The following is a 144179-nucleotide window of genomic DNA, read 5'->3' as shown; positions in this document are numbered from 1 at the left end:
AGGCTCTGGCTGGAACAATCCATAACCATGAGTATGTTCAGGTGGAGTCATTTTAGGTAGCTTTGGATGCATGTTTTGGGTCTTTGTCATATTGAAGGCTAACACACCCCATCCTCAGCATTCATGCAGACACCTTATGGATTTTGAGCAGACATGGATGTTATTTGGAAATGTTCAGAATTCACATCACTATGACTACAGGCCCTGTTCTGGCTTTGGAACAGCATTCCCACAGTGGGCCATTGCCACCAGTGTGATTCACCATGGGGATGTTGGTCTTCAGGTTATGAGAGGTTTTGCTTGTGCACCACACATACCTTTTGGTATTGTGGCTGTGAGGTCAGTGCAAAGTTTCATTACACCATAATAGATTTTCCAACATGCCTTTGGAAGACATGATGTTCTGAAATGCAATTTGCATCCACCCTGGATGTTTTTTGGTGTGGGGAAATTCTTCCATCTTCTGAACCTACCCCATAGGCCAGACATATGCAGAATACAGGAGGGAGAGTGTACCCACAAGTAGTACACACCAGTAGTACTAGCAAGAGATTCCTGAAACTCCCTCATTGTTGCTGTATGTCCCCTGGCAGGGACCCTGACCAGGTCTTGACATGACTTATAATTTTTGGAGGGACGTCAGGCTCCTTTCAACAGCACTGTTGTCCCATATTCAATCCATCTTTTGACAACTGTGTCCACTGTATTCCATGGTGTATGCAATGCTGTGGTAATGTTGTTCCCTAGTCTTGACTGATACCTTTCAAATATGAGATGCCTTTGCTGCTTTGTAAGCTGTCTGCAAGCCATGGCTGTTGCTGTTGCAGGCAACCGAGCAACTGTCATGATTATCCTACTTCGACCACAGACTGTTATTTGTTGTTATTCAGAGTGCCTTTACTTGATTGCAGGTGTGTACCCAAGCAGACTGTATGCTGTCAGTAAATCACAAGCTGCTGCAATAACACATTATTTGAAAGGTGTGCACACATATGCATCCAGGCTATTGTTAGGTTTGTATACTACATATTTGGTGCCCAACAGATTGCTTGGTTTTACAGGTGAATTGTTCATGTCAAAGGTCACATTACAGTTTGGAAAAGATGTGGACTGACATATTGTGGTCTCAATTTGAATATATATCACAAACATCTGACATCTTAACAGGGGTGTGTACACTGTTTATATCCACTATATGACAGTAACGTTTCACACATGTCCCTGCCTTAGGCCATTTGTTCCCCCATTTTGTTGGTCTCTGTCCAGAAGTCTTGCACTGACAGCTTGTGAAGTATGTATGCTGCAGGGATGTTACATTCTCATCAGATAGGCCCCTGTGGTGACCACTGTGATGCAATGCAGTTAACCCCAACACAAGTGAACATGCACATAATGCAATATAGCTATGAGTGACAGTCATGTGCATGGTACATTGCATGGTCTGCACATGCCTGGGGTACTGGCAAACTACAACAGAACAGCTGCATACTCACCAGCTGCAGGCTGCCATCCCATATGCAGACCAGAGGGACCTAGCTAGTTGTGGGAGGGAAGTGTTGTCAGCAGGCCCACATGTGGCATTGGTACAGGATGGGTGCAGCATGTCTGCACATTTACAGTACAACCCCCAATACTACACAGTTTGCTGTCCTTCACCATAGATGTGCATGTCAGTGCATTAAAAAACCCCACCGCAACTGCAATCTGACCTGACACATGCACGTAGATATGCTACAGTTAAAAGTATGCCTGCTATACTACCTTAGTAATCTACACTGGGGCCTTACATGCACACTCCTCGTCCATTGTCTGAGTGCCACCCACTGCCAGTATGTGGGGGTTCTGTACTCTGACGTTGTACTGGGATGCGTGCCCCAAGGTAACAGAGGAGCTCCCTGGTGAGTGTCAGTTGGGCTGCGTGGCCAGGCCCACACCTGTGGCTGTGCTGTTCTTGGCCACTGCAGCAGTCCTTTGCCAGGCATGGTGTATGAGGTCACTTTTACAATGCTGGACCTGCTTGAATGTACATGTGTGCAGGCTGACATCGTTTACCCTGTGGACAAAGTCATCCCACATGCCAGTCCTTTCCTGCAGATGTTGCTGGCTCCAGCCAAACATTATGGCATAGTTCTGTAGTATGGCTTCAATGATTATATTTTTCTCAACCGTTGAGAAAGTTGATCTTTGCTGATGCGACATTACACCTGGAAGACGTAATAGGGGAGACACGTCACAGGAGCTCAAAAATTTGGCAAGAGTATGTGCAGAACCTGCACCGGTACACTGAATACCAGTAGCCACCACTCACAACCACACCATACCCCTGTAATGTTTCAGCACTCTATCTGCTTACATTGCACTGCTGGTCCAGAAGTGTCATATTCCCCCCCAATAAGGGATAGTTAATTTCATAATCCTGTACTCCTCATTCATGTCTGTGTAGAGGGATGACATTGGCCATCTTTCATGCGGATGGGGTGTGGATGGTGCCAAGGCTCGGTGTGACTACAGTGTGTAATGGAGCTGGGAGAATATGCCTGAGTTCATGTAGGTTGCAGACAGGGATGTTATCCAGTCCCATGGATACTTACATTTGTTGCCTTTCAGTATGCAATATGTACCTACTCAGTGGTGATGAGGGGAGGGGTGTGGGTGCTGTGCATATCCACCTATAGTGATGCTAAGCCAGGGGGTGATATTTTCCATAAACCTATCTGCAGCAGGTTGGCTATAGCTATGTTGTGTGAGTATGTGGTCTGATTGGCCACCATTACAGGGTGGGTTGGTTTGCTGCCTCAGAGATTGTAAACATATGTGAAGATGCCCTTGTGATTGGCCTTGGTGGATGTGTCCAATTTGTACTCATAGTTAGCCTTACAGTACTCCACCTGTGACCTTAAATGGTTTGATCAGATAAAGGCTGACTTGATGTCAAGTTGGTGCATGCTCCTGATTTGCCCTCTACAGCCAATATAGGAACCAGGTCTGTGGTTTGTTTATTGCTTCTGTCCACCTCAGGCATTCAGCCTACCTTGACGGGTTTGATGCTGTCCTGTTGTGCATTATTGAGGCCATAAAGTTATGTAGGTGCCCTCATAGTATTGTGTTGTGGGCCTGGACACAAGTGCTAGTTCCAACATATGGGATGCCCTTCATGTGGGCCTTGCCCATTTCCCTTGCCTGTGCGGGGGACATTACGGAGGTGTGGGGGCTACAGCTTCACAAACAGCAGGTGGTAATACCTCACAGGATAGGACATGTGGAGATAGCCCAACAACAGGGGGGACAATGCTCCAGATTTTTGTACAGATTGTATGTCATTAGTGCTGTTATACACATGGAGGGTTGCTACATTGATAGGGTTTGTCTGGACATGCATTTACTGGGTGACGACATCTGACAGTGATATGCCTCTGACATACCTCTCCATTGGCATGTTGTCCACAGACTGGCTGGATGTATGCTTATTATACTTGGTCTGTTCCTCGAACAACATCTGTTTTTGTGGGGTGGGTAGGATAATGTAAGGAATGTAGTCAGCATGTTGACACCCATTCGTGTTCCAGACATCATATCCTTCATGGATGTTATGTTACAGCAACACGTGTAATGCCAGCTACTGTTTCAGTTTGTAACACCATTATGTGTGATATGTCCCTCTTTCCAGCCCCCGTCCCACATGTATGCCATGCATTGTCCAGATTTCCTGTACTACGAGGTGCAGAGGTATGGTATATGATTAATTACCAACTGCATCCAGTTATGCCAATGACTTGGCAGACTCCTGGCCATGGTATGCAGCGGTGTCCAGAGTTATATGTCCACACCCTGATAACTCTGTGGAAACCCATACATATGACAGTTATGCATGTCTGGCCATTGTGAAGAGACTGCCAAGACTGTGTACAAGTGTTGTGTGTATATGTTTGTTGGGCTGGGTAGGGAGAATAGCAGATGTGAGTGCCATACATCCTTTACCTATCTGACTTTGCATGCTGCTACAGCTGCTGACAGTCTATCAGGTCTATATGCTTGTAGGGGCTGACTTCGACATGTCCTATAACACCTCAGGATTCCCAGTACACTGTGAATTGGGGCAGTATATGTAGGGGTAATGTGTGAGTGGCAAATGGTATGTGGTTGCTCACACAGTTTTATACTGTTGTGCTCAGTTTGCTTACTAGTATGTCACTGTGACTGTGGTGCACTTGTTTGAGGGTATGCACTTGCACACCAGTGTCTGTTTTGTACTAGTGCTACATCCCTGAACTGCCTGTTACATTTGCTAATACATGTGTAAAGCCCCAGAGCTGGACCTGAGTAGTATATTATGTCAGTCTGATTGAAGTTTGGACATTGCTCAGTAGCTTCCCTAATGTTGTGTTATGTCCACATATTTGTAGGATGTCCAGTTGTCTGGACGATATCTTTGGTCTGGTCCCCATGACTGTTATGTATGCATGACTCATCAATGGGATGGTGTGGGGATTGAGGTCAATAACTAATGAGAAGCAGTTGTGTCCTGGAATTGTGATATTTCAGTTGATATATGTTAGGCCATACACTGTTACTACATGAACTTTCTCAGCTTATCTAGTTTGTATTTTGGACTTGTCCCTAATTTCAGGCCTTTGTCCCCACACTTTGTCAGCCTTGGTCCAGATTAATTGCACTAAGGAGTTCTGAGCATACTTTTCCACTGCCAGAATTTTCACAGAATGTTCAGGTGTTTGGACCAAACTTTTGTTCAGTTCCACAACGTATTTCTATTTGTCTGGTAAATCACAGTGATGAACCAAGGATTTATGTCAGTAAATAAATGACATTACATTTCAGTTTCCATCCTCATATCCTTCAGTAATTGCCTGCTGAAACACACACTGTTGCTGTAACACGTCTTCATTTGTAAGAGCAATTTTTGAAATATGTCTGTATGTACGGCTCATTCCTCCCACCCCTTTTACAGCCTTTGTACAGGTTGATTGAAATCTCACAATCTCGAACAAGCAACATCGAGACCCATTAAAGCGGAGGTGCACTAGATCGAAAGTGCAGTTTAAAAAAGCCAGTTCTCCGAACTAGAAAAAAGCAAAAAAAAAAACAAACTTTAAACAGTATTTTGCAGGGGACAAGCCCCCCCTGCACCCCTCACCACTCCCTACTTAAATATACTAACTACGAGATCACACTACAGTGGGGAAAAGGATATATTTCCTAATCTGCACTGTAATGCGCTTTGGAGAACCGGCTTTTGCGAAAGTCCACTTTCGCTTAAATGGGTTCGATCTTCTGGTTGTGGAGAAAGTGAGTTTTCAACAATCAGAAGTAATCCCACACACATATATCTATATATATATATATATATATACATATATATATATATATATATATATATATATATATATATATATATATATATATATATATATATATATATATATATATATATATATATATATATATATATATATATATATATATATATATATATATATATATATATATATATATATATATATATATATATATATATATATATATATATATATATATATATATATATATATATATATTGATTTATATATATTATTTTCCTTCCTTTATATTTTTATGTATGTATATCTATATTATGAAACACACACACACACACACACACACACACACACATGTGTGTGTGTGTGTGTGTGTGTGTGTGTGTGTGTGTGTGTGTGTGTGTATTATGTACAACACAGAAAATGTTTCACAAAGCTTTTTTTCTAATGTCGTATGCCTCTATTGCATGATATGCTTGAAAAAACAACATTAATTACTAGAACTGAGACGGTATAGTGGCACAGTCTTCTGAGTGTAGTTTTTAGGGTCATGGGTTCAACAGTTGGTGCTGCTGTTTTTTTTTATTAATGTTAAATGACTTGAATGCAGGATATGTTTGTTAAAGCACTGCAAATCCTTGCAGTTCACATGATGTAATGGTATTGTGCTGTGAATGTAGAAGTGAGACTTGGCAGAGATGACTATTTTGTTGCTGGGCAGAACAAGGTCTGATGGATACAGACTTATTAAGGCATGCTTAAGCATATTATAATGTAAATGTTATATTTAAGCAATAACCCACAGCTGGGTGTGGGTAATACTGGATTTATCCATGGTTGGTGTGATTTGGTCATGAGGACGAAGCCCAAGTGACCAAACAAAGCCAACCATGGGTATATGCAGTGATGCCCACACCCAAACATGGGTTATTGCTATTATACAATGACATTATTTAAGAAGAACAATACTTACCTTTCTTAAATAATGCATTGTATAATGCCTCTGTGCTGCCCTTCTGCAGTTTTCCGGTATCCTGGGGCATTTCTGATATACTGCACATGTGTAAGAGATGTGTTCCCACTCTTACACAGTACATCAGTGCTGTACAGAGGTAGCAATGGAGATAGGAAGATCTCCTTTGCTTTTTTAACATATCTTGTTTGTTATAGGAGTTGAAGAACTCGTATAACATAATGAGATATATTTAAAAAAAAGCAATGGAGATCTTCCTTTCTCTGTTAAAAGTAAGATGTCCATTGCATTTTTTATGATATCTTACTATGTTATACGAATTCTTCACCTCGTAAAACATAGTGAGATATGTTAAAAAAAGCAAAGGAGATCTTCATTTCTACGCTGCTATCTCTGCAGACCCCCCCCCCCCCAAAGAATAGGAGATATATACAAACGGAAAAAGTCTGGGCAACCAGACTTTTTTACGTTGGTATACTCTCAGATTTACAATGGGCACTCTGTTTGGGCTGACCAATTAGTGTATTTGTTTTTATATATATTAATGGCCAGTCATTGTATAATATAAAATAATATTTACATACACATTATAATTTTAACATCCCTTTATGTGGTTTCATTACATTATATTCTTGTGTGACTATACTGTATGGGGAACGTGTGTTTATATGGGGGTTTCACATCTTTTCTACACTGATATCTTACTTTTGGAACTGCTACACTACCCTGGTTGACAAAAAAATAGTTGAGACATAATTAAAGTTTACTGAAATAATTTTAACACTACTTTTACATGGGAGAATAAGTTGCCTGTCTTAGAACTCAAACCATAAATGTCTGCATGTAAAACTGCAACTCTAACCACTACACTATCTTGGCTTGGTAATTTCACCTATCTTTTTTCCTTTAGCTCCTATGGGATGTTTAAGGTATGCTAAGCAGACAACCGTAATGTACACACACATGTAGCTACACTTAAACATTCCTTAGGGTATTAAAAATAAGTATATATTATTATTATATTTTTAGGTTATATGGGTGTGTATTGTGGTGTTCTGACAACTACGTGGGACTGTATTCATGAAATACTGGCATTGATTTGACTTTCAGGCTTCTATGTGTGTTTCATGCTGATGCATGACATGTTCTCTGTCAACTTTGTGTGTTTGTGGGGCTGTGCTTGTTCCTTTAACTTTTGTTGGAGTTATCCCCTCATATGTGTGCATTTGCACACATTTCCTGCTTTTGCAGGATGCAGAAGTGGCATACAGCACTTTAGCAATACAGTGGGCGTGTCACAGAAGCTGTGACATACCCATTGTATTACTTTGTTCTTGCCTTTTTTATTTCAGTGTCTGCGGAAACGGAAATGATCAATTTTAGATTTCAGTATCTGCAGACACTAAAATAGTGGCATAATATTAGAGCAAAGCTCTAATATTATGCCAGGTTGGCTTAGAAAGTGATGTATAGCACTTTCTGAGTGCAGGTGGCATGTTTAGTATCCTTGCACTGCTCTCATACACAGTTTGTGTCTATTCAGGTTAAACAGCTGCGTGCCTTCATGCATATGCAAGGCACGCTGCTGTTCTACATGGACATTAACCATTCCATGCAGGAATAGCACTATTCCTGCATGGAGTTTAATAAATCTCAGGGTTCATGTTTTGTTAACTAAATGGCTGAGCCCCTGCAAGCTTCAAGATGACACTGTTTTTTTTTTTGTTTCCAAGGAACAAGCACTCACATGAGGAGAACTGAAATACTAAGTTCTTCCTTTAAACCCCATTGGTCATCATGCATTAAACAGCAACTAATTAACCAGACAGTGGAAACTGATAATCCAAGTTTTGTTTTCAAATTAAAAAGGACTTACAGATACACTCATTTTCCACTAATCAGAACTGTGGAAATTCCCAAGTTGTCACGTAAGCTTGGACCACTAAAATTAAAGTAGAATCCTAGGCTGAAGTCTCCTTAGGCTGGCATTTCAAATGTCTTGTTCTAGAAAAGTCTGTGCAATTTCTTTTATAAGACTCACGAAACTGAAGGCACTATGTCATTCATAGATTTATAGACTGTTACTAGGTGAGTGACGATGGGATGGAGGGCTTTCTAAGCCTAGCCAGTGATATGGTACATAAAAATGCGAGGGAGGACCAAGTCTTTCTTCCTTTGCAGACTAGGCATGTTATTATGGGATATAGCATTACAGCCGAATCTCCACCTACTTCCTACAATCTGTCAGAGCAAAATTGTGTGGCAGACAAGCTGAGCAGGACAAAGACAGACCTTCACAAATGGACACTAAATCAGGCATATTCCAAGATCTGATGGAGTTCCTCAAGTAGGGCTTTTGGCCTTCCCAATCAACAATCAGCTTATCATGTATAAGCAAGTGTGTGTGTGTGAACATACAATATACATGAATATATAAATGTCTGTCTATATGTATATATATGTATATATATATATATATATATATATATATATATATATATATATATATATATCAATATATATATATATATATATATATATATATATATATACATATATAAATATATATATATATATATATATATATATATATATATATACACACACACACAGACACACACACAAGAATATATATATATATATATATATATATATGTATATATATATATATATTTATATATATATATATATATATATATATATATATATATATATATACATATATATACACACACACATACATACCTATACATACACACGTGCATGTGTCTGTGTGATGTGATATATGTATATGTGTGTATATCTATCTATATATATATATATGTGTGGGTCCACTTCTAAATCTCGAAAGCTCAAAATCCCGAATCTCAAAATACTGAACTTAAAATCTCGAAAGCTCAAATACTGAAAAGTCATAACACTGAATCTTATAATATCAAAAAACATACAGGACCCCAACACTTACTATATTGCAGCAGAAGTACACAAACCAGCACAGCTGAGCTCAGAAGAGCAAAAACTCACAGAACCGTAGCCTTAGCAGAGCTTAGCAGCATGCAAACCAGCCAAGTACAGCAAAGCAGTGCATAAACATTGGCAGCTGTTACCATGTTTATGCAGTGCTTAGCATGACTAAGCACAGTTTAGCAGAGCTTAGCAGAGTGCAGCATGGTCATATTTTCAAATAGTCTGCATGATATGCCTTTCAAAATTAAATACATATTTTCCCTTCCATGTATTCAAACCTGTACCTGCTGCACATGAAGCTGTAACTCTACCCATTTAGCTGTAAGGATGTTAAGACATTTGGTACACCTTCACATATACTACTGAGCTACCTACAGTATAAGCAGTGCTGAGCACCATGCCATGCTATGCAAACATGCTAAGACACGCATAAATACACATTTAAATAAATAATTATATATGGTTTCTATTTTTAGATGTCTGGCAGGAGTCTGCTATCTTATATGTGGGTGCAGCTTAGCATTGCTGTGCTCCATGGCGTGCAAACATGCTTTTTAAAAAAAAATAAAATAAAAATTAAAAAAAAGGACATTGCAGGGAGTCTCTTACTCATCTGCAGCCATGGTTAGCACTGCACCTCAACCTATACTGATTCAATAACAGTTTTCCTTGTCTCCCTCTGAGCAGCACACCATCGATATGCATGTCGCGCTGCTGAGGGGGAACCATGACCACGGACACAGTAACATTTCATGTAGGCACTACATGGTGCCTACACAGATTTTATTAAATTATGGGGTTAGTGTCTCAAAGTTTATTAAACACTCAGTTTGCATGAGATTCCAAGATGGTAGCTGCCTGTAAGCACCCTCTACATGGAGCTCCAGCTTAATAGCACTTACATCGCCTTAAAAAGCTTACAAAACTTAACTAAGAATGAGTGATCTGCAAAATAACTACTGACTACTTTAGAAATTGACTAGAAAGAGGATAATCACCCTAAATACCTGTTATAATTCAGCTTAAAACCTCTCTGGACTTTTCAAGAGGCACTGCACCACATGCAAGCTACAGGCCCAAAGACTTCAACTCTGCAGTCAAAAAGCTAGTATCTGCTCCAAGTAACCTTTTCAAAATGTCTAAGGAAATAGAAAGTATGGGCTCCCAGACAACTAAAACCAAATTATCAGCAATAGCCTCTCCTGAAACAGAGGTTATATCCAAAAGGCAGACAGTAACAAAACAGCAACACAATCTTCTTAAATCCAGCACAAAACAAAAAATGGAGAATAATATTAAAATGGATGAGCTTAAAGTAGCCCTTTTGCCACTTCAATCAGCAGTACAAGGCTTTTCAGAGCAGTTATCAAATTTTGGAAATACAATTAAGGAAATAGCACAACGCATGGATCATATTAAAGCTAAAATGCAAGTAAATGAGCACCAGCTGGAGCTACTGAAAGAAGAACTGAGCTCCAGAAATGCTGAACTCACACAGATACAACACAAACTCATAGATTTAGAAGCTAGGAGTTGACGAAACAACATCCTGATAAAGCGTGTACCAGAGAACTATGACCACAATCATCTAGCATCTATAGCCAAACAAATATTTGATTCCTTTCTACACTCCGGGGATGGCTCTAGGGAGGTCATAATAGAAAGGGTCCATCGTGTGCTGTATAGAAAACAAAACTCTGATATCCCAAGGTAAATATACACTAAACGTTTGAATTTCCAAGATGTACAAAAAATTCTAGCAGCGGCCAAATACAAAAGCAATTATTATGGAATGGTCATCAAATAATAATAACACAGGACCTCTCTTTAGCAATCAAAGAAAGGAACCAAAAACTCTCACCATACTGTGCAAATCTCATCAAAAACTAAACAAAATTCCAGATGTGCTACCCAAACACTTTAATTTTCTTCAATAAGGATGTCAAATATTCAATGGCGTCACCAAAAGAAGCAAAATCAGCTTTTATTAAAGCCTTTGGTAAAGCGCCAGAAGCACGAAGCACTCCCGGACCAGAAGAAAATATATTTCTAGTTAAAATTATATTGGATTTTACATTAGTTCCCTTGCTAGTGCTATAATTTACAATATAAAGGCTAATTCCATCTTTTATGAACCAGAAATTCACATGCACCTGAATTGTGGACACATAGGAACAAAATTGCCAGAAAGTGTTGGGTATTAGGATCCTTATAGTAAAACAACTTCCTGTAATGTCGTATAGATTACCCCCAGGTCCTGTATGATACCAGCCTGGCCAAAGCTAAGAAGATCAAAGTGTGCTGATATAAAATCCTAGTTAATTAGTCATTCAAGGAAACAAAGGTAAAATACCTTAACGACAATATCTTCTTTCTACTTATGACTTAAGATTAAGATTGAGGTGCGCTATACTCTTGAATCTAGATGATATATAGTATTTTAAGATGTTTTTCTTCATCTTTCTACTGATGTTGACTAAAAAAACTGTTGGCAGGATTCACGAAGGCTTGCACGGAGTGTAAGAGACGTGTAACACTCTATGCAAGCCTCGCGATCCAGGAACAGCCCTAAACTCTTTGTAAGAGACCAGCTAAAACGTCTCTTACACGGACTGGGCGTGGACATGCTAAATACCTCACTTGCAGCCGAAAGGTATGCAAATGAGGTATATTAGCGATCCACGAAGCAGAAACCAGCCCGTGTAAGAGACGTTTTAGCTGCAGAAATGTACTCAGTTGACAACTGAGTACGTTTCTGCAAATTTTACAACGGAGCCATGTCAGCTCCAAATAAAGGGTGCATATGTCTCAGGCAGCATGTCAATGGCCAAATATGTGGCCATTGGCAAGGTAACCCAATGCAAAAATAATAAAAATATATATTTTTTTTCGGCCATCCCCGAGCAAACGGGCTGCGCTGTATAAAACATAAAAATGAAGGTTATAAACCCACAAATGTGGGTTTTATGCAAGACATGGAATGACAATGCAGGGACCAGCAGACCAAAAACAACATGGCCACTGTGTAGTGGTTGCTAAAGGGGGAAGCTGAGTGTAAGAAATGTAACTAAGCATTAGTAGGCAATCTCATGTAAATGAGGGTTAGGATACTGAATCTCACAGTCACATAGCAAATGAGCACAGTCTGAGTAGTGTAAGAGATACATAAGGGGGAGGAATAGAGTGACATCACAGGGGGGAATGGTAGAAAGAAATGCAGTTCATTGGAGGTCAGTGTAACATGACAGATGACAGGCACAGATCAGGGAAAGAGGAGTGCCACAAGATAAGTGTGGGAAAGTCAAGAAATGGAAGGTGTACACTGCTACTTACACTAAAGTTTCTTGCTGGGCATGCATGCGCACGTGTGCGTGCCATGAAGCGCGAGTAGGGCAGTGTGTGCACATGTAAGGCAGACTGAGCATGTGGGAGCGTGTTGGTAGATGTTTAACACTGTTTGCACTGGTGTGCGCGTGTGTAGGGCAGTCTGAGCATGTAGGAGGCTGTTGGCAGACTTGTAACACAGTTTGCACGGGTGTGCGCGCATTTTAACCCGAATAAGTAGATTCTGAACCGTGTAAGCACATGTGCGCGCGTGTAAGCCACTGTGAGCGTGTTTCTGCTAGAATGCACGTTGCTCCCCCCCTGAGGAAACAGAAAGGAAAAAGGAAGCAACAGAATTAGTAGGAAGCTAGCAGGGATTACTGCTGAAGCTAGCAGGTGAAAACAATTAGAAGCAGGCAATTACACAGGCAGAATAGTAGCCCAGCCCAGCACTTAAAACTCTGCAAACAGTAGTGCAGGATGTTTCTCTTAAGAGACACTGCAAGACAGGAGTAAGCTAATAGAAGTGAAAACTGAAAAAGCTTCACTCAGATCAGAAATGTTAGGGGCTGCCATAGCTGTCATAATGAGACATAGGCGACTTGCTGAGGGTGGTGACAATGCAGATGGTGCCAGACAACCCACACTGAGGAGACGGAGAAGAGTGTACAGGCCCAGGGTCACCTACCACGGGTTACATGAGCTGGAGATAGTAGAGCGCTATACAGTGAACAGAGAGCACCTGCAGAAAATAATTGAGCTGTGCAGGCCACGCCTCACACATAGAACCAACAGAGGGGAACCCATCCCAGTGGAAACCAAGGTATGTGTTGGCCTAAGAATACTAGCAACAGGTACCTTCCAGAGACCAACTGGCGATATGATGGGGATATCACAGGCATCAGCCTCCAGGGTACTGCACCAGTTCCTGGATGCCATGTCAGCACATGTCGGTGATCATGTATATTTCCCCAATGCCCGTGAGGTATTGGCCAGCAATATGCGTCTCTTCCAGCAAATAGCGGAATACCCTGAGGTAGTGGGTGCAATAGACTGCACACACATACGCATCAAAGCACCAGCTGGTGAGCGGGGTAGGGCCTACATTAACCGCAAGGGCTTTCCCTCCATCAACTGCCAGGTCGTGTGTGATGCCCAGGGCATAATAATGAATGTGTGTGCTGGCTGCCCTGGGAGTTACCATGATTCCCACATCTGGCATTTGACGCAGCTGTACCAGACATTTGCCAATGGGGACATCCCACACGGACACCTAGTGGGGGATGCAGGTTATGCACTGGAGCCGTGGCTGATGATACCCATTAGAAACGCACACACACCTGAACAGGAACACCATAATGAGGCACATGCACAAACACGTAATGTAATAGAGCATGTGTTTGGGCTGCTGAAGTCACGGTTCCGGTGTATGGACACATCTGGTGGAGCCTTGCAGTACACACCAACTACATGTACCCAAATTGTCATGGTATGTGCTATGCTACATAATATGATCTTGCAAAAACAGCTGCAGCAGGATCAGCATAGGGCTGGGCCAAACAGCCCCCCACCATTGCCAAGGCCATCACAGGCAGAGCGTGACTCGGAGGAGGAACAACCTGAGCCTGCCCCAGTAGGCAGAAGGAGGCGTGCCCAGTATGCCCTGGCCTTGGCAAAGAGGCAATGCATAGCACATACACTGGCTCAGTAGGAACCCTGGGAATGATACCCCCTCTGACTCACTCAAATAATAACATGGATGCCTAAAATGACATGACCTGCTCACAAACATGTACAGGGAAGTGTAATATGCGCATCCGACAGAGGCAGCCCTGCAGCACCACCTGAGGCATGAATGCCATGTGTTAAGTAATGTAACACCATGTACTATATGTACACCTGAGCACCCTGACTAACATCCACCCTCACCAAGCATGAAGCCACAAAATGACGATGGGATGATCAAGTGCAATAACTGGCTGAAGTAATGCAGTTAGTCAAAGGGGAGCCAATGTGTTTCAGGCTGGGAAGACATGCGGAGCATGACATGATGCACCACCTGCTAGGGGTGGCGTGCACCTATCATTCCATGCCCCATGGATACTGGCAAAGGCTGTCAGTACCCACAGCATGCCCTGAATATGTAAGTCTCAAAACACAAACCCACCTTCATAAGTACCACAAGGGATAGGAACCTAGATGTAATGCTACCCAATGCCAGAAGTCTAAACAGCAAGATGTGTGCAGTGTAAACACACACAGTATGGAGAATGTAGATATCAGTCCTGTAATAGAGAACTGGGTCAAGGCTCACATCAGCACCTTAACACTACCAGGTCACACCTCATACTGTGCTGTAGAGCCGCAAAACATGGAACAAACTACAAAAGGAGGGTGACTAGCAATAAATGTCATGGATAACCACACCCCCATGTTGGTACCACAACAAGAAGCAGCATGGATTAGCCATGGTCAAATACCAATGGCTAAACCACCTCCCAGTATATAGCCTGCTGCAGACTACTGTCCTAATACCAGGAACTGCACCTGGCCTATGTTGGAATACATGAATATATCAAGCCCCCAAAACAACATTATATTGCTTGAGTGAAAATACCCAGACATACACCAGGAGCATTATACTAGTTCCCAGAATCCATAAACAAAAATGCCCAGGAACAACATACCACTCCCACAAGAGGGGTAAGCATACTGGATGTGATAATCAGCAACATGTGTGCTAGATGGCAAGATGAGAAGTGTATCCTTCACTGGTAAGACCAGACCATAGAGTAATCACACTGGATATACACATCCCAACCCCAATCCCTGGCCAGAATACCACAGTGAAAAACATGTGTAAAGCATAGGTTGCAGCCCTCCAAACTGATGTGGAATCCACGAAAGGCCCTGTGCAAGTGCAGAATATGGGACACACCGCAGAACATGTTATACAGGCATTCCATGAACACAGCCAGGAATGCTTGGAGTATGCAATCACAAATAACAACAACACACAGTGCCATATACGCAGGCATCTGGCATGCTGGACTCCAGCCATTACCAAACCATGCAAGAGAATGAGGAAGCTACCACATGATAGAGCAAACATAAAAAAGGAAGTAATCACTGACCAGTAGTATGGCAATAACATATGTCCACACATACAATCCACTAAGTCCAGCCACAATAAGTAGAATCTGTGAATCCAGAGGCAATGTGACACCTGTCCCAAGTACACAGACAACCACAACTTCCCCCAATAAATACAAATATATGTGATAGATGCAACCATGTATCCAAACCAGAGGTTGAGCTCCCCCAACTCAGTACTGTCAAAACTAGCCAGGAGGAGAAGGTAACCTCATACACCACAAACCCAGTCCCACATAGACCTACCACAACTGTAAACCAAACACATAAACACAGAAAAACATTCCCGGAGGCCTTAATTACAAACACATCACACCAACAGAAGCCTCCAAAGCAGATCACAAGCAACCACAACCTCCAAACATAGCACATGCAATGCATAGTACACAAAGCTGGTGTGCCAAACAGTCACAGGCCAGAAGGAGAAACAACATACCGGATACAGTTGTAATAGGTGTCTGTATAGGCAGACACACTGCTGTCCCACTCATCAGACTGAACAAGGGAAAGGGTAGAGTAAGCTGCCTGTAGGCTGCCACAAAATGCCACATAACACAAGTACGCAGGTCACCCCAAAGCAAGCAGAAATATGATGCACTCAATGTCCATGCTGGTGTAAATGACCTGAGATGTACCTCCCTGGTCTACATGAAAAGAGACATGGATGAGCTCTCTGAGTATGTACCCCAGGCCGGTATGACACTGGCTGTGTGCAGCATCCAACCCTCACCAAGAATGATGCCACAGTACAAACACAGAATGATCATGTTTAACAGCTGGCACAGTTACAGCTGTCAGTCCAAGAGGGTCTAATGTCTGTCTGCTTGAGATGTCAAGCATGACAAGCCATGCTGCTGTTCCAGGGATGGCTTGCACCTGTTACCCCTGTGCGTCTGGAAACTGGATAAGGTCTTTGCCACCTCCATAGAGCCATATGTAGGCAAGGCCAAAAAGACTACCCACCACACTAGAAAACATAAGTGGTAAGAAACATAAGGGTAATGCTGACCAATGCCAGATGTGTAAACTGCAATGTGCATGCCCCTGAGGCACTTCCCATTATGGAGAACATTGATGTCTGTGCAGTGACAGAAGCCTGCTGCAAGCCTAGTGATAGCACACCAGCACTACCAGGTTATACCACATATCATGCGTTATGGCCCCAACACCTGGACCAAAACATCAAAGGAGCGGGAGTATCCATATGCAGCACAGACACCCATATGGCCAGGTAACTGCCAATGCACAAAGCAGCGGAGACCACCCTTGTGCACCTAAGTGTAGTCAAAACTGCTGTACAGTCTGTAGCATGCGACAGACCACACTCTCACACACAAGAACTCCACCCAGACATCCTGAAGACACTGGACAGTATGAATGTCCCACCAAATACCAGACAAGGTATACACAAATTACCACATAGGTGGCAAACCATTATGTATGCAAGGAGTAATCAGGGACCTAGGGACACAAGTCAACAGTAATCTGTCATGTGACACTCACAATGCCAATGTGGCTAGGAAGATTGTCGATATTGGACACCGTATCATGAAAGGATTCCCATCTACATCAACAGAGGTCACTATGCTGCTCTACTGTTCCCTTATCAGACCCATAATCTAGTACAATGACTCATATGGGATGTACCGGACGTGACACCTGCAGCGGTTCGGAAGACCTCATAGTTACCCCACAAAGAGGATAAAGGGTGTGAAATATATGTCATATGCTGCCTGGCTGTAGACACCCCAGCTGAATGCAGTCACAGACCGCCTACATAGAGGCATTGTATGTCTGTTGTACAAGGCCATATCCAATGCAGGAGTAATGGACATACTCCACCACAGGAAATCAAAGCCATTGGAGCTGTGAGAGTGACAGATGTCAGCCTCAACACATAATGAAATAGGATGTGCTGGAGGGACAGATACATAACCCAGAGGCTCCTCACACCCAGAAACAGGATCCAAATCCATGTTAGGCAGAGCCCCTCACTGACACCCCTCAACAGGAATATTGCCAAGTGGATGGATGATCATACATGTTTACTGGGGGTCTTCACTGTGTCACGACCAGACAGAGGCACAGTAAAGAAAGTCATAAATGGCCATAATAGTCACATAGCAAGGGGCGGCGAAAGACACACACACTCTGGCTAGGCTTACTAATGCCCTAGGGTGGATAGCCTAGTATGAACCCATGAACCTATGAAGATACAAATTGTACAGGACACTAAGGATAATCACAAGGTTTACTTAACTGATGGTAGGAACCATGTTGGGCAGCCACAGATATGCTCTGAATCACACAGATATTACAAGCAACATACCAAACACACACACATATTGCTAACATACAACCTGACAGGTGCAGTGCAAACACCCCCTCCCCAGAATGCAAAATATCTATCCCAGCAGACTGCTGGTCCCCTGACATTGCAGATGCTGAGGTAACAGCCATCATCTGCAAAGCAAAGCACACAGCAGCAAAGGTATGTTATGGTGTCCTGGGCTGAGGCCAACATGGACTCCAAGAATAATGGAATGCCAAATCACACTACTGCCCAATGTCAGCCTTACCACAGGATATGTACCCAAAGAGCAGTGTACAACAACAGTGGTCCTTCACAACAAAGGTGTTGCCTGAATGGATACTGCAAACTACCACCCCAGGATCCTTACAAGCTTGGTCTGCACAGCTATGGAAAGGATCAGTATGTACCGCAGACAGAAAGCTATTGTGGACCTACTGATACTGGACCCTACACAGTGTGGCGGTCGTAACTGCAGATCCTGCCCCTAAACATGTTTGACCTATTTGAAGCAGTCATTAAGGTCATTGATGAGGGCAATGTGGTCCACACAGCGTAGCTGGACCGTGCATATGCTTCTAGACAATACGCTATGAGTTCAGTATGGATATGTTCACCAGCTTAAATATATACCCCTATGTCAGTAGAGGGGTTGCAAACCAGACCAAGGACAGAACTGACATGGTCAGACATGCCGCACCCATGTCAGACTACAAAGCAGATATGAGTGGCATCCCACAAGGCCTGGTCCTGGCCCCCTCCCCCCCATTCTGTATATATGTCCCATATGTATAGGCCAACATGGAAGGACTGTGACTGAACATGTATGCAGAGGAGTACAAACAGCCCACCATATCCGAGCCCCAGCTGACACAAGCAACCCACAAAAGGGCCACCTACAAACAGACAACTGGAGCCATAGCCATGTCAGCAAGCTAATTGCAGAACTGTGTATAGACAACCACCGTGGATATACAGTAAGTGCCCACAAATTACCACATAGGTGTTAACCCATTACGTACCTAACATGTAATGAGAGACCTGGGGACAAAAGGTGATAGATATCCTGCACTGGACAAACATGTGGCTGTAGTGTTCGCAGAAACATATACTATATACCCACCCAAACATGAAGGTTGGCAGATGTAGATAAGGGGGATGTCACTGTGGCTCTGCAGTCATCCTCCATCAGCGTCACAACTGACTGCAATAGCCCCTGTGGGATATACCTCAGCAGACACCTCCATCAACTGTAAAGTCCACAACAGTACCCCACCAGGAGTAGCAAAGAGCATGAACAGATGCCATGTGTTGCCTGAGTAAACAAACTGCAGCCCCACACACTGCCATACTGCCCAGCTACAGGCAAGCTGTGCCTGATGTATGAAGCTATGTCCAACCTGGAATCCATGAACATGCTGCACCTTGTACAATCTGAATGGCAGTGAGCTATGCACATGAGAGACCTGAACCCCAGCACTGACATACATAGGACATGCTGTACAGAATGATCCATAACAAAAAAGGCACCCCCACTCTTCAGTAAACTCCCGGTACAGGTCAGCCAGAGAGTCACCTATCGACACCCCTCAAGAGAAATCCTGATGAGTGGATGGGAGATGGTAGGCTAACCCTGGGTATCACTGTTATGTCAGAGGTAGACGGAGGCACACTATACTAACCATGACATATGTCATGGCAAATTCCAGTTACAATGTGTGTCGAAGGACAAACACACCCTGTGACTAGCATCAGAAATGGACTAGGGAACATCGCTAGTGTTTGCCAATGTCCACCCATGTTGTGGAATACACTACCAATGTTGGACGAGCCTGGTGTAGGTAGTCCATATCTGAACATAATGCAGCATGGTCATATGTGCACAACTGGCCCCTACACAGTCTGTTGTGCTCACTATGAAGATGTCAAGCAGTCATAGGACTAAAGCCCAGGATACTGTCCACCACAGTGAAAGTACTGAACCAGTACACTATACGGTACTACAGTGTTAGGTCATTATGAAAGTATGTTGACAACTGTCTGCAAATTATCCCATGCAATCCCTGCAGGCACAGTATAATCCCTGTTGTGGCAGACACAAAGCAGTTGGCCAGTTAGTACACAACATGACACCCAACACACAACCGTAAATGTGAGATATTGTTGAAGTTCACACACACCCAAATATGTGGTGGACTTCAGAGTGCAACATATGGAAAGCTCACACTGGGCATGTTCGCACACTTTGATAAATGAGGCATATGTCAGACAACATGCCATGGAAAGGCTGAACTGGGCATGCTCACACACTTAGGCCATATCTCCGTTTAGCAGTTGGCCACACATATCTGGTATTTGTACGTGTCAGTCCAGGAACCAACCACAACACAGCAATCTGTCCAGTGCACACAGTAAATGACTACAGAGACATAAGTGATATAGTGGATCGCCGTCATATGCAAACATCTTCCACAGATACACAAGTTGGTCATAGGAACAGGGAATGCTATGGCAATAAAGACCTGCAAACAGTAGAACAGCACAACAAATATTGTGCATCCGACAATTGAACATATGGGTGTAGAGGTCAATACTAGGCTTGTTGCCCTAGGGAATGACAGCTCAGCCAGAGTGTGCTTGGCATCTGCATCCCCAGTACAGTAGGCTACTGTGCCACTGTAAAGTAGGCCACATAAGGCAATGTGTGAGGCTAGTGAGCTGTGCCTCTGTCAAGCAGGGGCACCATGGAGATCCCACGGTTTGAATGTGCTAAGCCACAGCCATGCTGTCAGTGTGTGCTGGAAGAGGGTTGCTGAGGATCTCTAACAGTAAGTGGCCATCAATAACAGACTGAGGGGAGCCCTATCTGCATTCTCTGGACAATTCCACTGTCAACACTGTGTTGTGATGATTATGTGTGAATGAAGTGCCGTGCTGGAACTGTTCACAGATGTCCTCCCTCTGTGGGCTACAGCTCTGCAATGTATTAGCTCACTCTGTCTGTTGTACGGCTCATATATGGATGGTGTACACCTGACAGGTGTCTTGTTGTGGAGCAGTCATGGGTATATGTGGGATAGCATGATCAATGCAAACCGTACACATGCTCATAGAATGCAATTGTCATGGGTTATGCTGAGTGGCCAGTATAGTCCCCCAGCATGGGTTATCTGAAGTTGTCCACCCCAGTCTTCACAAGTGTAGAGTCTGCTTGTGCTAAATACAGTTTGTGTGCATTGACAACCTTGCCTGGGGGTGGAGATGGGATATGGATGTCCAGGGAAAGGTGAGTATTGTCAGATATCAACAATGCTGGTCTACCTCTGGTGTGGAACAGTGAGTACCCATGTTACAGATGGACAGGTGTAATATGTATTCCCGCATGTGGCTGTGGTGTGTGGTTCTTCCATAGCACATGGACCCACAAATTGTAGTGGCTGTAGGGTAAAGTGGTAGAGGCCTGAGTAGTTCTCACACACAATATGCCTGTACCTGATGTTAACAACTGGAATGGTGTATGTGAACACCTGCATATCCCGGCACTGTTCCCAGGGAAGCTAAGTGTGTGTCCAGGATGTGGGTGTGGTGTTCTGGACTGGTTGTGTTGTGTGTTACAGGTTCTGTGGTCACAAAGCATGGTAAAGAACATAACCTGCCAGTGTGATGTGCATATCTGACCCTGACGTAGGTGGCTGCAAATGCATATATATGCTATCCCCCACCTGACAGGTAGTACTACATGTACATACCTCTGTAGAAATAAAGATGTCAGCACCCTATAAATACTGCAGGTGCAGAATTGATGCCCAGTAATTCGGATAGTGTGCTCTGCTATTGCGTCTCCTTCAAGTGTCGTAATATAGTTAGGTAGGGGTTTGAATCCTGCAAATGCTCAGTGTGTGTGAAAGGCTGTGTGAGGGAAATGTCCCTTTTGGCAACTGGGAAAACACACTACAGGATAGACATTCACCTTTCTAAACACTGATGATGTCAGCACCCTATAAGTACAGCAGGAGAAGGAAAACCTCCCAGTAATGCAAATAGCGCGCTCTGCTAATGCTTCCGTATCAAGTGTCATAGCATAGTTAGGTAGGGGTTTGAATCCTGCAAATACTCAGTGTGTGTGTAGGGGGTTAGTGTGTTTGCAAGTCTGTATGAAAGAAGTATCCCATTTGGCAACTAGGAGAAGACACTACAGGATGCACATTCCCCTTTCTAAACACTGATGATGTCAGCACCCTATAAGTAAAGCAGGAGAAGGGAACCTCCCAGTAATGCAAATAGCACGCTCCGCTAATGCATCTGTCTCAAGTGTCCTAACATCATTAGGTAGGGCTTTGAATCTTGCAGCTGCCCAGTGTGTGTGGAGAGGGTTTAGTGTGTGTGGGAGGAAGATGTCTCTTTTGGCAGCTGTGAAACCACTCTACAGGATGCACATTCCCCTATCTTAGCACGGATGATGTCAGCACCCTATAAGTACAGCAGGAGAAGGGGAACCACCCAGTAATTCAAATAGCGCACTCTGCTAATGCATCTCTCTTGAGTGTTATAATATAGCTAGGTAGGAGTTAGAAACCTGTAAATGGCATGTGTGTGTGTTTGGATGTGGGGACTCTGTGTGTGTGCAATTCTGTAAGAAAAACTTGTGCTTTTTTGAAATCAGGAGATCACACTACCTGATGCACATTACCCTTTCCAAACAGTGATGATGTCAGCACCCTATACATACAGCTGGAGAAAAGACATCTACCAGTAATCAGAAAAGCGCAATCTGCTACAGTGTCACTCTCAAATGCCATAACATAGTTAGGTATGGGTTTAAAACCTGCAAGTGTGTGTGTGTTTGAATGCGGGGAGTTTGTGTGTGTATAATTCTGTATGAAAAACATGTTAGTTTTGGCAATCAGGAGATCACACTACCTGATGCACATTACCCTTTCAAAACACTGATGATGTCAGCACCCTATAAGTACAGCCAGAGAAGAGGAACCATCCAGTAATCCGAATAGTGCGCTTCGCTAATGCGTCTCTCTCACGTGTCATGACTTAGTTAGATAGGGGTATGAATCCGGCAAGTGTGTGTGTGTGTGTGGGGGTAGTAGGGTGTGTGTAAATGCAAGTGTGAGAGAACAGATCCTTTTGGCAAATACTACAATACACCAGATGCTGCATATTCCCCCAGTAAACACAGGGGATGTCACCACACTATCAGCACAGCCAAACAGGGCTAGTTAGCCAGTAATGCCAATAGTGCGCTCTGCTACTGGGTCTATTACCATTGTCAGAGTACAGATAGGTATGTTTTGGTAACCTACAACTGCCACGTGTGGTTGTGTCACACATTGTGACCTTGTGTGGGTCTTTGTGCATAACAATGCATGCCATTGCCTAAACCAGCAATGGCATTTCACACATGATGTATGTGTGTGACACATACACATAAATACCTGTGACCTGCAGTAGTTACCATGTCTGACACATGCCTCGAGTGGATAAATGGTATTTGCAATGCATAACAATATGACTGTGTCTTACTGTGCAGGGGCCGCACGTGGTATGTATCTATACAGTGTGGGTGTATATGGTAAAATACCTACAGCAGGGGCTACACATCTGGTCTGGGCCATATAGTCTACATGTAGTCGATGTACAGGTGCTGCATGTTCCCACCTGTTGTGGGAGTGGTAACATGTCATTCCACTGCAATTCAGTGACCACATGCTGTGAACCCTTCAACTAGTGTGTTGTAGCTACAGTAATGCTCATGCACAATGTTTGGCTGGATGCAGTCCAGCCATATAAAGACAGTTCTTGAGACTGTGATATTGCCAGTGTTGTTATGGAGGATAGGTGGTTTTCCTGTGTATGGGAGGTTTGTGTGTGCCAGGCTATGAACCAGACGGCAGTCCGACACACTGTTAGCTGCACATGAATAGGCCCTGATGCTTTGTGCTGTGCCAACAACCTGGAGGTGTGTGTATCTGTGGTGCCTTGGGATACCATCCCCCTGTCCATGTGTGTTACATGTGTAAGGGACGACAGGCATGGTATGAGGCATAACCTGGCAGTGATGGGTTGCACCTGTGAGCCATGAATCAGGACTCTGGTACTGTACAGCCATGGCAGTTCACCGTGCTGAGGACAGTGTCCAGTGCATGCATCTTGTGGTGTACACTGCTGGTGTTGTGTAGCAGCACTGTTAGTGTCCTAACCTGTGTGATACCCGCGGAGGTGGCTATGTAATCCATGTCCTGCAGCATAAGGCAGTATTTGTGTATCAAGGAGCTTCGCCAATATACATTGGGCCATGGGTGTCATGTGCAAGCTGCCCCTTGCACATCATTGTGGCTTCCCTAGCATGTAAGCACACATTGACAGCCAGCGGATACCCTGTGAATGACATTGGAGACTGAGCAGAATGTAGACATACAACATCCTTCCTACATATAGTGGTAGCATACCTGGTGAGGGTATGTTGGCAACCAAGATCAGGCTCATACTGGTCCGTGCCACATGCTGAGAGATCCATTCTATGTTCCCTATCATGTAGTCCAGGGAGGTATGTCTCAGGTCATCCATAGTGGCATGGTCAATGACTGAGTCATGTGTCCATGCCTCTGACTGACCTGTATGCATGTGTTTTGTGGTGGACCATAGTGCCCCTGAGGCATATCACTGTGACCTTCACCAGATACAGCCTGTTGAGCGGGACCCCAGTGCAGCACCCAAGACAGGTACCTGACACATCTGTAGCAGGTGTGTTGTGTAGCCCTACAGGCTGTGAGTGTGTGGCACATGGGATGTGTGTGTCATGTGTGACATGTGCTCTGTTCCGACGTAACATATGCCTGTGTGCCAGCTGCGGAGGTGTGTGAAGCTCAGGCAGGATGCTATTCTGAGTCCCCACGTATGCCCCAGTGTGTTCAGCATGCTGTCAGTGCGTGTCTATGTCTGACTTGTATTGTAGTCACTGTAGTATGACATGCCACCTGACAGGGTATGGCATTACTGGGTTCAGAGAGCTCAGTCCCCAGACTGGCTATGCGGAGGCATCCCACACATGTGTTGTACATTCCTGGCCAAGGCGATGGCTGAATGCATACATGTGGCAGCTGTGACATTGCCACATGACTCACATAAACCACAACTGGACCATAGAGGTGATTCACAGGTTACCTTTGCACATGCTACCCTAGTAGTGTGATTGCCATGGTGAGTACCAACACATAGGGCCAATGGGGAACAACATACTGAAGGTGTGTATGTATGGGTGTACTGCTACTGTTTCATAGCACTGGCATATATGACTGCACACGTGGGTATATGCCAGGTAAGACATGTGCACTTTGTCACAGGCAGCGTACATGCGAACAGGATGGACAGTGACATTCTGTCATGTGTAAACTTGACATACATATCGTACGCTATGCAGATGTCACTAGGAGTCCACAGAAGCACTGTAACTCTGCATTGCAGGTGGAAGCAGTGTTCCAGGGAACCCCAAGCGAACATGCATGCAAACAAAGCTACAGTAAGCAGGGCTGGAAGTAGTTCATTGTACAACAAAGAAGGGGTAACACTAACAGTAAGTAACAGTGCAAATATGTAGGCACTATCAACATGTACCCAGGAATGAACAGCGCAGATGCCCATGGTAGAACTGATATTATGTCATAGTTAATTGTGATTTGGATTACATTGGTACTGCACACATATCAACATGCGCAAACATCCACATTGCATAGTCGTTGTGGGCAACTTGACACCATTACTGTACATGTCCATCATTGCATATCACTACTTGCATTAGCTTCCCCCCTGTACTACCCATGTATGTGGCTATCTCTTGACATCCTTACCACCGGCATGCAATAATGTGCAGCTGTTACACTTAGGTACATAATATGGGTGCAGATAATTTAGGACAGTCATACGGTTACTGCATCAGGCATGCTGGGATATACACACAGTCATATCAGCACACTGTACTGTTACCAACATGATACTACTAATACACTTCTATGTAGTCACCCTGTGCATCAGCAATGTGTTTACCTGTTCCCGCAATGATGTTTGAGATTGCAGGAGGTGGCACAGTGTCATCATATGCACAGGGTGTGAATTAGGTATGCCTGAGTCTGCCACTGATACCACCAATTGACATGTGTGTGTATGTGTGTTGGTGAGGGGCAGCAGTACAGGGTGGGGCACTGTTGGTGCAGTGTGTGCATGTATGTGGTCACCCTAGGTGTTAACATTTCACATGTGTGTATGCACGCACACAGTTCCACCTCATGGCTGCCATATACAGGGGTTTGTGGACAGCCACAGACTGCACCTGGCAGGTCATACAGATCAGTGTCTGTGGGCACGGACACGGTACCTGTGTCTGGCAGGGGTGCTACTGACCGTATCCATTACTAAGCCAGACTGGGTACTGTCATCAGAAGCGGGAGTGTGTTGACTGGACACAGGTCCCTGTTGGGACTGTCTAGAGCCACGTGCACGTGGTCTCCTGCGGCGTTCCAATGACAGCACAGACCCAGCATTGCTGGGGCTGCTGCTGGCACAATGGGGGCGTGCGCGGGCCTGTTGTCGTCCGCGCCGACTGCCAGCTGCTACTGTTGCTGGCATACAGCCACGTCGACGCCGCAACCACCCACCATTGCCCTGGCTCATGGACATTTGGTTGTGGAACTGCTGTAATATGTCCCCACAACATCTGTCTATGACATCGGTGAAATTACGGATAGCATTCGCGATGTCACGCATACTGTCAGTCATGGCTGTGCGACATGCTCTCAGCTCCCTCAGACCCTGTCTGGTGTACCTTTCCATACGTGACTGTGCTTGCATGACAGCCCGAAATATAGCTGAGGTTGACAGACCTCTTTGGGTACGTCTGCCAGAGGCAGTACGCCCATGGATGCTCCCACAAGAACCCATGAGCAACTGTCTGTTTGGTACCATCACAGGACCCTGCCGATGGCTGCTGTGTGGGGAAGCATGTGCCACAGATACCACATTGCCCTGGTCAATGCCCACTGTATCCTGTCCATCACCTAGGGACAATGGTGACAAAGGATGTACTGGCAGGATGACTGTGCGCAATGATGGGGTTGACAGCTGTGTACTGTCAATTGGTTGACCAATGGCGGACCCTGACACACCTTCCTGTACCATTACACAGATATCATCATTACCAGTACCTGTGGCACCAGATTCAGGTTCCCTGCTGCAGGACACCAGAGCAGCACCAGAACCTGTGGGAGGAAGACAGGAAACACAGTTTACAGTGTCCACACAATGTTACCAGTGATGCACTTATGCACACATGCACACATGCACACATGGACACATGCACACATGCACACGTGGACACAGGCACACATGCACACATGCACACGTGGACACATGCACACATGCACACATGCACACATGCGCATGTGGACACAGGCACACAATCACACCTGCACATATGCACACCCCGCAGTATACACACAGAGCACTACTGAGTTACACTGGTGTTACTAGCACTATCAGGTCTGTTATAGGTATTGTTAAACACACTCACCAGCATGGATGGCCTGCCTTGTTGTAACCCCAGAGGGACCTGCAGAAATGAGGAGATTAATGTCAGTGGCCACAACTGTACCATTGATACTGCATATGATACAGTGCAGTAGTACACCAGTTGCCTTTCACACGTCAGCTGCTGATATTGCCAATATCACACATGCACAATTACATACTATGTTGACAGCTACATACCATGGACATACCTTACATGTGCATAAACTAACAGTGTACAGAACAGTCAAGTGTACATATGGCATATTACCTGCACACTCCATGTCGTGCTGCTGTGTGGATCCAGCCTCCATCATGATGCAGGTGTATTGCTGTTGCTGTTCCGAGGCTGGAGCCACAACACTTAGGAGTAGCCCCTCCAGTCTGGTGAGGGGGGATGTGTGGCCACCCCACCTCCTGTGGCAACCTGTTGCCTGTGGATATCCGACAGACATTTCTGATTAAATCACTGCAGCGATGTCGTACCTGCTCATATGTCCTATTATGCGTGCCAATGTCATTTACCCTACGGACAAGGTCTTGCCACAGTGCAGCCCTCCTCTGCTGATTCTGGCTGGTGCGGGAAAACAGTATGTCATACTCCCGCACCAGGCTCTGGTGTATCTCCTCATCTTCCACTGCAGAGTAGGTGGGATTACGCTGACGTGCCATCTCCCTGGAAGAGAACACAAACAGGATATCAGCAGACTATGTCAGCAATATATGGCACGCATACTATGCATGATACTCAAGTGTAGTGATATACTACTACTCCCATATGTTGCATGTGTGTGTCTCGTGGTGGATACACAAGTACATGGCCAGATATCAGTGCTCAGCCAACACATGTGCAACAATACCTGCCACATTCCATACAACATAGTAGCATGCCCCATCAGTCAGCACACTGCGACAGGTCCAATGCACAACCTCACTCTGGGGGTTCATACCAAGGTGCTGTATGTGGAATGCCATCCACTAGTGTGATGTGGACACAAGTTACTCAGCCTGGATATACATATCCCACCACCACCACTGGCACAGTAGACTACTTTGATATGTGATTAGACAGTTATTCACTTGTTAGGACTGAAATGGTATCCATGCAGCCCACTGGGCCAATGGAAGCCACAACCCACACTGCTGACCCCTTTGCGAATGCTTACCACGGACATCCCACAGATTGCATGGAACTTGCATACACATGTCTAACCCAGACCCTATGCACAAAGGTTAGGCATCCTGTCTGGTGGACCCCAGCCAGAGGCAGATTGTATAACAATAGCAGGAGGCTACTGCAGGTCAGAGCAGATTCACATTAAGGGAAGGCATCTGTGGTCAGCACTGGTAATACGCTACTGTCTCTCATAACAACGGCCACAGCCTACTCTGGGAGGGAAATGGCCACAAACACTATAGATAACCACAAGGCCTTCTTCAGTTATGTTACACATATGGACCAAATGCCTCAGATATGCTCTGAGTTAATACACACCTACTTAACATTCACCTAACACACAGATATTGGCAACATTCTTGCAGACAGGTTCGCTGCACGTATCCCCCCTCCTTCTCCCCCACAAGTTGAAATACTTATCACAGGTGTATGTAACCTCCCTATCATCTCACATGTCCAGGTGAGGGCCACCCTCAGCAAAGCAGAACACACAGCATCACTGTGACCTGATGGTATCCCTGGATGTGTGCTACATGCACTCCAAGAGGACATACAACAGCATATAAGACTGATATTTAACCTTGGCCGTACTACAGGATATGTACCTGGACACTGGCATACAGCAACAGTGGTCCCACACCACTAAGGAGGCACCTCTACTGACCCTGGGAACTACCACATCATAAGCATAACCGGCCTGGTCTGCTAAGCTATGGAATTATTCAGTATGGGACGCATATACAGCGATATTGGGTACCTGCAGACACTTGTTCCCGGCCAGTTTGCCTTTGTGATAGGCTGATCCTGCCTTTTAAACCTGGCTGACCTTTCAAAACAGTCACTACAACCATTGCTGAGGGCAACGCACAGACAACTGCTGCCAGGATCATGGCCTAACACTGACTGACATGTAATGTATAGTCATCCCCTTTTGGTGGGACTACGTACACACAACATATCACATGAACATACCTATAGATACAGACCTATGACACATTTGGAGGGTTCACAGTATGCAGATTATTAACCTGCTACTTTACATTACCTGTGTTTGTCGCAGCTGGTTGCGTTACCACTACTTCAGCTTCCTGCTGCTGCTGGCATGGCTTGCTACTGTCACTGCTGACAGCTTAGACTCAGTGTGTAGCATGTGTATTTTTTTTTATCTCACTCTCTCTCTCTGTCTCTGTCTGTCTCTCTCCCTCTGTCTGCTTCCAGACAGTGCAATGAACGTATTGCATGTGTGGAGTGTTAGTACAGGATGCTTTTGTAGGTATCTGCATAGGTCCATGTGATGGCCTCTGCACCAATTGTAAGCCAGCATTTGCTAATTGCTTGCAGCCAGTTGTGTACTGATTGCAGTTCTCACTGTGATTTCAGGACAGTGCTATAAAAGGGTATGTGAGATAGGCGTTGCCCTTTCAGATTGTAAGGGCGGGGACCATGCTGGTATGCTGTGGACACTGTTCTGTGAGTGTAAAGGTTAGTATCTCTCTCATTATTCAGGCTGTGTTGTAGATTCACATTTCTCCATTCCTCTCTCCTGTTCCCTGTAGTGAGTGTGTATGCACAATGACACCTACAACTATATATATATATATATATATATATATATATATATATATATATATATATATGTAAATATACATACATTTATATATGTACATTAACTGACATTATTACCTACTAGCTACCAACTAGCATGGCTGTTTCTGTTCACACACTACTATTATGGAAATCCACTATTTTTGACAGTAATTCTAAATGACATGCTTTGTGTACTACACATCCTATATTCCCTTTACATTCATTCCTACTATTACATGATATATTTATTTTAGCACAATGTTCTTGTATAAGAGTCATGGTTTAGTGGTAGGTCATACAGACTACTGTTTCCAAGGTCCTGGGTTCGGGACTGACAGTGGGATTTTATTTTGCTTTTGAACTGACTAAAGGACCTGTCAATCAGAGTGACTAAGGCACTTTTAAGCAGTTGTAACCGGGTAAGCGCTGGTTTGCGCGGAACTCGCGCATGCGCACTGGTGTTTAGCTCTGCGCACACACGCGCACACCCGCTTACAACCGCTCAAAAATGCTTACTCGTGTGCACACCCACGCTATTTTCTTTGAAAGAAATGAAAATGGGGAGACAGGAAAGTGGTGAAAAGGGGGTCACAAAGAGGGTAAGACAGTAGGGAAACAAGCTTGGGATTTGCAGGAGGGATGTAGGTAAGGCCCATAGCTGCCCATTTCTTCATCAGCAACATCTGTGCATATGTATGTAATTTGGTGTGACATTTGAAGCCTTCCACCCCTGAGAGAGGTGTCAGGACAATAATAATACTTGTTGTACATCCAATTGTAATTGATAGTTTCCATGTCCAGCAGACATGTGTCCGGAATGGGCAGCTATGTATGGGGCGTAATTTTTTTGTGGGTACAGAGTGCCCTTTTTTTTTTTTTTCAGGTGAGAGTGGTATGTCAGGTGAAGGAAGTCGGTATAGCTGGGGAGGTAGGTTGGCTAGGTCAACAGACAAGACAAACAAGACGCATACAGGGGCGGTGTATGACACGTGTGGGGGAGTTACACAATTGACGGGGACGGAGGTTTGGATATCCAGAGCCCATGAGCCCACAGATGGCAACAGTGGAACTGATATCCCCACCCATGGGCAGTTGCCACTGTTCCTCCACTGCCCAGGATGGGGCTGTGCTGGGGGCTGTGTAGGCTGGGCAACAGACATGCCCGTAAGTTGTGCCACCTGTGCCTCAAGCTGGCATAGGGGCTCAAGAACAGAGTCCCGGATCTCCCTACACACCACAGTCCGGACGCTACGGAGGGTGAGTGGTGGTTCTCCTCCTGCCACGCTTGCAGAGGGGGGACGGGCCCCATCCCCTGCAGTGCTTCCACCTGCAGGTGGCACAGGGCCACCGGAGGAGGGTCCAGACTGGGCACTAGTGCCAGGTACACTCGCCAGCTGAGATGGGAGAGGTGGGTTCGCTGGAACCCGCCTTCCCTGTCATCCTATGTTTTGCATTATGTCATGACAGTTTGGGTTAGTAACATACAATACCATTCGCAATTAGTTGTAACAGCATGCATTAGTATTCCCATTAACCAAACACCCAGATATTCACACCATTGAACAGCGAGCATAACACATGCATAAATTGAACAGCAATACACAGTCCAACAACATGCAGGGTTGATTGATGGCAACAGGCCATCAGGTTTGGATGTATGAACAGGGCAGATGCATCAACGGATATGCAAATATTTATGACCCATAAGGACAAATGTCCAGGGGTGTTAATTGTGATTGCACATACCGATTTTGCATGGAATGGATTATATGTGGTTATAGGGATCCCCTACACTTCACCGACACGCCACAACGCCGACACACAAATCACCGACACCAAAAGACCGACAACACACAATACCGACAATACACATAACCATACATGCACTAACCTTAACCCAAACCCTAACCCTAAGGTCCAACACAATCGCACACTTACCCTACCTGCACCCTAACCCTAACTCACTTAACCCACCCCTACACCTACAGTCCGTCACTATCGCACACACACCCTACCTGCACCCTAATCCTAACACACTTAACCCACCCTTCAACATATAGTCCATCACTATCGCACACTTACCCTACCCGCACCCTAACCCTAACTCACTTAACCCGCCCCTAAAACTACAGTCCCTCACTATCGCACACTTACCTGTCCGCTCCCAAACACTAAATCCCTCACTCTATCGCACACTTACCAAGTCCGTCGGGTTTTCACCTTGTCGGTCATCTGTGTTGTCGGTCTTTTGGTGTCGGTGATTTGTGTGTCGGCGTTGTGGCATGTCGGTGAAGTGTAGGGGATCCGGTTATAGGGTGGGGTGAAGAAAATATTATTAACACCTTTGAATTCCAATATATATGCTGTACATTTCTAATAGCTACAGATATATACACACTACTGTTCTAACTACAGTTTCCTATATGATAACTACTTCACTTTGGTGATAGGACTGTTACTGCTACATCAATATAAATTTTATTGTTATTCATACACATTCATGTCTGGCTTTGTTCAGCTACATCATCCTGCTACATTTGCTTTATATAGCTATAGACAACTGTGGATGTTTGATATTTCAGACAATCACTATCTGCATATTGCAGACTGAGAGCAACATATCCAGATTTTGGGATACACATTCCAGCTGCAGCAACACTTTGGACACATTTTGCAGTTTGGTTCTACTTGTCACATTCATTTCATTCTGTACTGACTGCAGTATACTTTATTCGGGGGGTTTTACTACTTTATTGGTGGATTCATAACTCTTTCTCACACCCTCTCACTTGTTTTCATTTTACTATTCAGGATGGTACTTACTTCTAGGCTTTATTGACATGTTTTACCTGTAGTTATTACAATCCTTTCCAGCAGTCTCATTTCTGTCATGTTTCAGTATTTCAACAGCTATATATTTCACACATGTGATTTGCTCATCTTCTGCAGCTGTACTTTTCAGCCTGCTGCAGGTTATGCACTATTATATTACAGGTGGGGCATCTTTATTTCAGACTTTATTTGAGATATTTTCATTTTTCTGTTTGGATTACAGACTGCAACACACTTTTGTAATCAAGCAATACTTGAAAACACTTTTACACTGTTACTTGCACATTTTATTACTTAGTGACTACACTGCACTCTTTTGCTAACTGTCATACTTTGATATTTCTTTACAGTTACTGGGAGTGGATTACTGACCTGCCTGGTGGCGCAACCGCACCAGCCTATCACCATAGGCTCTGCGGTTCGCAGAACGGACACCTGCAGCTGTAATATAAATGAAGTAATATTGGAATACACATCCATAATATCAGCTAATTTAATTTCTTACATACATAATTAAATGTAACTTAATCAGTAGTGGGGCGTTGGGCATTTGCCGGGCCTCCTGGATCCAAAGGTTCAATTGGTCCTGCTTGCGTCTCTTCAGGTCTGCATGGTGGTGACGGACCTGCTCACCAGTCCTTGGAATCCCTGTGGCACTGGTGAGATCATGAGCCAACCGGTCCCACGCCTCTGCCCTATATGCTCCCCACAGGACCTGGCCCTGCTAGAGTTGGGCCTCATGATTGAGGACTAGGAGCCAGGCCATGTATCTGGACTCCTCAACACCCCACCTCTGTGCTCGAAAGCAACTACCCTCACCTACACCTGACATTCTGGCTGCAAGTCAGTTCTACAATCGTTTATGCTGTGTATTCCCGCCTATGGGGATTATATATGCCATTTTTCCTGCACTTATCTGTGATTGGCCATTTTGGAATTGTATCCACTTCACAAAACCTGCTTTGTCATGCTCCACTTTCTATTCATTCCTATATATTTGCTATTACTGCATTTCAGAATACAGCTGTCATGGCTTAGTGGTTCAGTGCCTTGACTATGGTGCATGGTAGCCTGGGTTCGATCCTGGCCACTGCTTTTTATATTTTATGACTGTCTAGACGGGCTAGGGGGTGTGTCTGTGTAAAGGCAGTTTTGTTACCGCTTGCTCAACGTTGCCTGTCGGTTAGCTTGGCGCGGTGTGCAGCTCCGTGCAAACGGGGTGCACTGGCTTACTCCTCATTTGGCTGTCAGCACGCATATCACACTCAGCTCAGATGGGGTCACACAGTTTCAGCGTGTTAAACTACTGCTCACCTACAGGCATTCAATATGCACCTGTTAAACCACTGCTCAGCTACGGGCACTCATTTTGCACCAGGTAAACCACTGCTCACGTACAAACAGATGCACTCACCCTGTTAAACTGTGGCTCAGCTATAGGCACATCTGACATTTTTTATTGTTTTGTTACCTCACATTTCTTCAAAATAAATGGACTATTTCATTACATTTTACATAAAATGTGATTTTATATGTGTACATGTTTGTCAGGGACTTGTTTCATGCTTATTTTGCTAAGATAAGAATTGGTGTTGTGGGGGCTCAAACCATGATTGCCTGCTCTTCAGCCACCATCTCTACCACTACACTATTGCTTTTCGGCTTATTTTCCATATTTAGTTCTTATATGCTTTCCCACTGACTGCTAACTGTAGCTGCGCTATGGGCACACCCGCGCAAATGAGCGCACTCACGGGCAAACATCTTTACGATTTAAAAAAAAAATGATAACATGTTCATTTATATATTTTCTGTTCATAGTCTGTGGGGGCATGTGTTGTGTTGTGTTTATTCACATTTCCATGGACTCTGTCGTGGGTGTTTACTTTGGGCACTTTTACTCTTCTTGGGGCGTGTCCGCTTACAGGGCTCGGCCTACGGACACGCCCCCTACTGTCTTACATGGACCGTGTTAGCCTTAGGTGTGATTCAGCATGCTCTCATGAATATGCAGAGCATGCTGACATCACTCTGTTTAACCCTAGCCTCCGTGTAAGAGTTATAACTCTTACACGGAGGCTTCCTGAATCCTGCCCTGTGAGTGTTAGTGTTTCCTTAAATTTTAACATAACCGCTCCTCATCATGATATAATACATAAAATTCTCAAGGCTAAAGTTTATTTTATAAACCACAGTCAAACCTGTGGTGCTAAAACAGTTTATTTTGTACTTACGATATACATTATAGATAGATAACAAAAAATATTTATTAAGAAATATACAGTATAATTAATTATTTGGCACCTGTTTTTTCTCTTTAGTTTCTCATTGCAAAGACAACCTATTTTCACACTTTGTCTCTTCCTGGAACTGTAAAACAGAAACACCATGTGCAGGTTAATGTGGTCTGCCTAGGCACTTCTTCCTAGACCTTTTATCTGACATCACTTCCACTGCTTTGATAATTATAGAGGTGTGTGGAAGTGTATGAATCCACGGTTGTTATTATCCTGGAAAAACCCTTGCTGTTAGTTTATTCATTTATCTGAAATTTGCTTTATCTTGTTCAAGGGACTGGGGTGACAAGCCTTTCCTGGTACTCAACAGACAAAAAGGCTGATAAATAATTTTATAGAGGATGCCAGTTCATTACAGGATACGCACTCACAGATAGCACTACAGATAATGTTAAGGGTCACCAGTTCACCTACAAAATCTCTTTTAGGAGTAAGTGCTCCTTCTAAAATATGGACTGATAGCATTGTTACAGACATCATTTAAGAGCAGCAAGGGGTAATGTTAAATTGATTTATTTGCAAACACTGCAATATCTGCTAAAAACCCTAGAATAAAGTGCCTTGATATTTTCCCTGCTGTTTTCTTTATAAAATTAAGAGGACAGAGATATTTTGGATTTGTAAACACCATGCTGTACTACAGTGTACTTTTATAGTGTACTTTTACAAGCTTTGTGAGTCTGATAAATGTTACCTCTTAACACTGAAGAAAGTAAAGCTTTAAAGGCCTTAGCTTTATGTCCTGAGGCTTGTTGGGTTAAGAGACAGATATAGATTGCATCGCAAAGACATATGATGCTTATCTTCAAATTGCTGTGTACTGCTAACATAGACAACTAATTCAGAGAACACATGTTTTTCACTGCCGAGGAAAATAATACCATATTGTGTTCCACTCAGCCACAAACCTGTCAGCATGAATAATTCTAAAGCTCCAGTAGCTGTACTAATGAAAACGAATCTGCAGTACAGCTCAACATCATTTCCAAACAACTGCAGGTGCAGTTTCTGACAGCATTCTGGCTAACACGCTTCACCTCTATATTGTATTCTTGAACATCTGCAGGCTGCGTAAAGTTTCATGTCTGTAGGTTACTTCATTATCCTAAACTGAGTCACGTGACAAATGAGTGCTAGTCACTATGCTAGCACTAGATAAAAATGGGTCATGTCTCAAAAGTTTGCATCATTTAACTACCTAGCTTCTACTAATTAACCTTTAAGCTAGAGTTCTAGGAAAGATGTGTGGAAACCATCATGTAATAAGAGAAGTGACAATGTTTACCTCATAAAATACATCTTCTAGGTAGTCTACATGGACATCGACATGGTCTACTTGGATATAGCTTCTGTAAGAGTTATTCTTCACATCACTTATTCATCTGGTATTTTCCTAGAAAGCTTTATATTGCTCTGGAGGTGTCTGTGATGGGCTACGTGAAATTAAAAGATAAAAGACTTGGACTATTCTGTATATAGTTCTGTTTCTTAAGTTGTTTGTGACTTAGTATTCTAAGTTTAGCTAGAAGGCTTGAGCTTGATGCTTTTATAGTTTGTATTGGTAAATATTAAGAGTTAAATAAGAAATTCTACATAGTGAACTGACTATAACTACATAAGATTTGCATACAATTGATACAATTGCATAAGTCAAGGTAACTGTGAATGTTTTAGTTTGGTGTAGGCATCCAGATTTATGCCAACTTGTTCAGAGGCAGCAAATAAGATGTTGTAAAATTATTGTAATGCTTTATTGGTAACTCTAATGAAAAAGGTGCTGCACTTGGTCATCAAGTGACAGAAAATCAAATTATGCTCATGTTCTAATTGTTGAACTCTTGTCTCAGTCTTTTTTCTCCAGCCTCCACCAATCCCTAGGGAGGGTACTCTCATCTAAATTATATTAGTTTGATCTGCTTATTCCCTCCCACTAATTTAGATATGCAAGAATAACCAAATAGGACTCTGTAGTGTATGGAACTTTTTCATATAGGATGATGGACTCGATCATACTACAGATTAGCCATCCTTGGTTAAATTCTTGAGTATAAGCAATGCTTTAAGCTCACCCATAACTCAGAAACTAATACAGTCAAATGGGGAGATTATATCCACTAGATCTCATTCCACTTCAGCTTTTATTCTCAATGGCAAAGCCTAAGCTGAAACAGCAGGTTCTTTGTTTCCCCCTACAACACTTATCCTACAGATCAATATCTAGGCATAACAGGAAATGTCAATTGCACATGCATTATTGCATAAGAAACTGTCAGGGTTCCACCCTACCAATTCCAGTGGGCAATACACACAAACAGGAGCTGTGTGGATTTCTTAAGTAGGGTTTAGGATGGCTTATCTTGGGGTTACAACAGTTTTGTATATTAGTTGTAAATATTTTGGGGACTTAAAATGGTTATGTAACTCACTGATTTCAGGTTACACATTTATTTTGAAATCATATGCTATAAGTTTCGTCTACTCTGTAACCTTACTTCTCCAAATGCTATCAAATATAGTGGCTGTGTGAATAGATGCAGGGTTTGATTTGAAAGAGACAAGTGCTACTAACTGGGAAGACTCAAAATTTACATGGAAAGATACATGGGACTAATGATTTTAATATGTAAAACATCGATAGTAGAACAACACTTGAACTACATCTCTAACTGAACAGAATGTGGATGTTAGATTCATGGAGCATGAGATGATTGCATGTTAAGAACAAAAAAAAAGCTACTGATGCATCTTCTTCTAAAATCAGAGGCTAATGTATTTTTCATATAAGAAACACATATGTTTAGAGATGAATGGAAGAGTGAGTCAAATAGGAAATGGGTTAAATATATCATTGCATCGGGAGATAGCATTAACTCCAAAGGAGTAGTAATCATAATAAAAAAAAACATTCCAGGACCCAACTCTGGATCAGGAAGCTGACCTAAATGGTAGCTGGTGCTATTTCACAGCTCAAAGTCCAGTATTCAACAAATTCACCCTTTTTCTAAATGTGCATGGCCCCATGTACAAGACATCAAGATTTCATTTTAGAAATCTATAATATATTAGCAAGATTCCCAAACTACTATCACATAATAGGAGGAGACTGGAACATAGTCATAGACCTGTGCTCGGACCGTGCAAGTAACTCAAACTCGTATAACTTTCAAGTGTCACACTCACTGGCCGAACTCATCTCTGACTTTACTCTCCTTGACCCTATCTCTTTTGGAGACGATATCCAAAAAAGTAATATATACACATATTATATGTCATAACTCCTGGTCACGTCTGGACCTTTTTTAAATCTCAGAAATATTTAAAAGAGGGGAAATAAAATACTCAGCTGAATCTAGATCCCTATCAGACCACTAACAAATCACCTTGAAACTAAATATGACAAACAAGTCAGCAGCTAGGGCAATTGGATCCAACTGGTCGCTAAACAATAATCTATTGTATAAACCTGAAGTAGTACAAGGGATCTTAGGGACCATACCAGAGTTGGATGAAACATGGAGATTTCTGATATTCCATATGATATCCAATGGGCTGCCTGTAAAATGAAAATCAGAGGGATTCTAACTCCAAGTTTCTTATTTTAAGAAACTAGGGCAAGAAAAGGAAAATAGATTAATTACTGAACTCAAAGAACTGGACAAAAAATACCAGGAGAACCAATGCCCTGACCTAGAAAAAGTAATTATCAAAACACAAATTAACTATCTGATCTACATCATACTAGCTATTCATTACAGGAACTAAGCTTTATAGCTAAATACTATGAATGGACACAAACCCCATCTAGACCCCTAGCCAGAATAATAGAAAATAAGCAAGAGGCCTCTAGGATAACCTTACTTCACTACCAAGACAAAATATATAAAACAGACCTACAAATAATCAAGTTATTTCACCAATTATACTCAGAGATCTATGGGATGAACACACAACAAATTCCTAGTCATGAGATTGAAGGCTTCTTAGATAAACTCATGTTCCCTAAATTAAATGAAAGCCAAAAAGTGCTCCTTAATGCCCCACTAAGCCAGCAGGAAATAATAGAGGTCATCGGGAAATTAAAAATAGGGAAAGCCCCAGGTCCAGATGGATTCACACCGGATTTCTACAATCCTTTAACAAAAAACTGTCATCAATTCTCTTAAAAGTTTACAATTTCATTAAGTTAAATGGCATATCTGATCTGTACCTAAACAGTTCCAAAGCAATTTTTATCCCAAAGAATAACAGAAAAATCAAGCCCACATAACTATAGACCTATTTCCTTGATTAACGTAGACATAAAAATTCTATCCTCACAACTTGCAGAAAGAATTAAAAAGTGATACCCTTTTTACTATCCCCTGAACAATCTGGTTTTATGTGTAATAGGCATACGTGGGACAATACATGAACCCTAGAGTCCATAATGCATCTTACCAAGAGGGATAGAAATCCAAGATACGCATTGACTTTAGATGCATGTAAAGCTTTTGACAGAGTTAACTGGAGGTTTTTATTTGCAGCCCTATCCCACTTGAATATCCCCAAAGAGTTCATTAACCTGATAAAAATATTATACAACAGCTCACAAATGTACCTCTATATCAGCAAAATGCTATCAACCTCTATAAAAAATCTCTAATGGAACAAGACAAGGCTGCCCACTTTCTCCCTTGTCTTTAATCTTTACATTGAACCCCTCTTTTTGTATATCTCACAAAATACTTTCCACTCAATCCCTAGAATCCTAAACACTAGGATATCTCTATCCACCTTTGCGGCAATTTAAATATATACTTTGAACACCCTAACACGGACTTGGAAAAAATAGTTTAATCAATAAATACATATTCATTAGTATCTGACTATAAAATCAATCAAAAGAAATCCCATATTTTCCTATCAACCCCATAAACCATAAAGAAAGACACTTCTTGAACTCCCCTTTCAACATGATCTGCTCCTTCAAATATCTAGGGATATCATATGATCATGATCACACATCTATCCTACAGGAAAATCTTCACAAATCTTGGTCTTATATCACTCAGGACTTACATAGATGGCAACACCTGAAATATGCTATCCAGAGCAGCTATCAATAAGAAGAATATTCTTCCAAAGCTCCAGTATCATCTTAATGCATCTGTTGCCAGTATTCCTAACTCTCTCTTTCTCAGAATTAATAAAGAACTCAGCAGATTTGTTTGGTTCCCTAAAGCGGTTAGAATAAGCTATTTAAGATTAATATATCCTACAGATAAAGGAGGTTTAGGTCTACCAGATTTTCAGCTCTACTACAAGATAATTTCCACTAAGAGAATTTTCAAAATATCAAATTATTACCCTGATAAAGAACCTTGGGCTCCTGCATGGGTTAAGATGTGGCACTGCCATATATTCAACATGGGCATTAACCCCAAAGCCCTCCCCTATAGAAATATCAGGATAAACAATATCCTAAAACATAAAATTAAAATATTTTAAGAACTGTTAAAATCTCTAAACCTGGACAAGGTTTTATTTCTCCTACAACAGATTCATCTAAATCCAAACATTAAAATGAACAACAAAATGTTAAATCTCATGGACTAGCCTTGATTAAACTATTGCTCACTATGGGATATACATAAACACAAAGACAAAATGTTGCAAGAATTAAGAATAATATTGGGAGTAAACAACAAATACACTATTATTCTAAGACAGATTGGGGAAATTATCGCAAGTAGGACCAGAAACCTAGCTATCAATGGATCTGATCTAAATAGAGTAGTGGCAATTATTAAAATTTTATCCTGTAGGAAAAATATGTTATCATCTACCTGCAAATCGATCACTATCATTAAATATGAATCACTATATTTATACTCAAAATATTGGAATCAACAGGGAATCATACTTACAGAAAAACAGAAACCTGGAGCAATCAAATCCACCATCAACTGTCTCCATTCAAAAAGCTAGTATATACTCAGTTAATGATCAGCAACAATATTTAATGTACCCCATCCATATTAAACAAGTTCAATCCCAATGTCTCTCCAGCTTGTCTATGTTGGTCATTTCCACAGGCTGATATCTTACATATTTTATGGTTCTGTAGATACTTTCATAAGTTTTGGTGCTCTCTTAAAATATGACTAGAAAAAAATGGGCTACCATATGTTGACCCTTTCTTGGGAAATGGCTGTCCTGCATATCACTGACATTAAATTTACGAAGCTAAAATTTGACATCTTAATTAGTCTTTGTTCATTAATAAAGCTTTACATAAAAAAACTGACTAGATCACACCAAATTATTATGGGAAGGATTTAGAACCATGGCAACCAAATATTTATCCTCTCAAAAACTTATTATAAGAAGTGTAAACAAACAAACCTATTATCAGAAATGTTGGAAAACTTTATTCGACCACATTCTAGATGATTAGACTAATGTTTGAAAACAATTAAACAAGTAATTCATGAATTATTCAAACATAGCCCAGGAAGTTACTACACTATTCTATTAACACCTTTCTTTCTTTCATACAGTCATTGCAGACTAAGACCTTTGGATAGTTTTGAACATTCATGTGTGTCAGTGGCACTTATGTACATTGTATACAAAGGAAGTTGAGTTAAGATTCTAATTGTGTTTGTCTTTGTTGATTGCTCCTTAGATTTCATTTTCAATGCATGTTTTACTGTTCAGTTCATTATCATAGCTTACTTAGTATGTATATGTATATATAAAACAATAACATTTTATTGGAAAAAAAAAACACTTGATTTGCATGATACAGACAACTTGCAATCACAATCAGCCTGTGCAGTGGAAGACTGAAATGCTGATTGATTTCTTGTTTTTGTGCAATTTGTATGTGGAGCTCAACCAAATTGCTGTAATTTATAGATTATTGTGGATATAACTGGAGTCTAAACACGTATGGTGATGCAAGAGATTGTAATTTTGCTACCGTGTCCTTTGTTATATCATCTCACATCAAGTTCCCTGATGTTCTTGGCCCTTTTTTTTTTCATTACCTTACACATTAACGGCTGCGGTGGTGCAGTGATTAGCATTGTCGCCTCACAGCAAGAGGTTCTCCCATTCGATTCTCGGGTGGAACGCCTTCTGTGTGGAGTTTGTATGTCCTCCCCGTGATCAAGTGATGCTAAAGACATGCAGGTAGCTGCGAGCATGAATGGGCGTGCCTTCTTTGAAGGTTGGGCACCAAACTGGCAACTCGGTATCGTAATAATCTACTGAAAATCATGAGGAGACTGGAGCTCTGCTGTGGCGACCCCTAACTGGGGAAAGCCGAAAGACTTTATTCACAACTGCAGGCAGTATAGAGGAAGCAAACTCCTGTCACACTTCAAGAAAGTGCAGGAAAGGATGACTGATAGACAAAGGAAGGAGTCCAAATGAACATTCCCAGACTTGGATAAAGAGTATGACAAAGCTGACTTAGGCAGTCCTGCAATGTAATGAAGTGCCTGAAACACTGATAGAATTAGTACAAACTATGTACAAGGACCCAATTGCACAAGTACTAACAGTATTCAGACCTGCAGAGGAGTCCCACATAGGGTTGTGTGTGCAGCAAGGCTCAGCTCTGAGCTCACTGTTTTTTATACCGGTGATAGACTATATTAGCAAACTGGTTGGAGGGGACAGGTCAACAAAGCTGATGTACGCAGACAATGTGGCATTACAAGCAGACTGTGAGCAAGAAGTTCAGCAAATGATTGGGGTATGAATACAAACCTTAAGTCACATAGAATGAAACTGAATTCAGACAAGACAGTTGTCATAGCAGCAAATGGAGAAATCAGAAGAAGCAGAAAACTGAGACTGAAGGGAAGATGGCACAACAGATAACTGTTTCAAGTATCTAGGAGTTGTGGTTGAGGAGAAGGCAAGTCTGAATGGGGAGATCAAAGCTAGAATCAGAGGGGGCTGCAGCCAAATGGCACATAGTGTGAGTGGGTAGTGCATGGCAGAATAATGTTAAAGAAGCTGAAAAATAAGGTGTTCAAACCCACATTATGACCAATACTTCTTTATGGTACAGAAACCTGGGCAGTGAAGGCTGAGCAGTTGAGGAAGGTAGAAGTGATGGAGATGATGTGAGAATGGTTGGATACACACTGTGGGATGCATGAATAAAATGACATCATTGCAGAAGCCAAACTAGCTTCAATTCCAAAGAAGGTCAAAACAGATTACAGTGTTTCAGACACATATTCAGGAAAACAGTTGATTTGGTGATGAGGCTTTGGGAGAAACAGGGAAGAAGAAATGAGGACACCCAGCAAAGAGAGGGATGGATTATGTAAGAGAAGACCCACAACACTTAGGCATTACTCTCAAAGAAGATAGTACACTAGTATTGAATCAAAAGAGGTTGCGATAGTTCACATGACACTCTGACCCCACGTAGAAAAATGTGTGAAGGGGGTTAATGATGATGTGCATTATTACGGGTTTGTGGTGAAGACATTTGGAATGTAGGGAGCTACTGTGTCTGAAATAACAGAACAGGTTATGGAGATGGAAGTGCTGGTTTTGCTCATACTACATTCTAGGGATCACTGCTTTTTGCTCATACTACATTCCAGGGATTCCTGCCTTTCTTTGGCATCTCCTGATAGATATTTGCTTTGTTAGCTTCAGGCAAATGTGTTATCTACTACCTTAAGACCCCACCCTTGCTAAACTAAACATCAGTTTTGTAGTCCCGTGATGTTTGCATACAATGAATTGAATTTTAAGCTATTTCACTTTGACCTCACCATTTACTGTGTGTGTGTGTGTGTGTGTGTGTGTGTGTGTGTGTGTGTGTGTGTGTGTGTGTGTGTGTGTGTGTGTCTGTGTGTGTGCGTGTGTGTGTCTGTCTGTGTGTGTGTCTGTGTGTGTGTACATGTGCGTGCATGTGTGTGTGTGTGCATGTGTGTGTGTGTGTGTGTGTGTGTGTGTGTGTGTGTGTGTGTGTGTGTGTGTGTGTGTCACACGTCTATGGGTATACATGACAGATATGTGTACTGATTCATATCTTCATAGGAGATTACTAGACTAATGTCCCTATAGATTTTTTCCCTTTTTACAGTTCTCTGTTACGACTTTATTTAACAGCAAATAATCCTTTGTTACATATGACTTTCTTTACCCTTTTGTTCTGTTGCCATGATTGAGTTTTCTTCTAAATGACTATAAACTCTTGGCTTCAGTTCCAGTGTGTAGTTTATATGTTGTCGAAAGTTGTTTGGTCTATAGTTTTATATCTTGAGGGATCTCTCTTAAGTAGATGTATTGTTTTTCCCGTTGTTAACCAGGCTGGTGTCTGTTCAGAGTGCTCATATAAATAGTTCTTTCTCATGGCTAAATATTCATGTAAAGATGTTAATACTTTTAGCCAGAAGTTAGGTACTGCATCTGGCCTGGGGGTTTTCCAATTAGGTGCTTTCTTAATTTTGTTTCAGTCTATCTGACTGTTACTTCATCCCATTTCATATCCTGTACAGTTGAATGTCTTATTCTTTCTTTTACTTCTTCGATCCAGTTAGCATTTTTGTCATGTTCCACAGAATCTTCATAGATATTTCTCCAAAATGTATCTATTTAATCTTTTTTCTGTGGTGTTTTAATTATTTTTACCGGTTTTCCAATTCTTTGTAAAACTTTTTTGGGTCATCAATAAATTGCTTATTTTGTACTTTTCCTTTAATTTTTAACTGCATATCTTCTTAGTTTTTCTGCATATGCTGACATTTTTAGTTTATTATTTGCGATAGTGCATGATTGATCCTGATCTGTTCTGCTTTGATCTGTTACTTTTATCACATCTACCTTTCTGAGTATTTTTGTTGATCTATTTCCTCTTTTATACTCTTCTAACATTGACACTTCTCATCTTAATTGCTTTACAGTTTTCTCTATTCAATGCTTCCATGATGGCATTCGATTTCTACCCTTATTTCCCTTACTGCCCTATGTTTTTGTGGTAGGACTTTGTCTGTTATAAATTTAGCTGTGCAGTAATATATCCTATTTACTTCTGTTACATTGCATGAATCTCAATGGACAGTATAGTTTATAGATGTGATAAAAGCAATGTGCAGTATTAGAACAGACAAGGATCTATCCTGCACTATCGCAAATAACAAAGTAAGAATTTCAGCCCAGACAGAAAAACTTAGAAGATACGCAGATAAATATAAAGGAAAAGTACAAAATAAGCTATTTATTGATGACCCAAAAAGCTTTTATAGAAAACTGGGAAACAAGGTCAAAGGAATTGAAAGACTGCCCAAAAAAGAAGACATAGATACATTTTAGAGAAGTATTTATGAAGATCCTGTGGAACGTAATTATTAATAATTAAATTATTATTTATAAAGACATGCATCTGGAACTTTTCTCCCCAGGCCTCCACTGAAAATTGGGTTTGTTCCAAGTCGGACTGTCCTGGCTAACAAATGTTAAATAAAGGCATAAATAAATAAAGAAAATAAATAATAAAGATGCTAAATGGCTAGAAGAAGTTAAAGAAAGAATAAGAAGTTTAAAGGTACAGGATATGAAATGGGTTGAAGTAACAGCCAGACAGATTGAACAAAGTTAAGGAAAGCATCTAATTGGAAAAACCCAGGCCCAGATGCAGTACCTAACTTTTGGTTAAAAGCATTAACATCTTTGCTTGAAGATTTAGCTGTGAGTAAGAACTATTTATATGCATGTCCTGAACAGAAACCAAACTTGCTATGACAGGAAAAACAATGCTCCTACTTAAGAGTGAGCCTGCAAGCTACTCTAAAAGTATAGACCAATAACTTGCCTTCCGATGACATATAAACTATACACAGGAATTGATGCTGACAGAGTTTATAGTCATTTAGAAGAAAACTCAATTATGGCAGTAGAACAAAAGGGCAATAAAAGAAAGTCATATGGAACAAAGGATCACTTGTTAAATAAAGTCATAGCAGAGAACTGTAAAAAGGGGAAGAACCTAAGTATGGCATGGATTGACTACAAAAAAGCATTTGATAGTATCCCACATTCATGGATAAAAGAGTGCTTAAAAATGTATAAGATACATTCTACACTTATCAACTACATTACAGTGATCATGAAAAAGTGGCAGACCATGGTGACTCTTTGTCACTGCTGCTATTCTGCCTTGCCCTTAATCCATTAAGCTGCCTATTTAAAAGCTTAGGTCATGGCTATAATTTGACTCCTAGAAAACAACAAAATGTAAAGACTTCTTATCTTCTCTTTGTCAATGCTTTAAAACTGTATAGTTCATCAGATGACGAACTGAAAACACAACTGCATGTTGTCAAAACTTTTTCAGATGATATAAGAATGTCATTTGGACTGGATAAATGTGGAAAGCAACCTTTAAAGCAGGAAAACTGCAATACCGGTAAAACATCAGTGTGGGACAATAATGTGATATAAAAGAATTTGAGCAAGAAGGAGTGTATGAATATTTGGGAATTGATGAAGGATCAACAATAAAACATGAACAAGTGTGAATAAATCTTAGGAATATTTCAGAAGACTTAAATTAATCGTGAAAACTGCACTGACCTCTAGGAACAAAATCCAAGCTGTAAACCAATTTGCTCTTCCTGCCCTAACTTACAGTTTTGGAGTGATTGACTGGCCTCAAAATGTGTTGGATAGATTAGATAGGAAACCAAGGATGCTTCATGCTCACCAAATGATTTATAAAAATCAGTGCATACCAATATTATATATTCCCTCTTCTGAAGGAGAGATGGGCCTCCTTGAAACTGATTACATGTATAGATCTGCAATTGTGGGACTTCACACATATCTGCTGACCTCACAAGACCCAAACGTAGTGAAAGTTTGGAAACGTGAGGAGAATAAATCTAAGATGACTTATCTGCTTAATCTAGCATAGGCATATTGGCATCAAGCAGGAATGGAAATCAAACTAGAAGTAGATAAAAACCAGGCAGCAAGTGAATGTGCCAAAAAGCAAAAGAAAGAATATATGGTGAAGGACCAGATGAGAAGGCAAGAAATGTGGAAAATGCATAAATATAGTTGCCAGTACAGAAAACTTTTGTAAGAACCTCATGTTGATCAGGAACAAAAGCATGAATGAGTAAGGAGAGGTGAATTCAAACCAAGAAAGGCCTCACTGAGCCCAACAACTGGTGTCATAACCATGGCTTTAAGTTCAATGCCAAAACATGTGTCATCATCCCCTTTGGGAAAAACCCAGTTCCCATGAATTACCACATCGATGATAATCCACTGAACTCATAAGGTGTTATAAGAGATCTGGGAACACAGGTAGACAGCAACCTCTCTTTTGACCACCACATTGCCACTGTGGTCATCTCTTATAGGTACTTCTATGTGGCACATCTCATCACTAAGGGTTTTGCATCCAAGAAGAAAGAGGTCATTGTCTCCCTCTACTCTTCCCTCATTAGGCCAGTCATTGAGTACAATGCCCCATATGGCATGTACCTCACGAGACACCTACAACAACTGGGGAGGCCACAAAAGTACCTCACAAAGAGGATCCTAGGCCTTAAACACTTGTCCTATATGGACAGACTCAAAAAACTCCAACTATTTGCTGTCTCATATCACCTACTTAGAGGCGATCTCTGCTTGACTTACAAAGACATGTCTGACCCTGCTTTGTTAAAAATGCTACATTTAAAGAAATCCACCACATGCTCCAGAGACCTCAACCATATTACCACAATCAACAGAGCATGGTGGAGGGACAGGTTCATAACCTAGAGACTGTCCATGCTATGGAATAGACTTCCCATACATGTCAAACAGAGCACCTCACTGGCTCTCCTCAAGAGAAATCTTGATGAGTGGATGGGAAATAGAAAATTCACCCCAGGGATCACTCCAGTGGCTCTACTCGACAGAGACACTGGGAACTAAGGTCAGGTGGCATGATGCCAGGATAATCCTATGGACTAGGCTTGTTAAGGCTCCAGGGCCATTAGCCTAGTACATACCTATGAACCTATGAACCTATAAGAGATGAAAGGTTAACATTGGCAGCACAAGACAGAGGGCTATGTTCACTGTGGTTTACAAAGTCCAATGAACATGTGGTAGAAACAGACAAATCTAGGTTTTGCAAAACAGAATTGGAAACAGTTGCACACCTTGTTGCTGGTTGTGACATACTAATGGTAAAAGGACTGTATACTGAAAGGCATAATAATGTGGCGAAACTGCTGCACTGAGGATTGTTCAAACTTTATGACACTGAAGTGGCTGAAAAATACTGCAATTATGAGCCACAAAGCATCATAGAAAATGATGAAGTCTACATCACATGGTATCACCCATTTCCAACAGTTCAAAAGCTAGATGCTAGAAAGCCGGATATAGTAGTCAAAGAAAAGAAGACAAAAGTAGCATTGATCATTGAAATCACCACACCCAGTGACTACAGTATCCTGTATACAGAGAGACATTAAATTATAAAATATCAGGATTTGCAAGCAGAAATGAGAGCAATATGGAAGAAAGATACCCAGATAGTTCGAATAGTAGTAGGAACGTAGGGTCTTATAAAAAAGAGTCTGCAATCATATTTAGATATGCTACCAATACATGTAACTCTGTACGAATTGCAAAAGGAGTCATTACTGGGCACATTGCAGGTGCTGCGAAGAGCACTTTTGGCTGACATCAAAGAGTGAAACAATATTATGGAGTTCATTCCTGTCATGGTATTAGAAACCCAAAAGTTTTGGAGAAATTACAAAGACAGTCCTAATTACTGTGTTCATTTGTTTTATCAAACATCTAACTCACTTGAAGGTATAACTGATGTACAGCTAGTTTCAAAGGTAACCTGTCACCTGCTGGCATTGTGGTGGAATCAGTTGCTATTATCATATACTTACATTATCATTAGTCTGTATAAATCAACTTATACATGTTCGGCAGGATTCACGATGGCTTGCACGGAGTCTAAGAGTCGTGTAATACTCCATGCAGCCATCGCGATCCAGGAACAGACCGAAATCCCGTGTTAGAGACCAACTAAATCGACTCTTACACGGGCAGAGAATGGATATGCTAATCACCCACTTGCAGCCGAAAGGCATGCAAATGAGGTAGATTAGCAATCCATGAAGCTGAAACCAGCCCGTGTAAGAGTCGTGTTAGGTGCAGAAATGTACTCAGTTGACAACTGAGTACGTTACTGCAAGAAACACAATAGAGCCATGACAGCTCCAAATAAAGTGTTCATATGTTGCAGTCAGCATGCCAATGGCCAAATATGTGGCCATTGGCACGGTAACCCGATGCAAACATGAAATAAAATACTATTTTTTTTTCTGCGATCGGCGATGTTTAAACGCATCACAGCCCCGCGCAAATGGGCTGCGCTCTATAAAACATAAAAATAAAGGTTTGAAACCCACAAATGTGGGTTTTATGTAATGCATGGATTTGCAATGCAGGGACTAGCAGACCAAAAACAACATGGCCACCATCTAGTGGTTGCTAAGCGGGGAAGCTGAGTGTAAGACATGTAACTAAGCATTAGTAGGCAATCCTATGTAAATGAGTGGTAGGATAGTGAATCATACTGTCACATAGCAAATGAGCACATTCCGTGTAGTGTAAGAGTTAGATAAGGGGGAGTAACAGAGTAGGAGATAGGTGACATCACAGGGGGGAATGTCAGGAAGAAATCAAGCTCATTGGAGCAAAGTGGTATGTGAAAGATGTCAATAACACAGCATAAAAAGAGTGTCAACAGATAAGCATGGGAAAGTCAAGAAATGGAAGGTGTACACTGTGGCCAACACCAAAGTTTCTTGCTGTGCGTGCATGCGCGCGTGTGCACGCTGGGAGCCGCGAGTAAGACAGAGTGTGTGTAAGGCAGAGTAAGCATGTAGGAGCCTGTTTAAAGATCTGTAAACCTGTTTGCGCTGGTGTGCAAGCGTTTTAACCCGAATAAGCAGATTCTAGTCCGTGTAAGCATGTGTGCGCACATGGTAGCCACTGTGAGCGTGTTTTCACTGGTATGCGTGCAGCTCCCCCCTGAGGAAACAGAGAGGAAAAAGGAAGCAGAAGAAATAGTAGGAAACTAGCAGGGAATACTGGTAGAGCTAGCAGGTGAACACAATTAGAAGCAGGCAATTACACAGGCGGAATACTAGCCCAGCCCCGCACTTAAAACACTGCAAACAGCATTGCAGTATGTTTCTCTCAAGAGACACTGCAAGACAGGAGTAAGCTAGTGGAAGTGAAAACTGAAAAAGCTGCACTCAGACCAAACATGCTAGGGGCTGCCATAGCTGTTATAAGGAGACATAGGAGACTTGCTGAGGGTGGTGACAATGCAAATGCTGCCAGACAACCCACAGTGAGGAGACGAAGAAGAGTGTACAGGCCCAGGGTCACATACCAGGGGTTACATGAGCTGGAGATAGTGGAGCACTATAGAGTGGGCAGAGACCTCCTGCAGTAAATTGTTGAGCTGTGCAGGCCACGCCTCACACACAGAACCAACAGAGGGGAATCCATCCCAGTGGAAACCAAGGTATGTGTTGGCCTAAGAATACTAGCAACAGGTACCTTCCAGAGACCAACTGGTGATATGATGGGGATATCACAGGCATCAGCCTCCAGGGTACTGCACCAGTTCCTGGATGCCATGTCAGCACATGTCGGTGATCATGTATATTTCCCCAATGCCCATGAGGTATTGGCCAGCAATATGCGTCTCTTCCAGCAAATAGCGGAATACCCTGAGGTAGTGGGTACAATAGACTGCACGCACATACGCATCAAAGCACCAGTCAGTGAGCGGCATAGGGCCTACATTAACCACAAGGGCTTCCCCTCCATCAACTGCCAGGTCATGTGTGATGCCCAGGGCATAATAATGAATGTGTGTGCTGGCTGCTCTGGGAGCTACCATGATTCCCATATCTGGCATTTGACGCAGCTGTACCAGACATTTGCCAATGGGGACATCCCACATGGTCACCTAGTGGGGGATGCAGGATATGCACTGGAGCCGTGGCTGATGACACCCATCAGAAACGCACACACACCTGAACAGGAGCGCCATAATGAGGCACACGCACAAACACGTAATGTAATAGAGCATGTGTTTGGGCTGCTCAAGTCACGGTTCCGGTGCCTGGACACATCTGGTGCAGCCTACTCACCAACTACATGTACCCAAATTGTCATGGTATGTGCTATGCTACATATTATGATTCTGCGAAAACAGCTGCAGCAGGACCAGCATAGGGCAGGGACAAACAGCCCCCACCATTGCCAAGGCCATCACAGGCAGAGCGTGACTCAGAGGAGGAACAACCTGAGCCTGCCCCAGTAGGCAGAAGGAGGCGTGCCCAGTATGCCCTGGCCTTGGCAAAGAGGCAACGCATAGCACATACACTGGCTCAGTAGGAACCCTGGGAATGATACCCCTCTCTGACTCACTCATATAGTAACAGGGACGCCTAACATGACAGAACCTGCTCTCAAACATGTACAGGGAGTGTAGTATGTGCATCCGACAGAGGCAGCCCTGCAGCACCACCTGAGGCATGATTGCCATGTGTTAAGCAATGTAACACCATCTAGTATATGCAAACATGAAGACCCTGCATCTCACCCTCACCAAGCATGATGCCACACTATGAAGATAACAAGATCAAGTACAATAATTGGCTGAGGTATTGCTGTTAGCAAGGGGGAACACATGGCTGAAAGCCTGGACTGACATGCCGAGCAAGACATGATTCCCCACCTGCTAGGGATGGCACGCACCCAGCACACCCGGCTGTGTGGATACTGGCAAAGGCTGTTGTCACCCCCACTATGCCTTGAATAGGTAAGGCTGGAAACACAAACCCACCACCATAGGTAGCACAAGGGATAATAACCTGGACAAAATGCTACCCAACGCCAGAAGTCTAACCTGCAAGGTGCATGCAGACCAAACCCACCACAGCATGGAGAATGGTAATATGTGTTCTGTAACAGAAACCTGGGTCAAGGCCCAGAAGAGCACCCTAATACTACCAGGTTATGCCTCACACCATGCTCTACAGCTCGAAAACAAAGAACACATGACAATAGGAGTGTGGCTATCAGTAATTATCAAGGATAACCACACCCCCAGGTTGGTACCACAGCAAGAAGCAGCATGGTCTATCCACGGGCAAGTAACACTGGATCAAACTATGTCCCTGTTTGAAGCCTGCTACAGATCTTGAGGGATCTCTCTTAAGTAGATGTATTGTTTTTCCCGTTGTTAACCAGGCTGGTGTCTGTTCAGAGTGCTCATATAAATAGTTCTAGACTATTCTAATAGACCACACTAACAAACCCAGGTACCCCAGCCAGCCTTCCTGAAGACACTGCAGAGTATGAATGTCTCAACAAATACCAAACAAGGCACACACAAAGTATGACATAGGTGGCAATCCATTATGTATGGAAGAAGTAATCAGAGACCTAGGGACACAAGTGGACGGTAACCTGTCATGTGACACTCACATTGCCAAGGTGGCCAGAAAGACCTGCTATATTGCCCACCTTAATATGAAAGGATGCACATGTAGAGCAAGAGAGGTCACTGTGCCCCCATACTCTTCCCTTATCAGGCCCATATGTGACAACAATGCCCCAGTTCAGATGTACCTTACCTTACACCTGCAGCAGTTAGAAAGACCCCAAATGTACCTCACCAACAGGATAAAGGGTGCAAACATTGGACATCTGCAGCCTGGCTGAAGAAACCACAGCCCAATTCAGAAGCATACTGCCCAGTCAGAGGTGATGTATGCCTGATGTACAAGGCCATGTCCAATCCAGAATGAATGGACATGCTCCACTGCAGAAACCCCAAATCCAGCAGAGACACCATAGTGAGATATCTGAACCTCCACACATAGATACATAGGATGTGCTGGAGGGACAGATCCATAACCCAGGGACTCCTGACACTCTGGAACAGAATCCCAGTCCATGATAGGCTGAGCTCCACACTCAAACTCAACAAGAGAAATCCGGTGAAGTGCATGGGAGATAGTAGGTGTACACTGGGGGCCATCCCAGTGTCACATCTAGCAAAGTAAACCCTACATGGGCATAATATGCACATTGCAAGGGGTGTTGAGACCCACACACAGTCTGTCCATGCTCAAACAAGGCCAGGGCAGATAGCCTAGTATGAACCTATGAACCTATGATGATACAAATTGTGCAGGACACAAAGGATTATCACACAGCTGTCCTACCTGATGGTAGGAACCATGGTGATAATCCACAGATATGCTCTGCAGCACTCTAATATCACAAACAATACACCAAACCCACACACATTGCCAGCATCCTACCTAACAGATTCCTTGCAAACTCCCCACCAGCACCTAACTGCCAAATATCTATCCCAGGAGAGTGCTGGCCCCCTGACATAGATGCTGAGGTAACAGCCAGCATCCACAAAGCACAGCACACAGCATCAATGGTACCAGATGGTGTCCTGGGTTGTGTCCAACAAGTACTGTAAGATGAATGGAACAGCAAATAGCAGTACTGCGCACTATCAGTCCTACCACAGGATATGTACCCAAACAGCAGTGTACAGAAACAGTGGTCCCTCACCACAAAGGGGGTGCCTGAATGGATACTGCAAGCTATCACCCCTCAACTCTGACTATCTAGGTTGGCAAAGTAATGGAGAGGATGATCATGGATCCCATGAATAACAAGATTGGGTACCTACAGACATTGGACCCTACCCAGTGTGGCTCTCATAGGGCAGATCCTGCCCCGTACACATGTCTGACTCGTGTGAAATGCACACCAAGGCCATTGATGTGGGGAATGTGGATCACACAGCCTATCTGGTCCTTGCTAAACCCTTCCATACAATACCCTAGTTGGCGGTACAGATAAGCTCACTAGCCTAACTATAAACCCCTATGCAAGTAGATGGGTTGCAAACCAGCTCAAGGACAGAACTGACCTGGTCAGACATGCTGCAGCCATGGCAGACTGCAAACCAGGTACAACTGGCATCCCACAAGGCATGGTCCTGGGCCCTCTCTTGTATGCTATATATGTCACATAGGTACAGGCCAACATGGAAGGACTCTGTCTGAACAGGTTAGCAGAGGACTACAAACTGCCCACCATATCTGACCCTCCAGCTGACACAAGCAATCTACAAAAGGCACACATAGAAACAGACAAGTGGTGCCACAGCCATGTCAACAAGCTAAATGCAGAATAGTGTATAGTCAACCCCTGTGGAAACACAGTACATGGCCAGAAATTACCACATAGGTGTTAACCCAGTAAGTACATCAGGAGCAATAAGAGACCTGGGGACACAAGGTGATAGATATCCTGCATGTGACAACCATGTGTCTGTAGTGGTTACAGAAACATATCATATACCCACCTAATCATGAAGGTAAGCACAGCTTGGTTAGGGTAGGTCAATGTGCCTCTCCAGTCATCCATCAGCAGCCTCACAATTGTGTACAATGGCCCTTCAGGGATTTACCTTAGCAGACACCTGCAGCAACTGGAAAGACCCCACAAATACCCCACCAGGAGGATTGCAGAGCTGTAACAGATGCCATGTGTCGCCTGATTAAAGAAATTGCAGCTCCACACAGTGCCATACCACCTGGCTGGAGGTGAACTGTGCCTGATGTATAGAGCCATGACCAACCTGGTATCAATGGACATTTGGCACCATGTAAACTCTGAATGCTGGTGACCTATGCAGCTGACAGGCCTGAACCCCAACACAGACATAAACAGGACATGCTGTACCAATTGGTCCATAACCCAGACGCTCACTCCACTCACGACTAAACTCCCACTACAGGTTATCCTGGGAGTCCCTCATTGACTGTCATCCAGAGGAGTCATGATGACTAGATGGGAGATGGTGGGTGTACCCTGGATATCACCTGTATGTCACGGGTAGACAGAGGCACAGCACACTAACCGTGACATATGTCATGGCAAACACCAGTAAATGTTTGTTGAAGGACAAACACTCTCTGACTAGCATTACAAATGGACGAGGGCACATGGCCATTGTTTGTCACTGTCCACACAAGTTGTGGAATACATTAACAATGTCGGACAATCATTTACTATGCTGTCCATATCTGAATAAAATGCAACATGGTCATATCTGCACAACTGGCCCTCAACCAGTCTGGTGTGCTCACTATAAATATTACAAGCAGTGATAGGACTGAAACTGATTATACTGTCCACCACAGTGAAAGTACTGCACCAGTACACTATACGACAATACAACTGTTTGGTTAGTAGGAAAGGATGTTGACAACTGTATGCAAACTATCCCATGGCGACCCTGCAGGCACAGCATAATGCCTGTTATGTTCAGATACAAAGCAGTTGGGCAGTAAGAACACAACCTGATGTCCAACACTCAACTGTACATGTGAAATATAGATGGCGTCCACACACAAACACAAATGTGGTGGTCCACAGATCCCAACATAAGGACAGGTCACATTGGGCATGCTCGCACACTTGGATAAATGAGACATGTCAGTCAAGAAGCCATACAAACTGCGAACTGGGCATGCTCACACACTTAGGCCATGTCACAGTTCAGCAGTTGCACACACATATCTGGCATTTGTATGTGTTAACACAGGAACCTCCCACAATACAGACATCTGCCCAGTGCACACAGTGAAGTTACAACAGAGACATAAGTAAAGTACTGGATCCCACTCATATGCAAACATCTTCCACAGTACACAAGTTGTTTATAGAGATAGGGAAGGCTATTGCAATAAAGACCCACAAACAGTATATGAGCAACAGATACTTGCATCTGACAGGTAAACATATGGCCGTAGAGTGCAATACTAGACTGTTGTCCCTAGGGAATACAGAAGGCTATCCACAGTGTATTTGGCGTCTGCCTCCACAGTACAGTAGGCCACTGTGCCTGTGCAAAGTTAATGCATAGATATGCTCTCCCCTGTACTGATGGATAGTAACAGATGTACATACCTCTTCATCCATAATGATGTCAGCACACTATACATATGTCAGGAGCAGAAATTATATCCAGTAATGTGAATAGCATGCTTTGCTACTATGTCTCTCACAAGTGTCATAACATAGTTAGGTAGGGGTTTGAATCCTGCAAGTGCTCAGTGTGTATGTGTGTAGGGGAGTAGTGTGTGCAATTCCATGTGTAAGAGAAATGTCCCTTTTGGCAACTATTACTACACAACACATGCTGCATATTCCACTGTCTAAACACTGATGATGTCAGCACCCTATAAGTACAGCAGGAGAAAGTAATCCTCCCAGTAATGCAAATAGCGCGCTCTGCTACTGCGTCGCTCACAAGTGTCATAACATAGTTAGGTAGGGGTTTGAATCGTGCACAGTGTGTGTGTGAATGTGTGTGGGGGAGTAGTGTGTGCAATTCCATGTGTAAGAGAAATGTTCCTTTTGGCAACTATTACTACACAACACATGCTGCATATTCCACTGTCTAAACACTGATGATGTCAGCACCCTATAAGTACAGCAGGAGAAAGCAATCCTCCCAGTAATGCAAATAGGGCGCTACGCTACTGCGTCTTTCACAAGTGTTATAACATAGTTAGGTAGAGGTTTAAATCCTGCAAGTGCACAATGTGCGTGGGGGAATAGTGTGTGCAATTCCATGTGTAAGAGAAATGTCCCTTTTGGCAACTATTACTACACAACACATGCTGCATATTCCACTGTCTAAACACTGATGATGTCAGCACCCTATAAGTACAGCAGGAGAAAGCAATCCTCCCAGTGATGCAAATAGCGTGCTCTGCTTCTGCGTTTCTTACAAGTGTTATAATATAGTTAGGTAGGGGTTTGAATCTTGCAAGTGCTCAGTATGTGTGTGGGGGAGTAGTGTATTGCAATTGCATGTGTAAGAGAAATGTCCCTTTTGGCAACTATTACTACACAACACATGCTGCATATTCCACTGTCTAAACACTGATGATGTCAGCACCTTATAAGTACAGCAGTAGAAAGCAATTCTCCCAGTAATGCAAATAGCGCCCTCTGCTACTGTGTCTCTCACAAATGTCATAGCATAGATAGATAGGGATTTGAATCCTGCAAGTGCTCAGTGTGTGGGGGAGTAGTGTGTGCAATTCCATGTGTAAGAGAAATGCTCCTTTTGGCAACTATTACTACACAAAACATGCTGCATATTCCACCGTCTAAACACTGATCATGTCAACACCCTATAAGTACAGCAGGAGAAAGCAATCCTCCCAGTAATGCAAATAGCACACTCTGCTACTGCATCTCTCACAAATGATCTAACATAGTTAGGTAGGGGCTTGTATCCTACAAATGCCACGTGTATTTGTGTCACACAGTTTGTCCATGTGTGTGGGGTTTTGTTCCCAATATTGCACGACATATATTATATCAGTATTGTCAATGCACACATGATGAATGTGTGTGCCACCTACACATATGTACCTGTGAACTGCAATAGTTTCCATGTCCGAAGCCTGCCTCATGTGAATACATGGAATATGCATCAGACAACTGTATGACTGTGGTGTTCTTTGCAGGAGCTGCATGTGGTATGTGACTATACAGTGTGGGTTGTAGACGGTGTCATCCCACCAGCGAGGGATACATGACTGGTCTGGAGCATATAGTCCAGATGTTGGTGATGAACAGGTGCAGCATGTTGTCACCTCTTGTGGGAGTGGTAACAAGTTGTTCCATAGCAATGCAGGGAATGAATGCTAAGAACCCTTCAGATAGGGTCTTGGAGCTAGAGTAATGCTCACACTCTATGTTTGAGTAGTTGCAGTCCACCCATATAATGGTGTTTGTAAAGACCGTCATATTCCCAGTGTTGTCAGGAAGGCCAAGTGGGTTTCCTGGGTATGGGAGGGTGGTGTGTGCCAGGCTATGAACCTGAAGGCAGTCTAACCCACTGTTAGTAGCATGTGGATAGGCTCTGATGCTTTGTGCAGTGCCACCAACCTGGGGGTGTGTGTATCTGAGGTGCCTTTGGATACATCCCCCCTGTTCTGGTTTGGTGCATGTGTAGGGGATGACAATCATGGTATCAGGAATGACCTGGCAGTGATGGTGTGCACCTGGGAGCCTTGTACCAGGAGTCTGTTACTTCACGGATATTGCTGTACCCCATGCTAAGGACAGTTTCCACTGCATGCATCTTGAGGTTTACACTGCTGCCGTTGAGTAGCATTTCTATTAGTGTCCTATCCCGTGTGATACCTGTGTAGGTGGCTATGTAATGTCAGCCTTGCATACAAAGGCACTATGTGTGTAGCAACAGCCTCTGCCAATATACAACAGCCCATGGGTGACAGGTGCAAGCTGTCCGAAGCAAAGCAATGTGGCTTGTCCAGCATGTAATCCCACACTGACAGGCATTGGATCCCCTTTGAATGTCACTGAAACATACGTTAATTGCAGAAACTGATCATCCTGTCTACATATTGTGGCAGCATTCTTGGTGAGGGTAAGATGCTACTCAAGGTCAGGGTCATACCAGCCTGTGCCACAAGCTCAGAGAGCTCCTCTATGTCCCCTAACATGTAGTCCAGGGAGGTGTGTCAGAGGTCATACACACTGGCACAGACAATGACTGAGTCATACTTCTACATGCCTTGGAGTGACCGGTATGCTTGTGTTATGTGGTGGATCATAGTGCCTGACGGGCAGCTCAGTGTGACCTTCACCTTGTTCAGCCTGGTGAGCAGGACCTCAGTGTACCTGACGATAGAGGTACCTCACACAACTGTAGCAGGTGTGTTGTCAAGCCATATGGCCTGTGACTGTTTGGCACACAGGCTTTGTGAGCTATGTGTTGCACGTGCTCTGCTCTGGCTTAACCTTTGCTTGTGTGTCTGCTTTGCAGGTGTCAGCTGCTCAGGCAGGATGCTATTCTGAGAGTCCAATAATGTACCTGTGTGTTTCTGTGTTTGGATTGCGGTCGTGGCAGGTCTATGGGAGACTGGTACTGTATTCACTGTAGTATCCCACTCCACCTGACAGGGAATGTCAGTGCTGAGTTAAGAGAGCTTAGCCCCCAGTTTGGCTATGTGGTTGCATCTCTCACGTGTGTTGTAAGTGTATGGGAAGGGGATAGGGTTGTCTGTGTACATGAGGCAGCTGTAACATTGCCACATGACTCACAGATTCACCAACTGGACCTGAGAGTAGATCGACAGGTGACCTTTGCACATGCTACCATAGCACTGTGAATCCCATACTAAGTAACGACACATAGGGCCACTGGGGAACAAGGTACTCAAGGTGACTATGTGAGGGTGTAGTGCTCCTGATTTGTTAGTGCTGGCATATATGAATGCTGTCTTGAGCAAATGTGAGGTAAGTCATATGCAATGTGTTACAGGCAAGCTACATGCAAAGAGGACAAACAGTGACGTTCTGTCAAGTGAGACATGGACATCAGTACAGTAAGCAATAGAGATGTCACTAGGGATCCACAGAGGCACTGATCAGTGTTTCAGGAACATAACAAGCAAACATGCATACAAACAAAGCTACAGTCAGCAGGCCTGTATGTAGACTATGCTACAACAAATAAGGTGTACGACTTCTAATAGGTAACAGTGCATATATGCAGGAACTATAAGCCTGTACCCAGACATTCACAGGTCAGACAGGCTGGGTCCAGCCACACCCCCCACAAGTGTATAGACCACGTACCTTCGTAATGTTGAATAACTGGCCTGATACCCAAGTGCTCATACCTGTAATAATACACATGTCAAATAACAGACTCTGAGCCCTCACTCAGCAGTTCCAGACTTAGTATGATGTATGCTACCTGTCCTGGCACCACAGTATCCTTGACATGTATGGACACTCTCCCTCCTGTCATAGTTAGTTCTGTGTTTTGGTGCTGTCATGCATGGTATGAGTTGTGACCTTGTAGTGCTAGTGTGCTCTTGTGAGCCTTGAACCTGTTGTGTAGTACTGCACAGATATCAACATCCTCAAACATCCTCATTGCAGAGTCAAGTGTGGACAGCATGCAACTCGCAGTTGACATGACCATCATTGAGTATCAATATGTACATTGTTGTATCCCCTGTGCTACCTATGTAGGTGGCCATCCCTTGACAGCCTCACCACCATTATGCAAAGATGTGCAGACAGTGCACTGTGGTAATTACTATGGGTGTACAAAACAATACAATGACATTCATACTGTAACTGCATCAGGCATTCTGGTATATACCCACAATGATATCATTACACTGTACTGTTGTCAACATCATACTATTACAACACGTCTATGTAGTCACCCTGTGCATCAGCACCATGTTAACCTGTTCCTGCACCGATTTTACAGATTGCAGGAGGTGGCACAGTTTCATCATATGCACAGGGTGTGTACCTGGTATACCTGAGTCTGCCACTGATACAACCAATTGACATGTCTGTGTGTGTGTGTTGGTGAGGGACAGCAGTACAAGATGGGGCAATGTTGATGCAGTGTGTGCGTCTATGCGGTAGCCCTAGGTGTTATCACTTTGCATGTGTGTATGCATGCACACAGTCCCACCTCATGGCTGCCATATACAGGTGTTTGTGGACAGCCACAGACTGTACCTGCCAGGTCATACAGACCACTGTCTGTGGCCACGGACATGGCACCTGTGCCTGGCAGGGGTGCTACGGGCCGTTTCAGGTACTAAGCCAGACTGGGTACTGTCATCAGAAGGAGGTGGTTGGTGACTGGAGACAGGTCCCTGTTGGGATTGTCCAGCGCCACGTGCACGTGGTCTCCTGGGGCAGTCTGATGACAGCACAGACCCAGCATTGCTGGGGCTGCTGCTGGCACTATGTCAGCAGCCGCTGGCCTGTTGCCATCCGTAACGGCTGCCAGCTGCTGCTGCTGCTGGCATATGGCCACGTCGATGCATTAACCGTCCACCATTGCCCTGGCTCATGGACATGTAGTTGTGGAACAGATCTAATGTTTCCCCCAATGTCTGTCAATGACCTCGGTGAAGTTACAGATGGCAGCCGCAACATCACGCATACTGTCACTCATGGCTGTGTGCCATGCTGTCAGCTCCCTCAGACCCTGTCTGGTGTACCGTTCCATACATGACTGTGTCTGCATTACAGCCCGAAACATAGCTGAGGTTGAAAGACCTCTGTGGGCACGTCTGACAGGGCTGGTACGCCCACGGATGCTCCCGCGAAAACCCCTGGACGTCTGCCTATGTGGTACCATGTCAGGACCCTGGCCATGGCTGCTGTGTGGGGATGCATGTGCCACTGATACCACAATACCCTGGTCAATGTCCACTGTATCCTGTCCATCACCTAGGGACATTGGTGACAAAGGATGTATTGGCAGGATGACTGTGCGCATTGATGGGGTTGACAGCTGTGTAGTGTCAATTGGCTGACCAATGACGGACCCTGGCACACCTACCTGTGCCATTACACAGGTATCATCATTATCACTATCCACTGCAGCTGATTCAGGTTCCCTGCTGCACAACACCAGAGCAGCACCAGAACCTGTGGGAGTAAGACAGGAAACACAGTTTACAATGTGTACACAATGTCACCACTGATACACGCATGCACACATGGGCACATGCACACATGCACACATGCACACACACACACATGTGCACATGGGCACATGCACACATGCACACATGCGCACATTGGGCAAATGCACGCATGCACACATGCACACATGCACACATGCGCACATGCACACACGCACACATACACACACCTCAGTATATGAGATATCAACACACAGACACAAACACACCTGCAATCAAACACATAGCACTACTGCTTCAGCCTATTATTACTGTTAGTATCAAGAGTATTGAAGGTAATGGTATTACACACTCACCAGCATGGATAGGCTGCCTTGCTGTTACACCAGAGGGACCTGCAGAAAAGAGACATTTATTGTCAGTGGGCACAACTGTGCCATTGATACTGTGGGCATGATACAGTTCAGTAGTGCAACAGTTAGCTTCCACAGGTGTACTGCTGATATTGAGGATATCACTCTTGCACAATAATTACCAAGATTACAGCTACAAAACGAGGGCACACCTCACATATGCATAACCTAACAGTGTACAGAACGGTCAACTATACACATGGCATGTTACCTGCACACTCCGTGTCCTGCTGCTGTGTGGCTCCAGCCTCGTTCATTACACATGTATGCTGCTGCTGTTGCTGTTGGGCTGGAGCCACAACACTTAGGAGTATTCCCTCCAGTCTGGTGAGGGGGGGATGTCTAGACACCCCACCACCTGTGGCAAGCTGCTGCCTGTGGATATCCGACGCACGCTGACAGACATTTCTAATTAAATCACTGCAGTGATGGCATACCTGCTCATATGTCCAGTTATGTGTGCCTATGTCATTTACCCGATAGACCAGGTCTTGCCACAGTGCAGACCTCTCCTGCTGGTTCTGGCTGGTGCAGGAAAAGAGTTCTGCAAAATCCCGCACCAGGCTCTGGTGTATCTCTTCCTCCTCTGCAGTGGAGTAGACAGGGTTCCGCTGGTGAACCATAGCCCTGAAAAGGAGAAGGAAAATATGTCAGCAATATCTGTCAACAAACTATGGCACACATAATACACATAATACTCGACTGCAGTGATATAATTTAACCACCCTATATAGCATCTGTCTGTCTATCTATTGGGGGATACACATGTAAATGACCAGATATCAGTGCTCATCTGACAACTGCGCAACAGTACCTGGCACACTCCATACGACAGACTAGTATACTGCAGCAGTCAACTCACTGGTTCAGGTACAATGCACAACCTCACACTGGGGGTTTGTATCAAGGTACTGTATGGGGAACATTATCAGCCCATGCACTGCACACAATGCACGTTACATATTTCACTGGTAATGCACACTACTCTTACTTGCTATAACCCTACCTGCGCCACAGTGACATACAGGGTAACACAGCACAACATATGGCAATGTAGTATGTGTTGATCGCAATACCTCACACATCTGTCTCTGGCCTCACACCAAGGACACACACTACCATGACAGACAGACAGTCATGGTGAGCAATCACACCAGTACACAACATGCACCCAGTCACTGGCACACTCATTCCACCTCACATATTTAGTTTGCAATGTGTTCATGGGTGTGCATTGTGTCTTAGGTAGGTAGTGTGCTTTTGGCCCTGGGCCTACAGCAGCATACTGTTATGCTACCCTGCCCCTTGTGACACATGTGTTATGATCGTACCTGCTCCTTACAAACAGTTACACAGGGTGACTCATATGGCATATTACCTATCTGCATAACATTCAGCAGGGGTATATCTGACTTCTACTCATGGGGAGCCTTGCTTCATAATTCTGTGTGGTTTACTACAGGGCATGTCGTATCTGTGGGTAGGGTCCTGTACCTCCACCATGTGCTCTATACTGCAGTGACAAGGATGACAGACATAGGTAATTTGTGTTGTGGATGTTGGAGGTGTTACCATGGTTGTTAGACAACTGTCATGGGTGTGACCAAACTATGTATATCCAGCAGTGGTAACCTCTATGTAGGTAGTCTGTGTGCGCTCTGTGGTCTTGTCAGTCACTCTGCATAGGTATTGTGTTTGAGTGCATTGACACAGTTACTTGCATATGTCTGTGTCCTTCTCCATATCTGTAGCTGTCATGGGAGGTACATACCGTGTAGGACATTGTGGGGTGTGGAGGGGCACAGTGACCTACATGTCCATAGCTGACACACCATGTCCGCTGACACATTCCATGTACAGGTATTACAGGACTAGTGTGCCACTGTGTATATCAATGGGGAGCCTATTGTACACTTGTTGCCCTTGTTGACCCCTGACACATGCAGTGGTGGGCAGGCATGCACATATGTGGTGGTTACTAGTGTCAGTATTTTTGAATGGGGTATGATACTCCAGTATCCACACTGGTGTTCACTCCATGCCTTTGACACCAGGCACCTGTTGCAAGACATCTGCACACATGTGCCTCACACAGTATATATATATATATATATATACATATATATATATATATATATATATATATATATATATATATATATATATATTGATATATTTATATCTGTATATATATATATATATATATATATATATATATATATATATATATATATGTTTGTATATATGTATATAATATGTATATATAGATGTAAATATATACATATAGATGTGGGGAGCAAGGGGGAGAGAGTGAGAGAGAGACAGAGGGAGAGTGAGAGGGGGTGGGACAGAGAGAAAGAGATAGTCATATACAGACATATCTGTTGTCAGTCAGATCTATCTGTATATGTATATGTATCTACATATATCTATATATGTATGTGTGTATTACACATATCTGTACGTACATATTCTACCAATCTCGATGTCTGTGCAGTAAGTGAGAACCTGGTTCAAGGCTCCTGAGAGCACACCAGCGGTACCAGGCTATACCTCGTATCATGCTTTTTGGCCCCAGGACTCGGGACAAAACAAAAAGGGAGGGGGTGTGTCCATATTCATGAAGGACACCCACACCTCAAGGTTAGTGGCAACACATGAAGCATCAGAGACCATCCAGGTGCAAATAACCGTAGGCAAACCTGCTATACAACTGGTAGCATGTTACAGACCACCCTCCCAATCTCAGGAACCACAGTCAGCCTTCCTGAAGACATTGGAGGATATGAATGTCCCACCACACACCATTATATTGGGAGACTTCAACTACCCTAACATACACTGGGTGCATTATTCTAGCCCAAACACCCTAGCCCAAAGGTTCCCGGAATTCACTAAGTCAAATGCAATGGAACAGCTAGTCACCTCTCCCACAAGGGGAGATAATATACTAGACCTGATCATCACAAACATGGGGACAATGTGCTACACACTGGAGGTATACCCCTCACTAGTCACATCTGACCACAGACTAATCCCCCTGGATATACATATCCCACCTCCCCCACAACACAAAAGACTGCAGTGGGATACCTCTCACATGCCAACTTTACACTTCTTAAAACTGAGTTGGTATCCTTTAAGCCCACTGGGCCAGTGGAAACCACATCCCACAATGCAGACACCTTCACATATGCTTTCTACGGACATCTCCAAGAATGCATGGATCATGCAATCCCAAATAAAACCAAGACCCTCTCCACCAAGGGCAGGCATCCTGTCTGGTGGACCCCAGCCACGAACAAATTGTATAACAACAGAAGGTAGCTACTACACGGCAGAGCAGAATTCCATAGAGATAAGGCATCTCTGATCAGCACTAGTAGAAAGATACGTTCTGTCATACAAACATGCAAGGCCAACAATGGGAGGGAAATCGCTATGGACACTACAGATAACCACAAGGCCTTCTTCTGCTATGTTAGACACCTGGGTGGAAACCCTCAGATATGTTCAAAGTTAGTTCACAGTGACAAAAGCTACACTGAACACACAGATAATGCCACCATTCTGGCAGACAGGTTCAGTGCAGATTTCTCCCCTCCCTCACCCACACATGAGGAATTACTTATCCCAGCTGACTGTAACCTCCCTGTCATCTCAGATGTCCAGCTGAGAACCGCCCTCAGCAAAGCTGAAAACACAGCATCAATGGGACCCGATGGTATCGCAGGTTGCATGCTACGTGAACTCCAAGAGGAGCTACACATGCACATAAAATGCTATTCAACCATAGCCTTACTATAGCATATGTACCTGGACACTGGCATACAGCAACAGTAGTCCCACTCCACAAAGGAGGCACCTCTACAGACCCTGATAACTACCGCCTCATGAGCTTAACCAGCCTGGTCTGCAACGTTATGGAAAGAATCATTATGGAACTCATACACAGAGACATTGGGGACTTAGACATTTGATCCCACCCAGTTTGGCTTTGTAGAGGGCAGATCCTGCCTTATGAACCTGGATGACCTTTTCAAATCAGTCACTAGAGCCATTGACGAGGGCACAGCTGTCCATACAGCCTACCTGGACTTGCCTACGGCTTTCGACACAATACCGCACTCTGGCATCATAGACATGATCAACAGCTTAAATGTAAATCCATATGTCACAAGATGGGTTGCAAACCGGCTAACGGATAGAAACCCTACAGTCAAACTCACTGGTGCCATATCAGACTCAGAGCCAGTCACAAGTGGTGTCCCACAGGGCTCTGTCCTGGGATCGCTCATGTTCGGCATATATTTCTCAGATGTGGAAGCAGACATGGGAGGGTAGTGGCTGACAATGTTCAAAGATGACTGCATACTAGGTGCCATAGTCGATACACCAGCTGACACATGCATCCTACAGAAAGGCCTCACGGAAACCGACAACTGGTGCCAGAGTCATGGCCTTACTCTGCATGCCACATAATGTATAGTCATACCCTTTCGGACGGACAAGGTATCCACATATTATCACAGAGACAGTAACCCACTGAGTACAGACAAAGTAATCGGAGACCTGGTGACACTAATCGATACTGACCTCTCATTTGACACCCACATTGCCAAAGTTGTTGGCTAGACTTCCTACCTTGCCTACCCTATCATGAAGGGATTCACATCCAGATCAAAAGAGGTCATTGTACCCCTATACTCCTCCCTTATCAGGCCCATGACTGTGTACTATGCCCCATTTGGTATGTACCTCACCTGGCACTTGCAACAGCTAGTGGGACCCCATAAGTACATCACCAGGAGGATCAAGGGTCTCCAACTACTTTCATATGCTGCCAGACTAAAGTAACTCATGCTCTATTCCATAGCATACTGCCTACTTAGGGGTGATCTGTGCCTGATGTACAAGGCCATGTCCAATCAAGTATTGATGGACATGTTCCACCTCATACAATCCAAATCCATCAGAACCACAACAGCTACAGATTTAAACCTCAGCACACATATGAATAGGACATGCTGTAGGGACAGATCCATCACTAAGAGGCTTCCCATACTGTGGAACAGGATCCCAGTTCATGTTAGGCAGAGACCCTCACTGACACTCTTCATGTGAATTCTTGACGAGTGGATGGGAGATCATAGGTTTACACCAGGGGTCATCTCTGTGTTACTACTAGACAGAGGCACAGTAAACTAATGCTATTATGTACGGGGGTCTTCACTGTGTCACTACAATATAGAGGCGCAATTTTCTAAATCTATTCTATACACTGTCTGCAGATAGCTTAGTACTAAACTATGACACTGTGAAACTATATATCTCTATGTATTTCTACATCCCTCTCTATCTATGTATAAACATAGGCATATTATATATATATATATATATATATATATATATATATATATATATATATACATTCATATCTCGATATACATAGGTATACACATGTTAGATATATATATATATATATATATATATATATATATATATATATATATATATATATACACCTTTTTAGTTCCACATATGTATACACACAGTAACGTACTGATGAACATCCATTACAGTACAACCTACTTGTACATTGCACTACAACGTACATTGCTATGTGCACATAGCTACCTTCACATACATATGTATGTAGAGCCTTCAGTGACAGTTGCAGTATGTCCCCGGCCCTATGCACATCTTCATATACATAGATACAGACCAATAACACATCTGGAGGAATCACAGTATGTAGACTATTATAGTAGTACTTTACATTACCTGTGTTTGTTGCAGCTGTTTGCGTAGGCTTGCAGTTACTTGGCCTGCTGTCAGCCTCTTTGTTTTGTTGTTACTGTTTTTTTTTATTTCTTTCTCTTTCTCTTTCTTTCTTTTTCTCTCTCTCTCTTTCTCTCTCTACCTCCAGCGGGTGCAATGAAAGTATTGCATGTGTGGACTGGGAGTACAGGATGCATTTGTAGGTATCTGCACATGTCCATGTGATGGCCTCTGCACCAATTGTTAGCCAGCATTTACTAATTGCATGCAGCCTGTTGTGTAGTGATTGCAGTTCTCACCGTGATTACAGGACAGTGCTATAAAAAGGTCTGTTAGGTAGGCGTAGCCCTTTCAGATTATCAGGGTGGGGACCATGCTGGTTTGCTGTGGACACTGTTCTGTGGGTGTAAGGGTTGGTATGTCTCTCATATTTCACGCTGTGTTGTAGACACTGCAATGCATGTTGTTCTGTAAGCTGAGTATTCCTTCCTCCAGTGTCCTCTTCTCCGTGTGTATGTAAACTGACACCTATGACTAGTAATACTGTGTATATTGGTAGGTGTGCTTTCCTGTGGGGATTGTGGTGTAACTAGTATATAGCAGTGGCTATTGCAAACTGTTGCTATGGCTTCAATATTTGGCCTTTACATTCACTCCTTGTATGCCTGCTAGGTGTCTTTCCTGTAATGTGTTGCTATGGCTTTCCTATTTTCCATTTACATTCACAGCTTGTAATGCTTGCTAAATCTGTTTGGGCAGCAATTCCCTATGTGTTTGTTGTGGTAGGGTGTTACTGCATGCAGTGTGGTCTGGCCATGGTGTGGGCTTTGACACTTACAAGGGTATTTGATCATGCTGCTGAGCAGGCCTCAGATACTCTCAGGTGCATCTTTTATCAGCCTCATGGAATGGTACATATCAGTGGGATACTCCAATGACATATTCTGATATTCTGCAGTTGTGACTGTGGGTTATTTCAAGCATATGTATTAGTACACCATTTGTGACGTGCAGGTGGTGCATACCTTCAGTCATTCATACTTACCATTGCATGTGTAGTTACACCTTTCTGCCTACTGTTAGTACATTTGACAGGGTGTCAGTGGGGCACAGTTGACATTTGTTTTCACACCAGGGACATCCCTGTAACTCAGTCACAGTTGCTATGTCTGATCTCTTAACTATTCAACTATGGCAGTGTTTATCCTGCTCTGAGTATGTGTGTGGCTTGCCAGATGCTACTGTGACATTATTACCTAGTAGCTACCAACTTGCATGACTGTTTCTCATCACAGAGTACTATTTTACAAATCCACTAGATTTGACAGTAAATATACATGACATGCTTTGTGTGCTAGACTTTTGCTATATTACCTTTACATTAATTCCTACTATTTTATGATATATTTCTTTCAACACAATGCTCTTGTATAGCAGTCATGGCTTAGTGGTAAGTCATGCAGGCTAGTGCTTCCAAGGTCCTGGGCTTGAGACTGAGGGAGGTATTTTATTTTGCTGCTTAGAAAACTACAGGCCTTGTCATTCAGAGTGATTAAAGCACTTTTAAGCAGATGTAAGCGGGTTAGCGCTGGTTTGCGTGGAGGTCACGCATGCGCACTGTCGCTTATCTTCACGCACACACGCTTAGCTAAGCGCACAGAAGCACACTCCCGCTTACTACTGCTTAAAAGTGCTTACTCTTGCGCACACACGCACTATTTTCTTTTAAAGAAAAGAAAATGAGGAGATAGGAAAGTGATGAAAAAGAGGGCACAAAGAGGGTAGGACAGTAGGAAAACAAGCCCGGGTTTTGAAGGAGGGATATAGGAAAGGCCCATAGCTGCCCATTTCTTCATCAGCAACAGCTGTGCATATGTTTGTAATTTGGTGTGAAATTTGCAACTTTCCACCCCTGCGAGAGGTGTGAGAACAACAATAATATTTGTTGTACTGCCAATTATAATTGCCAGTTTACATGTCCAGCAGACATTTTTGCAAAATGGGCAGCTATGTATGGGGCGTAATTTTTTTGTGGGTACAGAGTGCCCTTTTTTTTATTTTTTCAGGTAAGAGTGGTATGTCAGGTACAGGAAGTCGGTATAGCTGGGGAGGTAGGTAGAGGAGGTTAATAGACAAGACAAACAAGACGCATACAGGGGTGGTGTATGACATGTGGGGGGGGGGTTACACAATTGACGGGGATGGATGTTTGGATATCTCGAGCCCATGAGCCCACAGATGGCAACAGTGGAACTGAAATCCCCACCCATGCGCAGTTGCCACTGTGCCTTCACTGCCCAGGACGGGGCTGTGCAGGGGGCTGTGTAGGATGGGCAGCAGGCATGCCTGAGAGTTGTGCCACCTGTGCCTCAAGCTGGTGTAGGGGCCCAAGCACAGCGTGCCGGATCTCCCTAAGCACCACAGTCCGGACACTATGGAGGGTGAGTGGATGTTCTCCTCTGGCCACACTTGCAGAGGGGGGACGAGCCCCATCCCCTGCAGTGCTTCCACCCACAGGTGGCACAGGGCCACGGGAGCTGGGTCCGGACTGGGCACTACTGCCAGGTGCACTCGCCAGCTGAGGTGGGAGAGGTGGGTCCGCTGGAACCTGCCTTCCCTGTCGTCCTATGTTTTGCATTATTTAGTGACAGTTTGGGTTAGTAACGTGCAATACAATTCACAATTAGTTGTAACAGCATGCATTAGTATTCCCATTAACCAAACACCCATAAATTCAAGCCGTTGAACAGCAAGCATAACACATGCATAATTTGAACAACAGTACACGTTCCAACAACATGCAGGGTTGAGTGATGGCAACAGGTCATCAGGTTTGGATGTATGAACAGGGCACATGCATCAACGTACATGCAAATATGTATGAACCAACAGGACAATTGTCCAGGGGAGTTAATTGTGAATACACATACCCATTTCACGTGGAATGGATTATTTGTGGTTAAAGGGTAGGGTGAAGAAATATTTCATTAACAACTTCAAATACCTATACATATGCTGTGCATTTCTACTAGCTGCAGATATATATACACTACAGGTCTGACTACAGTTTCCTATGTGACACCTTATGCATGTTGGTGATAGGAATGTTACTGCTACATCAATATACATTTCATTTTTATTCATACACAGTCATATCTCGCTCTGTTCAGCTACATCATCCTGCTACATTTGCTTTATATGGCTCTAGACAACTGTGGATGTTTGGTATTTCATACAACCATACTATCTGCATATTGCAAACTGAGAGCAACATATCCAGATTTTGGGAGACACATTCCAGCTTCAGTACTTTTTTCAACACATGTTGCTGTTTGGTTGTGCCTGTCACATTCATTTCATTCTGTACTGACTGCAGTATACTTTATTCAGGAGTTATTACTACTTTATTGATGGATTCATACCTCTTTCTCACACTCTCTCATTTGTTTTATTTTTAAAATTCAGGATGGTACTTAATTCTAGGCTTTATTGATATGTTTTACTTAGTTATAACAATACTTTCCAATAGTCTCACTTGTGTCATGTTTCAGAATTTAAACGGGGATATATTTCACACATGTGTTTTACTCAGCTTCTGTAGCTGTACTTTTCAGCCTGCTGCAGGTTATGTGCTATTATATTACAGGTGGAACATCTTTATTTCAGACTTGTTTCATTTTTATTTTTGGATTACAGGCTGCATCACACTTATGTAATCAAACAATACTAGCAAAATCTCTCTTACACTGTTACTTGCACTTTTTATTAATAAGTGACTACACTGCACTCTTTTGCAAGCTGTCATACTTATATTCTTTTACAGTTACAAGGAGAGAATTACTAACCTGCCTGGTGGCGCAACTGCACAAGCCTATTGGCATAGGCTCGACGATTCTTGGAACAGACACCTGCAGCTGTAATATAAATGAAGTAATATTGGAATACACATCTCCATAATATCAGCTAGGTTAATTTCTTACATAAATAATTACATGTAACTTACTCAGTAGTGAGGCGTTGGGCATTTGCCGGGCCTCCTGGATCCAAACGGTTCAGTTGGTCCTGCTTCCGTCTCTTCCGGTCCGCATGGTGGTGACGGACCTGTACACCAGTCCTTGTTATTCCTGTGGCACTGGTGAGATCATGTGCCAACTGGTCCCACGCCTCAGCCCTATATGCTCCCCACAGGACCTGGCCCTGCATGAGTTGGGCCTCATGATCATGGATGAGGAGCCAAACCATATATTTGGACTTCTCAATGCCCCACCTCTGTGCTTGGAAGCAACTACCCTCTCCTACACCTGCCATCCTGACTGCAAATCGGTTCCACAATCAGTTATGCTGTGTATTCCCACCTATGGGGCTTATATATGCCGTTTTTCCCGCACTTATCTGTGATTGGCCATTTTGGAATTGTATCAGCTTCACAAAACCTGCTTTGTCATGCTTCTCTTTCCATTCATTCCTATATATATGCTATTACTGCATTCCTAAGAGCAGCTGTCATGGCTTAGTGGTTCAGTACTTTGACTATGGTGCATGGTATCCTGAGTTCGAGCCTGGCCATTGCTTTTTATATTTTATGACTGTCTACACAGGCTAGGAGGTGTGTCTGTGTAAAGGCAATTTTGATACAGCTTGCTCAACGTTGCCCATCGGTTAGCTTGTTGGCGCCGTGCGCAGCTCCGCGCAAACAGGTTACACTAGCTTACGCGCCGTTTGGCTGTCAGCACACATATTACACTCAGCTGAGCTACAGGCACACAGTTTCAGCGTGTTAGAACTCTGCTCAACCCTGGGCACTCCTTCTACACCTGTTAAACCACTACTCACCTACGGGCACTCATTTTACATCTGTTAAAACACTGCTCACCTACAGGCAGATATACTCAGCTTGTTAGAGTGTAGCTCAGCTATGGGCATTTCTGACATTTGTTCTTTTTTTTTTCACACATTTCTTCATAATACATGGCCCATTTCATTACATTTTACATAAAAATAATTTTATACATGTACATATATGTCAGGGAATTGTTTCATGCTTATTTCACTAAAAATAAAAATTGATGTTGTGGGGGCTCGAACCATGCCTGCCTCCTCTTCAGCCGACGTCTCGACCACTACGCTATTGCTTCTTGGCTTACTTTGCATATTTAGTTCTTATATGCTTTTCCACTGACTGCTAACTGCGGCTAAGCGATGGGCACGCCCGCGCAAACGAGCGCACTCATGGGCAAACATCTTTAAAACTTATAAAAAAAATATAACATGTTCATTTTTACATTTTATGTTAATAGTCTCTGAGGGCATGTGTTGTGTTGTGTTTATTGACATTTACACGGACTCTGTCGTGGGGGTTTACTTTCGGGACTTTTATTCTTCTGGGGGCGTGTCCGTTTGCAGGGCTTGCCCTATGGACACGCCCCTACTGTCTTACACGGACCGTGTTAGCCTTAGGTGTGAGTCAGCATGCCCTCATGCATATGCATGGCATGCTGACGTCACACCGTTTAACTGCAGCCTCTGTGTAATCTTTGTAACTCTTACACAGAGGCTTCGTGAATCCTGCCCGTTGTCTGTCCTCTTTTTTTGTTGGTAAATTTCCAGCACTGTAATCTGTCTGTAACATAAAAGAATACAACAGGACTCAACAATATACATACAGAGATGGGTAAAAGACCACCACTGACAAGGAGATTTTCCCCATATGGAATAACGTAATAACGTACGGATAAATAGGAAACAGTATTGGACAGCTATAGATACTGATAGAATGAAAATATATCTGTAGTGTTATTTGTGACTAAACTGCATTATCTGTGGTATGTTTATGGAAACCACTGACTTCTGAAAATTTCTGTAAGTTTATGTTCACTGATTAGTTTACTGATACTTTCTGATGCTTAGTAATATAATAGTTGTTAGGGCATGTGGTCTGGTAAAAACAACATGAGGATGGTTCACTGTTTACTGTGTTGATATGTTGCCACAAGTGCATAACAGTTGAGTTTAATATGCTATTTTTTTCTGCACTATTTCTATATAACTTCTGCTATGTGTGTTACATACCATATTATGACAGTAACATTTGTTTTGATGTGTATCACTGACAGTAGTTGTGTATGATACGCACCTGACATTCTTTGAGTACACGTGCTCATTCTTTTTGGATGTGCATGTAGCTGTGGAATACCATTACGGCACATTGGTCATACTTACTTACTTACTTGTTATGGTATCCACTACCATGGGTTCCAATCCCACGTGACCTATGCAACTTTTTAATGGATTGTACATGTGATGATGTTTTTTTTTCATATTTATTCTGATTATCTATTCATAACAGTAAAAGAAATGAAACTAATCATTTAGCACAACTTTATATTGTACATGAGAGGTGAGATTGTCAATTGACATATGCTTGTAACATCATATCAGTATGCGAGCCTCCATATGAAGTATAACATTTACATATTACACTGTCTTCCAGATGTCAATCAGAAGTAGGGAAGACAATTTCTTGCACAGACATAATGAAACTATAATTGAGGTTTCTCCCCAACATGATTGCAGTCATCTTGGATGGTCAGGCAATACTGTCTGGAGGAATGAAGTGTGAACAGGCCTTTCAAGCATGATCAATGCTCTGGGCAGTCACAACAGTTCCAGTGAGGCCTGACAGTAGTGTTATTCTGGCATGATCCTCAGTGCAGCCTACAGACTGCAGCTATGAGAGGGCAAGGAATGTCACTGGAGGTGGGCCAGCCTTGCCTCCCCAGATGAGATAACAGTGTTACTGCCGTCAAATGATACCACCAGGATATATGTTGCCTTCATGCTTAATGTTGACAGATGTGGATACTGATTACATCATAGTTGTGGACTTGTACTTACTGAGTAGTCCCTCAGGTATTTCAACATGTTGGAAAGCAGCCCTCAGACCACTTTCCCTTCATATTGCAGCATCATGGACACTACCAGAGTGTGTCACCATGATATTAGTAACAAGGGATCTGCTGAGCACACCACTTGGCACTCCTTTCTTTTGAGATACAGATATGCATCATGTACAATAGGTGTTTTAAATGGAAAGTGGGTGCAGTCTATTGCACCGAGGATGCAGGAGAAATTGTCTATAGCACAGAACTGTCGCATGGTAGTTCTTTAATCCATGGTTGTTGCTGAGGAATGGATGTAGTCACCCACCATGGTGCACATTGCTGCCAGGAAATACAAGAGAATTTGAATGGCAGCTGCCTGGGATACTTGTACAGCATCTCCCTTATGCTGCTGAAATGTTCCAGAGGAAAGTATACCTAGACTCAGACAATTTTTTTTAGTGAATGTAAAAGTAAAAAAAAAACAAAGTGTGTGTGTGTGTGTGTGTGTGTGTGTGTGTGTGTGTGTGTGTGTGTGTGTGTGTGTTTGTGTGTGTGTGTGTGTGTGTGCGCGCCTGTGCATGCACGTGTGATTCATGTTTGTGTGTGTGTTCATGTGTGTGTGTGTGTGTGTGTGTGTGTGTGTGTGTGTGTGTGTGTGTGTGTGCGTTTGTGTGAGTGTGTGCATGTGCATGTTAGCATGTGTATCTCTGTGTGTGTGTGTGTGTGTGTGTGTGTGTGTGTGTGTCTGTGTGTGTGTGTGTGTGTGTGTGTGTGTGTGTGTGTGTGTGTGTGTGCATGTGTGTGTTTGTACATATGTGAAGTGTGAAAGTGATTGAGCAGTGGCAGTAGCATTTGAACGGTTTTATACCTTTTGACCTGTTAGTTCAAGATAGGAACTGCAAAGTTGCTTGAACAACTGGATTTGTGTTAGCATGTATGTTCTGATCCACAACTGTGTTTCGGGGTAGGGATTGGTGGGGTAAGATTGCTTCAGCAGTGGCAGCAGAAGTAAAGAGGTTTGCATATCTCTCAACCTCTTAGCTAAAGGGATCATTGGGGGAAATGTTTCATTTGATGTCAGTGAAGTGCCTGTGCATACATGGAGAAACTACTGAAGGGATCATTGGTGGGAATGTTCCATTTGGTGTCAGGGAAGTGCTTGGGAATACATAGAAGAAGTACTGAAAGGATCATGGGGAAAAGTTTGATTTGGTGTTAAAGAAGTACTTATGCAGATATGGACAAACTACTGAAAAGGTCATGTGGGAAATGTTTATTTTGGCGTCAGTAAAAGTGCTTGTATAGACATGGACATACTACTGAAATGATCATTGGGAGAAAATGTTTTATTTGGTGCAATTGAATGACTTTAGCAATAATGGACCAACTACAGAAGGTTTCATTTGATGAAATTTGATGAAATTTTTTCATTCTGCCATCACAGAAATGATTGTGCGGACATTTTTGGGGGAAATATTTCATTTGGTGCCAGTGATATGCATGTGCAGACACAGACAACTTACTGAAGGGACTGTTTTAGGGAAATGCTTTTTTTGTTGTCAGTGAAATGTAAGGCAAACATGAAGAAACTACATAAGGGATCATTGGGGAAATGTTTCATTTGATGACAGTGAAGTGCTTTTGCAGGCATGGGCAAACTATGAAATGGATTGCTGGGGGAAATATTTAATTTGGTGTTCAGGAAGTGCTTGGGCCTATATGGACAAACTGCTGAATGTGTATTTGGGAGAAGTGGTTCATTTGATCTTAGTAAAAGTGCTTATCCTGGGACTACTTGGGAAGTGTTCCATTTGATGACAGTTGTCTGCTTATGGAGACGTGGACAAACTACTCAAGGGATCATTGGGGGAAATGTTTCATCTGGTGTCAGTGAAGTGCTTGTGCAGGCAAGAACCATCGCTAAATTGATCCCTGGAGGACATTTTTGCATTAGGTATCAATGAAGTTCTAAAGCCTGCTTTAGAACACTTATTGAGAAAGAGAAAATGCCAATAATAGTTTCTCTTGAGACAACAGGGGTACCGAAATACCATCCTGCAGATGTCCTGATAGGGAAGGATTTGGATGAGTCAATACCGTGTGTTTATGCAGTTATACGCAGTCAAGCTAGGAGACAAGCATGTGGGTCTGGTAGCCTGGGGGAGACCCAGACAGACTGAATACTTGCAACCATGACTAGTGAGGGGGTTATTTTAGGGAGAAAGCTACGCTGTAGCAGTGAGACTGAAGGCAGGCCACAGCTGCTTGTGGGTACTGATGTTCACTTGGACAGAGGGACTGCAAAGGTAGAGGTGAGTAGTAGTGCCCAGGCTGACAGTGAGGCACCACTGTCAGAGGATGCCAGACTTCCTGTGGATGAGGAGCTGGGAAGGGTTACAAAGAGAGAGTTGAGACAGGCTCAGCTCTCTGATCTTACATTGCAAGGCCTGAGGCAGGTAGCTAGTGAGACACCTGATTCTCAAGGGAAGGGGGGATCTGTATACTGGGACAAAGGGTTACTGTATAGAGAGTGGGCCTCTGAGGGAGGGCTAGAAGGTGAGATAGTACAGCAGTTGGTAATGCCTAGAGCCTACCATCTGGCACTTCTAGCCATAGCCCATGATATTTCCTTTGCAGGTCATATGAGCATAAAACATACGAAGTGACATATTATGCAGAACTCCTATTGACCTGGAATTTCCAGATATGTAACAAGGTACTCCAGGACCTGTGAACAGTGCCAAAAGGTAGGCAAGGCAGGAGACAAGGTGATAACTCCTATGCCTTTTCCTGTGATTGAGGAGCCATTTCAGAGGGTAGCTATGGATATTGTGGGGCCCCTGAGTACTCCAAATTCCACAGGGATAAGGTATATCCTAGTGGTAATGGATTATGCTACACAATACCCTGAGGCAGTGGCTATGTCCTCCATTGAGGCAGAAAAGGTGGCAAATGCTTTGATAGAGATTTTCAGCAGGGTAGGTTTCCCAAAAGAAATACTGACTGACAGAGGTGCCAATTTCATGTCAGACCTGATGGATTGTTTGTGGAAGTATTGTGAAGTGAAGCACCTGAAGATCATCCTCTACCATCCCCAGACTAATGGTCTCAATGAAAGGTTAAACTCTACAATCAAGTCTATGATACGGGCATTTCAGACCAGTTTAAGAGGGAGTAGGACAAATTTTCTGCCCCATCGGTTGTTTGCTTACAGAGAGGTTCCTCAGGAATCCACAGGTTTTTCACCCTTTGAGTTTTTGTATGGGCATAGGGTGAGAGGACCTCTAGATTTAATTTGAGATGAGTGGGAAGGTGAGTGTGAACTTCACAAGGAGTCTGTTGTGACATATATCCTAAACCTCATTGCAAGGCTCAGGGAACTCATGGGCTTAGCCCAGGAGAACCTGACAGAAGCCCAACAACAGATAAAGGTATGGCATGACAGGAATGGTCGAGCTAGAGAGTGTGCTGTAGGGCAGCAGGTAATGGTTCCCATTCCTGTCAGACACAACAAGCTGCAAGCAACTTGGGAGGGACTCTACAAGGTGGTAAGAAAGGTAAGTTAACTACATGGTGGAACTGCTAGGCAGAAGGCAGGGACACACATTGTACCATGTTAACATGATGAAACCTTACCATGATAGGGAGGCCCTTGTGCTGAGCTTTTACAGTGGATTGCAGGAGGAGTCTGAAGGAGATCTGGTGACGGATCTCCTCAGTGAGGCTCAGACTGACACCTCAGTGTAAGGGGTAGCAATGTCCCAGCAGCTATCTCCTACCAAAGTTTGAGAAATCTGAGCAGTGTTACAAGAGTTTGGGGACATGTTCACTAGGATACCAGGGTGTATCCATCTGGTGCAGCACCAGGTGGATACAGGACCCCAAAGACCTATTAAGCAGGCTCCTTATAGGGGTGCCTGAGAGAGTCAAACAGACTTTGACGGATGAGATACAGGAGATGTTGGACCTAGGGGTGATTCAAGAGTCCAACAGTCCCAGGGTCTCCCCAGTGGTGCTAGTGCCAAAGACAGATAGCAGCACCAGGTTCTGTGTGGACTACAGGAATTTAAATAGTCACACAGAGTCAGATGCTTACCCCATGCCTAGGACAGATGAGGCCCTAGAGCAGCTGGATGGGGCTAAGTATCTTACAACTATTGATCTTACCAAGGGTTACTGACAGGAGCCCTTGACTCCCAGTGCTAGAGAGAGGTCAGCCTTTGTGACTCCTTTTGGCTTGTATGAGTTCACAAAGATGCCCTTTGGAATGCAAAATGCCCCAGCAACTTTCCAGAGGCTGGTAGATCATATCCTAGCAGGTGCAGGAGCATTTGCCCTTGCTTACCTAGATGATATTGCCATCTACAGCCATTCCTGGCAAGAACACCTTCAGCATGTCAGGGACTTGCCGGGCAAACAACAGAGGGCAGGGTTGTCCATTAAGCCCAGCAAATGTTAGGTGGGTATGGCAGAGCTCTCCTACCTGAGAAATAGAGTGAGGATTGGTAAGATCAGGCCAGAACCTGCCAAAGTAGAAGCCATTCAAGCATGGCCTGCACCTGTTACCAAAAAGCAGGTGAGGGCATTTTTGGGGACAGCAGGGTACTACAGAAAGTTCATCCCCAGTTTTAGTACCATAGCTGCTCTCCTCATAGATCTGACAAGAAAGAACAGGACAGATAAGGTTGTGTGGACCCCAGCATGTGACCAGGCATTCCAGGAGCATAAGGAATCTTTGGGAGGACCCCCTGTGTTAACCAGTGCAGAGTACAGCAAAGAATTTGTTGTACAGGTGGATACTTTGAAACATGAGTTGGGGGCTGTACTTAGCCAGATTTAATCAAAGGGAGAAGAGCACCCAGTGGTTTACCTCAGTCAGAGGCTCCAACCCAGGGAGGAATACTATACAGCTGTAGAAAAGGAATGTCTAGCCACAGTGTGGGCACTGCTGAAACTTCAGCCTTGTCTGTATGGAAGAAAATTCACTGTAGTGACGGATCACAATCCCCTAACATAGTTACAATGAGCCGGCCAGCAAAATGCCAAGTTGCTAAGATGGAGCCTAGGGTTGCAAGCATATGATATGTCTGTGCAGCACCGCAGTGGGATTAGCAATGCCAGTGCAGATGGGCTCTCAAGATAGAAAATGGGGTAAGGTATACTCAGCTAGGCCTAACCCTCTCAAGCAACATTTCTCAAGGGTCACTTGAAAAACTAGCTTGAGTTATCCGGGTTGGGGGGTGTGAAGATAGTTGAAGGCTGCCAGCCTAGCCAGATAGAATTCTGTCATTTGTAAATATTAATGTAAGCCACAGGCTTGTTCTCTTGAATGTGAAAAGACTGCATTGGATATTGAACTGCAAAAATGTAACAACAGTGCACTCTGCTGTAAGAAAGCAAAGTTACTTATTTCATGACTGTCTTTGATGTCAAAATTTGGAGCTAATATGTCTAGAGGGAGGCATCCTGCCTATTTTTTAAGACCAGAGTTAATCGCTAGAATTTGCATGTATAAATGTCCTTTATTGCTCTGGTTTCTGACCAGGTATAAAGAATGTAAATGTAGTTTCTGTTAGCCTAGGAACACCAGAGAAGTGTGAAGAATGATGTCATGTGAAGCAGCTCTGTGTTATCAATTCAAAGAGAGAGAATCAGATAGCTCAGAGCATTTTGTCTTGAGAACATCCAACATCACCAGCACTGTCTGTTTCTATATGCAAGTTATTTAGAACTGTTTTCTCTTAGAAATAGGTAGGAATTAGGAAGATTAGACTGTTTTTCTGTGTTGATGTCAGAACTTTTCTATGTATTATTTTAAGTATTTGTCTGTGATCTCTGAGCTCTTGACTAGCACTGTGTAGTAAGAAGTATTGTCTTGTGTTTTTTATTATTTATTATTAAATATTTTTAAACCTTTCAACTGTGGCTGTTTTATGTAAAGCTAATTTAAGCTCTAGAGTACATTGCATGTATACAGTGATACTGTACCAAGTCACTCTAATAAGCCTTGACTGTTCAGTCACACTTACCATTTGGATAATAATATTGCACAGTATTAATTGGACACATTTTCAGAAGGACCTTTGAGAAGCTGATATTAGTGGGTGGTGGCAGCTGGTACTAACTTTTAGACTAGGCAGAAAAGGTGCAGAGCTGGAAAACCTGTGCCAGCCTTCCCCTGGATTGTCTGTGTGGTTGTATATAATTCTTACCTCAAAGTGCGTGTGTGTGTGTGTGTGTGTGTGTGTGTGTGTGTGTGTGTGTGTGTGTGTGTGTGTGTGTGTGTGTGTGTGTGTATATGTGTGTGTCTGTGTGTCTGTGTGTCTGTGTGTCAGCTACTTGGGCAGGGACACAAAGCACTGGTTGGACAGAGAGGGTGCTGCAGGTTTTATCTTGCCCACTAGGCTGAGATCTGGACCTTATAGCTGTGCCAGTGGGGAGTCTTATTGTGGACCTTGAGAGAAGGGGAGAAACAAGCCCCAGACTGACTGTGATCTCTGTGTGCTCTTAAGGGAAATTGTACTTTACTGTGTGTGTATTTATTATCCTTTCCCTATATGGACACCCCTCACTGGTGTTAGTGGTTAGGATTGAGGCTCTTTGATTGCTGGGCCAGTGCACAGTTGTCACACTAATTTATATAAAAAAATAGCACAGTCATGAAGTAATCAACATTACCACCTTGCATTACTTATGTCCCCAGTTCACTTCTAAACGGTGGTACTTTAGCTAAATCTGTACCATCTGCCGGTGAATTTTAGTGCTGCATTTCCTCCACATCCAATGACATAATGTGCAGTGAAATTACACTTCTTCACTTGCTATTACTGTATTGTGTGTCCATGTGCCTGGCAGTTCATTGGTGAAACCCCACTCAGGATAAGCACCAAATCTACCATGCCTCTGCAATGAGGCTAGGTGAGTAATTGAGGAAATACTGAGTGATTTTTGGTAGTGTGGCATGTCTGACCACCTCTCAGTATGTGAAGCATCACTGTTGGCTTGCACTATACGTTTTGTATTCACATGCAACATGATTTGGGAGAGCCTTAGGAACAAAAGAAAACTTTCCCAAATGAAAAGAAATAGCTTCAGGTACACTATATGTCATGGTTGTTAAGGTACTGGGGGACATTTTTATCCTAGTCTCACACTGGATTCATTATTCAGGCTTCTTCTCCAAGTCATAAGTACTAAGTGAGCAGTTAGGATAGGAAGAGATGAGATAACAATTGTGATGTATAACCAATCTACAGGAAAGTCCCCAGGAATGGATGGTATTCCTGTGGAAGTTTGGAAGTTAGAAGGGAAAAAAACGATAAAGATCTGGAAGGTTTTGTTTAACAGTATTTTAAGAGGAGGAGAAGTACTAACATTCTGGAAGAAATTGGTGGCAGCTGTAATACCTAAAGAGGGTAAAGATCCATCAGATCCAGCTTCATACAGGCCCATTTAAATACTGAACCATGATTATAAAGTGTTTATGTCTATAATGGGTAAAATAATAGCAAACGTGATGCAAAAATTGATAGATATACATCAGTGTGATTTTGTGGAGGGGAGGCAAACTTTTGACAACATTAACAGAACACTGATGATCCATAGGGAAAGCAGAATGTAAGAAAATACTACTGTTGTTGATCTTGATGCAAAAAAAGCATTTGACAGAGTAGGTTGTGACTTTAGGAGCAGAGCAATGGAAGCATTTTCATTCCCTGATAAAATTATAGGTTGATTAGGAGGATATATGAAGGATCGAAGGTGAAAACTAAATTGGGCAGGGGGGGGGGGTCCTCTCTGATAATCACTGCTTGAGCAGAGGAACCAGGCAGATGTGTCCTCTCTCCCCTTTGCTATTTGCATTATATTTAGAACTTTTGGCAAAGAAAATAAGGGACTCTGAAATTCAAGGATATATTTTGTATGGTAGACGGGAAACAGTGAATTTTGATCAGGACAAATTGAAAGACAATGATGCATAACAGAATGGTGATAAAGCTGCTGAAAGTAGCATCAGAAATGAACAGCAGACATGCAGTGCAAGGTATGAAAGCATCCCTCATGGTAATCTCACTGTTTGAAACTGTTGAAAAGCAATTTGAGGAGTCAGTCAAGAACACGTACTGAAGAAAATATTACATTTAGCTTTCATTATTTTACTGCGGTGATCAGGGCCGGTGTTAGCATTTTGGAGGCCCCCAGTAAATGTCAAGTTGGGGGCCTCCTAGACACTTCCAGTCTAAGTATCACCCTGTCACTGCCACCCTTCCTATGAAACCTTTTAGTTTAGGAGTAACAGTCATAGACAGACCTGTAGCTACAATGCTCTTACATTACACCAAGCCTATGCACCGCACTATACTGGCCTGTCTCATGAAGAGACACTTACAGCTGCTGGCATTTAGTTGCTGCAATGATACATTACAACAGCTCTATGTACAGGTCTGGACTTGAGTGAAATGATACCCTAAGTCTACTGTTTCAACACCCTCTACCCTCATACACACACACACACACACACACACACACACACACACACACACACACACACACACACACACACACACACACACTCTCCAGTCCTCCCCTTTGATTGTTCTCCCTTTCTTCTTGGGTTCCCCATACCATGCACATTACTTTTTTCATCTTTTTCTCACATCTTGCCTTACTCTCCAGCTTTTTCAAGAAGCCATAACTTTCTATATGTATGCTCAGAAGTGCATTTTAAAGTTTTTTACCCCCAACCTTTTCAACCAATGATGGCTTGAACAGAAATTCACTGTTGCTGTTCAGCTTTAGTTTTCCTTCCATCCTTTCTACAAATACACCTTCTCTGACCAAGGCAGCACAGTAATAATCATTTTGGAAATAACTCAACTAAGCCAGGGACCACAAAACCATAGGTTTACATATGGTGTCAGATGCATTTTAGAGCATTTTCTTAGCCTTTTAATCCAATGGAAGCCTGAACAAAAATCATGAGAAAGAAAAGAATTTCAGTCTTTTTTTTTTCCTTTCAAGGAAGACATAAGTTGTACCAAAGGCTTAGTGTTTAAAGCTGATGAAATAGTAGTTCACAATAAACTAACAAGCCACTAGTGTGGTAATACATAGGTCTTATGTGGGAATACTGCCTACCTCCCCCAACCCCCAAGCAAAGACAGTCACTGTCTCTGCATCCTTCTGGTGTTAGACTGGGATGAAAACAGAAGTTTAAATTGCCACAGTCATGTATTTTAAGCGATTGCTGACATACATATACATAGCATTCCTCCTCATTCTTCAACCCAAACTGCCAAATGCAGCCATCTGTATACGTGCCTGATGTGCAATTGTGAGGAAAATGAAAAAAAAGAAATAGTGATTACAGTAATATATTCTAATGTGTTGCTTCTAGACAGCACACCACCCTTACCCAACCTACAGTAACCTTCTCTGTACACCTCTGAGGTCTGTGTGAAAATTAAAAGAAACAATGACCACACTGTCCTCAGCTCAAACACAAGATGTAATGATCTCATGTGCATGCCTCTATAGCTTGACTGTGATGAAAATTGAAGAAATAATAACCACACAGTCTCCAGCCCCCTATAACCTACAGCAACTTTCTGTATACACACTTATGAGCAGGGCAGGTTTTAGAATTGGTGAGTTTGAAAACAGAGGTTATTATCAGTTTTATCCTGAAAGGGTCATGTCGCAGCACTGTTCAGGTTGAAGAGCGTAATCAGAAAATTTATACATTTTTGTCTTCATTTTTCCCCAACCAGAAACAGTTTTTGTGGGGGCCCCCACAAATTGAAAGATTATTAAGACAGAATGTGTATCCATTTATACACTCTGTGGAATGGGAACCACCAGACTCCAAGACGATTTAAGTGTCTGAATGTTCTGTGATATATTTTATGCCTTACTTTTGAAATATAATTACTTGTTAGGTATATTTTTTATTGATACCAAGAAGAATAATGTATGTGTCCTGCCATTATTGAGAGTTGCTGTGTCTTTCGGCTTTTCCCGGTTAGAGGTCGCCACAGCGGAACTTCGGTCAGCTAATGATTGGCAGTTGATTTTTATGTGCTGAGTTGCCGGCCCTAACGCACAACCTTCAATGAAGGTATGCCCATTCATGCATGTCTCCACAGAAGATGCTGTAGCTGAGAATTGAACGGGACAATGTCTTGCTGTGAGGCGACAACGCTACCGCAGCACCACCACTGAGTGTGCACAGATAAAATCAATGATATTTTATCAGTGACATTTTTGACACACATATAGGCACACACACAAACAGGCAAACATAAGTCTTAGCAGTACTAGTTTTGTACTTATTTCAGCAAATAACAATACATTGTGCAACACTGGTACTGCCACACCAGATCAGTAACTGTCATTTAGCAGTTGTCAAACACCAGCAGAAGTAAGTCACTTTTATTTACCTCATTGAGGAGTAATGCAGACCTGCCACTGTCCCTGATTTCACAGACCTTCCCTGATTTGGCTCATAAATTTGCTTTGTCTTTCATAAAAGTTTGATTTGCTGATAAATAATTCAGGATTATAAACAGTCAGTAAATCCAGAAATTAGAGTTTTAAATGTAATGTCCAAAAATACAAGTTGATGCAAAAGGTGTTGTTTTATTAACTTTTTTAAGTGAATTAGTGTAATATTTAAATGTGCTCCTGATTCTGAGCCTTTATTCTGCTATTACTTTTGGCATTGCAGTGAAATCTTAAGCAAAGAAGGTGAGTTATAATATCTTGTGTTCTGATAGTATTTATAAAACTCACTAAAAGAGAAAATTATCCCTAATGATTGGAAGTATCAACTTTTCTTAAAATCCAAAGTTTACACAAAGGTAAGTCACTCTGGGCTGCTGATCTTTCTAGTACTTATCTTGCTCATGTTCATTATCAGTTCTATCCTAACAGCGTCATAACACAGTCCTGTTCAGGTTAAAGAGCATAATCAGGAAATTAATGCATTTTTTCTTTCTCATTTTTCCCCAACCAGCAGCAGCTTTTGTGGGCCCCCCACACAATCAAGGATGATTAAGGGGGCCACCTGCAGCCATGGGTATTCCAGGGATCGAAAGCTGGATATGTAGTTAGTTTTACTGAAGAAAGTATCCAACAGCAGGGTTTAACTAAGCTGGGGCACTATGTCAGAGATAAAATATTTAATGGAATTATGATGCCTGTTACTTGATAAAACATTGGTACTACAACCAGAAATATCTTTGAATTTTAAAGGAGCTATGCATAAGAGTTATTACCCATCTGGTTTACTAGGTATACAGGATTGCTGTACTACCTTTTGATGGTTTGACAGACATTACAAAATATCAGGATAAGATAACTTGCTGTGTTTCGGGGCCCTGCAAGAACAAGGGGCCCCCAGCGACCGCAGGCTTCGCTGGTGCCTAAAGCTGGCTATGGCAGTGATATGAAAGACAGGTACATGATACTGCTCAAATTAGGTGGCAGTTGTGTTATTTTGCTGTATAATCTCTCTCTGCCAGTAAAGAAATTTGGATCGCAGCCTGTAGGACTAATAACTAAACTATTGAAACAGGATGCAGCTATACTTGGAAATATAGAACTCAGCATGAAAAAATAATAGGTCAAGTGAAAGTAACAAAAAAATATATAATACTTTTTTGGAGAATGGTACTACCAGACACATTATAAAATACTTTAATTTTCATTTTGAAAAACTGTACAGATTGTTAAAATACGTAGAATCAAAGAAACTATCATGCATTCTTTCTACAGAGATAGCATGTAATAAAATCAATGAATACAATTGTTTGGCAAAGACAAAAGCCACTGGCTAAACTCATTAACATCTCAAACAAGACTGAATAACTCTGTTTATTAATCCTTTCCACAGAAACTAGAAGTTAGGAGAAGACAAGTCATTAAAAACATTTAGAAGATATATGGTTTTGAAAACAAGCCGCAAGCTAAAACAATGAATGGCTCAACCTTAAAGATGTTGAGAGTAGATCAGGAAAAAAAGAAGGACTATGATTAAAAGGCTGAAACTTCCTGTAGGTAATCCTCCACCTACCTTACACAGACAAGTCTCGAGCATGCTCAGAATTACTCACTGCTCAAGGTAGACATTGCAGAATGTAAACCAAGAAACACTGGGATTGTCGCTTTAACGTTTTGAACAGTTTGCCTTAGATAAGCTTTATCTAAAATAACAAATGTGTGATAAAGTCTGGAAGCACATGTTTAGCAAAACAATATAGGATGACACACTTGACTTTAGAGAAACACTGAGTCTAAGACAAGTTACAGAGTGCATTTGTACACAAGTGCAGTTATTAAAGAAATCAGCAAACTCACCTTTCAGCTGTACTGTGTAAATCACCAATAAACATTACTTATAGGTGTCCTTAAACAAATAGCCTTATATAAGAGATGCATTCTGTGATATTAGAATAGCTGCATTAAAACATGAGGTGTCACTGCACATTAGTTTCCCTGGATCTAACAATCCTTGGTCTTGGAACTTGTACTATCACAAGCAGAGGCCTTTTGGCTTTTCTGTCTGAAGTAGAGACATGCACAAATAATATGGCTACAATTGTTACAAAGAGCTCAGTCTGAAGTTACAAAACTGTAAGCAATAATGAGCACTGAAAACAATCTTTGATAAACTAGTTCAACTCATGAGACATGCAACTCTGAACACTCCCACTGTATTACAAAATTACATTTTAAATAATGATGGGATTTGAAAACACATTTTGACTACAATACAGACAGATTTTTTGGAAATTATACCTGAAAACAATGGTGTTAAAAATAATTATCCAACACATTATACAGATACAATCATTAAGTCAACATTCAAAGGATATTTAAATGGATGTATTCTAAAGATTGTTACAGGCATTGAACACGACTATTCATTCAGCATGTAAATAACACCAAAACTATCTTAGCTGTATCAATATCTTAGCTGCTCCTCGTTGCCTGTCTCTGACTGATTTGATAGCCATCTGGCTACTGAAAGCTTCTATAAGTATATTTTTTCGCACTTAATTTGTTTCAGTGATAGTTAACAAAACTGTGCTGCATTTATTTATTTGCTTGAGATTGCTTTTGTTTTTAACCCACCCTCTTGCCCAAGTGTTGTTTAAAACTGGTGACTTTGCAATTGCCCGCCCCACTGTAAATTAGATTTTAGACATTCCTCCCAGTCCTATCTCATTTGCTTACTGTATTGAGTACAGTGTGAACATTTGGGAGGGACTACCCCCTTGCTTCTTTGATTTTGGACACTCCTCCCAGTCCCATATCATCTGCATTCTACTGTGTAGAGTGAGAGCATTTGGGAAGGCCAACCCCCTTAGTTTCTTAATCTTGAATTATCGTCTGTTTCTTCTCTCTCCATTAGCAAAAAAAAAAAAAAAAAGAAAAAAAAATTACACTCCTACGTATTACCTTATTTTGCCTTGCTGTTTGCTCTTAAGTGTTAAAGTGTTTTTATTCTGCTGTATTTACTACTGCTTGTTAGTAGCCTGATTAAAATTGTCTGTTATTCTAACCCTCTTAGTTTTGGTTTTAGCACTTGGGCATCAGGCCAGTTATTTTACATTTAAGAAGGTTTTCGTGGTCTACATTCTTGTGGACAAACCCTATCAAAACCCTCTCTCCATAAGTCCATTTAAGTTTCACAACACTACGTATGGACAATTCCCATCAGTTTCTCCTGCCAGCTTGGTCACAAGGGCATACTGAGACAGTGTAGCAACTGCCTCATGTTCACTAACAACCCTCTTCTCCTAGCACATAATTCTTCTACTTGTGAAAAATGCATCTATATTAGTAAACTGGAATTCATGCTCTCTCATGCCGTAGTCAGTACTCCTGACAAAAAGGAGATTACCAGCACAAACACCACACCACCCACATCACATAGCCAAACACTACACACACACACACGCACACACGCACGCATGCACACACACACACACACACACACACACACACACACACACACACACACACACACACACACACACACACACACACACACACACCTATGCAGAGGTCCTCAATAAAAACTTAGCTAAACAACAGAGACCTCCAACACACACTCACAGACATTCCACACACAACATCAAACACATCACAGACAGCAGACAACACACCAGTGCCTCACAAACACGGCCTATAAGGCATAACAATAAACTCACACAGCCCATAAGGAACAACAATAAACCAAACATACTAGTCATTGATGATTCAATTGTGAGATACACCAATGTCCTCCTTACTAAGCTTAACAATGAGTAGATCATGGTCAGTTTTCTGTCAGGTGCCAGAATCCGCCACATCACACATGCACTTAAGTCTCTCCACAATGGGTACAAGTATGACTCTGTCATTGTTCATGTTGGTATGAATGACTTGAGACATACATCCCAGGACTATATGAAGACAGACATGATTGAGATCTCATAGTATGTGTCCCAGGCAGAGTTATGAACCCAGCCCTAAGCAGCATCCTACCTTCACCAAGAATGATACCACAATACTAACAAAAAATAATTGACTTCAACAATTGGCTTAGTTTCTGGTGTCATTCCAAGGGGATTCAGTATCTGTCTGCCTGGGATGACATGGTTGACAGGCCACGATAATTTGCCAGAGATGGCCTTCACTTGTCAGCCATGAGATTTATAATTCTGGTCAAGGTTCTTGCCTCACCCATTGTGCCTTTTTAGGCAATGCCCCAAAGACAAATCTTCCAAAATAAAAGATCTGTCAAAAAGTAAATTGAAGGTCATGTTGCTTAACACTAGAAGACTTAACCTGAAAATGCACTCACTGGAGGCTCTTCTCACACTGGAAGTTGCCGACATCTGTGCAGTCAAAGAAACTTGGTTCAAGACTAGAAAGACCACTCCTGCCTTACCAAGTTATACCTCACTCCACAAATTCCGACCCCAAAATGAGGTTGGGAAGGCTAAGGGTGGTAGAGTTTCTATTTTCATTAAAGACAAGCACACCTCCAGACTGGTTTGCCAGCATGATGCACTAGAAGTACTCCAGGTGCAACTGTCAACTGACAAGACAGCCGTCCAAGTTAAAGCCAGCTATAGGCCCCCTGCATGACTTAGGACACCCACTCCTCCTACCTGGACCTACTTGACTCCATCAAGGTACCCCCTAACACCCTGATTCTTGTTGACTTCAACTACCCTACCATAGACTGGGTGAACTATTCCTGCTCTAATGCACTCACCCAGTGACTCTTTGACTTCATCATTTCTAACTCACTAGACCAGCTTGTGTCATCCCCCACAAAGGGCGGTCACATCCTAGACATGGGAGACTGCTGTACCACCCCCATAGTAAGTTCTTCCCTGGTGAGATCAGACTATCAGTCTGTCTCATTCGAAGTGTCTATCCTGCCCCCCCCCCCAAGCAGTAACCAGTCTAAAAAACTTCTCAAAAGCTGATTACAACTTTCTAAGGGAAGGTATCAGTAGTTTCACACCACCAACCCCCTCTGAAGATGCAGACAAATATGCTGAACAGTATGCCAGTGCAGTATACAAGTACCGTTACAAATGCATGACTCAGTCATACCCAAACATAACTAAAACCTGCTCCTCAAGAAAGCACAAACCTATCTGGTGGACATCTTTTATCAACAGGCTTTACAACAAAAGGAATAAACTGTTGTCCAAGGGTAAAAAGGCACAAATTCCCAACTGGAAAAACTCCATCCTTAGCCTCAACAAGCAAATTAGATCACTAGTGAAAACCTCCAAAGCCAATTATGAATCAAAACTAGCCCCTGAAACAAAGGCTAACCACAAAGCCTTTTTCAGTTACATCAGGAACCTCCATGGCAAAGCCCAGGTTTGTTCTGAAATAATTCTTAATGGTACCACTTACACTGATTCTGTTAACTTAGCCAACCTGCTAGCAGATAGGTTCAGCGCAAACGTCACCCGACTCTCCCCCCAAAGGCCCATTTGACATCCCTAATACTTGTCCTGCACCTCATATCTCTGTAGATCAAGTACTAAAGGTTCTATCCAAGGCAAAGAACACAGCCTTCATGGGACCTGATCATATCCCAAGCTGTATTCTGCACCATCTCAAGCAAGAACTATCCTCGCCATTGAGCACCCTATTCAACCATAGCCTATGTACAGCCTTTATTCCAGCAGAGTGAGGAACTGCCATTGTCATCCTTTTGCACAAAGGTGGTGCCACTGCTGACCCTGGAAACTATTTCCCCATTAGCTTGACAAGTCTGATCTGTAAGGCCATGGAGTGTATTATTATGGACCTCATAAACAAGGACATAGAAAATCTTCAAGCACTTGAACCCACCCAGTTCGGATACATCAACATCTTGTCTGATGAACCTGGTTGACATTTTTGAGACTGTCACCAAGGCACTAGATGAGGGAAATTCAGTACATACAGCTTACCTTGACTTGGCCAAAGACTTTGACAAAATCCCCACTCAGGCATAATTGAAAAGCTAACATAACTTGGCGTAAATAGCTATCTCATAAGGTGGGTGGACAGCTGGCTCACAGATAGGACCCACAAAGTCAAAATAGGTGCCTCCACCTCCGACAGCAACTTGTCACTAGTGGCGTTTCCCAGGGATCTGTGCTGGGACCCCTGCTGTTTGACATCTACTTCTCAGAGGTCCAGGCAAAGACAAAAGGTCTGTGGCTGACCAAGTTTGCAGATGACTGTAAGTTGGGTGTTGTCATTGACTCCCAGATGATGTTAACATACTACAAGAGGGTCTCACAACAAATGACTGTTGCCAAAATCATGGTCTTAAGTTAAATGCAAAAACATGTATTATCATACCCTTCAGCAAAAACATGGCCCCTACTGATTACCACATCAATGGCAATCCCCCTATCCACACAACCTGTGGTGACAGACCTGGGTACACAGGTTGACAACAATCTCACATTCAACCATAATGTAGTGGCAGTGGTCAGAAAAGCCTTTTACTTGGTTCATCTCATAATTAAAGGGATTACATCCAGAAAAAAGGAGATTATTACCTCTCTGTACTCCTCCATCATTAAGCCAATACCCGAGAACAACATCTCATTTGCTATGTACCTCTCCAAATACCTGCACCAACTGGAAAGGCCACAGAAATACCTCACAAATAAAATCCATGGCCTCCAACACCTGTCCTATGTGGACAGGCTCAAATCACTATCACTCTACTCAGTATCATACAGACTGCTCAGAGGTGATCTGTGTCTCACCCACACGGTAATCTCAGACTGTGCTCTACGAGAGATGCTCGATATCCATAAGTCTAACTCCTTGTGCATTACCCAGTTGAAAGGCCTATATCTAATATGTGACATTAACAAAACCTGCTGGAGAGACAGGTTTGTTTCCCAGTGGCTACCCCATCTCTGGAATAGACTCCCCATACACTAACAAAGTAGGTTACTGACCCTCTTCAAGTGCAACCTTGATGAGTGGATGGGAAATCACAAATTTTTCCCAGGGGTTCCACCTGTGTCATTCATTGACAGGGGCAACAGGTGCTGATTGAGACTTCTTTTTTGGGGATGAACTCTTGGCTAGGCTTGTAAGGACCCCAGCGCCATTAGTCTAGTAATCTCCTATGATCCTATGAAAGGCTAAGAACATATCACAGGATATTAATAATGAAGAGAGCACTGTGATATAATGCTAAGCTTGCAAATATAGATGAAAAGATTTCTGAGCTTACTTCTTGCTTACACAGCTCACTTCCTCTACATCTGAAATTAAGGTATGTATTTCCAGGTATATGAAAGCCTATCCCTAGGATATTCAAAGAATACAAAATTGTATTTTATTTGTTTTATTTTATTTTATTTTATTTTATTCATTGAGAATTAAATATAAACTGGCAACTCATAAATTCTACCACCCCCAATGAATCCATAAACGTGTTCAACTTCAGACACTTAATAACCACACCTACTAGAATCAACAAAACTTCAAGGAGACACTCAACATTAGAATGTATTCTTACAAAAAAAACCAGACAGACTGAAAAAAGTAGGCTACCTCTCTGGTAGTATAAGTGATCACATACCCATATCAACATATGTCATTAGAACTCATCATAACCTAGATAAACATATGGGTCCCTATCAGTTGATCAAGTTTTCAGAAACTCGAACTCCATATGGACAAGACCATATGATTGAGTTTCTGAAAATCTGAAGCTTTTGAATGGAGATCACAATACAGCAAGCATTGGGAAATTTACCCTTTTCCTCACTGTATACTTTGCGATCTCAAAGTGGTATACATAATTTGCAGGGGGTATGGGGGGCGCAGCCTCCCACATGGCAGGTGCAGGGGGGCTTACCCCATTGCAAAACATTTTTGTGTGTTTTTTTTTTGGATATTTGAATTTTTTGAAAATCAATCATATGGTCTCTTCAATATTTTTTCAAGTTTCTGAAAAGCTGATCATCTGACATAGATCCAAACATAAAAAGTGAAAAAAGGACCCGGTACCAAATGGAGCACAACCAATTTATTAAATAAGCACTTTCGGTAGGGTAGTTTACCCCACCTTCCTCAGACTACAATAAAATCAACATCCACTTCTCCTCTGCTTAAATGTTTAAAAAATACAGCGTCAGTTATTCAATTGACACACAATTAATTGAATAAAGGAACAACTCAATTGAGTATTCTGCATATTAACATAAAACAGTTTTTTAAAACAGTTTTTTTTTTAATTCTTGATTATACACCATAAACACATGAAACATAAAACGTAAAGCACACGACAACACAAATGCTCTAGCTCTCTTAGCTTTAAAAGTATGAAAATAATGCTATACATTGTATTAAATTCTATATGTATATAGATGTATATATGTTTTATTTTAAATGCATAATGCTTATATTTATTGTATCTTATACATGAATAATTTATAAATAATTTAAAGCCCAGTACTTAATATTTATATAGCATTATTATTATTATTAATATTATTGATGAATATATTATTAATAAACCAACAAGTTAAAGAACAAAAGTAACTGTTCCCCACATTCACTAAACCTAGCCTATCAAACACTTCTTGTAATAATTTTAAATACATATTTGTGATCCTATTATTTATATTCACAAAATGCACAGCAGGAATATACATTTATGTGTTAGATTGCAGAAAACACTTATATTCAACTCCATATACATTGCCCTACAATAAATATATGAGCACAAAAACAAAAAAACAAAACCACCCCACCATGCTACCTCCTAAGGGCTTTTAGTTTAAGTATACATTTAATGGACACTACTTCATTTAGTCCTGGAGGAATATAGGATGATGTACGAATCTGCCACAGAACCTCTTGTTCCTCTAGTTGCAATTGCCATGTTTGATACGCTAGGTTTAGTGAATGTGGGGAACAGTCACTTTTGTTCTTTAACTTGGTTTATTAATAATATATTCATCAATAATATTAATAATAATAATAATGTTATATAAATATTAAGTACTGGGCTTTAAATTATTTATAAATTATTCATGTATAAGATACAATAAATATAAGCATTAAGCATTTAAAATAAAACATACATACATCTATATACATATAGAATTTAATACAATGTATAGCATTATTTTCATACTTTTAAAGCTAAGGGAGCTAGAGCGTTTGTGTTGTCGTGTGCTTTACGTTTTATGTTTCATGTGTTTATGGTGTATAATCAAGAAGTTTTAAAAAAACTGTTTTAAAAAACTGTTTTATGTTAATATGCAGAATACTCAATTGAGTTGTTCTTTTATTCAATCAATTGTGTGTCAATTGAATAATTGACGCCTTATTTTTTTAAACATTTAAGCAGAGGAGAAGTGGATGTTGATTTTATTGTAGTCTGAGGAAGTTGGGGTAAACTACCCTACCGAAAGCGCTTATTTAATAAATTGGTTGTGCTCCGTTTGGTACCGGGTCCTTTTTTTCACTTTTTGTGTGTGGATTTCAAAGTGCCAGCTTTTTTCTTAGTGTCAATAGATCCAAACATATTATCTATAATCAAATACAAAATTCAACCAATTTCAGCAAAGACATTTTCAATAAAACACTAAAACAATATAACTGGAATATACTTATGTCAGTAGAAACTTCTGTAGAACACTTTAATAAAATATTCTTACAGACCTTAAATAATCTAGACCAGCATGTAATAAAAGAGTGAAGTCCAACCCCGCATCATGGCTGACAAAAGAAATAAAGCAATCAGATAAAGCCTGGAAAAACTGATATAAAAGTAGAACTCAAAATATCTTCCAGCAATTTAGATATCTTAGAGACTTTGCAATACTCTGTGTCAAACAGGATAAGCAAACATACAACACCAGCCTATAAACAAATATAAAAACTACACAAAACGTTTTTGGTCATAATGACAGACTCTATCCCAACCCAGTGCAACTCCTACTTTATGCAGTCAATATTATCTCTCATAAACAGTAATACAACTGCCCCCCCCCTCTATACCCCTGTTCAATCATAACCACCCACTGCTCTTCAGTTTTAGTCCATTACCTACCACAATCATAATGCAGTTACTCTTTAAACTAAAAATTACTTCTGTAGCTGTAGACCAACTACTATCAGACTACCTAAAAATAATCACAGAAGTCATAGCCATTCTTATGTCTATACTAAGTAATAGGTCCATAGAAGAAGGATAAGTCTCACTACTGTGGAACAAATCCTACATCATACCACTGCACAAAGGCAGCACATCTACAGAGTTTAATAAATACAGATCAATAGCGATCCCCCCTCCAAAATATTAGATAAATGCATCCATATGCAGCTAATACAACATCTAACCTCAAGTAACTTGATCTCAGAAACAGAACATGGTTTTAGGCTGCAGCATAGCACCACTACTACATTTTTCCAATATAATAAACTAACAGAAACAATGGTCTACTTATGTCCACCATGTTCTTAGACATTTCAAAGGCATTTGATACTGTTTCACACCAGCAACTGCTAGTTCAACTCTCCTCAATAGGACATTCACAGTACTACTTGCTGTGGTTTCTTAGTTGCCTATCCAAAAGGAAATGGCAATAAACCTTCTCATCTTTTCAACCATTTACTACAGGTGTTCCTCAGGGCTGTCATCTGGGTCCTCTCCTATTCAATATATTTATTAATGACCTCCACACCTCTACTCACAATGCTAGATTAGTTCAGTATGCAGACAATTCCACATTAATATTTGCAATCTCAACAATAAATAAGCTCCAAGACATTACCCAAAATCATTCTCCTCTGTAGAAACCTGTCTCAGAGAATTGAACCTCCTACTGAACTCCAGGAAAACTAAGTTAATGCTTTTTACCTCAAAAAGTTGCCAAAATTAAAAGCAATCTTTCCTCATAAGGTCAGCAAATAGCACTGTCATTAAAACTGTAACTCACAATAAACTTCTAGGCATTATTATAGATTGCAATCAAAATATGACCAACATATATTGCACACCATTAAATCTACACACTAGAAACTAGGCTCCCTTTATAGGATCAATGGATTCCTTACAGTTACTTTAAGAAAAACTCTAGCCACCACCTTCTTATTGCCAACTCTCTTATACACTGCTCCTATCCTAACAAATGAAACAATACTCATTGTACCTATGAACCTATGAACCTATGAAAGAAACTTGCCTCCTTCTACAATAAATTAGCTAAATTTGCCAGCAATTTTCCTCATAGGACCCACCATTGTCTTAGCTTAAAGTAATTAAAATGGCTTCAATTACATAACTACCTAACATATTCACAACTAACTGCAGCACACAAACTCATTCATCATCAAGAAAAATACCCTGCACTATAAAACATATTACTGCCCTACTTTCCAGCAAGGGACCTCTGCTGTATTAACAAATTCTTGCCACTTACAAATAAATCAAATAATGTTGCAGGAGACTCGCTGTACTCCCATTGCATTGCTAATCTCTGGAATATATCCCCACACAAATAAAACTCTCCGACAGACTCTAATAGTTTTAAACCACTGCTTAAACAACATCTTAACCAATTCTGGTCCTGCACATGTGCATCACAAGATTAAGACTTTGGGCAGGATTCACGAAACCTCCGTGTAAGAGTTAGCAAGTCTTACACGGAGGCTGCAGTTAAACTGTGTGATGTCAGCATGCCATGCATATTCATGAGGGCATGCTGAATCACACCCTAGGCTAACACGGTCCATGTAGCAAAGTAGGGGGCGTGTCCGAACGGCGAGTCCTGCAAAGGGACACGCCCCCAGAAGAATCACAGTCCCGAAAGGAAACTCCCACAAGCGAGTCCGCAGAAATGTCAAGAAACACAACACCACACATGCCCCCACAGACTATAAACCCAACTGTAATGTAAAACGTAAAAATTAACAGTTTAATTTTTTTTTATAATTTCAAAAATGTTTGCCCGTAACTGCGCTCGTTTGCTCGGGTGTGCCCTTCGCTCAGCCACAGTTAGCAGTCATTGAAAAAGCATATAAGATCTAAATATGCAAATTAAGCCAAGTAGCAATAGCGTAGCGGTAGAGACGTCGGCCAAAGAGGAGGTAGTCATGGTTCGAGCCCCAACAACATCATTTTTTATTTTTAGTGAGATAAGCAGGAAACAATCCCCTGACATATATGTACATATATATAACTATAATTTAAGTAAAATGTAATGAAATGGGGCATGTATTTTGAAGAAATCTGATACAATAAAAAAAATTTTTATAAGTGCCCATAGCTGAGCAATGCTCTAATAAGCTGAGTATGACTGTCCGCAGGTGACCAGTGGTTTAACAGGTGTAATATGCATGCCCGGAGTTGAGCAGCACTTTAACACACTGAAACTGTGTGCCTGTAGTTGAGCAACATTTCTCATAGCATAATATGCAAGCTCAAAGCCAAATAACACGTTAACCAGCGTAACCCATTTGTGCGGAGCTGTGCAGTGCGCCAACCGCCTTACCGATGAGCAACGTTGAGCAACCTGTATCAAAGCCACCTTTACACAGACACACCTCCTAGCCTGTCTAGACAGTAGTAAAATAAAAAAAGCAATGCCCAGGCTATATATATATATATATATATATATATATATATATATATATATATATATATATATATATAGGAATAAATGGAAATAGAAGCATGACAAAGCAGGTTTTTTTAAGCTGATACAATTCCAAAATGGCCAATCACAGATAAGTGCAGGAAAAATGGCATATATAAACCCCATAGGTGGGAATACACAGCATAACTGATTGTGGAACCTATTTGCAGTCAGGATGGCAGGTGTAGGAGAGGTTAGTCGCTTCCGAGCACAGAGGTGGGGTGTTGAGGAGTCCAAATATATGGTTTGACTCCTAGTCCATGATCATGAGGCTCAACTCATGCAGGGCCAGGTTCTGTGGGGAGCGTACAAGGCAGAGGCGTGGAACCGGTTGGCACATGATCTCACCAGTGCCACAGGCATACCAAGGACTGGTGAACAGGTCCATCACCACCATGTGGACCTGAAGAGATGAAAGCAGGACCAACTGAACCGTTGGATTCAGGAGGCCCGGCAAATGCCCAACGTCCCACCACTGAGTAAGTATCCATGTAATTACGTATTATGGAGATGTATGTTCCAATATTACTTCATTTATATTACAGCTGCAGGTGTGCATTCTGAGAATCAGTGAGCCTATGGTGACAGGCTGGAGCGGTTGCACCACCAGGCAGGTTAGTAATTATTTTTCTGTAATTGTTATACAATATAAGTGAGACAGCTTGTAAAAGAGTTCAGTGTAGTTACATATTAATAAAGTTCAAATAACACTAGAAGAAAGATTCTGCTAGTACTGTATGATTAGATAAGTGATACAGCCTGTAATCCAGAAATAAAAATTAAACAAGTCTGAAATAGAGATTTCCCACCTGTATTGTAATATCAGATAACCTGCTGCAGCCTGAAAATTAGTGTTAAACAAGCTAAAGACAATAGACATGTGTCAAATACATTCCCTTTGAAAATATGCCATATGAAACAAGTGAGTCTGTTGGAAAGGATTGTTGTAACCAAGTATGACATGTTAATAACGCCTAGAATAAAGTACAATCTTGAATTGTAAAAATAAAACAAGTGAGAGTGTGAGAAAGAGGTATGAATCGACCAAGAAAGCTGTTATAACTTCTGAATAAAGTATACTGCAGTTGATGCATGTGCCCTGTTCACATATCCAAACCTGATGGCCTGTTGCCATCAATCAACCCTGCATGCTGTTGGATTGTGTACTGTTGTTCAAAATATGCATGTGTTATTCTTGCTTTTCAATGTTTGGAATTCATGGGTGTTTGGTTAATGGGAATACTGATGCATGCTGTTACAACTAATTTTGAATGGTATTGTTTGTTACTAACCCAAAATGTCATACAATATTGCTAAACATAGGACAACAGGGAAGGCGGGTTCCAGCGGACCCACCTCTCCCACCTCAGCTGGTGTGTGCACCTGGCACTAGTGTCCAGGCCGGAACCTCCTCCGGTGGCCCTGTGCCACCTTCAGGTGGAAACACTGCAGGGGATGGGGCTTGTCCCCCCCCCCTCTGCAAGCGTGGCTGGAGGAGACCATCCACTCACCCTCCAAAGTGTCCGGTATGCGGTGCGTAGCGAGATCAGGCATTCTGTGCTTGAACCCCTACGCCAGCTTGAGGCTCGGGTGGTGCAACTCACGGGTGTGCCTGCTGCCCGTCCTACACAGCCCCCAGCACAGCCCTGTCTTGGGCTGTGAAGGCGCAGTGGCAACTGCCCATGGGTGGGGATCTCAGTTCCACTGTTGCCATCTGTGGGCTCATGGGCTCGCGATATCCAAACATCTGTCCCCATCAATTGTGTTTCCCCCCACATGTGTCATACTCCGCCCCTGTATGCGTCTTGTTTGTCTTGTCTGCTAACCTCCCCTACCTACCTCCCCAAATATACCTACTTCCTGTACCTCACATTCCACTCTCACCTGAAAAAAAAATAAAAAAAGGGCACTCTGTTCCCGCAAAAAAATTACGCCCCATACATAGCTGCCCATTTTGCAGACATGTCTGCTGGACATGTGAACTGGTAATTACAATTGGCTGTACAACATATTTTGTTGTCCTCACCCCTCTCTCAGGGGTGGAAAGTTTCAAATTTCACACCAAATTACACACATATGCACAGCTGTTACTGATAAAGAAATGAGCAGCTATGGGCCTTTCCTACATCCTTCCTGCAAATCCCGAGCTTGTTTTCCTACAGTCCTACCCTCTTTGTGCCCCCTTTTTCACCACTTTCCTATCTCCCCATTTTCTTTTCTTTCAAAGAAATTAGCGCAGGTGTGCGTGAGAGTAAGCACTTTTAACCAGTAGTAAGCGGGTGTGCGCTTTTGTGCGCTTAGCTAAGCATGAGTGCGTGAAGCTAAGCAGCACTGCGCATGCGTGAGCTCCGCACAAACCAGCGCTAACCCGCTTACAACTGCTTAAAAGTGCCTTAATTACTCTGAATGACAAGGCCTGCAGTCTGCTCAGCAGCAAAATAAAATTCCTCTGCCAGTCTCAAACCCAGGACCTTGGAAACACTAGTCTGCATGACTTACCACTAAGCCATGACTGATTTACAAGAACTTTGTGCTGAAAGCAATATATCATGAAATAGTAGGACTGAATGTAAAGGGAATATAGGAAGGCTATTACACAAAGCTTTTCTTGTATCTTTACTGGCAATTCTTGTGGATTTGTATAACATTAGTGTGAGAAGAGATAGTCAGTAGCTAGTAGGTAATAATGTGACAGTAGCACCTTGCAAACCACGCACACTATCAGAGCAGGATAAACACTGCCATATTTGAATAGGTAAGAGGCCAGACCTCGCAACTGTGACTGATTTACAGGGATGTCCCTGATTTGAAAACAAATGTTAACTGTGCCCCACTGACTCCCTGTGAAATGTACTAACAGTAGGCAGAAAGGTGTTTTATCCCACGTAATGGTAACTGTCAATTACTGAAAGTATGCACTACTTGCATGTCAGAAATGGTGTAGTAATACATATGCTCAAAATACCCCACAGTCAGAACTGCAGAATATCTGAAATATATCACGGGTGTATCCCACTGATATGTACTATTCCCTGAGGCTGATAATGCTGATAATGATGAGGCCACCCAGCATGTAGACTTGGAGCGTGCAAGTAAAATGCCATATCTATAGTTGACTGTTCTCTACACTGGTAGTTTATGCATGCGTGAGGTGTGTACTGTGTTTGTAGCTGTTATCCTGGTAATTATTGTTCAAGAGTGATATTCTCAATATCAGCAGTAGACCTGTGAAAGCCAACTGTTGTACTACTGAACTGTATCATACTCACAGTATCAATGGCACAGTTGTGCCCACTGACAATAAATGTCTTATTTGTGCAGGTCCCTCTGGTGTAACAGCAAGGCAGCCAATCCATGCTGGTGAGTGTGTAATAACAATACTTTTAATACTAATGATAATAATAGTAATAATACCCTCAAACAGTATTGCTATGTGTTTGATTGCAGGTGTGTTTGTGTCTGTGTGTTTGTATCTCGTACTGAGGAGTGTGCATGTGTGCATGTGTGCATGTGCCCATGTGTGCATGTGTGTATGTGCCCATGTGTGCATGTGTGCATGTGTGCATGTGCCCATGTGCCCATGTGTGCATGTGCCGGTGTGCATCTGTGGTAACATTGTGTTCACATTGTAATCTGTGTTTCCTGTCTTCCTCTCACAGGTTCTGGTGTTGCTCTGGTGGTGTGCAGCAGGGAACCTGAATCCACTGCTCGGGATAGTGATAATGATGATACTTGTGTAATGGCACAGGGAGGTGTGCCAGAGTCCGTTGTTGGTCAGCCAATCGACAGTACACAGCAGTCAACCCCATCAATGTGCACAGTCATCCTGCCAGTACATCCATTGTCACCAATGTCCTTAGGTGATGGACAGCATACAGTGGGCATTGACCAGGGTAATGTGGTATAGTGGCACATGCATCCCCTCACAGCAGCCATGGCCAGAGTCCTGACATGGTACCACACAGGCAGATGTCCAGGGGTTCTTGTGGGAGCATTTGTGGTCATACTGCCCCTGTCAGATGTGCCCACAGAGGTCTTTCAACCTCAGCTATGTTCCGGGCAGTAATGCAGGCACAGGCACATATGGAACGGTACACCAGACAGGGTCTGAGGGAGCTGAGAGCACATCGCACTGCTATGAATGACACTATGCGTGACAGTGCAGCTGCCATCCGTAATTTCACCGAGGTCATTGACAGATGTTGGGGGAGGACACATTAGATCTGTTCCACAACTACATGTCCATGAGCCAGGGCAATGCAGGACAATTGAGGCGTCGACGTGGACATATGCCAGCATCATCAGCAGCTGGCAGTCGTCGCGGACGACAACAAACCTGCAGCCGCTCCCATAGTTCCAGTACCAGCCCCAGCAATGCTGGGTCTGTGGTGTCATCAGACCACCCTAGGAGACCACGTGCATGTGGCTCTGGACAGTCCCAGCAGGGACATGCCTCCAGTCATCAACCAACTGCTTCTGATGACAGTACCCAGTCCGGCTTAGTACATGATACTGTCCGTAGCACCCCTGCCAGGCACAGGTACCGTGTCCATGGCCAGAGACAGTGATCTATATGACCTGGCAGGTACAGTCTGTGGCTGTCCACAAACACCCGTATATGGCAGCCACGAGGTGGAACTGTGTGCATGCATACACACATGCATAATGCTAACACCTAGGGCTAACACATACATGCACACACCGCATCAACATTGCTCCATCTTGTACTTTTGTCCATCACTAACACACACACACATACATGTCGATTGGTTGTATCAGTGGCAGACTCAGGCATACCAAGTACACACCCTGTGCATATGATGAAACTGTGCCACCTCCTGCAATCTGTAACATTGATGCAGGAACAGGTTAACATGGTGCTGATGCACAGGGTGACTACATAGAAGTGTAGTAATATTATCATATTGTCAACAGTACAGTGTAATGATATCATTGTGAGTATATCCCAGCATGCCTGATACATTAACAGTATAATTGAAATTTTATTGTTTGGTACACCACTATTAATTACCATAGTGTAATGTCTGCACACCTTTGCATTCTGGTGGTAAGGCTGAAAACAAAAGGCCACCTACATAGGTAGCACAGGGGATAAGAAAATGGAAGTAATGATACTCAATGATGGACATGTAAACCGCAAGATGCATGCAGTCCAAACTCTACTCTGCATGGAGAATGTTGATATCTGTGCAGTAATAGACAACAGGTTCAAGACTCACAAGAGCACCATAGCACTACCAGGTTACATCTCATACCATGCTTGACAACCCCAAAACACGGAACTAACTATGACAGGAGGGTGAGTCTCATTAAATGTCAAGGATACTGTGGTGGCAGGACAGGTAGTTTACATTCTTCTAAGTTGGAAGCTGCTGATTGAGGGATCAGTGTCTGTTATTATAAAGGTGTATTAGTTCTGGTTTAAGCACTTGGGCTTCAGGCCAGTTATTTTACATTACAAAGGTTCATGGTCTGCACTCTTGTGGGAGGATAGGCTGGATTCTGCCCATCTGGGCTGAGAATTTCTGGCTAAAGGTTTATAGTGCCTGCATATTTTAACTGTTTCTTACTGAAATTGGTACACCTTGTTTGCTGTAGCATAGACTAGATCCAGGCCTGCTGAATGTAGCTTTGTTTGTATGCTTGTTTGCTTGTTATTTCCCTGAAACACTAATTCCACCTGAAACGCAGCTTTTCAGCACCTCTGTGAATCCCTAGTGACATCTGCATTGCTTACTGTACTTATTTCCTTGTTTCACTCGAAAGAAAGTTACTGTTTGTCATTTTTGCATTTAAGTTACCTGTAACACATTGCATTTGAGTTACCTGGCACTTGCTCACTGAAGCATTTATATATGCCAGCACTAACAAATTAAAAGCACTACACCCTCACAAACTCACCTTGAGTACCTTGTTCCCCATTGGCCCTTTTTGTTGTTAATTCTAAAGGAATTCCCAATACTATTCTAGCAAGTCCAAAGGTTAGTTGTCAATCTCCTCTCCGGTCCAGCTGGTGAGTCTGGGAATCTTGAGGCAATGTTACAACTGCCTCATGTACACAGACAACCCTCTCCTCCTCCCAACAAATTCCAACACATGTGAGAGATGCAACCATATAGCCAAACTGGAGGCTAAGCTCTCTCAACTCAGTACTGGTGAAACCTGTCAGGAGGAGAAGGAAACCACAGTCACTGCAATTCCAGTCTCACATAGACCTAACATGACAGCAATCCAAACACATAAACACACGAAAACATACTCGGATTCTCTAAATAAAAATCTGCCTAAGCAGCAGAGTCCTCCAATGCAGACACCCAAGCAACCGCTACCCCAGAACAGAACACGTGAAACACATAGCTCAGAAATCCAGTGTGCCAAACAGTCACAGCCCTTAAGGCTAAACAACACACCTGATACATTTGTAATAGGTGACTCTATCGTCAGGCACACTGATGTCCCGCTCACCAGTCTGAACAAGGAGAAGGTCATGGTGAGATGCCTGTCAGGTGCTATGATCCGCCACATAACACAAGCACACAGGTCACTCCAAGGCAAGTACAAATATGACTCAGTCATTGTCCATGCCAGTGTGAATGACCTGAGACGTACCTCCCTGGACTACATGATAAGAGACATAGAGGAGCTCTCTGAGCATGTGGCCTAGGCTGGTATGACCCTGACCTTGAGTAGCATCTTACCCTCACCAAGAATGATGCCACAATATGAAGACAAGATGATCAACAATTGGCTTAAGTTTCGGTGTCATTCAAAGGGGATCCAATGCCTGTTAGCCTGGGATGACATGCTCGACAAGCCACGATGCTTTGCTAGAGACGGCTTGCACCTGTCACCCCTGGGCTTTCGGATATTGGCAAAGGCTCTTGCTATCCCCATAGTGCCTTTTTTAGGCAAGGCTCAAAAGACAATACCACCTCCATAGGTATCACGAGGGATAGGAAACTAATAGTAATGCTACTCAATGCCAGCAGTGTAAACCTCAAGATGCATGCACTGGAAACTGTCCTTAGCATAGAGAAGATCAATATCTGTGCAGTAACAGAATCCTGGCTCAAGGCTCCCGAAAGCACCCCAGCACTGCCAGGTTATACCTCATACCATGCTTGTAGGCCCCTAAACTTGCACTGAACCAGAACAGGAGGGGGAGTATCAATATTCATCAAAGATACACACACCTCCAGGTTGGTGGCACAGCACAAAGCATCAGTGACTATCCATGTGCAACTAACAGTGGGTAAAACTGCCTCCCAGTTCATAGCCTGGCACACACCACCCTCCCAAACCCAGGAACCCCACTTGGCCTTCCTGAGAACACTGGAAATATGAAGGTCTCTCTAAACACCATTATATTGGTGGACTGTAACTACCCAAACATAGACTGGGAGCATTACTCTAGCTCTAACACCCTAGCTCAAAGGTTCCTAGCATTTATACACTCAAATGCTGTGGAACAACTTGTTACCACTCCCACAAGAGGGGGAAACATACAGGACCTGATCACCACCAACATGGGGACTCTATGCTCCAGACCAGAAGTGTACCCCTCACTGGTAAGATCAGACCATAAACTAATCTCACTGGATATTCACATCCCAACCCCACCCCCTGCCCACAAAACCACAGTGTAAAACTTCTCTACAGCAAATTCCACACCCCTCAAAACTGAGGTGGGATCCTTTAAAGCCCTCGGGCCTGTGGAAAATACGGCCCAGACCACAGAATCCTTTATAAACACATTCTATGAACACCTTCAGGAATGCATGGATCATGCAATCCCAAATAAAAACAAGACCCAATCCTACAAAGGCAGACGTCCTGTCTGGTGGACCACAGCCATAAACAAACTATACAATAGAAGGAGTAAGCTACTACATGATAGAGCAAAATCCCAAAAAGGGGAGGCATCTCTGTTCAGTGTTAGCAAAATACTACGGGCACTCATAAACTCATCTAAGGCCACATTTGAGAGAAGAAATGCACAGGACACTAAAGATAATCACAAGGCTTTCTTTAGTTATGTTAGAAACCTGGTTGGGAATTCCCAGATATGCTTACAATTAGTCCAAAATGACAAAAAACTACACCGAACCCACAGACATTGCCAACATCCTAGCTGACAGGTTCAGCGCAAACTCCCCCCCCCCCCCGTCCCTACCAGAAGGGCAAATATCTATCCCAGCAGAGTGCTGCACCCCTGACATCTCAGATGCTCAGGTAAGAGCCGCCCTCTCCAAAGCAAATAACACAGCATCAATGGGACCAGACGGTGTCCCGGGCTGCATCCTACATGAACTCCAAGATGAGCTAAACCAAAACATAAAACTACTGTTCAATCTCAGCCTTACCACAGGATATGTACCCAAAGAGTGGCGTACAGCAACAGTGGTCCCTCTACGCAAAGGTGGTGCCTCAACGGATCCTGGAAACTATTGCCCCATAAGCCTGACTAGCTTGGTCTGCAAAGCTATGGAAAGGATCATCATGGACCTCATACATAAAGATATTGGGGACCTACAGACACTGGGTCCTACCCAGTTTGACTTTAAGGGCAGATCCTGCCTCTTAAACCTTGTTGATTTCTTTGAAACAGTCACCAAGGCCATTGACAAGGGGAAGGTGGTCCACACAGCCTACCTGGACCTCGCAAAAGCCTTCAATACAATACCCCACTCGGGCATTATAGATAAGCTCACCAGCTTAAATATACACCCCAATGTCACTAGATAGGTTGCAAACTGGCTCAAGGACAGAACCAACATGGTTAGAATTGCTGGAGCCATGTCAGACTCCAAACCAGTTACAAACGGCGTCCCACAAGGCTCAGTCCTGGGACCTCTCCTGTTCAGTATATATGTCTCAGAGGTACAGGCCAACACGGAAGGACTGTGGCTGACCAAGTTCACAGATGACTGCAAACTGGGTGCTATAATTGACTCTCCAGCCAACACAACCATCCTCCAAAAGGGCCTTATCAAAACAGACAACTGGTGCCAGAGCCATGGCCTCAAGCTAAATACCACAAAGTGTATAGTCATCCCCTTTGGCAAAAACAAAGTGGCCACAAATGACCACATAGGTGGTAATCCATTACGTACGGAAGAAGTAATTAGGGACATGGGGACCGAAGTTGATAGCAATCTCTCATTTAACGACCATGTGGCCAAAGTGGTTAGAAAAACATTTTATATAGCCCACCTAATCATGACAGGATTCACATCTAGATCAGGGGAGGTCATCGTGCCTCTTTACTCATCCCTCATCAGGAAAATAATTGAGTACAATGCTCCTTTTGGGATTTACCTTACCAGACACTTGCAGCAACTGGAAAGACCACAAAAGTACCTCACCAAGAGGATCAAAGGGCTCATACAGATGCCATATGCTGCCTGGTTAACATAACTCCATACTCAGTAGCATACCACCTGATCAGAGGCAATCTGTGCCAGATGTATAATGCCATGTCCAACCCGGAAGTAATGGACATGCTGCCCCTCAGAAAATCCAACTCCCATTGAGCTTTGCGCTCGAGAGACTTGAACCTCAGCACTGACATCAATAGGACATGCTGGAGGGACAGATTCATAACCCAGAGGCTCCCTTCACTCTGGAATAAAATCCCAGTCCATGTTAGGCAGAGTCCCTCATTGACTCTCTTCAAGAGGAATCATGATGAGTGGATGGGGGATTGTAGGTGTACCCCGGGTATCACTTCTGTGTCAATGTTAGACAGAGGCACAGTATACTAACCTCAGAAAAGGGCATAGCAACATTAATCTAAAATGGGTGGTGAAAGCCAAACACACGCTGGATTAGCTTATAAATGCCCTAGGGCAGATAGCCTAGTATGAACCTATGAACCTATGAACCTATTTCCCTATACCCACACCCCCAGGTTGTTGCCACAGTGTGATGCATCACAGACTATCCACATGCAACTAACAGTGGGTTAAACTGGCTTCCAGTTCATAGCCTGCTACGGACCACCCTCCTAAACCCAGGTAACCCACTTGGCCTACTTAAGAATACATGAATATCTGCAGGTGTCTCCAAACAACAATATATTGGGCAGCTTCATTTACCCATACATAGACTAGGAGCATTACTGTAGCTCCAACACCCTAGGTGAAAGGTTCCTAGAATCCATACACTCAATTGCTATGGAACAACTTGTTACCACTCCCACAAGAGGGGAAAACATGCTGCACCTGAGCATCACCAACTTGTGGACTATATGCTCCAGACCAGAAGTGCATCCCTCGCTGGTAAGATGACTCCATAGACTACTCTCACTGTATATTCACATACCAACCGCAGCCCCTGCACAGAAAACCACAGTCAAAAAGCTGTGTAATGCAAATTCCATGTATTCACATGAGGCAGGCTTCAGACATGGGAAATATTTAGGGTCACAGGTACATATGTCTATGTGGCACAAACATACCTCATGTGTGCATTGACATTACTGATATAATCTATGTCATACAATATTAAGAGCAACACCCCAAACACATGGACAAACTGTGTGACAAAAACACACATGGTATTTGTAGAATTCAAATCCCTACCTAACTGTGTTATGACACTTGAGAAAGACACATTAGCAGAGTGCGCTATTTGCATTACTGGGAGGTTTTCTTTCTCCTGCTATACTTATAGGGTGCTGACATCATCAATGTTTAGAAAGAAGAATGTACCTCATGTAGTGTGTTCTTCTAGTTGCCAAAAGGGACATTTCATTCAAACAGAATTGCACACACACTAAACCCCTCTCCTCAAGCACGCACACTGCACATTTGCAGGATTCAAACCCCTACCTAACTATATTATGACACTTGAGAAAGACACATTAGCAGAGCGCACTATTCAAATTACTGAGCATCTGCTCTTCTCCTGCAGTATTTATAGGGTGCTGACATCATTATTTATAAAGAGGTATGTACATCTATTACTATCTGTCTGGGGGATAGCATATATATGCATTAACAGCCACCTACTTCAGGGTCACATATGCACTTCAGCATTGCCAGGTTATGTCTTATCTCATTACATCCGAGTGACGCCTCCAGGTGCATCTGCAGTTACCTCCTACTGCTCCTCTAGGCGTCACATATTGCTTGTTCATATTTGCATTAATATTTCCAAAACCATGCCCTGTACAAGGTATCAGAATATTTTATCTTGAAGCATACATGATGGCAAACACAATTGTATTGACATTTGACCTATGTCAATGAGTATTTGTTAGAATTGTAAGGTGATAACATTTTTTAAAGGCTCAAGCCACGCTCACTAGGTGTTAAAGGTGCACAATCAAAAGAGCTGTACTGGAGAGAATGAGATCCATGCTTCGTGACCACAGGACCTGTAACACACAACACAACCAGTTCAGACCACCCCTCCCATATCTAGGAACCACACTTTGCTTCCCTGGGAACAGTGTAGGATATGAAGGTGTTCACATACACCATTACAGTGGTTAACTTCAGGTACAGGTATATTGTGTGGGGGAACTACTCAGGCCTCAACAACATCACCCTACAGCCACTACAATTTGTGAATCCATGTGCTATGGCAGGACCACTCACCACAGCCACAAGGGGAAATACATATTGGACCTAACCATCTGCAACATGGGGACTCTATGTTCCACACCAGAGGTAGACCACCATTGTTAATATCTGACCATACACAACTTTCCCTGGACATCCATATCCCATCCCCCCCAGGCAAGGAAGTCACTGCAAACAAAGTATTTATCAAAAGCAGACTTTGCACTTGTGAAGACTGGGGTGGAGGACTTCAAAGGACCCATGCTGGGGGATTATACAGGCCACTCTGCATAATCCTTGACAATTGCATTCTATGAGCATCTGGAAGGTTTTCATTGATCATGCTATCCCAAATAAACCAAACACTCCTCCACAACAGGAGACTTGTCTGGTGTACACCAGCCATATATAAGCTGTACAACAGAAGGAGGGAGCTAATACATTACAGAGCAATATCCTACAGAGGGAGGACGTCCCTGAACAGTATTGGCACGACACTTCAATCCCTCAAAATCATCACGTCAAAGTGTTGACAGTGAAATTTTCCAGACACAGCAGATAAGGCCCCCCTCAGTCTGTATTTGACACCCAATTACTGTCATATGTCCTCGCCAACCCTCTTCCAGCAAACACCAGCCACATGGATGCGACATTGCAAATTCAACCCCTGGGATCTCCACTGTGTCCCTGCTTGATGGAGGCACAGCACACTAGCCTTAAACGGTGCCTTCTCTGACCTACTTTACAGAGGCACAGTAGCCTACTGTACTGGGTAGGCAGAAGCTAAACACAATCTGGCTAAGCTTGTATTCCCTTGGGCAAACAGCCTAGTATTGACCTCTACACCCATATGTTTAATTTTCAGATGCACAATATTTGTTGCTGATAAACTGTTTGCAGGTCATTATTGCCATAGCTTTCCCTGTTTCTATGAACAACTTGTGTATCTGTGGTAGATGTTTGCATATGAGAGGGATTCACTATTTAACTTATGTCTCTGTAGTCATTTAACTGTGTGCACTGGGCAGATTGCTGTATTGTGGGAGGTTCCTGGATTAACACATACAAATACCAGATATGTGTGGCCAACTGCTAAACTGAGACATGGCCTAAGTGTGTGAGCATGCCCAGTTCAGGCTTTCTATGGCTTGTTGCCTGACATATGTGTCATTTATCAAAGTGTGCGAGCATGCCCAGTGTGAGCTTTCCATATGTTGAAATCTGCAGTCCACCACATTTGTGGTTGTGTGTGAACTTCAACAATATTTCACATTTATAGTTGTGTGTTGGGGGTCATGTTGTGTACTTACTGCCCAACTGCTTTGTGTCTGAACCCAACAGGGATTATACTGTGCCTGCAGGGTTTCCATGGGATAGTTTGCATACAGTTGTCAACATCCTTTCATACTGACCAAACACTGTAATATCGTATAGTGTACTGGTTCAGTACTTTCACTGTGGTGGACAGTATCCTGGGTTTCAGTCCTATCACTGCTTTACATATTCATAGTGAAGACACCAGACTGGTTTAGGGCCTGTTGTGCACATATGACCATGTTGCATTTTGTTCAGATATGGACTACTTAAACCAGGCTTGTCCAACATTGGTAGTGTATTCTGCAACTTGGGTGGACATTGTCAAACACTAGCTATGTGCCCTAGGCCATTTCTAATGCTAGTCAGAGAGTGTGTATGTCCTTCAACACACATTGTAACTGGAGTTTGCCATGACATATTTCAAGGTTAGTAAACTGTGCCTCTGTCTACCCGTGAAATAACAGTGATACCCAGGGTAAACCTACTCTCTCCCATCCACTCATGAAGATTCCTCTTGAGGAGAGTCAATGAGAGACTCTCTGGCTATCCTGTACTGGGAGTTTACTCAAGAGTGGAGGGAGCTTCTGGGTAATGGATCAATCACTACAACATGTCCTATTTATGTCAGTGCTGGGGTTCAGGTCTCTCATGTGCATAGCTCACTGGCATTCAGGTTTTACAAGGTGCAGCATGTTCATTGATTCCAGCTTGGACATGGCTTTATACATCAGGCACAGATTGCCTCTGGACAGGCAGTATGGCACTGTGTGGAGCTGCAGTTTGTTTAATCAGGCAACACACGGCATCTGTTCGAGCTCTTTGATCCTCCTGGTGAGGTACTTTTGGGGTCTTTACAGTTTCTGGAGGTGTCTGCTGAGGTACATCCCACAGGGGCCATAGTACTCAATTGTGAGGCTGATGAAGGATAACTGAAGAGGCACGATGACCTCCCCTGATCTAGATGTGACTACCTTCATGATTAGGTGGGTATATGGTATGTTTCTGTAACCACTACAGCCACATGGTTGTCAAATGCAAGATATCTATCAACTTGTGTCCCCAGGTCTCTTATTACTTCTAAAATACTTAATGGGTTAACACCTATGTGGTAATTGGTGGGCACTTACTGTTTATCCACAGGGGATGACTATACACTTTTCTGCAATTAGCTTGATGACATGGCTCTGGCACCAGTTGTCTGTTTCTATGTGGCCCTTTTGTAGGATGCTTGTGTCAGCTGGAGGGTCAGATATGGTGCCCAGTTTGTAGTCCTCTGCAAACTTGTTCAAACACAGTCCTTCCATATTGGCCTGTACCTATGGGAAATATATACCAAACAAGGGAGGTCCCAGGACCAAGCCTTGGGGGATGCCAGTTGTAGCTGGTTTGTAGTCTGACATGGCTGCAGCATTTTTGACCATGTCAGTTCTGTCCTTGAGCTGGTTTGCAACCCATCTACTGACATAGGGGGTTATATTTAAGCTGGTGAGCTTATCTATAATGAACAAGTGGGGTATTGTATGGAAGGCTTTTGCAATGTCCAGATAGGCTGTGTGGACCACATTCACCTCATCAATGGCCTTGCTGACTGTTTCAAATGAGTCAAACATGTTTAAGGGGCAGGATCTGCCCTTAAGAAAGCCACTCTGGGTAGGGTACAGTGTCTGTAGGTCCCCAATATCTTTATTTCTGAGGTCCATGATGATCCTTTCCATAGCTTTGCAGACCAAGCTTGTCAGGATTCTGGAGTGATAGTTTGCAGTATCCATTCAGACACCACCTTTGTGGAGAGGGACCACTGTTGCTGTACACTGCACTTTGAGTACATATCCTGTGGTAAGGCTGAGATTGAGCAGTAGTGTTATTTGGTGTTCCATTCTTCTTGGAGTTCATGTTGGACACAGCCCAGGACACCATCTCGTACCATTGATGCTGTGTGTTTTGATTTGAAGATGCTTGCTGTTACCTCAGCATCTGCAATGTCAGGGGGCCAGCACTCTGCTGGGATATATATTTGGCATTTTGGTGGGGGGGGGGGGTGTTGCACTGAACCTGTCAGGTTGGATGTTGGCAATGTGTGGGTTTGGTGTATTGTTTGTAATATTTGAGTAATTCAGAGCATATCTGTGAATTCCCACCAAGGTTCCTACCATCAGTTAAGAAAGACTTGTGATTATCCTTAGTGTCCTGTACAATTTGTATCTTCATAGGTTCATAGGTTCATACTAGGCTATCTGCCCTAGGGCAGTTATAAGCCTAGCCAGAGTGTGTGTGGCTTTCACCACCCATTGCAATGTGAATATTATGCCCATTTAGGGTTTACTTTACTGTGCCTCTGTCTAGAAGTGACACAGAGATGACCCCCGGTGTACATCTACAATCTCCCATCCACTCGTCAAGTTTCTCCTGAAGAGAGTCAGTGAGGGGCTCTGCCTAACATGGACTGGGATTCTGTTCTAGCGTGTAGGGAGCCTCTGGGTTATGAATCTGTCCCTCCAGCACATCCTATTTATTTATGTGTTGAGGTTCAAATCTCTCACTCTCGCAGCTCTGGTGGATTTGGATTTTCTGACGTGGAGCATGTCCATTAATTCTGGATTGTATATGGCCTTGTACGTCAGGCATACATCACCTCTGAGTAGGCAGTATGCGACTGAATAGAGCTGGGGTTTCTTCAGCTGGACAGCATATGACAAATGTTTGAGACCCTTTATCCTCTTGATGAGGTACTTTTGGGGTCTTTCTAAATGATGCAGGAGTCGGGTAAGGTACATCACAAATGGGGCATTGTACTCAATTATGGGCCTGATAAGAGAAGAGTATAGGGGCACAATGACCTCTCTTGATGTAGATGTGAATCCTTTCATGATAAGGTGGCCAGTATAGAAGGTTTTCCTAGCCACCTTGACAATGTGAGTGTCAAATGAGAGGTTACTGTCCATTTGTGTCCCTAGGTTCCTGATTACTTCTTCCATACGTAAAGGATTACCACCTATGTGGTAATTTGTGGGTACCTTGTTTGGTATTTGTTGAGACATTCATATTCTCCAGTGTCTTCAGGAATGCTGAGTGTGGTTCCTGGGTTTGAGAGGGTGGTCTGTAGCATGCTACAAACTGTACAGCAGTTTTGCCTACGGTTAGTTGCACATGGATGGTCTCCGATGCTTCGTGCATTGTCAGTAACCTGGAGGTGTGGGTATCTTTGATGAATATGGATACTACCCCTCCTTTTGTGTTTTGGTCCAGGTTTTGGGGCCAAAAAGCATGATATGAGGTATAACCTGGTAGTGCTGGGGTGCTCTCAGGAGCCTTGAGGCAGGTTTCCGTCACTGCACAGACATCAATGTTCTCCATACTGAGGAGAGCCTCGAGAGCATGCATCTTGAGGTTTAGACTTCTGGCGTTGAGCAGCATTACCCTTATTTTTTTCCACTTATGTTTTCTAGGGTGGTGGGTTTGTCTTTTGAGCCTTGCCTAAAAAAGACACTATGGAGGTGGCAAAAGCCTTGGCCAATATCCAGAATCCCAGGGGTGACAGGTGTAAGCCATCTCTGGCAAAGCAGCGTGGCTTGTCAAGCATGTCATCCCGAGCAGACAGACATTGGATTCCCTTGGAATGACACCAGTAATTGAGCCAATTGTTAAAGCTGATCATTCTGTGTTTGTACTGTAGCATCATTCTTGGTGAGAGTAAGATGCTGCTCTGGGTCAGGGTCATACCGGCCTGGGCTACATAATCAGAGAGCTCCTCTATGTCTCTTTTCATGTAGTCCAGGGAGGTACGTCTCAGGTCATTCACACCAGCATGGACAATGACTGAGTCATATTTGTACTTGCTTTGGAGTGACCTGAGTGCTTGTGTTATGTGGCGGGTTTTAGCACCCAACAGGCAGCTTACTGTAACCTTTTCCTTGTCCAGTCTGGTGAGCGGGACATCAGTGTGTCTGACTATGGAGTCACCTATTACAAGTGTATCAGGCATGTTGTTTGTCCTTAAGGGTTGTGACTGTTTGGCACACTGACTTTGTGAACTATGTGTTGCATGTGCTATGTTTTGAGGTAGTGGTTGCTTGGGTGTCTGCTTTGGAGACCTCTGTTGATTTGGTAGATTTTTAATTAGAGCCTCTGGGAATGTTTTTGTGTGTTTATGTCTTTGGTTTGCAGTTGTGATAGGTCAATGTGAGACTGGGTTTGTGGTGTGTGTGGTTACCTTCTCCTCCTGACTGGTTTTGCCAGTACTGAGTTGAGAGAGCTCTGCCTCCAGTTTGGATAAGTAGTTGCATCTCTCACATATATTTGTCTTTTTTGGGGGGAGGAGGGGGTTGTCTGTGTACATGGGGCAGGTGTAACATTGCCTCAGTATTCCCAGATTCAACATGTTGTAGCTGGCCTTAAAGGATTTTATGTGTGGCCAGTTTTTTGCCATAATACTGATCAGAGATTACTTCCCTTTTTGGGTTTTGCTCTATCATGTAGTAGCTTCCTCCTTCCCTTTCATGGTTTGGTAATGGCTGGGGTCCACCAGGCCAGATGCCTGCATGTATGGAATTGGGTCTTGGTTTTATTTGGGATTGCATAATCGATGCATTCCTGCAGGTGTTCATAGAATGCATTTATAAAGGGTTCTGAGGTCTGGCCCATATTTTCCACAGGCACAAGGCCTTTAATGGATTTCACATCAGTTTGGAGGAGTACATTTGCTTTGCACCTGTTTTCCACTGTGGTTTTCTGCCCAGGGACTGCGGTCAGGATGTGAATATCCAGTGAGATTACTCTATGGTCTGATCTTAACAGTGAGGGATACACTTCTCATCTGGGCATAGAGTACCCATGTTGCTGATTATCACATCCAGTATACTTATCCCTCTTGTGGGAGTGGTAAGTTGTTCCTGAGCATTTTGATTTCTGAATTCTAGGAACCTTTGGTGTTGGAGCTAGAATAATGCTCCCAGTCTATGTTTGAGTATTTCTAGTCACCCAATATAATGTTGTTTGGAGAGACCTTGATATTTTCATTTGTTCCGAAGTAGGCCAAGTGCGGTTCCTGGAGTTAGGAGGGTGGTCTGTAGCAGGCTACAAATGGGGAGGCAGTTTTAGCCACTGTTACTTGCCCGTGGATAGTCCATGCTGCTTCTTGCTGTGGTACCAGCCTGGGGGTGTGGTTATCCTTGACAATTATTGATAGTCACCCTCCTTTTGTAGTTTGTTCCATGTTTTGGGGCTGTAAAGCATGGTATGAAGTGTAACCTGGTAGTGTTAGGATGCTGTTGTGAGCCTTGACCCAGGTTTCTGTTACAGAACAGATATCAACATTCTCCATGCTGAGGAGAGTTTGGACTGAATGCATCTTGCAGTTTAGACTTCTGGCATTGGGTAGCATTACGTCTAGGTTCTTATCCCTTGTGATACCTATGGAGGTGGGTTTGTGTTTTGAGCCTTACCTATTCAAGGCACGGTGGGGGTGGCAACAGCCTTTGCCAGTATCCAAAAGGCCAGGAGTGATAGGTGCAAGCCATCTCTAGCAGGTGGAGCATCGTGTCTTGCTCAGCATGTCATCCCAGGCTGACATGCATTGGATCCACTTTGACTAACAGCAATACGTAAGCCAATTATTGTACTTGATCATCTTGTCTTCATATTGTGGCATCATGCTTTTTGAGGGTAGGATGTTAGTCAGGGTCATCAAGTTTGCATATACTACATGGTATTACATTGCTTAACACATGGTAATCATGCCTCAGGTGGTGCTGCAGGGCTGTCTATGTTGGATGCACATACTACATTCCCTGTACATGTTTGAAAGCAGGTTGTGTCAACTTAGGCATCCCTTTTACTATATGTGTGAGTCAGAGAGAGGTATCATTTCCAGGGTTCCTACTGAGCCAGTGTATGTGCTATGCATTGCCTCTTTGCCAAGGCCAAGGCATACTGGGCACGCCTCCTTCTGCCTACTGGGGCAGGCTCAGGTTGTTCCTCCTCTGAGTCACACTCTGCCTGTGATTGGCTTGGCAATGGTGGGGGTCTGTTTGGCCCAGCTCTATGCTGGTCCTGCTGCAGCTGTTTTCACAGAATCATATTATGTAGCATAGCACATACCATGACAATTTGGGTACATGTAGTTGGTGAGTACTGCAAGGCTCCACCAGATGTGTCCAGGCACCGGAACTGTGACTTGAGCAGCCCAAACACACGCTCGATTACATTTCGTGTTTGTGCATGTGCCTCATTTTGGCGTTCTTGTTCAGGTGTGTGTGCATTTCTGATGGGTGTCATCAGCCATGGCTCCAGTGCGTAGCCAGCATCCCCCACTAAGTGACCATGTGGGATGTCCCCATTGGTAAATTTCTGGTACAGCTGCGTCAAATGCCAGATATGGGAATCATGGTAGCTTCCAGGGCAGCCAGCATACACATTCATTATTATGCCCTGGGCATCACACACGACCTGGCAGTTGATGGAGGGGAAGCCCTTGTGGTTAATGTAGGCCCTACCCCGCTCATCAGCTTGTGCTTTGATGCGTATATGCGTGCAGTCTATTGCACCCACTACCTCAGGGTATTCCGCTATTTGTTGGAAGATACGCATATTGCTGGCCAATACCTCATGGGAATTGGGGAAATATACATGTACTGACATGGCATCCAGGAACTGGTGCAGTTCCCTGAATGCTGATGCTTGTGATATCCCCATCATATCACCAGTTGGTCTCTGGAAGGTACCTTTTGCTAGTATTCTTAGGCCAATACATACCTTGGTTTCCACTTGGATGGGTTCCCCTCTGTTGGTTCTGTGTGTGAGGTGTGGCCTGCACAGCTCAACAATTTGCTGTAGGAGGTCTCTGTCCATGCTATAGCGCTCCACTATCTCCAGCTCATGTAACCCCTGGTAGGTGACCCTGGGCCTGTAAACTCTTCTCCGTCTCCTCACTGTGGGTTGTCCAGCAGCATTTGCATAGTCACCACTTTCAGCAAGTTGCATATGTCTCCTTATAACAGCTATGGCAGCCCCTAGCATTTTTGGTCTGAGTGAAGCTTTTTCAGTTTTCACTTCTAATAGCTTACTCCTCTGTTGCAGTGTCTCTTGGGAGAAACATACTGCACTGTTGTTTGCAGAGTTTTAAGTGCTGGGCTGGGCAACTGTTCTGCCTGTGTAATTGCCTGCTTCTGATTGTTTTCACCTGCTAGCTCTGCCAGTATTCCCTGCTAGCTTCCTACTATTTCTCATGCCAGTATTCCCTGCTAGCTTCCTACTATTTCTCCTGCTTCCTTTTTCCTTTCTGTTTCCTCAGGGGGGAGCAACGCGCTTACAAGTGAAAACATGCTCACAGAGGCTAACACGCGTGCACACAGGCTTAGACGGACTAGAATCCGCTTATTCAGATTAAAACGCATGCACACCAGCGCAAACAAGTTTACAGCTGTTTGAACAGGCTCCTGCATGCTTACTCTGCCTTAAACGTGTGCACTCATGCTTACACGCATGCACTCTATCTTACTCGTGCCTTCCAGTGCGCTCACGTGCGCATGCACGCCCAGCAAGAAACTTTGGTGTTATCCACAGTGTACACCTTCCTTTTCTTGGCTTTCCCATGCCGACTTGTTGACACTCCTCTTTCCATGATGTGTGACTGATATCTTTCACATGCACTGTGCACCAATGAGCTTCATTTCTTTCATACATTGCCCCCTGTGATGTCACCTATCTCCTACTCTGTTACTCCCCCTTATCCTACTCCTACACTGCACGGAATGTGCTCATTTGCTATGTGACAGTGCGATTCACTATCCTACCACTCATTTACATAGGATTGCCTACTAATGCTTAGTTACATGTCTTACACTCAGCTTCCCCCTTAGCAAACCCTACTCGGTGGCCATGTTGTTTTCAGCCTGCTATTCCCTTACATTGTAAATTCATGCTTTGCATAAAACCCACATTTATGTGTTTAAAATTTTTATTTTTTTGTTTTTTTATAGCGCAGCCCGTTTGAGCGGCGCTGCGCTATGTTTAAACATCGGCGATTGCATCGGGGTACGTTGCCAGTGGCCACATATTTAGCCATTGGCATGCTGCCTGAAACATATGCATCCTTTATTTGGAGCTGACAAGGCTCCATTGTGTTATTTGCAGAATGGTACTCAGTTGTCAACTGAGTACATTTCTGCAGATAACACGGCTCTTACACGGGCAGGTTTCTGCTTCCTGGATCGCAAAATTACCTCATTTGCATGCCTTTCGGCTGCAAGTGAGGTAATTAGCATATCCATGCCCTGTCCGTATAAGAGACGTTTTAGGTGCTCTCTTTCACGCAAATACAGGCTGTTCCTGGATCGCTATGGCTGCATGGGGTCTTACACTACTCTTAGACTCTGTGCAAGCCATCGTGAATCCTGCCCGATGTCCCAGTGATATGCCAATGATTTTAATGAATGAAGGCTGGATAGGTGTTCGGAACTATCAGAAACAAAGGACTTTATTCAAGGATTAGACATCCGTTTTCCAGATATATACCGTTTGTGACTATTATAAACAGGACCTGACTTAGTACTGAGCTGTATGAGACTCAAATGGCTACCAATAAAGGGTGAAATATAGCATTCCTCACACCCAATACGCTTGTATTCTCCATAACTAGTTAGACACTCAGTGATGTTCATAAGCATGTCATAGTTAGACAGGATGTTCAGAAATGTAGCACAATTAACAGTGACAAATGGCTTTGAATGGTCCAAAAAACACTTCAGTTATTTGTACATGGTCCAAATGACTATGAGTGTATTGAAAAGTATCAAACAAGGCAATATCAATATCAAGTAAGGTATATGTTATGAGTTGAAAAGACTGAATTTGAATTTTGGAGAATTTTATACTAAATTATTTTTCAAGAATTTGTGATAAGCAGACAATACAGCTGGCATATAACTGTTAAAAGATAGTGGAGATCCCCATTTACACAGTGCAAAATGAAATGTTCATCATATTGATGACTGCTGAAGTAGCCTTGGCTGTATGATTTTTGTCCTGGCAAGGATTTAACAGCCAGCCAGATTCCAATGCTTCACAGCACCAGCCATGCTCACATCAGTGAGACACGTCAAACTGAATTGACTAAAAGAAAGGTTGGCCATCAAGCCTTTCAGAGCTTTACTGCCACTGATGAGTATGCTTCTCTGAGGCTTTTGAGGATTAGTTTCTGCTGTCCTTTTGCTGGACAGATTACTTTTGTTGATTGTTAATACTTTCCTGTTCAAGAAAGTTACTTTAAAGCAAGGAGTTTTTGTTTTAACGGAGTGTCACAAGACTGCATTGATATTTTAAACACGAGGACTATTTTTTCTGTCAGTTTAAAAGTTGATTAAGGTATTTAAAAAACTTTTTTCTGTACATAAATTGTGTTTGTTTTACTTTGGGAGTTGGCAGGTGTTTGATGTGCTTTTTATTGTCTTTTTAATCAAAAAATATGACTTTTAAAGAGGATTTTGCTGCTAGTTTTCCTAAGAAATGGGCACCATTTTTGGCTTGACACTGGAAAAAACAATTGTTCCCAGTGTTGATCCTTCTTCCAGATACAAAGAGAAAAAGTTAAGCAAACTAGCATTTGCCACCACAGCAGACTAATACTTTGTCTCATCTGCAGATGGGTGACTCTGCTATGACCACTTATTTTTAACCCTGGTGTCACACATATTGTGGTTACAGACCAAGGGTTAGCCAAATCCTCTATGGCTATCAGGGTCCCCTCAGTGGCAAAAGAGAGCTATTCTTGTTTGTCCTTGGAGATGGAACAGGGAAACCTCCTGTTTCATCATAACATTGTGCCCATCCCTGGGGAAGCTACTACTACAATGTATTACACTTTTGGCACCATTTCTGGTCAAAATGAAGCAAAAACTAAACATGTATCTTCTCTCTCTCAAATTTCCTTAGACATAAGTAGTTTAGTGGTCTGACTCAAGGTTTTATTAAAGCTTTTGATCCTTCTTATTCATTGCTTTTTGGTAAAATAAACAAAGATGCCTCCTTTCCTGAGGAGATTCAAGATTCTGAATCTGGACAGGAAGATTAAATTGACATATACTGATTTTTTCCTCAATTTTCCTGATTCAGACTCAGAGGAGCTCTTGGTTTATTATTCTCCCTCTGCGGCTCCTCTCTCTTTGAAAGTATTTCCAAAGTGATCTAGTGTTTTCATTGGGTTAACACTGAGGTTTCTCAGTCCCTCAAAAACTTTTATGCACTCTTACAGAATGACTTTTCTAAGCCTTCACCATGCATGTGTCTTTGTGTGTTTGTGTGTGTGTGTGTGTGTGTGTGTGTGTGTGTGTGTGTGTGTGTGTGTGTGTGTATGTATGCATGTGTGTGTCTGCCTGTATTTTTCCTGGTAGCCAGCTTGCTGCCCCTAAAAAGGCATTTACAATGTATAACGTGCCTCAGTCTTTTTAAGTTTTTATACACTCTTCCCAAATGTGAACCAACAGCTATACCTTTAGTTATTCATACTGCTACTAAACAGTTAGTTAATTCCTATCCTACTCTTTCTAACATGGATGGGAAGATTATTGATGGGTATGGGAAAATAGTGTATGCTTCTGCAACTTTGATATTCAGAATTTTGCACTGTCAGGCTCACATGTTTGTGTTTATTCTGCTTAATTGTGAAAGTATGAGGAATGTTTGGTCTACAGTTTTGCACTTGTGAGGAAATATCTGCCTTAAATTATATAGTTTCCTCTATCTGTACTAGTCACTGCTCTCTGATTTCAGTGTGTCATGATTCAGTTGATGTTTTTTTCCTATGACTTCTAAAACTGCTTTGAGCATGTTTGCTTGGCTGCATTCTCAGATCATCCCAAAAAATGTGACTAATGAGATTATATTTTCACTTTTCGACAGAGATTCAGTTTTTGTTTCTTTTGCTGCAGAGGTGATAAAAAAGTGATGAAATTGGGTAAATTAAATCTGTGAATCTGTAAAAATTTCTACACTCCTTTTTTAATTTTCGAAAAGATTCTCAAACCCCTCATCCAATTTTGACATAATTGCAAGGGTGTTCCAAAAAGAATTCAGGAATCTCTAAAACAAAGGACAGTCCGATTAGTCAATTTGACTGTCCAATGGACTTTGATTCCCCCCTTCCACCTTGGCAGTCCCTATTACTTCCAGAAAGTCTGAATCTCCATTTTTTCCCCTGGCAACTGATGGTTTCAGGCAAATTGGTTCTGAAGACCATTCATCAAGGCTATAGATGACAGTGAGCGGATATCTCTCCTTGGTAGAAAGTTATTCCTCATCCAACAATCCAGGCTTTTTTATTTCCACCTGTCTGTCATTACATCTTCTTGTCCCAGGCAGCGATAGAACCAGTTCTTTCTTCCTAAGTTGGGAAAGGTTTTTTTCAAGGATGTGTTTAATGCCAAAGAAAGAAGACGCTTGGAGACCAGTTTTGAATCTTTCTTCTTGCATTTGTTTGTGATAATGTCTAACTTCAAAATGATTTCACTTGACAAGCTTTTCCTCTTCTTCATTCAATTTTCCTGGTAAATCTTCATTTTAGATATGCTTATCATATCATTCATTTTCATCCAGGCTACAGGTATTTCTTACAGTTTGTGTGTCTGGATCACTTTATCAGTTCTCTGCTTTACCCTTTGGACTACCCAGTGCACCAAATGTGTTCACTAAGGGGCTAGTTCCAGTTATAACTCATTGCAGGCTACAGGGTATTTTTCATATTTAGAAGAATAGCTTATCTTAGCAGAGTATTTTCAAAATGTCAGGAACCTGTCACTTGGGTGAGAGATCTCTTACACAAGCTGGGATAGCAAGGGGAACTTTCAAAATACTTTTTGACTCCATCACACAGGATGGTGTTTCTGAGGTGTCAGCTGGACACCTCAGTTGAAAGAGCTTTTCTTCCACAGGAAAAAAAAAAATATATATATATATATATATATATATATATATATATATATATATATATATATATATATATATATATATTTCTAAGGTTTTCCACTCAGACCTCAGACAGTGTGAGGGAATACCTCCGTTTTTTTTCTCGTAGCATCTATGATTCTTATCGTAACCCTGGCAAGAGTCCACTTAAGAAAGATACAATGGTAGCTGAAGTCGCTTTCATCCCAGCATCAACAACTCTTGTCCCAGTGCTGTGGTTTGTCAATAGAAAAACTACTTGGTAGAGACAGCAAATATCTCTAAATTCTGGTCTCCCCTTATCCCTCCCTGCTCCAAAGCATTCAGTCATCACAGACATTTCAAACTTTGCTTGGGGGCAGTTTCAGGAGGAATAATAGTTCAGGCTGTGTGGGACACCTAGAACAGATGCAAGCACATAACTATGAAAGAGATACTTGCACTCTAAGGCAATCAACTCTCTGAATCATCTTTGGTCCCCAAGACCTCTTCAAGTTGTTTCAAGCAATATCAAATTCATGTGGTTGATGCTCAAGCGGGGTTTGGGGGGGGACCAGGTCATACTCCCTTTGCAAATTAGCCATGTTTACTTGGTATACTTTTTCACAGTACAGCCTTACTCTACAGGTATACTTCATTCTGTTAGACATATATTGTTTGACAAAAAAAGCTAAACAGGACAGGACAGGGTAGACCCAGAGTTATGCAAAATACATCAGGTGGTCTTCTAAGATTTGATCTGTCTGTGGGGAGTTCCTCTCATAGACCCATTTGTCTCCTCTGCATATAATTAGTTGGCAAGATTCTGCTCAATGACTCCATGACATAAAGCCTGGAAGTCAGATGCCTTTTTCTTTGACTGGAATGTTCCTATATGCTTTTCCAACCTTTTCACTGATATCCAGGGTACCTCTGAAGATTCACAAGGAAGCCCCCCAAAGATCTTTGTTGTGCCTCCTTTTCTGATCCAGGCAACAGTGGCTCTTACTTCTTTTTGAATTGTCCAGGGGCAGTTATCACAACCTTTCTCACAGAATGGATATACTCATACATGATCAAAGGTGTTTGCTAAACTCCAGTCCTAATTAACTTCAACTGATGCCTGGATGATAGAGTTGTATTTTACATTAGGCACCTGTTTACTGAGGATGTGTAGCAGGTATTAATGAAGACAAGAAAGCTTACTACTAGAAAATGATATATTAACACATGGAAAATGTTTTTATAGTTGGTGCCAACAAGAGCATAACCAGCACCCAATTAGGGTTAGTTGTTCTCTTGTTTTACAACATTTGTGCGAGTAAATTCCTATGGCTTTTCTTACTTCTCTATCAGGGTTCATTTATTTGCCATTTCAGCATGTCTGTCTATGGATCTTCCTCTTTTACAGCTTTCTCATGTCCAAATGTTTTTTTAAGGGGTCTTAATTTAGAGGCCTCCAAGAAAAACAGTGGCACCTTCCTAGGATCTTAATTTTATATTAAAGAAGCTAACACTCCACTTGAACCAGCTAATTTGGCTGACTTGAGGTTCTTAACATGGAAAACAGTTTTACTGATTGCTCTGATATTTGCAAGAAGGGTATCTGAGTTGAAAGCTCTTATAGTGAGTCAACCTTATCTTATTTTCCACTGAGAAAGGGTTTCCTTAAGAACTAATCTGTCTTTTATGCCTAAAGTGATATCCAAGTTTACTTTAAGCTGAACTACCAATTCTTCCATTTTCTTTTCTGATCTAAAAATTACAGCGCTGGCACTGCCTTGACATAACTTAATCTTTCAGATCTTCAGATCTGTTCAAATCTGCTGTTGTTTTCTTGTAAATATAAGAAGGGACCTGTGCCAACACAGACTGTTTCCAAGTGGTTGTCTAAGACTATTACCTTTCTTATACTAATTACAAGAAAAATTTTCCAGGCATGGTAAGGGTCTGCTCTCTGCTGCAGTATCCCCTACCTCCCTCCATCCCATTATTTATGTGTGTGTGTGTGTGTGTGTGTGTGTGTGTGTGTGTGTGTGTGTGTGTGTGTGTGTGTGTGTGTGTGTTGCTTATGCCAAGGTGTGCTTATTTATTTTTTGTTTATGCTAGCATTGTTCTTTCTGGGCTCAGCTTCCCTCTCCCTGTTGGCAGGAAAGTTCTGGAGGTCATGGTATAAAACTTGCCTTTTACTCATTTTAGCTTGAGGTGCGTGACATTTTGGGCACATGGAATTACCTTGAAGTTTTAGAAACTGATTGTCTGTTATATCCTTAGCAGGATATAATCATATAGCTAAGGCTACTGCAACAGTGATCATTCTATCATCTACTGTTATGGTAAGTTTCCTTACACAACTGTACTTTTATCCCCTCAGGACTGGGGACTAGAATGCCTTTGATAAATCAGTAATTTCACTGGATTAACAGTAGTCTAAGCCCAAGTTATTTATCAATTGATGCAGTCCGTGTCTTCATCTTGCAAAAGACCTTAAGCAGTAGTATACCCAGGACTTATACAGGGTAAAGGAAGGGCAGTCAGACTGTATGAAAGATTACGTGTCATGAAAATTCATTATAACTTCAGGCTGAAGTTTGTTATCATTTGTATGATGGAGTGAGGAATGAGTTGTGGCCCATGCTCAGCAGACTGTCAAAACTAAATTAAAAACTTATTAAGATTATTAGCAAGTAGATACTGGGGCAGGATTCACGATGGCTTGCACGGAGTCTAAGAGTAGTGTAAGACTCCATGCAGCCATCGCGATCCAGGAACAGCCTGAATGTGCGTGTAAGAGAGCACCTAAAATGGCTCTTACACGGACAGGGCGTGGATATGCTAATTACCTCACTTGCGCCAAATGGCATAGAAATGAGGTAATTTCACGATCCAGGAGGCAGAAACCTGCCCGTGTAAGAGCCGTGTTATCTGCAGAAATGTACTCAGTTGATAACTGAGTAACATTCTGCAAATAACACAATGGAGCCTTATCAGCTCCAAATAAAGGTTGCAAATGTCCAAGGCAGCATGCCAATGGCCAAATATGTGGCCACTGGCAATGTACCCCGATGCAAACATAAAATGAAAATGTTTTTTTTTTTTTCGGCGATGGCCGATGTTTAAACGTAGCGCAGCACCGCACAAATGGGCTGCGCTCTAAAAAAACAGAAAAATAAAAAAATTAAACACACAAACGTAGGTTTATGCAAAGCATGAATTTACAGTGGAAGGGAATAGCAGGCTAAAACAACATGGCCACTGAGTAGGGGTTGCTAAGGGGGGAAGCTGAGTGTAAGACATGTAACTAAGCATTAGTAGGCAATCCTATGTAAATGAGTGGTAGGATAGTGAATCGTACTGTTACATAGGAAATGAGCACATTCCGTGCAGTGTAGGAGTAGGATAAGGGGGAGTAACAGAGTAGGAGATAGGTGACATCACAGGGGGGAATGTATGAAAGAAAAGCAGCTCATTGGAGCACAGTGGCATGTGAAAGATGTCAGTCACACATCATGGAAAGAGGAGTGTCAACAAGTAGGCATGGGAAAGCCAAGAAATGGAAGGTGTACACTATGGATAACACCAAAGTTTCTTGCAGGGCATGCATGCGAGCGTGTGTGCGCTGGTAGGCACGAGTAAGATAGAGTGCACGTGTGTAAGCGTGAGTGTGCGTGTTTAAGGCAGAATACGCATGTAGGAGCCTGTTTAAACACGTGTAAGCTTGTTTGCGCTGGGGTCCGTGCGTTTGAACCCGAATAAGCAGATTGTAGCCAGTCTAAGCATGTGTGCACACGTGTTAGCCGTTGTGAGCATGTTTTCACTGGTATGCGCGTCGCTCCCCCCTGAGGAAACTGAAGGGAAAAAGGAAGCATGAGAAATAGTAGGAAGCTAGCAGGGATTACTGGCAGAGCTAGCAAGTGAAAACAATCAGAAGAAGGCAATTACACAGGCAGAACAGTAGCCCAGCCCAGCACTTAAAACTCTGCAAACAACAGTGCAGAATGTTTCTCTCAAGAGACACTGCAACAGAGGAGTAAGCTATTAGAAGTGAAAACTGAAAAAGCTTCACTCAGACCAAAAATGCTAGGGGCTGCCATAGCTGTTATAAGGAGAAATATGCAACTTGCTGAGGGTGGTGACTATGCAAATGCTGCTGGACAACCCACAGTGAGGAGATGGAGAAGAGTGTAGAGGCCCACGGTCACCTACCAGGGGTTACATGATATGGAGATAGTGGAGCGCTATAGAGTGGACAGAGACCTCTTACAGCAAATTGTTGAGCTGTGCAGGCCATGCCTCACACACAGAACCAACAGAGGGGAACCCATCCCAGTGGAAAACAAGGTATGTGTTGGCCTAAGAATACTAGCAACAGGTACCTTCCAGAGAGCAACTGGTGATATGATGGGGATATCACAGGCATCAGCATCCAGGGTACTGCAGCAGTTCCTGGATGCCATGTCACCACATGTCAGTGATCATGTATATTTCCCCAATTCCCGTGAGGTATTGGCCAGCAATATGCGTCTCTTCCAGCAAATAGATGAATAACCTGAGGTAGTGGATGCAATAGACTGCACGCATATACGCATCAAAGCAACAGCTGGTGAGTGGGGTAGGGCCTACATTAACCGCAAGGGCTTCCCCTCCATCAACTGCCAGGTCATGTGTGATGCCCAGGGCATAATAATGAATGTGTGTGCTGGCTGCCCTGGAAGCTACCATGATTCCCATATCTGGCATCTGATGCAGCTGTACCAGACATTTGCCAATGGGGACATTCCACATGGTTACTTAGTGGGGGATGCTGGCTACGCACTGGAGCCATGGCTGATGACACCCATCAGAAATGCAAACACATCTGAACAAGAACGCCATAATGAGGCACATGCACAAATACGAAATGCAATCGAGCGTGTGTTTGGGCTGCTCAAGTCACGGTTCCAGTGCCTGGACACAGCTGGTGGAGCCTTGCAGTACTCACCAACTACATGTACCCAAATTGTCATAGTATGTGCTATGCTACATAATATGATTCTGTGAAAACAGCTGCAGCAGGTTCAGCATAGGGCTGGGCCAAACAGCCCCCAACCATTGCCAAGCCAATCACAGGCAGAGCATGACTCGGAGGAGGAACAACCTGGGCCTGCCCCAGTATGCAGAAGGAGGCGTGCCCCGTATGCCTTGGCCTTGGCAAAGAGGCAATGCATAGCACATACACTGGCTCAGTAGGAACCCTGGAAATGATATCTCACTCTGACTCACCCATATAGTAAAAGGGATGCCTAAGTTGACCCAACCTGCTTTCAAACATGTACAGGGAGTGTAGTATGTGCATCCAACATAGACAGCCCTGCAGCACCACCTGAGGCATGATTGCCATTTGTTAAGCAATGTAACACCATGTAGTATATGCAAACTTGATGACCCTGACTAACATCCTACCCTCACCAAGCATGATGCCACAATATGAAGACGAGATGCTCAATTACAATAATTGGCTTAAGTATTACTGTTAGTCAAAGGGGATCCAATGCATGCCAGCCTGGGATGACATGCTGAGCAAGACATGATGCTCCACCTGCTAGGGATGGCATGCACCTATCAGTCCTGGCCTTTTGGATACTGGTAAAGGCTGTCATCACCCCCACCGTGCCTTGAATAGGTAAGGCTCAAAACACAAACCCACCTCCATAGGTATCACAAGGGATAAGAACCTAGACGTAATGCTACCCAATGCCAGAAGTGTAAACTGCAAGATGCATGCAGTCTAAACTCCCCTCAGCATGGAGAATGTTGATATCTGTTCTGTAACAGAAAACTGGGTCAAGGCTCACAAGAGCACCCTAACACTACCAGGTTACACCTCATACCATGCTTTACAGCCCCAAAACATGGAACAAACTACAAAAGGAGGGTGACTAGCAATAATTGTCAAGGATAACCACACCCCCATGTTGCTACCACAACAAGAAGCAGCATGGACTATCCATGGTCAAGTAACAGTGGCTAAAACTGCCTCCCAGTTTGTAGCCTGCTACAGACTACCCTCCTAATGCCAGGAACTGCACTTGGCCTACAATGGAACACATGAAAATATCAAGCTCTCCAAGCAACATTATATTGGGTGACTGAAAATACTCAAACATAGACTTGGAGCATTATTCTAGCTCCAACACCCTAGGCCAAAAGTTCCTAGAATTCATAAACCAAAATGCTCAGGAACAACGTACCACTCCCACAAGAGGGGTAAGCATACTGGATGTGTATCCCTCACTGGTAAGATCAGACCATAGAGTAATCACACTGAATATTCACATCCTGACCACAGTCCCTGGCCAGAAAACCAAAGTGAAAAACATGTGTAAAGAAAATGTTGCACTCCTCCAAACTGATGTGGAATCCATTAAAGGCCCTGTGCCTGTGGAAAATATGGGCCACACCTCAGAACCCTTTATAAATGCATTCTAAGAACACTTTTCAGGAATGCATGGATTATGCAATCCCACATAAAATCAAGACCCAATTCCATACACGCAGGCATCTGGCATGGTGGACCCCAGCCATTACCAAACCATGCAAGAGAATGAGGAAGCTACTACATGATAGAGCAAACCCAAAAGGGGAAGTAATCTCTGATCAGTATTATGGATATAAAATATGGCCACTCATAAAATCCACTAAGGCCAGCTACAATATGTTGAATCTGTGAATCTTGAGGCAATGTCACACCTGCTCCATGTAAACAGACAACCCCCTCCTCCCCCCAAGAAAAACAAATATATGTGAGAGATGCAACCATTTATCCAAACTGGAGGCTGAGCTCTCTCAACCCAGTACTGTCAGAACTAGTCAGAAGGAAAAGGTAACCACACACACCAAAAACCCAGTCTCACATAGACCTATCACAACTGCAAACCAAAGACATAAACACACAAAAACATTCCCGAAGGCTCTAATTAAAAATCCACCAAATCAACAGAGGCCTCCAAAGCAGACACCCAAGCAACCACTACCTCCAAACATAGCACATGCAACACATAGTACACAAAGTTGGTGTGCCAAACAGTCACAGCTCTTAAGGACAAAGAACATGCCTGATACACTTGTAATAGGTGACTTCATAGTCAGACACACTGATGTCCCGCTCACCAGACTGAACAAGGAAAAGGGTACAGTATGCTGCCTGTATGCCGCTACAATCTGCCACATAACACAAGCATGCATGTCACTCCAAAGCAAGTACAAATATGACTCAGTCATTGTCCATGCTGATGTGAATGACCTGAGACGTACCTCCCTGGACTACATGAAAAGAGACATAGAGGAGCTCTACGATTATGTAGGCCAGGCCAGTATGACTCTGACCCTGAGCAGCATCCTACCCTCACCAAGAATGATGCCACAGTACAAACACAGAATGATCAGCTTTAACAACTGGCTCAATTACTGGTGTCATTCCGAGGGGATCCAATGTCTGTCTGCTTGGGATGAGATGCTTGACAAGCCACGCTGCTTTGTCAGGGATGGCTTGCACCTGTCACCCCTGGGCGTCTGGATATTGGCTAAGGCTCTTGCCACCTCCATAGTGCCTTTTGTAGGCAAGGCTGAAAAGACAAACCCACCTCCCTAGAAAACATAAGTGTAAAAAACAAAAGGGTAATGCTGCTCAATGCCAGAAGTCTAATCCTCAAGATGCATGCTCTCGAGGCCCTCCCCAGTATGGAGAACATCGATGACTGTGCAGTGACGGAGATCTGCATCAAGGCTCCTGAGAGCACCCCAGCACTACCAGGTTATACCTCATATCATGCTTTTTGGCCCCAAAAGCTGGATCAAACCACAAAAGGAGGGGGAGTATCCATATTCAGCAAAGATACCAACACGTCCAGGTTACTGACAATGCACGAAGCATCGGAGACCATCCATGTGCAACTAACTGTAGGCAAAACTGCTGTACAGTCTGTAGCATGCTACAGACCACCCTCTCAAACCCAGGAACCTCACTCAGCCTTCCTGAAGACACTGGAGAGTATGAATGTCTCTCCAAATACCAAACAAGGTACTCACAAATTACCACATAGGTGGTAATCCATTATGTATGGAAGAAGTAATCAGGGACCTAGGGACACAAGTGGACAGTAACCTCTCATGCGACACTCACATTGCCAACGTGGCTAGGAAGACCTTCTATATTGGCCACCTTATCATGAAAGGATTCACATCTACATCAAGAGAGATCATTGTGCCCCTATACTCTTCTCTTATCAGGCCCATAATTGAGTACAATGCCCCATTTGGGATGTACCTTACCCGACACCTGCAGCAGTTAACAAGACCTCAAAAGTACCTCACCAAGAGGATAAAGGGTCTCAAACATTTGTCATATGCTGCCTGGCTGAAGACACCCCAGCTGTATGCAGTCACATACTGCCTACTCAGAGGCGATGTATGCCCGGTGTACAAGGCCTTGTCCAATACAGAATTAATGGACATGCTCCACCTCAGAAAATCCAAATCCATCAGAGCCGCGACAGCGAGAGATGTCAACCTCAACACATAAATAAATAGGATGTGCTGGAGGGACAGATTCATAACCCAGAGGCTCCCTACACTCTGGAACAGAATCCCAGTCCATGTTAGGCAGAGCCCCTCACTGACTCTCTTCAACAGGAATCTTGCCAAGTGGATGGGAGATCGTAGATTTACACTGGGGGTCATCACTGTGTCACGTCTAGACAAAGGCACAGTAAATTAAACCCTAAATGGGCATAATATTCACATAGCAAGGGGTGGTGAAAGCCACACACACTCTGGCTAGGCTTATAACTGCCCTAGGGCAGATAGCCTAGTATGAACCTATGAAGATACAAATTGTACAGGACACTAAGGATAATCACAAGGCTTTCTTAACTGATGGTAGGAACCATAGTGGGAATTCACAGATATGCTCTGAATTACTCAAATATTACAAACAATACACCAAACCCACACACATGTCCAACATCCAACCTGACAGGTTCAGTGCAAACTCCCCCCACCAAAATGCCAAATATCTATCCCAGCAGAGTGCTGGCCCCCTGACATTGCAGATGCTGAGGTAACAGCCAGCATCTTCAAATCAAAACACACTGCAACAATGGTATGAGATGTTGTCCTGGGCTGTGTCCAACATGAACTCCAAGAAGAATGGAACGCCAAATAACACTATTGCTCAATTTCAGCCTTACCATAGGATATGTACCCAAAGAGCAGTGTACAGCAGCAGTGGTCCCTCTCCACAAAGGTGGTGCCTGAATGGATACTGCAAACTATCACCCCAGAATCCTGACAAGCTTGGTCTGTAAAGCTATGGAAAGGATCATCATGGACCTCAGAAATAAAGATATTGGGGACCTACAGACTCTGGACCCTACCCAGCGTGGCTTTCTTAAGGGCAGATCCTGCCCCTTAAACATGTTTGACTCATTTGAAACAGTCATCAAGGCCACTGATGAGGGGAATGTGGTCCACACAGCCTATCTGGACATTGCAAAAGCCTTCCATACAATACTCCCATGTGTTCATTATAGATAAGCTCACAAGCTTAAATATAAACCCCTATGTCAGTAGATGGGTTGCAAACCAGCCCAAGGACAGAACTGACATGGTCAGAAATGCTGCAGCCATGTCAGACTACAAACCAGCTACAACTGGCATCCCACAAGGCTCGGTCCTGGGACCTCCCTTGTTCGGTATATATTTCCCATAGGTACAGGCCAACATGGAAGGACTGTGTCTGAACAAGTTTGCAGAGGACTACAAACTGGGCACCATATCTGACCCTCCAGCTGACACAAGCATCCTACAAAAGGGCCACATAGAAACAGACAACTGGTGCCAGAGCCATGTCATCAAGCTAATTGCAGAAAAGTGTATAGTCATCCCCTGTGGATAAACAGTAAGTGCCCACCAATTACCACATAGGTGTTAAACCATTAAGTACTTTAGAAGTAATAAGAGACCTGGGGACAGAAGTTGATAGATATCTTGCATTTGACAACCATGTGGCTGTAGTGGTTACAGAAACATACCATATACCCACCTAATCATTAAAGTAGTCACATCTAGATCAGGGGAGGTCATCGTGCCTCTTCAGTTATCCTTCATCAGCCTCACAATTGAGTACAATGGCCCCTGTGGGATGTACCTCAGCAGACACCTCCAGCAACTGGGAAGACCCCAAAAGTGCCTCACCAGGAGGATCAAAGAGCTCGAACAGATGCCATGTGTTGCCTGATTAAACAAACTGCAGCTCCACACAGTGCCATACCGCCTGCCCAGAGGCAATCTATGCCTGATGTATAAAGCCATGTCCAAGCTGGAATCAATGAACATGCTGCACTTTGTACAATCTGAATGCCAGTGAGCTATGCACATGAGAGACATGAACCCCAGCAATGACATACATAGGACATACTGCAGTGATTGATCCATAACCCAGAAGCTCCCTCCACTCTTGAGTAAACTCCCAGTACAGGTTAGCCAGAGAGCCCCTCATTGACTCTCCTCAAGAGGAATCTTGATGAGTGGATGGGAGATGGTAGGTTTACCCTGGGTATCACTGTTATGTCACAGGTAGACAGAGGCACAGTATACTAGCCTTGAAATATGTCATGGCAAAATCCAGTAACAATGTGTGTTGAAGGACACACACACTCTCTGACTAGCATTAGAAATGGCCTAGGGCACATAGCTAGTGTTTGTCAATGTCCACCCAAGTTGCGGAATACACTACCAATGTTGGACAAGCCTGTAGTCCATATCTGAACAAAATGCAACATGGTCATATGTGCACAACTGGCCATTTACCAGTCTGGTGTGCTCACTATGCATATTTAAAGCAGTGATAGGACTGAAACCCAGGATACTGTCCACCACATTGAAAGTACTGAACCAGTACACTATACGATATTACAGTGTTTGGTCAGTATGAAAGGATGTTGACAACTGTATGCAAACTATCCCATGGAAACCCTGCAGGCACAGTATAATCCCTGTTGGGTTCAGACACAAAGCAGTTGGGCAGTAAGTACACAACATGACTCCCAACACACAACTATAAATGTGAAATATTGTTGAAGTTCACACACAACCACAAATGTGGTGGACTGCAGATTTCAACATATGGAAAGCTCACACTGGGCATGCTCGCACACTTTGATAAATGAGACATATGTCAGGCAACAAGCCATGGAAAGCCTGAACTGGGCATGCTCACACACTTAGGCCATGTCTCAGTTTAGCAGTTGGCCACACATATCTGGTATTTGTATGTGTTAATCCAGGAACCTCCCACAATACAGCAATCTGCCCAGTGCACACAGTTAAATGACTACAGAGACATAAGTTAAACAGTGGATCCCTCTCATATTCAAACATATTCCACAGATACACAAGTTGTTCATAGAAACAGGGAAAGCTATGGCAATAAAGACCTGCAGACAGTTTATCAGCAACAAATATTGTGCATCTGAAAATTAAACATATGGGTGTAGAGGTCAATACTAGGCTGTTTGCCCTAAGGAATACAAGCTTAGCCAGAGTGTGCTTGGCATCTGCCTCCCCAGTACAGTAGGCTACTGTGCCTCTGTAAAGTAGGTCACAGAAGGCACCGTTTAAGGCTAGTGTGCTGCGCCTCCATCAAGCAGGGACACAGTGGATATCCCAGGGGTTGAATTTGCAATGTCATATCCATGTGGCTGGTGTTTGCTGGAAGAGGGTTGGTGAGGCTTATAACAGTAATTGGGCATCAATTACAGACTGAGGGGAGTTTTATCTGCAGTATCTGGACAATTTCACTGTCAACACTTAGACGTGATGATTTTGAGGGATTGAAGTGTTGTGCCAATACTGTTCAGAGATGTCCTCCCTCTGTGGGATATTGCTCTGTCATGTATTAGCTCCCTCCTTCTGTTGTACAGCTTATATATGGCTGGTGTACACCAGACAGGTCTCCTGTTGTGGAGGAGTCTTGGGTTTATTTGGGATAGCATGATCAATGCAAACCTTCCAGATGCTCATAGAATGCAATTGTCAAGGATTATGCAGAGTGGCCTGTATAATCCCCCAGCATGGGTCCTTTGCAGTCTTCCACCCCAGTCTTCACAAGTGCAAAGTCTGCTTTTGATAAATACTTTGTTTGCAGTGACTTCCTTGCCTGCGGGTGGGGATGGGATATGGATGTCCAGGGAAAGTTGGGTATGGTCAGATATTAACAATGGTGGTCTACCTCTGGTGTGGAACATAGAGTCCCCATGTTGCAGATGGTCAGGTCCAATATGTATTCCCCCTTGTGGCTGTGGTGAGTGGTCCTGCCTTAGCACATGGATTCACAAATTGTAGTGGCTGTAGGGTGATGTTGTTGAGGCCTGAGTAGTTCCCCCACACAATATACCTGTACCTGAAGTTAACCACTGTAATGGTGTATGTGAACACCTTCATATCCTACACTGTTCCCAGGGAAGCAAAGTGTGTTTCCTGGATATGGGAGGGGTGGTCTGAACTGGTTGTGTTGTGTGTTACAGGTCCTGTGGTCATGAAGCATGGTATAAAACATAACATGGCAGTGCTGATGTGCATATCTGACCCTGAAGTAGGCGACTGTTAATGCATATATATGCTATCCCCCTAACTGACAGATAGTAATTGATGTACATACCTCTTTATAAATAATGATGTCAGCACCCTATAAATATTGCAGGAGAAAACTGATACCTTGTAATTCGAATAGAGTGCTCTGCTAATGCGTATTTCTCACGTGTCATAATATAGTTAGGTAGTGGTTTGGGTGAGGGGGGTTAGTGTGTGTAAACAAAACGTTCCTTTTGGCAATTAGAAGAACACACTGCATGATGCACATTCCGCTTTCTAAACACTGATGATGTCTGCACCCTATAAGTATAGCAGGAGAAAAAAAGCCTCCCTGTAATGCAAATAGCGTGCTTCACAAATATGTTTTGCTCGTGTCATAGCATAGTTAGGTAGGGGTTTGAATCCTGTAAATGCTCTGTTTGGGTGAGGGGGGTTAGTGTGTTTACAGTTCTGTATGAAAGAAATGTCCCTTTTTTGCAATTAGAAGAACACACTACATGATGCACATTCCTCTTTCTAAACACTGATGATGTCAGCACCCTATAAGTATAGCAGGAGAAGGGGAATTTTACCACTAATGTAGATAGCGCACTCTGCACATGCATGTTTATCAAGTGTCATAACATAGTTAAGCAGCGGTTTGAATCCTGCAAATGCTCAGTGTGTATGGGTGAGGGGGGTTAGTGTGTGTGCAATTCTGTGTGAAAAAGAGATGCAATATGCTGCCCGGTTAAAATAACTCCATACTCAGTAATGCAAATAGCGTGCTTCACAAATATGTTTTGCTCAAGTGTCATAACATAGTTAGGTAGGGGTTTGAATCCTGTAAATGCTCTGTTTGGGTGAGGGGGGTTAGTGGGTGTACAGTTCTGTATGAAAGAAATGTCCCTTTTTTGCAATTAGAAGAACACACTACATGATGCACATTCCTCTTTCTAAACACTGATGATGTCAGCACCCTATAAGTATAGCAGGAGAAGGGGAGTTTTACCACTAATGTAGATAGCGCACTCTGCTCATGCGTGTTTATCAAGTGTCATAACATAGTTAAGCAGCGGTTTGAATCCTGCAAATGCTCAGTGTGTATGGGTGAGGGGGGTTAGTGTGTGTGCAATTCTGTGTGAAAAAGATGCCCCTTTAGGCAATTAGAAGAACACACTACGACGCACATTCTTCTTTCTAAACACTGATGATATCAGCACCCTATAAGTATAGCAGGAGAAAAAAAACCCTCCATAATGCAAATAGCACACGCTGCTAATGTGTCTCTCTTAAGTGTCATAACATAGTTAGTAGGGGTTTGAATCCTTCAAATGCCATGTGTGTTTTTGTCACACAGTTTGTCCATGTGTGTGGGGTGTTGCTCTTAATATTGTATGACATAGATTATATCAGTAATGTCAATGCACACATGAGGTATGTGTGTGCCACATAGACATATGTACCTGTGACCTTAAATAGTTCCCATGTCTGAAGCCTGCCTCATGTGAATACATGGAATTTGCATTACACAACTTTATGACTGTGGTTTTCTGTGCAGGGGCTGCATTTGGTATGTGAATATACAGTGAGAGTAGTCTATGGTGTCATCTTACCAGCGAGGGATACACTTCTGGTCTGGAGCATATAGTCCACATGTTGGTGATGATCAGGTGCAGCATGTTTTCCCCTCTTGTGGGAGTGGTAACAAGTTGTTCCATAGTAATTGAGTGTATGGATTCTAGGAACCTTGCACCTAGGGTGTTGGAGCTACAGTAATGCTCCCAGTCTATGTGTGGGTAAATGAAGCTGCCCAATATATTGTTGTTTGGAGACACCTGCAGATATTCATGTATTCTTAAGTAGGCCAAGTGGGTTACCTGGGTTTAGGAGGGTGGTCCGTAGCAGGCTATGAACTGGAAGTCAGTTTAACCCACTGTTAGTTGCATGTGGATAGTCTGTGATGCATCACACTGTGGCAACAACCTGGGGGTGTGGGTATAGGTACATAGGTTCATAGGTTCATAGGTTCCTACTAGGCTATCTGCCCTAGGGCATTTATAAGCCAAGCCAGAGTGTGTTTGGCTTTCACCACCCATTTTAGATTAATGTTGCTATGCCCTTTTCTGAGGTTAGTATACTGTGCCTCTGTCTAACATTGACACAGAAGTGATACCCGGGGTACACCTATGATCCTCCATCCACTCATCATGATTCCTCTTGAAGAGAGTCAATGAGGGACTCTGCCTAACCTGGATTGGGATTTTATTCCAGAGTGAAGGGAGCCTCTGGGTTATGAATCTGCCCCTCCAGCATGTCCTATTGATTGTCACTGCTGAGGTTCAAGTCTCTCGAGTGCAAAGCTCGATGGGAGTTTGATTTTCTGAGGTGAAGCATGTCCATTACTTCCGGGTTGGACATGGCATTATACGTCTGGCACAGATCACCTCTGAGCAGGCGGTATGCCACTGAGTATGGAGTTATTTTAACCGGGCAGCATATTGCATCTCTTTGAGCTCTTTGATCCTCTTGGTGAGGTACTTTTGTGGTCTTTCCAGTCCAGTTGCTGCAGGTGTCTGGTAAGGTAAATCCCAAAAGGGGCATTGTACTCAATTATGGTCCTGATGAGGGATGAGTAAAGAGGCATGATGACCTCCCCTGATCTAGATGTGAATCCTGTCATGATTAGGTGGGCTATATAAAATGTTTTTCTAACCACTTTGGCCACGTGGTCATCAAATGAGAGATTGCTATCAACTTCGGTCCCCATGTCCCTAATTACTTCTTCTGTACGTAATGGATTACCACCTATGTGGTCATTTGTGGCCACTTTGTTTTGCCAAAGGGGATGACTATACACTTTGTGGCATTTAGCTTGAGGCCATGGCTCTGGCACCAGTTGTCTGTTTCTATGAGGCCCTTTTGGTGGATGGTTCTGTCGGCTGGAGAATCAATTATAGCACCCAGTTTGCAGTCATCCATGAACTTGGTCAGCCACAGTCCTTCCGTGTTGGCCTGTACCTCCGAGACATATATACCGAACAGGAGAGGTCCCAGGACTGAGCCTTGTGGGACGCCACTTGTAACTGGTTTGGAGTCTGACATGGCTCCAGTAATTCTAACCATGTGGGTTCTGTCCTTGAGCCAGTTTGCAACCTATCTAGTAACATAGGGGTGTATATTTAAGCTGGTGAGCTTATCTAGAATGCCCGAGTGGGGTATTGTATTGAAGGCTTTTGCGAGGTCCAGGTAGGCTGTGTGGACCATCTTCCCCTTGTCAATGGCCTTGGTGACTGTTTCAAAGAAATAAACTAGGTGTAAGAGGCAGGATCTGCCCTTAAAGTCACACTGGGTAGGATCCAGTGTCTGTAGGTCCCCAATATCTTTATGTATGAGGTCCATGATGATGCTTTCCATAGCTTTGCAGACCAAGCTAGTCAGGCTTATGGGGCGATAGTTTCCAGGATCCGTTGAGGCACCACCTTTGTGGAGAGGGACCACTGTTGCTGTACGCCACTCTTTGGGTACATAACCTGTGGTAAGGCTGAGATTGAACAGTAGTTTTATGTTTGGGTTTAGCTCATCTTGGAGTTCATGTAGGATGCAGCCCGGGATACCATCTGGTCCCATTGATGCTGTGTTATTTGCTTTGGAGAGGGCGGCTCTTACCTGAGCATCTGAGATATCAGGGGGTCAGCACTCTGCTGGGATAGACATTTGCCCTTCTGGTGGGGAGGGGGGGGGCAGAAGTTTGCGCTGAACCTGTCAGCTAGGATGTTGGCAATGTCTGTGGGTTCGGTGTAGTTTTTTGTCATTTTGGACTAATTGTGAGCATATCTGGGAATTCCCACCCAGGTTCCTAACATAACTAAAGAAAGCCTTGTGATTATCCTTAGTGTCCTGTGCATTTCATCTCTCGAAGCTGGCCTTAGATGATTTTATGAGTGCCCGTAGTATTTTGCTAATACTGAACAGAGATGCCTCCCCTTTTTGGGATTTTCCACTATCATGTAGTAGCTTCATCCTTCTATTGTATAGTTTGTTTATGGCTGTGGTCCCCCAGACAGGACATCTGCCTTTGTAGGATTGGGTCTTGTTTTTATTTGGGATTGCATGATCCATGCATTCCTGAAGGTGTTCATAGAATGCGTTTATAAAGGATTCTGTCGTCTGGGCCGTATTTTCCACAGGCCCGGGGGCTTTGAAGGATTCCACCTCGGTTTTGAGGGGTGTGGAATTTGCTGTAGAGAAGTTTTACACTGTGGTTTTGTGGGCAGGGGATGGGATTGAGATGTGAATATCCAGTGAGATTAGTTTATGGTCTGATCTTACCAGTGATGGGTACACTTCTGGTCTGGAGCATAGAGTCCCCATGTTGGTGATGAACAGGTCCTGTATGCTTCCCCCTCTTGTGGGAGTGGTAACAAGTTGAGTGTATAAATGCTAGGAACCTTTGAGCTAGGGTGTTGGAGCTAGAGTAATGCTCCCAGTCTATGTTTGGGTAGTTGCAGTCCACCAATATAATGGTGTTTTGAGAGACCTTCATATTTCCAGTGTTCTCACGAAGGCCAAGTGGGGTTCCTGGGTTTGGGAGGGTGGTGTGTGCCAGGCTATGAACTGGAAGGCAGTTTTACCCACTGTTAGTTGCACATGGATAGTCTCTGATGCCTCGTGCTGTGCCACCAACCTGGAGGTGTGTGTATCTTTGATGAATATTGATACTCCCCCTCCTGGTCTGGTTTGGTGCAAGTTTTGGGGCCTACAAGCATGGTATAAGGTATAACCTGGCAGTGCTGGGTGCTCTTGGGAGCCTTGAACCAGGACTTTGTTACTGCACAGATATTGATGTTCTCCATGCTAAGGACAGTTTCCAGTGCATGCATCTTGAGGTTTACACTGCTGGCGTTGAGTAGCATTACTATTAGTTTCCTATCCCTTGTGATACCTATGGAGGTGGTTTTGTCTTTTGAGCCTTGCCTAAAACAGTCACTATGGGGGTAGCAAGAGCCTTTTCCAATATCTGAAAGCCCAGGAGTGACAGGTGCAAGCCGTTCCTAGCAAAGCATCGTGGCTTGTCGAGCATGTCATCCCAGGCTGACAGGCATTGGATCCCCTTTGAATGACACTGAAACTTAAGCCAATTGTTGAAATTGATCATCTTGTCTTCATATTGTGGCATCATTCTTGGTGAGGGTAAGATGATACTCAAGGTCAGGGTCATACCAGCCTGGGCCACATGCTCAGAGAGCTCCTCTATGTCTCTTATCATATAGTCCAGGGAGGTACATCTCAGGTCATTCACACTGGCATGGACAATGACTGAGTCATATTTGTACATGCCTTGGAGTGCCCTGTGTGCTTGTGTTATGTGGCGGATCATAGCACCCGACAGGCATCTCACCGTGACCTTCTCCTTGTTCAGCCTGGTGAGCGGGACGTCAGTGTGCCTGACGATAGAGGCACCTATTACAAGTGTATCAGGTGTGCTGTTTAGCCTTAAGGGCTGTGAATGTTTGGCACACTGGCTTTGTGAGCTATGTGTTGCACGTGTTCTGTTCTGGGGTAGTGGTTGCCTGTGTGTCTGCTTTGGAGGTGTCTGCTGCTTAGGCAGATATTTATTTAGAGACTCCAAGTATGTTTTCGTGTGTTTATGTGTTTGGATTGCTGTCGTGGTAGGTCTATGTGAGACTGGAATTGTAGTGACTGTGGTTTCCTTCTCCTCCTGACAGGTTTTGCCAGTACTGAGTTGAGAGAGCTTAGCCTCCAGTTTGGCTATATGGTTGCATCTCTCGCATGTGTTGGAATTTGTTGGGAGGAGGAGAGGGTTGTCTGTGTACATGAGGCAGTTGTAACATTGCCTCAAGATTCCCAGATTCACCAGCTAGACCGGAGAGGAGATTGACAACTGACCTTTGGACATGCTAGAATAGTATTGAGAATTCCTTTATAACTGACAACAAAAAGGGACAATGGGGAACAAGGTACTCAAGGTGAGTTTGTGAGGGTGTAGTGCTTCTAATTTTTTAGTGCTGGCATATATAAATGCTTTAGTGAGCAAGTGCCAGGTAACTCAAACGCAATGTGTTACAGGTAACTTAAATGCAAAAATGACAAACAGTAACTTTATTTCAAGTGAAACAAGGAAATAAGTACAGTAAGCAATGCAGATGTCACTAGGGATCCAAAGAGGCACTGTAAAGCTGCGTTTCAGGTGGAATTAGTGTTTCAGGGAAATAACGAGCAAACAAGCATAAAAACAAAGCTACATTCAGCAGGCCTGGATCTAGTCTATGCTACAGCAAACAAGGTGTACCAATTTCAATATGAAACAGTTCAAATATGCAGGCACTATAAGCCTTTAGCCAGAAATTCCCAGCTCAAACGGGCAGAGTCCAGCCTCTCCTCCCACAAGAGTGCAGACCATGAACCTTCGTAATGTAAAATAACTGGCCTGAAGCCCAAGTGCTTAAACCAGAACTAATACACATTTAGAATAACAGACAGACACTAAGCCCTCAATCAGCAGTTCCCAATTTAGTAGGATGTAAGCTACCTGTCCTGCCACCACAGTATCCTTGGCATTTAATGAGACTCACCCTCCTGTCATAGTTAGTTCTGTGTTTTGGGGCTGTCAAGCATGGTATGAGGTGTAACCTGGTAGTGCTAGGGTGCTCTTGGGAGTAATGAACCTGTTGTCTATTACTGCACAGATATCAACATTCTCCATGCAGAGTAGAGTTTGGACTGCATGCATCTTGCGGTTTACATGTCCATCATTGAGTATCATTACTTCCATTTTCTTATCCCCTGTGCTACCTATGTAGGTGGCCTTCTGTTTTCAGCCTTACCACCAGAATGCAAATATGTGCAGATATTACACTATGGTAATTAATAGGGGTGTACCAAACAATACAATGACAATCATACTGTTAATGCATCAGGCATGCTGGGGTATACCCACAATGATATCATTACACTGTACTGTTGACAACATGATAATATTACTACAGTTCTATGTAGTCACCCTATGCATCAGCACCATGCTAACCTGTTCCTGCATCAATGTTACAGATTGCAGGAGGTGGCACATTTTCATCATATGCACAGGGTGTGTACTTGGTATGCCTGAGTCTGCCACTGATACAACCAATTGACATATATGTGTGTGTGTGTGTTAGTGAGGGACAACAGTACAAGATGGGGCAATGTTGATGTGGTGTGTGCGTGTATGTGATAGCCCTAGGTGTTAGCATTATGCATGTGTGTATGCATGCACACAGTTCCAGCTCATGGCTACCATATACAGGTGTTTGTGGACAGCCACAGACTGTACCTGCCAGGTCATACAGATCACTGTCTCTGGCCATGGACACGGTACCTGTGCCTGGCAGGGGTACTATGGACAGTATCAGGTACTAAGCCGGACTGGGTACTGTCATCAGAAGCAGTTGGTTGATGACTGGAGACATGTCCCTGCTGGGACTGTCCAGAGCCACGTGCACGTGGTCTCCTAGGGCGGTCTGATGACAGCACAGACCCATTATTGCTGGGGCTGGTACTGGCACTATGGGAGCGGCCGCGGGTTTGTTGTCATCCGCGATGACTGCCAGCTGCTGATGTTTCTGGCATATGTCGACGTCGACGCCTCAACCGTCCTGCATTGTCCTGGCTCATGGACATGTAGTTGTGGAACAGATCTAATGTGTCCCCCCAACATCTGTCAATGACCTCGGTGAAATTACGGATGGCAGCCGCAACGTCTCGCATAGTGTCATTCATAGCAGTGCGATGTGCTCTTAGTTCCCTCAGACCCTGTCTGTTGTACCGTTCCATACGTGACTGTGCCTGCATTACAGCCCTGAACATAGCTGAGGTTGAAAGACATCTGTGGGCATGTCTGACAGGGGCAGTACAACCACGGATGCTCCCACGAGAACCCCTGGACATCTGCCTGTGTGATACCATGTCAGGACTCTGGCCATGGCTGCTGTGAGGGGATGCATGTGCCACTGATACCACATTACCCTGGTCAATGCCCACTGTATGCTGTCCATCACCTAGGGACATTGGTGACAATGAATGTATTGGCAGGATGACTGTGCGCATTGATGGGGTTGACAACTGTGTACTGTCGATTGGCTGACCAACCATGGACCCTGGCACACCTCCCTGTGCCATTACACAGGTATCATCATTATCACTATCCCCAGCAGTGGATTCAGGTTCCCTGCTAAACACCACCAGAGCAACACCAGAACCTGTGAGAGGAAGACAGGAAACACAGTTTACAATGTGTACACAATGTTACCACAGATGCACACGGGCACATGCACATGCGCACATGCACACATGGGCACATGCACACAT

Source organism: Protopterus annectens, chromosome 7.part0 (genome assembly GCF_019279795.1).
Source record: "Protopterus annectens isolate FY-2018-M chromosome 7.part0, PAN1.0, whole genome shotgun sequence".
Lineage (NCBI taxonomy): Eukaryota > Metazoa > Chordata > Ceratodontiformes > Protopteridae > Protopterus > Protopterus annectens.
This window is presented reverse-complemented; position numbering follows the sequence as displayed.